Source organism: Notamacropus eugenii, chromosome 5, assembly GCF_028372415.1.
Source record: "Notamacropus eugenii isolate mMacEug1 chromosome 5, mMacEug1.pri_v2, whole genome shotgun sequence".
NCBI classification, from domain to species: Eukaryota; Metazoa; Chordata; class Mammalia; order Diprotodontia; family Macropodidae; genus Notamacropus; species Notamacropus eugenii.
In genome coordinates this window covers 22,768,061-22,912,239 of record NC_092876.1, presented here as the reverse complement: position 1 = coordinate 22,912,239, position 144,179 = coordinate 22,768,061, and the positions used below count along the sequence as shown (strand labels likewise).

The 144,179-nt window shown below is 38.1% G+C and overlaps 4 protein-coding genes and 3 pseudogenes across 4 annotated transcripts; 3 read left to right on the top strand and 4 right to left on the bottom strand.

Moving 5' to 3' along the window:
- The first annotated feature begins 8,916 nt into the window (after window positions 1–8,916).
- LOC140508535 (olfactory receptor 10A7-like) lies at window positions 8,917–11,626 on the top strand. The gene has a single exon (XM_072616484.1). It carries the CDS (start codon window positions 8,975–8,977, stop codon window positions 9,938–9,940), a length of 966 nt encoding a protein of 321 aa, XP_072472585.1. The 5' UTR covers window positions 8,917–8,974; the 3' UTR covers window positions 9,941–11,626.
- A 5,568-nt stretch (window positions 11,627–17,194) lies between these two features.
- LOC140507410 (olfactory receptor 6Z7-like) lies at window positions 17,195–18,170 on the bottom strand. Its single transcript, XM_072615506.1, has one exon. It carries the CDS (start codon window positions 18,128–18,130, stop codon window positions 17,195–17,197), a length of 936 nt encoding a protein of 311 aa, XP_072471607.1. The 5' UTR covers window positions 18,131–18,170.
- A 20,900-nt stretch (window positions 18,171–39,070) lies between these two features.
- On the top strand, window positions 39,071–41,153 carry LOC140508534 (olfactory receptor 10A7-like). Its single transcript, XM_072616483.1, has one exon. The coding sequence runs from the start codon at window positions 39,400–39,402 to the stop codon at window positions 40,483–40,485; it is 1,086 nt and encodes a 361-aa protein (XP_072472584.1). The 5' UTR covers window positions 39,071–39,399; the 3' UTR covers window positions 40,486–41,153.
- A 19,402-nt stretch (window positions 41,154–60,555) lies between these two features.
- LOC140507409 (olfactory receptor 6Z7-like) lies at window positions 60,556–61,482 on the bottom strand. Its single transcript, XM_072615505.1, has one exon. The coding sequence runs from the start codon at window positions 61,480–61,482 to the stop codon at window positions 60,556–60,558; it is 927 nt and encodes a 308-aa protein (XP_072471606.1).
- Window positions 61,483–74,852: 13,370 nt separating this feature from the next.
- On the bottom strand, window positions 74,853–80,860 carry LOC140507408 (olfactory receptor 6Z7-like; annotated as a pseudogene).
- A 56,317-nt stretch (window positions 80,861–137,177) lies between these two features.
- On the top strand, window positions 137,178–138,112 carry LOC140508532 (olfactory receptor 9G4-like; annotated as a pseudogene).
- A 5,741-nt stretch (window positions 138,113–143,853) lies between these two features.
- LOC140507407 (methylosome subunit pICln pseudogene) overlaps window positions 143,854–144,179 on the bottom strand; it is a 2,245-nt pseudogene continuing 1,919 nt past the window's right edge.

The window sequence follows — 144,179 nt, the reverse complement described above, 5'->3', positions numbered from 1 at the left end:
AGGTGTAATTGGAAAAAATAAAACATTAAAGAACAGCCCTGAAAAAAGAAAGAAACTCATCCCATATCTGCAAGAAAGAACTCAGATCAGAAGATAGGAGTAAAAGGTGAAACAGATCAGATCTGTTGCATTCCACTAGAGCGTATGAAGTTGCGTCAAGAGCTTAGCAGAAACAGGTCAGAATATAACATCAATAAAAACAAGGTCATTTGAATAGTAAGACAAAATGGTACAGAGGAATTCGGTCTCTGGAAAAGAGGTAACTGACATATCAGCTACAATCAACTAACAGGTTGTCTTCAACTGCTTTACTGACAGAGACTTTGAGAACCTGGGTCTCCATACTACAATGAAACATGAGAGGAGGACATTAGCGAAAGGGTTTAAATTTTTTTTAAGTAAATTTGCAACCCTTTCCCTCTCCAAAAAATGTGTTTATGTATATGGATTCTTACAGAGGCACTACCATGTTGGGAGGGAGTGTCTCGAAGGGTGTAATAGGAATACGTCCTTTTCTCTGTGATTTGAACATAGAATAATAATTTTAAAACTAAAAGGGCTTTTGAGATTATATAAACCAATGTTTTCATTTACATGGGTAAACTGAGCTTTAATGACTTGACAAAATTAGAAAGAGTCCAGCACTAGAATTCACACTCAGGACTTCTGACTATAAATCAACGTATCTTTCCAATATACTTGTCATGACATGAATAATGAAAAAGATAAAATGATGATCAAATTTTCAGATAAGACAGAGTTGGGATGTAGGTTGTTAATGTTAAAGACCAGGAGAGAGGTCTTCACAACTCATTGAAACATTTAATACAAACAAATGTAGAAATTAGGTTAAAAATTAGCTAAAAGAGGGGAAATGTGTGTGGTTAGATGGAGTTTGTCCATTAAAGAACTGAGCATTTTAAAGGACTCCAAGTTCATTAGAGATTAACTCTATGATATGACAACCAAGAAAGTTACTGTGCCCTTATACTATAGCAAGAGATCAAGAGCTCTCAGGAATAAGGAAATGGCAGTCCAACCTTCTTATGCCCTATCCAGACAACACCTGGAGTATAGTGCTCAGTTCTTAGAACCACTCTTTAGGAAGATCATTGTCTACTACTTTAAGAAGGGGATGTAAAGCATTCAGAGAAAATGGATCACAATGGTGATGGACCTTCAGAGCATGTCAAATGAAGGTGAACTGGAGATATGTGGCCTAGAGAACAGAAGCCTTAAGGAAGGACATGGTATATGTTTTCAAGTATTTGAAGGGTTATTAAGTGAAAAGGTCTATGACTTTTCCTATATGACCCCAGGGGTCAGAACTAGGTGCAATGACTGGAAATTAAAGTCAGATTTAGATTTATATAAAAATACTTCCTAACAGCTTGAGAGAACTACCTGAAAGTAGAATGAACTGCCTTTGGAGGTAGAGGGTTCTCTATTACTAAAGGTCCTCAAGTACAGGTAACATGACCATGTGTCAGTTTTGTTGTGGAGGAAATTTTTCTTTACGTGTGTCTTGGACTAGATATTCTCCAAGATTCTTTCCAACTTTGAGGAATTTTGGTTCTATGAAAAGGACAGTTCACTATAATTAGATTCAAGAGAAATAGATTTTAGACCTAGCTTTATTATACCAGGGGAATAAGGTTGCTAAAACTGGCTACCAAGCAATGAGTTATTGGGGATACAGAAACTCATACTCACCTAACATATCAAGAGCTTGCTACCTGCATTATTGGAGGGAAGGTTAGCATTGACCAAACATTTACCTCTGAAAGCAAATCCCTCTTTGATATTCTGTGTTTTAAAATATGTCTCAGTATGTATACTCCTAGAAGATATGAACTATTTTTGTGCATTTTTATGCTTTTAAAAAATATCCTTAGCACTTGGCATAATGCCTAGCATTTTTTCAGCCATAAAATGAGGGTTGGTGTTGAGCAGAAATGAAGGAGACTTAGATACCCCACTCTTTACCCTGTCTTCACTTGGGGACCCATAGGAGAAAATGGTAATGAGCTCAGTTTCTTTGTTGGTTAAGTCCTCTGGGAGAACTCCCCGGATTTCAGTCCCACTAGCCATAGCCAAAGATTGAAATCTCCCACTCTCATGCACTCAGAAAAGAAATCCAGAAAACAGATAGAACTACAGGTAGGTCAAGAGGTTTTACTTGGGTTGGGTCAGAGTTAGAGTCAAAATGTTTCTGTTCAATCAATATGGTGTCATGGAAAGGGCACTGAACTAAAACATGGGTTTGATCCCAGATGGGACTCTTAATAGTTTCATGGTCACAAGTAGTCACTTAACTTCTGTATCTCAGTGTACCCTCTTGAAAATTCACTAATAATACATAATCTACTTGGCCCAATGGTTGCTGTTTTAAAAAAAAAACAACCTTATAGAAATACAGTTTGTGAGTCATCTTTCAGGGAGATGAAACAGATCGCTCATCTAGCAATTCAGATACTTGGCTCTATGACCAGCCTTCTGGTTTTTCTTGACAAAGTGTCTCTGAATCTACCAGAAAACATCATTGAACAGTGGAAAGAAGTCTGGTCTTGAGGTTGAAGGACTCAGATCCCAGTCCATATTCTCATGGATACCAACTGTGACCATGAGTTAAGTCACTTAATCTGTCTGTGCTTCAGCTTTCTTCCTGAGTGAAATGGAAATAATTTACATCTACTCTACCCAGTGTTCTTGTGAGGAAAGGGTTTGCTAAAGCCCATAGAAATGTGAACTATTTTAAGTTATTTCATTAATTATCTCATTTTAATGGTAAAAAGGTATTATAGTTGTTAAGGAAAATTCAACATGAAACAATCCAGAGAAAGAGGCAAAGGTAACAGGCAAAAGAGAACTTTTAGGGGTTGAAGTCATAGAGACCTCCAAATGCAGACAATCGGATTTTGACTTCCTTATTTTATCTACACTATTCACTGTTATTACATCTTTAAATTTATTCATTTTTTTCAATTAATACTCATTTATTTTATCTCCCATCCTTCAAAAACCTTTCTAATAATTAAAGATGTGCAAAAACAGAATGGGCTGCTTAAGAAAGCTATGGGATTCATATTACTGGGAAAATATAGATAGAGGGTATATTTCAGAGGATACAACACCTATGTTCAAAGCCCTAAAATATCCCTGACTTTTTGTTTCGGACAGCTACTTCTTAAAATGTTTTTTAACAAAAAAGAGAAAGCAATGAAAAACAGAAAAATTAGTCAACCCATCAAAAAAAATTCTAAAATTATTTGCAATGTCTCACCTTTGTGGACCCCAATATGGAGAGGACAAGGGGGAAGTCATCATCTTATATCCCTTTTTTAGGTGGTCAGCTTATTATTTAAAATGTTACAATATTCATTTTTGACAGTATTGAAGTTATTATTCCATTTCCATGGCTGTGGTCATTCTGTGTCTTGATTTCTTGTCTCTGCTTACTTCCCTTTGCCTGAGTTTATGTAAGCCTTGCCATGCGTCTCTGGATTTATTTGACTCCCCATTTCTTACAGAACAGTGATATTCCATTACATCCACATATGGCACATTTTATTTAGCCATTCTCCCAATAGATGGGCTTCTACTTTGTTTCCAATCATTCAACAAGTGTTTATCAAGCACTTCCTGTGTTGGTTCTTTGCTAATACAAAATGTGCTGCTGAAAATATTTTGTTTTGTCTGAATTTTTTCTTTTTGTCAGTGATCTCCTTGATGCATATGGCTTGTAGTGATGTATCTGAGCCAAAGAATATGGACATTTTAGTCACTTCATTGATCTAATTCTACATTGTTTTCCAAAAGGCTAATACTAATTCACTACATAATTGGCAAATCACCTTGTGGTTTACAAGGAGATACATATATATATACATATACACATACATGCGCACACATTATTCTCTTTTAACCTCTTAGCACCCTAGTGAGGCCTCAACTACTGGAATTATCACCTCTATTTGACAGCTAAAAAACACCTGAGACTTAAGGACGAAAAGTGTCCAAGGTCATAGACTATGTTGGAAATGGTATTTGAACATCGATCTTCATGATAGCAGGCATAGGACATTGTCACAGAACAATATATTTAGAATTAGAAGGAACCTTAGAAATAATTGGGTCCAATCCCTTCATGTTACAGACAAGGAAATAGAGGTAGTATTAACGGAATTTCCTAAAACCACAAAGATACCAAGGAGCAGAGTTAGTATTTGAACTCAGGTCCTCTGATTCCAAGTGTAATTTCTCCTGCAACAGGCTGTCTCCTACCATTACTCAACCCCCTCATCCCCATTCCAATAGGAACTCTTATTTACATAACACATTCAAGTATCCAAATAGTTTCTGTCAATTGCTCTAATTGTTAAGTAGTGCAGACTCGACGCTCCTTATTTTACAGAACACTGAGGCTCAGATAGTTTAATGTATTGCTCAAGGTTAGAGATCTAGTAAGAGATAGAGCCAGGATTTGTTAGTGCCAAGTCTTTCGACTTTTTGTGACAACTGATATGTTGTCATCCTACGGAACAGTTTTTCTTTTAATTTTCCTTACTAACTATAGAGGAAAGAAGCCAGAGTAATTGTGGGTTAGGAGAGATGCAGGAAGGGAAACATTTTCTAAGTGTAGGAACAAGAGTTGCCTCAAAGTGGAAGGAAATATCTTGTAATTCAATGAAGAGCTCTTGAATTCAATCCCATAGCTGCCATTCAGTAGCTCTGCAAGTTAGGGGAAGTCATTTCCCTTCTGAGCCTGAGTTTCCTCATTTGTAAAACTGAAGGAATTGGACTTTGATTTCAAAACACCAGCTTACAATTAATTCTGTGATACTTTGAGAATTTTCTAGGGAAGAAAACTCAGTAGAGGGAGAAATAATACCTGACCAGTTAATGAGGGTGTAAAAATGTATGCATGCATGCATTCTGCAGCAAACAGTGTTAGTTATCTTTAAAGTTTTGGATTGATTAGTTGTAGTCAAGGAAAGGGAATAAGTAGCTACTACTAATATCTCTGAAAATATCTGCCCATACTTGTGAGGTGGCCATGAGGTCCAGCAGAATTCTAAGCACTTTGAAAACAGGACTGAAAAGTAGACATGACTTGTTCTTAACAGAAGATCACTGAACTGGAGAAGGTCTAGAGATGAGTCACTAAGAACCTCAGAATTGGAAGAGAACTCACAAGGGCATACACCCTATTCATGGACAAGAATCCACTGTAAAACATTTTTGAAGAGTAGTCCAGTAGCCTACACTTCATAACAATAAGAAGTGAGGAACTTTATTTCCCAGGGCAGTATCTTTTATTTTAGAACTATGCTGATTTTTAGGAAATGTGGTTTTTTTCCTTCTCATGTTAGAAATTTAGCTTAAAATGTTTACCTCTGATGTGGTCCTGAGAAAGTAAATTAATTTCTGTGTGCCTGAGTTTCATCAACTCTAAATATTGGGTAATATTAGCATCTACTTCTTGGGATAGTTGTGAAAATAAAATGAGATGCCTGGAAAGGAGAGAAGTAGACAAAATTTTTAAGTGCCTACTTTGTGCTAGGGACTAGGCTAAGGACTTTAAAAATATCACTTCTTTTGATCCTCTCAATAACCCTGGGAGGGAAGTGTTCATGTTATTCCCATTTTTACAGTTGAAGAAATGAGCAAAGGTTAAGTGACTTGCTCAGGGTAACTCAGCCAGTAAATGTTTGAAGTTAGATTTGAACTCAGGTCTTCCTGACTCCAGGTCCCAATTCTCTCCATTGCATCAACCTTGAAGTACTAGTTAAATAGTTATCTTCTTATATCTGAAATCTGCTTCTCTGTATCTTTCCCTCATGGTTCCTAGCTCTGCCCTCTGAGGCCAAGAAGAACAAGAATAATTTCATTCATCAGGACAGCCCTTCAGATACTTAAAGATAGCATCATCACCCCTACTCCAACCACCTAAAACAAATTTGATTTAAATATGCCCAGTTCTTACAAGAAATCTTGGAATGGCATTGGCTCAGCTTTCCTCATCTTATCCTGAGGATGGTAGAGTCATAGATTTAGAGTTAGAAGGGAACTTATAAGCAGTCTAGTTCAATCCTATCATTTCTACAAATGAGGGAACTGAGTTCCACAGAGGTGGAGTGACTTTCCCAGGGTCACAAAAATAGTGTCAGAAGTAGTATTTAAACTAAGGTCATATGATTAAAGATCTCACGCTCTTTTATTAATTAATTGATTTTATTCTTCAACATTCATTTCCACAAGATTTTTGAGCTCCAAATTTTCTCCCCATATCTCCCCTCCCTCCCACTCCAAAATGGAATGCATTCTGTTTATCCCTTCCCCCATCTGCCCTCCCCTACATCATCCCCCCATCTTCATCCTCCTCATTTTCTCTTAGGGCAAGATAGATTTCCATAACCCATTACCTGGGCATCTTATTTCCCAGATCCATGTAAAAACAATTTTAAACATTTGTTTTTGAAACTTTGCATTCCAAATTCTCTTCCTTCTTCCCTCCCCACTCACCCTCACTAAGAAGGCAAGCAATTCAATATAGGTTATACATGTGTAGTTATGCAAAACACTTCCATTATAGTCATTTTGTGAAAGACTAACTATATTGCCACCTACTAACTCTTCCCCCAATCTGCCCTTCCTTCTATCATCCCCCCCTCTTATCTTCTTGCCCCCTTACTTTCCTGTAGGGTAAGATATCCAATTAAGTGTGCATGTTATTGCTTCCTTAAGCCAAATCTGATGAAAATAAGGTTCATTCATTACCTCTCACCTCCCTTCTCTTCCCCTCCATTGTAAAAATGCTTTCTTCTGGCCTCTTTTATGTGAGATAATTTATACCATTCTATCTCTCTTTTTCTCATTCTCCCAATATGTTCCTCTCTCACCCCCTAATTTTAGTTTTTTAGATATCATCCCTTCATATTCAAGTTATCCTGTGCTCTCTGTCTATACATACATACATATACATACACATACACATATGTGTATATATGTATTTCCTACAACTACTCTAATACTGAGAAAGGTGTCATGAGTTACAAATATCATCTTTCCATGTAGGCATGCAAACAGTTAAACTTTAATAAGTCCCTTGTGGTTTCTCTTTCCTATTTACCTTTTCATGCTTCTCTTGATTCTTGTATTTTAAAGTCAAATTTTCTATTCACCTCTGGTTTTTTCATCAAGAATGCTTGAAAGTCCTCTATTTCATTGAATGTCTACTTTTCCTCCTGAAGTGTTGTACTCAGTTTTGCTGGGTAGATGATTTTTGGTTTTAAGCCTACCTTGTTTTACCCCCAGAATATTATATTCCAACCTCTCTGATCCCTTAATGTGGAAGCTGCTAGATCTTGTGTTATACTGATTGTGTTTCCACAATACTCAAATTGTTTCTTTCTGGCTGCTTGCAATATTTTCTCCTTGATCTGAGAACTCAGGAATTTTACTACAATGTTCCTATGAGTTTCCCTTTGGGATCTCTTTCAAGAGTCAATTGGTGGATTCTCTCAATTTCTGTTTTACCTTTTGGTTCTAGAGCATCAGAGCATTTTTCTTTGATAATTTCTTGAAAGATGTTGTCTAAGCTCTTTTTTTCTGATCATGACTTTCAGGTCATCCAATAGTTTTAAAATTATTTCTCCTGAATCTATGGAACTCACACTTCTTTAAACCTTGACATGCAGCTTCTCAAGTCATCTACCTTTTGATCTTCTCTAGCTTGTCAATGTCTTTCCCAAGATGTGGTGTCTAGAACAGACATTCAGGTATTTCACTTAATACTTCCCTTCACCCAAGTAAGTATCTCTTGTTTAAAATACTAAGACAGGTATGTGAGCTCAATGATTTGGATCTTTTCTCCAGAGGTGCAGATTATATTTAGCCATGTCAGTTCATACTGCTTAATTCTTGTGTTAGGTACTTCAATAAGTTTGTTATGGGAGGCCGGGGTGTAGAGTGTGTTCAGGGAACTCTAGTACCTCTGGTATGATGACTGCTGAGCCTTTACAGGGGATTCAAGCTGTGTTTCACAGAGTGCAACTCTGATGGCCTGGCCATGTTGTTCAAATATAAAATATACACTTGCCAAAAAGATTATTTTATGGAGAACTCACACAGGGCAAGTGATCACATGGTGGTCAGAAGAAGTGATACAAAGGTACTTTCAAGGTCTATCTCTAGAACATTGGAACTGATTGTGTGACCTGGGAGACACTGGCACAGGACTGCTCATCATGGTGTGCCCACATAACAGAAGGTGTTGTGCACTATGAGCAAAGCAGAATTGAAACAGCTCAAAGGAAACACAGGATGCACAAATTTAGAGGACTCACCCTCAAATGTTCATATGGGCTATTTGTGCCTAATCTGTGGTAGAGCATTTCAAGCTCTTATTGGCCTGATTAGCCACAGTTGGACACATTGAAACTTGACTCTAGTATAATGGTGTCATTTTGGTCCTCTTCAAGAATGAAGGACAACAACCAACCAATCAACAATAGGGGGAGCATTCAAGGTGTTGGTATTTCTCCCTTTCCCTGCCATCATGAGGATACTAAAGGAGCACACTGATGCTGTGTTGTCTCTTGCCCTAATCAAAAGAATATCAGCCCAGCAGTGACAAAGGCTATATGATACATTAGAAAGAACACTTCATTTGGAGTCATATGGCTTGTATTCAATGCTGATTTTGCTACTTACAACCCAAGTAATCTGGATTAAGTTACTTTACCTTTAAGGAAAATGAAATTCAACAAAGTGGAGTGAATCTTATTTGGTCATACAACTGGTAAATTTTGGAGCTAGGATTTGAATTCACCACCTATACCTACAATTGTGATAACCTTAGATAAAGAAAGTATAGTTCTATTTCTCAGTGAATTTTCTTCTTTTTAGAAAAAGGTCCTGCTGTATTCTTGAGCTCATCACTTTCTTGTACTCTCTGGAGCTTTGGGAAGGGATGGACCCTATGGATCCCATTGTGAACTTCGCTAGAAGCAACCACTCTTCATTTGAGGAGTTTGTCCTCTTGGGTTTTTCCCATGTTCCCAAACTGAACTCAGGTCTCTTTGTGCTGTTCCTGGGGATGTTTCTAACCACGATGGTAGGGAATGGCCTCATTGTACTCTTGACTGTGGCCGACACTGCCCTCCAAACACCTATGTATTTTTTCCTCCGGAACCTGGCCCTGGTGGAGATCTGCTTCTCTTTGGACATTGTACCCAGGATGCTGGAAAGCCTGGTGTCTGGAAGGGGCATTTCCATGGTGGGCTGTGCCTTCCAGCTCTTTCTCATTCTGTCATGTGTCACATCAGAGTGTTTCCTCCTGACAGTGATGGCCTATGACCGCTACGTGGCCATCTGCCACCCCCTGCACTATGGGGTCCTCATGAACCAGAGGCTCTGCCTCCTTCTGGCAGTGACCTGTTGGGTGATAGGCATTCCAGTTTCCCTGCTATTCACCATTTGGCTGTTCCACTTCCCATTTTGTGGTCCTCGAGGGGTTCGCCACTTCCTGTGTGATGTGGCACCACTCCTGAGACTGGTGTGTGCTGACACCTCTATCTTTGAGACCTACATTCTTGTGGCCACAGTACTTGTCATGATGGTGCCTTTCTCCCTCATCACTGTGTCCTATGGCCATGTTCTGGCAGCAGTTGTTCGGATGCCCTCAGCCACCGGACGCCATAAAGCCCTCTCCACCTGTGCTGCCCACCTTATTGTTGTGGCTCTCTTCTATGGCACAGCTTGCATTATCCACCTCCAGCCCAAGTCCACCTACTCTCCTGAGAGTAAGCAAGTTGTATCTTTGTCCTATACCCTTGTCACTCCCATGCTCAACCCTATCATCTACAGCCTGAGGAACAAAGAGGTGAAAGCTGCCTTGCAGAGGGTATTGGGTAGGAAAAAGGGGGTGCTCAGATGACTGGAGGACAGATGGTCTGCTTTTGGTTATGACAAATAGTGGAGGGGAATGTGACTATCGTAGTCAACATTCAGAAACCAAGGGCTATGAGACTGCTTCCCGCTGAGAAGATTAAATTGATACTGTATCATTTTTATTGGTCCTATTTACAGTTAATTGATTTCATCCTATAACTACTTAAACCATGCTTCTTTTTCTCTGAACTCAGCACAGAGATTCAGTTGACCTGTAATGAGTTAAGTTTAGAAATCCAATTCTCACTCTTTTATTCTTGCCTCAAAGAAATGTTATCCTTGGAGGATGTAAATGGATAACAGGGAGCCTGGTATAATATTTTTATATCACTGATGTATCTTTCAAGGATATTTGATTTGCCATCCAAAGGAGCCTGGTTCACTATCTAACCTGGCAGGTAGACTCAAACAGTGAACATTACTTAGTCACAGGAGAGCAGGAGAAGGTAGTTTTTAGCTCCTTGTTCCCAACTCCAACCGATCATATTGTCCTCCATGTCTCACTATAACCAATAATGTTGTTCTCAGGTCCATGATGGGATCAACTCTATAACCAATTTTATTATTTCCCACATATAAAGGAACTCTATCTCCATCTCCAGGGTTTTTTGTTTGTTTGTTTTTGGCTAACTGAGACAATCATTTGATCCATCTTACTGGCAGGCTTACTCCCTGTTAATAAAATGTTATTTTTCTCAGTTAAAATGTTATCTGCGTCAGTCTACCTTTGTTGAATTCACTCACAACACCAGCATCATTATTGAATTACAGACTTTCAGAGCTGGAAGTGACCGCAAGAATTTTTAGAGCAAGATAATGAGTTGTATTTTGGAGATGTTAAATTTAATGTCCCTATGAGATATCCATCAGCCACTTGGTAATGTATGACTCATAAGAGAGAGGTCACATATTAATTATTGATTTGTTATAGTAACTGTGGCTTCACATTATTTGAATGTTTTCTTTCAGGTTGCTTGAAGTGTTTTCTCTTTGACTGCAGAGCTCTGGAATTTGGCTATAATATTCGTGGGAGTTTTCATTTTGGCATTTCTTCAAAGTGGTGATCAGTGGATTCTTTCAATTTCTATTTCACTCTCTGGTTTGAGGATATAGAGGCAGCTTTCCTTGATATTTTTTTTGAAATATTATGTCTAGGCTCTTTCTTTGATAATGGCTTTTAGGTAATCCAATAAGACAGCAAAAATGTTGTTTTAAAAATGTTCAACAAAGATTTTCAATATAACAATACAAGGGGAAAATCAGGATAAGAGATGAAGACCCACAAAGGCAAGGCTTCTGTTTCATAAATTGAAAAGGGGTTAAACCTCAAAGAAAATAAGAATAAAAGGATTTTAAAAGCTAATATATAAATGACATATTTAGCTAGTTCTATTTGTTCAAAGAGTTACAAATGATTACAACAGATTTTACTTCATCAGGCAAATATCAGGAATGATAAGAAGGAAATGACTGAAAACAAATAAAATGTACTACTTACTACAATAAAGATAAATGGCCTGTATTCTATCATTTAAAGAAAGAATTACAGAATCAAAACAAAATCAATCATTGATTATAGGAAAGTAAAACAACATTTTGCTAAAAGAAAAAAATAGTAAGAATAAATTAAAGTGAAGCAGGTAGCATACAATATTACTACAAGATTAAAAAACAGGGAATATATTATTTGTATCAAAATAGAATTAAAATGAGAAAAAATGAAATGTATTCAAAAGGAGTATTTCATATTGGTAAAGTACAAATCAGCAATTAATATGTGATCCCTCTCTTATGAGTTCTAGTCCCATATTACCAAGTGGCTGCTAGAGATCTCACAGCCACCTTAAAGTTAACATCTCTAAAATAAAACTCATTATCTTTCTCTAAAAATGCATGTCTTCCCCTATCTGTTATATTCCTGCTGCGAACACTATCATAGTTCTAGTCACCTAGAACTGTACCATTAGGATTCATCTTTAATCTCACTCTACTTTTTTGGTTCAATTGATTCCTCATTTTTGCCAATTCCATCTTCTCAACATTTCCAATCCCCTCTGATGTTGTCACCTCTCTACCTCCACAGCCAACAACCTACTTAATGTCCTTATAAACCCATACTTGAATTACTATAGAATTCATCTAATTTGTCTCCCTAACCTCAGTTAACCTCCCCTGAACAATCCATCCTCCACATTAACACACACACACACACACACACACACACACACACACACACACACACACAAACGTTATTTTTAAAGCATACACTGAATAGCAGCTAAGTGGTGCCATAGCCAGGCCTGGAGTCAGGAAGACGAGTCTTCTTGAATTCAAATCTGTCCTCAGACACTTACTAGCTCTGATCCTGGACAAATTACTTAACTGTGTTTGCCTTAGCTTCCTCATCTGAAAAAAGAACTGGAGAAGGAAATGGCAAACCAGTCCAGTATTTTTGCCAAGAAAATCCCAAATGGGGTCAAGCAAGAGTCAGATAAAACTAAAAAAACAACTGAACAGCAAAAATAACAAGAATGAAAATGGAAAAGCAGGGAATACACCCTCTCTTCAAGTATAAATGTAGTACTAACAAAAATGTATCACACATCACAGGTAGTAGAGGAGACCTTCACATATACTCATTTATATAAATGCATACATGTTTTCATATGGATATCAATCTTTATCAATATAAATATAGATATCTGCCTATCTACATGAAATTTCGAAGTTGTACCTACCATATTTTCTGACAATAATGTGACAACATTGGAACTAAATAATGATGACAAACACAACATAGAACTGAAGAAAATTAAACTTCCTTTGAATTTAGTGTATCTCAGAATTTCAGAATTGGAAAGATCTCCATTAGCCATTTATTCCAACACCTTCTTGAAAAAGAATCTTTCTCCTAAGACATCCAGTCTTTGCTTGAAGTACTTCTTTGAGGGAGGGTCTTTGTCCCCAAAGGCCAATCAAGCTATTTTCAAATCAACATGGTGCTTAGAAAGCATTTGCATCAAGTATACATTGACCTTTTTGCATCTTCCATAAATTACTTCTAAGTTCTACTCTTTCTGGTCAAATACAGCAAATTTAATTTTTCTTCTTAAGAAATTAGAAAGTGATGGTAGGATAATGAAGATGTAATAATAAAAATAATGCTGCATCTCAAAACCCAGAGAATGCAGCCAATGTATTTTTTTAGAAGTGAATTTTTACTATTGTAGATTTCCATGAATGAAAATGACACAAAATTAAATATTTGATAAATACCAGCTGTATGCTAGGCACGTTTCTCAGAAATGGAGGGAAAAAGATAGAAATGAAACATTCCATTCTTTCATGGAGTTTATGTTGAAATTCAAGGGCAGCTAGATGTGCCATTGGGTAGAGCACTGGACCCAGTCAGGAAGACCTGAATTCAATTCCAGCCTCAGACACTTACTAGTTTTGTGACCCTGGGCAACTCATTTCACCCTGTTTGCCTCAGTTTCCTCATATGTAAAATGGGCTGAAGAAGGAAATGACAAAGCACTCCAGTATCTTTTCCCAAGAAAATTCCAAATGGGGTTACAGACACAATTGAAATAAGTCATCGTCATCCTCAAAACAGTAACAACCGAGGACTACAGAACTGGGCATGCACATTATTATACTTAGCAATTATTGACTCATTTTTCTCCAGTGACTGATAAATAGAGTCTTTGGTCACCTACTTCCTTACAGAAACAGGAGTGGGTAGGGTTAGTATTCTTATATCCTCCTCCTTCCCCCAACTCATCCATTGTCCTTTTGCCTCAGGACTTACTTAACTCCAGGTTAACCATATTTCATTCCTTCAAGTAGTCCTGACCATCCTGGTTCCAATATTACAGTGTTTTCCCCCTACAATGTGACACAGAGAACTCAGAGCCATGTTTTGGAGGTAGTCTGACAAGCAAGACCCTCACATCCCTGGTTTTGGGGTGCTGCCCCTCTCTTAATGCTGCCTGAGATTGTGTGAGATTTCTTTCAGGTACTACATCACATTGGGTGAAATTTTGAACCTAAGTGAAAAATTTTGTATTTGTTTCTTTTAAAATGAGGATCTTATTAATTCATACATCCTAGCTTCCTGAGACCATTTAAAGTCCCAGTGCTGACATACAGTCTATTAGCTATCTCTTAGACATGTATGTCACCAACACTTTTTATTAGCATGTCATCTATGCCTTCATCCAAATGATAGACTAAATGTTTTCAGCACTGTTCCAAGGACAGATCCTTTGAGTATTCTCCTAGAAATCTCCCTCCATTTTAATGTAGACTTGTTAATGACTACTCTTCAGGTCTAATCATTCACTTGGCTTTAGAAGCACTTCATTGCACAGCCATCTTGCTTATACATCTGTCTTATTCACAGGGATAGCAGGAGAGTTTATGTCAAAGACTTGGCTGGAAAGAACACAGAAAACATTGAATCCTTAGCCCCCAGGGGAGGCATGTTAATTTCTGGACAGCCCTCCACTTATTTCCCTTGCACTGTGCTTTAACTCATTTTGCTGGTAAAAGACCACAGGCCAACATTTTACTATCCAGGAACTCATTTCAAAGCTACATCAAGAATGCTCCACATTGTGTATCCAAGCCATCTTTACCCTTATGGTGTGTTTTTTAAAAAAAAAAAAAGTTTGGTTTTAGAGTCAGTAGACCAAGATTGGAATCCTACCTCTAACACCAACTGTGTTAAATCTCTGAACTTCAGTTCCTTTACCTTCAATGGGACAAAAATTATTGCATTAGCAAACTCCTTGGTTTGTCTTAAAGAAAGTGTTACATAAACTTTAAAGTTCTATAGAAATATGAACTATTATTATCATTTCTTTTCTCATACAAAGGCTACCAAAAAAGAAACTCTAGCAAGAGTTTATCAATTACAAAGGGAGGGACAGACCTTTACAAATATGTACATAATTTATTTTATTTTGATGTTGGAAGCAGCCTCCAAGCTCATTTCATTGAACCCATTTCTGAATAAAAATCTGCTCTATGACAACTTTCACAAATGGCCATCCAGGTCAGGGAGCCCCACTGCTCCCAAAGGCAGCCCAGTCAAAGTGGTTCTAAGGGAGAGCAAGTGTGTTGTCTGTTTGCTTTTCTTTCATCCAATTTAAATCAATCTCTTTGGTGCTTCCATCCATTGGAATTTTTGTCCTGGCTAGCCAAGAAAAACAAGTCACCTCTTTTCTCCCAGAGAGTCTTTCAAATACTTGGGGGAAGCTATTGGAAGCCTCTCTCATTCCAGTCATCCAAGTCTTTCATTCTGTCTTCTAAATATCTTCAGTTCTTTTTTAGGGGGGAGGTGGAGGCAGTTGGGGTTAAGTGACTTGCCCAGGGTCATACAGGTAGTAAGTATCTGAGGCTGAATTTAAACTTAGGTCCTCCTGACTCCAGGGCCAGTGCATCCATCTGTGGTATGACCTAGCTGCCCTTTCCTCAGTTCTTTTAAACAATACTCATATGACTCCATTTTAAATTCCTTAAACTCTTATGTTTTAGTAGAAGAAAGATGATGATGATGATGATGATGATGATGATGATGATGATGATGATGATGATGGTGATGATATTTTATGGGACTTTAAGTTTTGAAAAGGGCTTTGCTGTGATATTTTGTCTGATATATGGATAGATTTCTATTTCAGTCGTATATAACTCATCAAGACCCCACTTAGGCTTGTTTTTCTGGTTTTTTTGGCAAAGAGACTGGAGCGGTTTGTCATTTCCTTCTTCAGTTCATTTTGCAGATGAGGTAACTGAGGCAAACCGGTGAAGTGACTTGCTGAGGGTCACTCAGCTAGTAAGTGTCTGAGGCCAGATTTGAAATCAAGAAGATGAGTCTCCCTGATTTCAGGCTTGAAACTTTACCTGTTGTAAACCTAGCTGCCCCTCAAAATAATAATATTTATATAGCACATAAAGGTTTGCAAAGTGTTTAACACACATTATCTCATTTAGTCATTAAGCTATGTGCTAGGTAATCTGCTAAGAGTTGAGAAGGCAAAGACAAGAATAAAACTGCCACTGAGCAAGTCACTTAACCCTGTTTACCTCAATTTCCTCATCTGTAAAATGGACTGGAGAAAGAAATGGAAAACCCCTGCAGTATCTCTGCCAAGAAAAGCCTAGATGGAGTCACAGAGAGTCAGACTCAACTGAAAATGACTCACCAATAACAAATTATTAAATATTATTACTATTCTCCTACTAGATGACAAGTTCCATGAAGGCAGTGATCACATTTTGCCTTCTCTTGGCTGGGTTGCTGTCTTGTATGTGTTGACTTAAATGACATCTGATGTTTCTTTCATCTCTGAGTGTTTCTATAAACTTTGAATTTTTCCCTAGGATCTAGAATCATGTTTAGTACACAGTAGGTACTGGATGAATGTTTATATTTCTCCATGTTTTTTTTTCAGGAAGCACCAATAGCTTGATCACTGTTTCTACCTCTCACACAGTGTTAGCATTGCATCAGCACGTGCATCCAGGGAATCTAGATGGAGGACTCAGTCCATGTTACATAATCTCTGTCTGAGCACAATTCAACTAAATCCATAAGAGTCCATGGCATTCATAACAGATAGGCAACAGAAGACAAAGGGATTGAGGGAATGGGCAGTAAAAGAAATTAAAAAGTTAAGTGCTTAGCAGACAGTGACAGAGGAGGTGAGAATGAGGTAACTGCAGGAGATTTTCTGCAGACAGAACTGATGGGGATGATGACAGGTGTATAGCACGTGGAACCATAGACCTCAATAAAACTGTAGATTGCAGGCAAAGAAGGCTGACTCTTCTGATAGTCAGCATGAGCTGAGCAACCCAGCTACACAAATTTCCAGATAACATAAAAATAAAAACTCAGAGAAAGCCTTCCCTGTGTTGGGTTGGTGTCAGAGGATTTATGGAAAGACTTGAAGAAGTACACAGAACACGGAGGCATGGATGGATTGCTTTTTACATGGGTAGAGGAAATACCTGTATCAAATCACAGATCCTTATGGATATCAAAGAAGTGGCAGGACCTAGTAACTGCTTGTGAGTGGGAGAGGGAAAGATGGAGACACTAAAGCTATTGTTGAGATTCCATGCCTGGATATCTGGAGGAGCAGTGGTGTCATTGATAGAGATAGGCTAGTCAGGAAGGGGGAGGGCAGTTATTTTCAAATGCTGAAGGTACAGATTGCTAGGTGAATCTCTAGCTGTCATAGTTCTGGCTGAACCCAAACTTATGGAGACTCCTACGCAATGCACCTTGGACCTCTTTGTTCCGTAGGCAGTAGATGATTGGGTTACACATGGGTGTGAGCACCGTGTAGATGACAGAAAGCACTTTGTTGAGATTCATGGCTTCAATTCTGCTGGGCCTGGCATAGATGAAGATGGTGGCTGAGTAGAAGATGCCAACCACAATGAGATGGGAGGCACAGGTGGAGAAAGCCTTGTGTCGGGCAGCAGCTGAAGGCATACGCACCACAGCTGCCCCAATGGCCATATATGAAGCCAAGGCAACCAACAGTGAGCCCCACAGGATGACAATGGCAGAGATGAAGTCGACCAGCTCAGTTAGTGCTACATGGGTACAGGAGAGATTGAGCAATGGGGAGACATCACAAAAGAAGTGGTTGAGGACATTGGGGCCACAGTAGGATAGCCCAGCAATGCAGGCTGTCTTGATCACAGAGACACTGAGGCTGCCCATCCATGAGGCTATGGCCAGCATGAGGCAGACCTGGGGCCTCATGAGTATTGGATAGTGGAGAGGATGACAGATGGCCACATAGCGGTCATAGGCCATGGAGGCCAGGAGTGTGCACTCAGCACAGATAAGTGTGATGAAGAAGAAGAGCTGAGTCATGCAGGATGTGAATGGGACACGGCAAGACCCTGACCAGAGCCCAAGCAGCAGGGTGGGCACTGTGACTGAGACATAACACATCTCTAGGCAGCTCAGGTTCCCCAGGAAGAAGTACATGGGCTTGTGGAGCTCTGTGTGACTCCAGATGAGCAGAACAATGATTGTATTCTCCAAGACAGTCAGCAGGTAGAGGGTCAGGAACACAGCAAAGAGGACACCACGTAGGCCTGGCCTTGCTGACAAACCCAACAGGATGAACTCCTGAACCTGGGTCATGTTGGCCTCGTCCCAATGACTTCCGGGCTAGGGACAAAAAGCACAGAGTTTCCATAATGATGGGTGACCCATTGTACAAAAAGGGTGGACAGGGTGCCTGAATTTTCTGAAAAGGGTCATAGCTTCCCCATTTATACTACACATTGAGTTTTACAATGGACTTTCCTGACAACAACCTTGTGAGGTTAGTAGTAAAAATAAAATTCCTTCCATTTTACAGATGAAGTATCTAAGAAAAAGAAGTTATGGGACTGGATGGATACCAGTAGGCTGTTCTACCAAAAAGTAATTGGAATTCCCTCTCTAGAGGTTTGCAAATGAAGGCTTCCATATTGATTTGTTAAGGAAGTTAAAGAGATCATACTTTTTCAAGTATGACTTGGACTTTATGATCTCTGAACCTTCATCCCACTGAGATTCTAAATGTCATGATTGTATGTCCTCTAAGACAATAATTTTTATACAAAGTCATGGAATCAGAAGCTTGAAGTTAACAGCGACCTCTAGAGGTCGCTAGAGGTCATCTAGAGCTAAACTCTGCCAACCCATTTTCTAACATCCCAAACAAATGGTAAACCAGTCACCAACTGAAGACTTCAAAAGACTGGAAACTAAATCATTTATTGTTGTTTGGTCATATTCTATCATGTCCAACTTTTTGTGACAGACCCTATTTGGGGTTCTCTTGGCAGAGATGGTGGAGTAGTTTGCCTTTTCCTTATCCTGATCATTTTACAGATGAAGAAACTGAGATAATTGGGGTTAAGTGACTTGCCCAGGGTCACACAGCTGGTAAGTGTTTAAGGCCAGATTGAACTCAAGATGATGAGTCTTCCTGACTCCAGGTACAGGACTCTATCCATTTCACCACCTAGCTGCCCCAAGAAAAGCAATGCCAACTTTCAAGTGGATGAAATTGTTGAGTTTTTTTTTTTTCTCACTCATAAATTCTGCCCTCTGCTGTTGGGGCCATATGAAGCAATCTAATTCCTCTCCTAATATTTGAAGATTTTGACTGTGGCCTTCCCAAGTCTTCCCTTCTCAGTTCTAAAGGTCCCCATTTCTTAAAACTAGTCCTCATAAAATTTGGTTTCTTGAGTTCAAATTCAACGTCAGACACTTACTCGTTCTGTCACCTTGGGCAAGTCATTTAGCCTCTGTGTTTGCTTCAGTTTCTCCATCTGTAAAATGGGGATAATAACTATCTCTCTTGCAGGATTGTTGTGAGGATTAAATGAGACAGTAATTATAAAGTGTCTGGTACATACATAGGTGCTTTATAAATAGTTTATCCCTCTTCCTTCCACTTTTTGGAGAACCTTGACCAACATAGTTAGAAGGAAAATTTTTTAAAAATTCTACCTTTTTTCTAGGCCAGAGTACAACTGTGGATTCTTGTTGCCAAAAGAAGGTGGTATAAGGAAAAGAACAATGGGCTTGTAGTCAGGATGACCTGAATTTAAATCTAGCCTCAGACACTTAATATATGACTCTGGACAAGACACTTCACCTCAGTTTGCCTTAGTTTTCTTAACTGTAAAATTAGGATAGAAATAGAACCTACATCTGAGGGTTGTTGTGAGGATCAAATAAACCAACCATTCTAAAATGAAATCACCACACAAATATAAAAACTCCCATGATGTAAGTGAAGGAACCTCCACACCCAACTGCATTCAAGGATCTGATGTTCTTGATATACACTTGTAGGGGGTGGTTTTGTACATTTTGCACAGTTTTCTTGTCAGGCATAACTTCAAAAATTACATTTCTAATTAAGCGATTTAAAAAAGTGACAAACACACCAAAATCAGTGATGCATTTCTTTAATTAAAATTTGTTTCTGTCTGACTGTGTAGTGTTCATTACATTAAAGGGAAACCAGTACAATATGTTAACGATTAGTAGTAGTAGTGATTTCAGAAAAAATACTTGGATTATGATTCTTAACCTTTGGTGTATGAACTTAAAAATTGCTAACTATATTTTAGTAATAATAATAATAATAATAGCTAGTATTTATATACTTCAAGATTTACAAAATACCATATACATATTAACTTATTTACTCCTTAAAATGACCGTGGATGTTCAGTGCTATTTTCCACATTTAATAGATGAGGATACTGAGGCAAACAGAAGTTGGATGACTTGGCCAGGATCACATAGCTAGTAAATATCTGAGGTAATATTTGACGTCAGAGCTTCCTAACTTCAGGCTCTGCACCACCTAGTTGCTTTTACATGATTAGTTGCCTTTGTAAATTCATGCATTTTATTTTAAACACTTAAAAACATCTTTCTAAGAAAGGATCCATAGGTTTCATCAGTTTGCCAAAGAGGTCCATGATAAAAAAAATGGTAAAAAAAAAGAAAGAAAAGGAAAAGAAAAAGAAAGATGGAAAGAAGAAAGAAAGAAAGAAAGAGAGAAAGAAAGAAAGAGAGAAAGAAAGAAAGAGAGAGAGAAAGAAAGAAAGAAAGAAAGAAAGAAAGAAAGAAAGAAAGAAAGAAAGAAAGAAAGAAAGAAAGAAAGAAAGAAAGAAAGAAAGAAAGAAAGGAAGGAAGAAAGGAAGGAAGGAAGGAAGGAAGGAAGGAAGGAAGAAAAATAAAAAGACACACATAGGTTTTGAAAAGTTCCTGAATGAGAAATCCAAATTGCATTTTTTAATGATGGCTTGGATGAACTCTTTGCCTTAGGTTTGTCCCTTGAACTCTGTCCCAGGGATGGCATTTTATAGAAGCTTTGAATCTTAACACTGAAAGGGTATCATTTAGTATGACTCACTTCTGGAGCAGATAGATATTCCTCCTCAATGTCCCTGCAATTTGTCATGCTATTTGATGTTTTTTTGAGGTTGTTGACCAAGGGACTCTAAAGCTAACAACCCCAAGAGGAGAGCTGGTCAGGAGCCCCCTGGCCCCTCTGTCACTGGAGTCAGGTCCATCTTCCAACCCTGTGATTTCAGACTGAGACATTGACTGTCTCTATGGCACTTGCTTTCCAGGGGCCATGGTAGGCAAGCTTGGAAGGGCTTGAAGGACAAGACTTAGGAAGGACATGATCTCTGTCTTCATATAGAGGAGAATAGACTTATTCTACATAGCCAAAAAGGGTGGTAAGAGGAGCGAGGGGAAGGATTTATGGATAAATTGCATTTATAGAAATGACAGAAAAAATAGCTGGCTCAGAGAGACCTGGGTTTGAATTCCAACTCTTGACACTTAATAGTTATGTGACCTTGGATAAGTCACAACCTTTCAGGGCTCTAGGTAAGTCTCTTGGCCTACAAATTGTAGAGAAAGACTTGATTCTATTGGTAAAGGGAGTTTTCTCATCTAGGGAGCTTTTATTACCAGTGAAATCACAAATCCAGCCCCTTCACCCCTCAACTTTACAAATTCTTTCCCACCACCCATCAGAAGTGACCTTTGCCCCTTCCTTCCCCCAAACCCCTCCACTTTGGGACAAGCTTGCTTAGGAACTTTCTTCTTCCCTTCTCTTTTCTGAGACTCACCTCCTCCATGGCGACTTCTTTCATGAACTGTGCCAGGCCTGGTCACTCCAGCACATCTGCTGGGCCTTGGAGGCTTTTCTATCCTTCAGACAATCCTGTTCTCTCCCTAGAAGAATACAAAGGTACAATAGGGTCTCCACACTGGGGCTCTCTGATGAGTCACCCCTGCACCCTCCACGGTCACCTCATGAACTCCAAACCTAATAGTTTCTTGACTGCTGTGATCTTCCTTTATTTTAAGGTAGTTCTCAAAAACAGGGACCACTCCCACCCTTCTGGTTACTCTCTCACTGAGGACCTTGACTGTCTATGTCCAGGAATCCTGTCAGCAAATCCAAGTCAGCAAAACACTCTGGGTCCAGCCTAGGGCCAAACTAAGTCACCAGAAAACAGTTAAAATCTAATTTGATACAAACTGTTAAATTTGGAGTCAGAAGCCATGGGTTCATATCTCCCCTCTGACATTAGCTGGGACCATGGGTCACTTCCCTCTAAAACGTGAAGGTTGGACTTGATCTCAAAGGTCCTTCTCAGCTCTCAGTCTGTGATCTTCCATTGTCTACTATGACATAATTCTGGGGCTTTCCTCCTACTTCCCTGTCTTCTCTTTCCCCTTCTCCATCCTCGACTTCTCTTCTTTCTACTCCAAAAGCAACAGCAGCAACATTGTAGTAGTAGTAGTAGTAGTAGTAGTAGTAGTAGTAGTAGTGGTAGGAGGAGGAGGAGGAGGAGGAATATTCCATGAATATCTTTGTAAGGTTCTTCCTGACCCTCTGCCCCTTTGTGTTGCATAATTCCCCCCAGGAATTCTATCCACTCTCACAGTTGTAGTTATCACTTCTATGCCAATGTCTACAACCTCTACCCATCCCTAATTTCTCCCCTGGTCCTCAGTCCTGCATCTCCATCTGCTCACTGAATATCCCCTAAGAGTCCTCGTGACACTCAAACTTACCATATGCCAAACTAAAATCATCTTTCCTCTCCCCATGCTAAACTCATCCATCTCCGAAATGTCACTATTTCTTATGAGGGCACCTTCAACACTGCCATGTTCTATGCTTGAAACTTTGGGAGTCACATCTGATACGTCCCTCTCCCTTACCATCTGCATCCAATCCAGTGCAAGCCCCACTGACTGCTCTCCATGTATTTCTCAGCATCTCTTGCTTCTGTGTCTTCCTTTCCACTTGCATAGACAGCCCCCCCCCCCAATTTGGATCCTTAGCTACCCTCACCTAGATGACTTTAATAATCTCCAAACTGATCTCTCTTCCTCCAGCCTCTTGTCTCTCCAATTATTCTTCCTACAGCTGCTAACACATTCTTTCTACCTTACAGGTCTAACCATGAAATCTGCAATTCAGAAACCCTTTGTGGGTGAATTATATAAATAGGACAGTAGACTTAGAGGCAGGAGGGGATCTTAAAGGTTATCTAATCCAATCCTCTTGTTTTAAACATGAGGAAACTGAGGCCCAGAAAAGGGAAATGACTAGCCCACAGTAACACAAGGTCTTTTATTTCATATTCAACACCCCTTGGATGATCCATGTCAGATGTGGAAGGAACCTTAGAGGTCATTGAATACAACACCTTCATTTTACAGATGAGGAAATTGAAACAGGGAGAAGTTACATGATTTACCCAAGGTCACATGTTTCAGTCAAGATTTGAACTCAGGGCTTCTTGAGTTCAAGCTCAGCCCTCTAACTCTTAAAGTATGTGAGCAAAAGAACAATTATAAGCCATCAATAATTATATTTTCCCCAATAGTCTGACAAGATGTTAGTGAAATTAAAATGAAAACTTTTACCTGAAACTCAATAAGTTAGCAAAGACAACAAAAGACAGAAATACATAATGCTGGAGGGATTATAGGAGCACTAAAACACCCTCAGAGAAATGGTGAACTTTGTAAAACAATTTGGAATTTGGTAAGAAAAATCATGAAATCATTCAAAGCTGTTAACTTAGAAGTTTCCTTACAGGGTATGTACTATCTGGAGGTCAAAGGCAGAAAAATGTCCTAAATTTTGTGAAAATATTCATAGTAGAACTTTTGGTATTACTCCCCCCCAATAAAATCCCATAAACAAGGGTGTGGGTGAATGCATTGTGGTGGTCAGTATGATGGAATATTGGTGCACCATATGAAATGGTGAATCTGAGAAATTCAAAGAAATATGGGGAGATTTGAGATTGAGGATTATTGACGTAGGGCTGGGAAGGACCTTGGGTTCTTCTAGTTCACCTATCTTATTGAAAAGCTGAGAAAGCTGAGGCTGAAAGTTGTGACTTGTCAAGTGACCTCCATCTTGTAAGTGCCAGATTCAGGATTCCAACATGGGATCATAGATTTAGAGCTGGATGAGACCTTCAAGGTCATCACCTCTAACCCTCCTCTTTTTGACAGCTGAGGCAACTGAAGTAATACAGGGTAGTAAGTGGCAAAGCTAGGATTTGAACCCAGTTCTTACAACCTTATATCTATCCCTCTCTACACTGCACCATGCTGCCTTCTTCGGTATTGACTGATATCGACCATCAAAGCAAATATTGTCCAGAGAACAATATGCATGGTGACTACAACAGTGTCAGTGAAAACACTACTAAGATGTAGCAGGTTAAAGATGACGACCTGTATTGGCTTCAGAAGGCTGCTGATGAAATCCAACTCCTTCCTCTCAAAAGAGGTTTGCATGTGAAGGTGGGGGAAGGAAAAGGGGGCTGGGGATGCTCTTGTAGGTGGAACAACATATATGCTGGGAGGTGTGGTCATTGTATACCATTTTTCTTGGTTATAAAGTAGAACTGACTATATGGGAAGGGGAGGAGAAGTGATAAATACCACAAGTGGTATATGCAAGATATGATAGTGGTATAAACAATAAACCATATCCATCAAACTTGAAAAATAAAACAATAAATGCCATTCCTTCCCTAGCTTTTCTAGTATGAAATAGAGACATCTTAGTCATATGTTTGAAGTCCTTCACAATCTCGCTCTAATCTTTCTGTCCTTATTACACTCTACTTAAAATACCAATGTTCCTGCCCTTGGGAGCATGGCTTTCTGGATCACTGAGTGACTTCATTCTTGCCCTTTTAGCCCACTATATCTGGGGTCTCCCAGACTAGGTTTGACATTTCCAGACAGCCAACTACCCAGTCCATCTTGCCATCTTCCTGCCTCCTCTGTAGCTTGCTTTTTCTTGCTTTGGCTGCAGTCATCATATGAAAATTAGCATTTCATCTGGAAAGGCAACTGACTGATCTACAGTTCAGCTCACCATTCCTGTTAGAACTCAAACCAAAAATGTCTTTCCGGGTCACCACTCTCCTATTTGTTTCATCTCCTCTTAGCAGACTGTAAGGTCCTTGAGGGCAGGAAATTATCTCCCTTTTGTCTTTGTATGACCAGATTTTTGCTCAGTTCATGGTACATGGTAAGCATTCAATAAATGCATTTTCATACATGGATGTATGCATTCACTCATTCATTCTATATCTTGTCTGTCTACTGCCAAACATTTCCTGTGACAGTCATGGAAATACTCTCAGTGTCTCCTTCATTGAATCCCTTCCCCTTTTCAAGTCCCTGCTCCTCTTCTGAACAACCTCCTCAGATCCCCCCTGCCTCCAACCTTAATCCTCACCCTCTGCTGGAAGTGATTTCTCCCACATTCAATATGCATAGGGTTCTTTGTTCAAATCTCACCTTTACTTTTATATTACTGTAATGGCATTTAAGGTTGACAGAAAGTTTTTCTTCCACCAGTTCTGGGAGATAGGTAGTACAAATGTTAATATTCCCATTTTTCAGATGAGGAAACAATCAATAAGAAGTGACATGCTCAAGGCCAATGAGATGGAAAGAGTGAGGGTTAGGACTTCGGCCCAAGGCTACAGATTCTAAATCCAGATCCCTGCCCACTCCCCCACACCATGCCTTGCCTCCTTACCTGAGTGTAGAGAGGATCCAAACTATGAGCCTCTTTTGCCCTTCAGAGATTCTAGCCCAGTGGTCTGATTATAGGGCATCCTGGGAAAATGGATGGCAAAGACCTGAGTATTCAGTCCATTACTGGCACCTCTGGTTTGTTGAGCTGAACTTGAGAAAATAGTTATTAAGTTAATAAAAGACAAAAGGTGGTGCCCAAGAGAAGTGCTGCCACCTCTAATCTCATTAGTGTAGCCTCAGTCACCGGAGGGATGTTGGCTAACCTCCCTCATTTGTTCAGCTGCCCAAGATATGGGCAGGGACTCTGTAACTCCTAGACTCAGACTGTGGGAGCTGGAAGAGCCCCAAGAAATTATCTGTACAACCCAGTCTTTTTTATAATGAAAGAAACTGAGGTCTAGGGAGAGGAAGCTAGGGCCTCATAGGATAACTGATGTACTGGACATAGGACTTAGGACTGGAAGGGATCAGACATATTATTTTGTCTACTACTTTCCACTTAATTGTTGGAGGAGCAACCAAAGACACAGACAAGTGAAGAAACTCAACCTAACTTAGGAACTATTTCTCAGAAGAGCCAGAATTTGAACCCAGCCCTTGTGACCTTATGCCTGGACCCTATTCGCTAATGCTTCACTTCTGAAGATTCATGACTTCCTCAGTTAGTAGGTGGATGCAGAGGTCAGCTTAAACCCGAGTCTACAATCCCGGAGACCTCAGATTGAGCCCTGGAGAACTGGTAGAGAGCTGGGACAGAGGCTGGGCTTCTGATTCTCCTCCAAGGTGGGGAGGCATTTCTGGGATATGCACATGAAGGAGGGAGGGGGATACAAGGGGAGAGGCATGAAAGCCACAGTGGGCAGGTTGCCCCTGAGGAGGGAACATCCAGGGTCAGCAAATCTGGTGGCGGAATGATGGCATTACAACATTTGAAGGAGCCAGGATCTCATTAAATAGACATGATTGAGCAGTCAGAAGACAGGTGCAAACCCTTGCTCAGACATTCATTGGTTGTGTGACCTGCTTAGACAAATCACTCAGCCCTCTTGGGCTTCAGGATCCTCTTCTATTAAGATTAATAGTAGTTACACAGCGTACCTCACAGGGTTGCTTTGAGAATTGTGGTTTATAATGTCAAGTGTTACAGTGGCTAGAATGCCAGAGCCAGTCAGGAAAGTCTATTCAAAACTAGCCTTAGGCACTTACTAATTTTGTGACTCTGGGTAGGTCACTAACCTTTGTGTACCTTAGTTTCCTCATCTGTAAAATTAGGATAAAATAGTATCTACCTCCCAGGGTTGTTGAGGGAATAACATTATACATATGTGAATAATTCTTATTATATATGCATATATACATACTTTTGTCTCTCAGTAGTTTTAGTTGGGTCCTACTCTTTGTGACTTCTTTTTTTGGGTTTTCTTGGCAGAAACACTGGAGTGGTTTGCCATTCCTTCTCCAGCTCATTTTATAGAGTGAAAAACTGAAACAATTGGGGTGAAGCGATTTGCCCAGGGTCACACAGCTAGTAAGTGTCTGAGGTCAGATTTGAACTCAGCCTTCCTGACTCCAGGCTGACTCTGGCACCACCTGGTGACCATCTCCATTTTACAGATGATGAATGAAGCTGAGAGGTTAAGTGTTTTGCCCAGCACCTGAGGCAAATATGAACTCAGGTCTTCCTGACGGCAGGCTTGGTGCTCTAACCATTGAGCCACCTATTGAGGGAATAATAATGACACCCACATTAAGGGTTGTTGTGGGGATTAAATGAGATAACTATGGGAAGCATTATGCAGCTGTTAAAAGGCTGTATAAATGAAGGCTTTTATTACTGCTACTCCTGCCGCTGTTGCTCCTTCTCCTCCTCCTGCCCCATCACTTACATCCAAGAACTGTTGGAAAATCAAATTAAAAGATTTGGAACATCCTTTGAAAATCTCCAAGGGCTACATAAATTTGTGCTAATGTTCATTCTCTTTGGCGGCCTCAGTTTCCTACTCTACAAAATGAAGGGATTGAATTGAGGGCCCTTTTACTCCTTCCCAGCTTTAATTTCTATAGTGATGTGATCTGGACTTCTTTCAACTTTTTACTGTCCTTCCTAAAATAAGGTGAGAATAATTAGGAGATGTGAAAAATACTTCCATAGTCTGAGTCAGACAGAATTCAACGGCACTCTCACCTTCCTAGTTCTGTACACTAAGCCTCCTTTAATGTATTCTAGTAGAGCCCAGGACATTTAGGCTGCCAAATAACACTCTTGACTCCTATTAAACATTTTCCTCAAGTCCTCAGGTCTTATCCAGACTTTTCTAGCCAACCCTTCTTCATTTTCTACCTACAAAGTGGGTTTTTAACCTAAATATGTCCATCTTTATTAAATTCCATTTAATTAGATTTTAACTCTTCATATTAGGTGGTCATGATCTATTTGGGTTCTGACTGTGCCATTCAGTGTGTGAGCATCCCTTTCTAGTTTGTATCATCATATAACCCTGCCATCTAAGTCTTTGTCAAAGTCAGTGATAGAAATGTTGGACAGTTCAAGACCAAGAACAGGTCCTGGGAGGCACTTACCTCTAGACTTCTCTCCAAATTGGCCTTGATCCCATTAATGATTATCTTTGTGTTTGATTATTCAATGAGTTCCCAAACCAGTGAAAGGTTTTATAATCTAGTCCACATCTCTTCTTTTTCCCCACAACAATAGCTTAAAAGACTTTTTTAAAAAATGCTTTACTGAAACCCGGAAAAATTATATCTCTATATTAAACCTCTAAAACAAGATGATACGGTCATCGAGACAAGATCTGTCTCTTTAAAATACTATTCTCCACAAACACAAAATAATTTTCAAATATGAATAGAACAGAAAAAGAAGATTACATATGAAGACTACATGCATGTTCCCTATTATCTGCAGCTGGACTTTCTTTTTAAATATGTAAGTTGTACTTGTACCTTTCAAAGCTGTCTTCCTTGTCTTGCTTCTTTCTGATCTTTCTGTTCCTTTTTCTGAATTTTTAGAAAAGATATCTTAATGATCACCTTTTCTTTCTTTTTCCTCAGCATGGCTTCTTCAATCTCAAGAAAAGCCTGAGCCCCAGTTAAAAAGTCTTTCCCACAAATGTTACATTTACAAAGTTTCTTTGGGGTATGAGTTCTCTGACGAAGAAAAAGATATGACATGGTTAAAGGTTTTATTTGTCATTTCCTTCTCAAGCTCATTTTACAGATGAGGGAACTGAGGCAAATAGGGTTAAGTGATTTGCCCAGGGTCACTCAGCTAATGAGTGTCTGAGACTGGATTTGAATTCAGGTCCTTCTAACTCCAGGTCCAGCACACTATGCACTGAGCCATCTAGCTACCCATTTTATTATATAACTCTGTTTTAACAGTTATGTTTCAAATGTGTTTCTTATAAGCAATATATTTCTGGAATCTTGCTTTCTAATTGGGTCTCCCATGCTTTTCTATTTTATGGATGAGTTCATCCTGTTCACATTCGCCACTGGGATAATGAATTGTACATTTCTCTTCATTCTTTTTTCTGATATTTTTCTTTTCTTTGCTTGCTCAACTCTCTTTACAAGAAAGAGGGTAGTGGGAGAACAATATGCTCATCATCTGTGCTGTATTTTTGATGCAATCTCCCTATCCACTTCTCTTCTCCTCACCCAATTCAGATCTTGTGTTCTTTCTCTTCCTTTCCTTTCAAACTGCTCTTCACCATCCATCTTATTAGTCTTGTGTCTGTTTGTTTATGACTAATACATCTCTGAATCTACCCTCCCATTCTTCCACCTCCTTATAGGAGGAGGATTCTGTCATATGGTTAGTTTGATTACTCTGTGGGCCATTTTTAGTTCTTTAATGATGCAAATCCCAGAAAGTTGCACCCTGGTCATTATTTAAATATGAGATTAGAAATTTATTGCTGTCTTAAAAATGTGCTCTTCCCTCTTATTATTTTGTCTCTTAGTCGATTTCTTATAATACCAATAAATGTGCTAATGTTTATAATATAAATGTTATATGTGACAAGGACTGTGCTAAAAGCTCTATAATTATTATTTGATCTTATCCTCACCACTCTGGGAGGTAGGTGCTTGTTATCCCCATTTACAGGTGAGGAAACTGAGGCAAACAGTTTTTAGCAGCTTGTCCAGGGACACATAGTTGGCAAGTATCTGAGACTGGATTTGAACTCTGGTCTTCCTCACTCCGGGGAATTAGGTACTCTATTCACTGTGACATCTAACTGTTCTTATTTGAATTGTGGTCAGAAATGGCATAATTAAAAAAATACCAATAATAATCAGGACAGTTAATGCAGTATGAAAGATAAATTGCAATGGATAATAATGCAACTTTGCATTAAAAATTCAACTTTGCTTAAAGGGAAGGAAAAATGTGCCTTAATTTTAAATATTTTCTGTAAATTTTATTTGACCATTTAATTGGACCTAGATTTTACTTCTTAAAAATATAGTTTTCTTACTTCCCTTGTGTCATTGCAAATAGTTTTCCAAAATAGTCATATCAACTTAAACTTTGACTAGTTATGGATTTTGTGCCTATTTTCCACATCCTCAGCAACAAGTTCTCCATATTTATCCGGTATGCCAAACTGATCATCACTGTACGATAATATATCAGAATAATTTATTTCTTTCATTACTAGTGATCTTAAATTTTTTTTCCTTTTGGTTTTTCATATTTTGTGTTTCTAATTTTGAAAAAATCATATTCTTTGACAATTTTGTATAAGGAACCTACTTTTACTTTTGTCATTGTGCTTGGATTCCATAGATGTTTTAGATGTCTGCATTTTATGTGAGATAATAAAAAAATACCTTTTCTCATGGTTAATATCTTTTGTTCCTTGTTATCTACATTGATTTTAATTAATCAAAATATTTTCCTATAATACAGTTATTTAATTAGTTTAATATTTCTATGCCACTGGTGTCTTCAGTCTCTAATGTTGGGACTAATGACATTGGCAGTTGAAAGATGAATTTGGAATATATCATCACCAATGTCCTTTAATCCTTTTGGATGACATGTTTGGGCACCAGAGCAGCTTATGCTTTGTCCTGCACCTTCTCCTCACACTCCATAAGGAAGATACAGGGAGGGAAATCAGTAGCCTCAACACCATAGACACCTCACTTCACTCCTCCCAAGTTCTCTGATTTTTTCTTAATCTGCACATTTTTTAAAATCATCTCTTCATAAAAGCCTGTCTGGTCAATGATATAGTAGCCCCGTTCTTTCTGTCAGATGCCCTTAGATCTAACTAACATCTAATCCAAGCAGATGGGCTGGGACCATCAGAATACAACTCTCTAGAGGGATCTCCCATACCTTCTGCAGAAAGTAAACATTCTTGGGAAGGTTCCAGCTTTATTTACTCCTTTTTGCTTCTCTGACCTGTCTCTCCCTTCAGCGACTATTCTTGCAATTCTCAGATGCCATAACATGAATTGTTCCAAAATTTGCTTAATTCATTAATGAAAAACATGATTAAGCTTAAACAAGGTTAAACAGGTATCATGTCAGTCATTCCACATTGGTAGCAGTGAAGGCTATGTCACAAGACTGAGGACTGGAAAAGACAGTAGAGAATATGTAGTCTAATCCCTCATTTTATATGAGGAAAAAAGAGGCCCAGAAACACCGACTTGTCCAATGTCACATCAGCGTCAGTGACCAGCTTCTATGTCACACTATCACCATATGTAAAATCAACTCAAATCTCACATATTCAAGGAGGTCTTTTCTGGTGCACTTAGCAGCTAATCCCTTCCCCTCTCAGAGAGCCTTCCATTTAGTCTGAATATATCTTGTTCCTAGCTAGTTATTTACATGTTATCTCTCTTATTTACCAGAATGTAATCCTCCTGAGGGCAAGAACTCTGTCTTTACCATTGTATCAGAGCTTCATAAATGATTGCTGTCTTGCAGACTTTGAAATGGTGATAATATTTGCACTACTACTCATATCATTGTTGGGAAAATCAGATGACAATGTATTATGTATATAAAAATATTGTATCTATGAAGAATTTATAAATGTCAGTTATTTACAAATAATAATTTTATTCTTTGACTAAAAATACTATGACGAATGACTCAGAATCATAGAATCAGAAAACGAGAGTTGGAAGATACTATCAATGTCCTTTCAAGAACATGATGCCCAGATTGCAATATGGCTCATCATGACATTAAAGTGACCCTAGGTTCTTCACCTCCATGCCACTAGAACCACAACTCTGGAAGTTTGTAGGCAGCTGGAAAGGTTTTGAGTTTATCACTTGAGAAGAGTTCCATCCGTATTGTGACTGAGGGCAAGCTTAGCCAAAGATGGGGAAGTTGGTTCTCTGGGGAATTCTTCATGACCTCGTTACTTGAGATATTCTCTCTTAAAGTGAAGAAGATTTATTGGTGGAGAGACATTGTAGATGCATCATGAAATCCTGAATCTTTCAAATATGGATGTTGCAAAGTACTGGGTGCTTTTCTTTGTAATTCTATTTTTTAAATATTTAAGCAATATTCTGATAAAGGATGCTTATGTTTCACACACTGATTTCTAAAGGAGTCCAGGATCCAAAAATGGTTGAGAATCCCTGATCTGGTGTGTCTTCAGCTATACTATTTTTTTGTATTTCATGGCATTTCAGAGGTTAAATAAATCCTGGATATCGTTTAGTTTAATACTCTCATTTGATATAGAGAAAAAAGACCCAGTATGAAATACGACTAGTATAAAATCATCCAGTCAATTAACTGATCAGAAATCTTTTATCAAGTGTCTACTATGTGCCATGCACTGGAAACAGAAAGATTAAAATGAGAGTCCCTCCCCACAGGAGGTTATTTCTATAGATGTAGCTACATGTACCCAAATGTATATACCTGTAATTTAATTTATAAAGAACTTCTAGATAGAAAGAATTGCCTTTTAATAGCAAGTCTACTCATTTTCTTCAACTATAGCCTTAGAGAATAGTTTAGTGAGTTGCCTGAGATCACATGGCCAGAATGGGTCACAGGTACAATTTGAACCCAGGTCTTCCTGGTTTCAAGGCTGTCTCTACCCTTTGCAGCTGGGCGTTTCTCATCAACGTATATATGAGTGTACAGAATATATAGTAAGTAATAGGTAATTTGGTGATTGAAGCACTAAGGGCTAGGGGAGGTCAAGCAGGACCTCATGTAGGAAGTGGTGAACAAGGTTTGCTTTGAGGGAAATGAGGAATTCTAAGAAGCCAAAACAAGTGTATTGTTGTCATGGAGACAGGAAATGGAATATTGAGCATAAGGAAAGGCAAGATCGTGAGTTTCGCACAACCAAACAATGTATGAAGGGACATAATGAATACTGAGGTTCAAAAGCTAGGTCAAAGCCAAATTGCAAAGGACATTAAATAGTAAACTGTTTGTTTTTGACCCTATAGGTAATAGGGAGCCACTTAGACTTTATGGAGAAGGGAGGGCAATGGTCAGATCTGTGTTTTAGGAATATCACTTTGCAGCTTTAGTATGATACCTTATTCCTCACTCTCACTCCACAGGTTCAATAAGTTGCTAAATCTTGTCAGTTCTGTCTCCATAACATTTCTGGCACATGCCCCCTTCTCTCCCTTCACACAGTCCCCCCATCATTTCAGGCAGTTATTCCTCACCTGGCATCTTGAAAATGATCTCCCTGCCTCAAGTCTCTCTCTGGTCCAATTCATTCTCCACACAGCTTCCAAAGTGATTTACCTCAAGCATAGATCTCATAAACTTCAGCTGCAACCTTTTACTTCAAGGATGACATATAAATCACTCTAATAGACATTTAAGACTCTTCCAAATAGGACCCCCAACTACCTATTCAAGTACATTATTTCCCTTAACAGCCTGTAGCCATACTAAACTGTTCTTCATATTCCTTATATAAGGTGCCTTATCTCCTGTTTGTCAGAAAATATCTTTGCATTTCCTCTGTACTATTCCTAGAATTTACTTCCATGTCTGCTATTCTGCTCAGATGCCTCTCTTCCTTCAAGGTTGAACTCAAATGCTACTTTCTTAAAATGACATCTGCTTCCACTACCAGAGGGGTGACTTTGCCCCTTGCCCCAATTTCTCCTTTCATTCCCCTTCTATTGTCCACAAATAGCTTAGATGAGATGGGAGGCATGAACTTCATTCATTCTCATGAGGTACAGTAAGAAAGTCCTTACCATGGACCCTGCCACTGCCTCCTAATGTCCAATGGCCTTACCATTCTACTGCTTCTACATCATTCAGGTTCATGGCACTATCATCTGGCCTACTGAGAAACCCCAGCAAAAGCCTTCTGCCAACCCCTACACCATTGGGGCTTCTGGGCCTTTTCATTCATCCTGTAGGTAGATTCCTTCTTTTGTCTCCCCAAGCTAGAGTATAAACTCCTCAAGAGCAAGAATTATATCACTTTTCTATTTGTATCTCTAGCACTTAGCACAGTGATTAAGGATTCAGTAAGTATGTAAGTGCTTGATAAACACTTTTTTCATTCAATCACTTACCTTAGATATCTTCTCTCAAATTATTTTATATCTTATACCTCTATAACAATATCTATCTATCTATCTATCTATCTATCTATCTATCTATCTATCTGATAGATTAGATCACACCCCACTCACAACCATCTGTTCCTAGTTTAGATACTTATCACTTTTCACTTGAATCATCAATCACTCACTCAATCCACAAATATTTATTAAAAGCCTGCTATAGGACAAGTATAGAAATATATATATATACATACACATATGTATATATGCATGTCTCTATATACATGCACACATATTTGACATTGTATGTGTGTGCGCACATACATGCACATGTGTACATACATATACACATGTATGTATTGCATATGTGTGTATATATCTATATATGTGTATTTGTGTCCATATATATGTATGTGTGTATAAATATATATATGGGTATGTATGTATATAGACACATCTATTTATATATCCACATATATATATCCATAAACAGTAGTGTCTGACACATGACAGGCGTTTGATAAGGGGCTGCTTCTTGATTCCTTGATTATTTGATCTTACACTAATGACTTCTGTCTGGGTCTTATTTTCTTCCTATCAAATGAGAGAATTGAATTTAAAGAGTATCAAGGGTTTATTTGAGCTCTTAAATGTCGCATATACGCATCTATATCAACAAACCTTTATTAAAAGTATGCTACACAACAGTGACTTTGTACACATGTAATATATGTGTATGTATAGCAAAGTATATGTGTATACACGTATTTGTTATACATTTATGTGCATAATATATATTACAAAGTAGCTATCATGTAGAAGCCTTTTAATAAATATTTTTTGATTGAGAGGTAATAAGGATCTTTTACGTGGTGGTCATTATGAGTAAATTGTGATGACTCATACTTGAAAAGAGGGGACTCGGTAGAAATAAATGATCTTAGTTGTCCATCTCCATACACTCTCTTCACTTGGGAACTAAAGGGACGGAAGGGTAATGAGCTCATTTTCCCTCTGGGCTGGGTCCTGTGGGGAGAGCTCCTGGCATCTCAGTCCTAGTAGCCACAGCCTCTTATGTTCCCAGGCAACCCTAAGACTGGATGAAAATTCAAGGTAGGTTTGATGCTTCCTCCTTTGGTGGGATCATAATTGGAATCAGAACATTTCTGTTCAGTCAGTGTGGTGCAGCGAATGATCACTAGAGCCAGACTCAGCAAACTTGGGTTCACATCATGGATCTGCATGGCCAAGGGTCAATAACTTAACTCACAGTGTCTCATGTTTACCTTAACAAGTCTGGGATAATAATGACTATACTACCCATTTCATGGATTTGTAAGAAGGCACATATCTTGTGAATTTTTAGCACTAAATGTATATGGGGAGTATGTGAATTATTTTTCAGGGAGAGAGGAAATGAAGTATACTGATTGATATTCTACTCATGAGAATATTTGACTTTGTCCTGCCTTACTGTTAGACCTCAAAAACTGTCTAAATTGGCTTGTGCCTCCATTGGAAAGCAACATACTGTGGTCAAGTAAGCACAAATGGGTCATGGAGTAGGAAGTCATGGACCCGATCCTTTACTGTTTGTCAGACCTTGGGGAAAGTTACCTGATTCATTGGAACCTTAGTTTCCTCATTTGTCAAATGGGAATAAATCCATCTCACACTACTCTTGTGAGGCAGAGACTTGGTAAAACTTTAAATGCCTAGAAGTGTTAGATATTTTTATGTTTTCTTATTGGTAAGGTGGTGAAAATGGCACGCACTATTATCATTAGAGAGATGGATTCAAAATGATAGACAGATTGATGGATGGATGGATAGGTAGATAGATAAATGATAGGTAAATGGATGGGGAGATAGATGAATAGAGAAAAATAGACAGAAAGATAGATAACTATGGTTTCCATAATTTTTCAGTCATATCTGACTCTTTATGACCTCATTTGGGATTTTCTTGGCAAAGATACTAGACTACTTTGCCATTCTTCAACCCATTTTTCAGATGAGAAAACTGAGGCAAAGAGGGTTAAGTGAGATGTCCAGGGTCACACAGCAAGTAAGTATCTGAGGAACTCAGGAAGATGAGTCTGCCTGATTTCAGACTCAGTGCTCTATCCACTGGGCACCCAGATGCCTCAGCAGGGTGGCTGGATGAGTAGATACATAGATAGATAGATGGATAGGTAGCTAGATGGATGGATGAATAGATAACAGATAAATAGATGGATGCATGGATGGGTAGGGATAGATGATAAATGATAGATAGATAGATAGATAGATAGATAGATAGATAGATAGATAGATAGATAGATAGATAGGTAGGTAGGTAGGTAGATAGGTAGGCAGATAGATGATTAGGTAGTTAGATGAGTACATGATAAATGCGTGGATAGACGGATAGATATAGATGATAAAAGATAGAGCATTTACTGTATTAAGTCCTTACAATGTTCTGGACACTGTGCTAAATATTAGAGATACATGTAAAAGCAAACAAAAGGTTTTTTTAATAGGATCTTATAACTCATTGGAAGAAGACAGCATACAAAGGAGGTGAAGGAGGCAGAGAGTAATTAGCATTTATATACAGTTTTAAGGTTTGCAGAAAGCTTTACATGTTTATCTTACTTGCTCCTCACAACAGCCTTGTAAAGTATGTAATATTCTCTTCCTTTTACAGACGAGGAAACAAAGGGTGGGAGTGACTTACTGTGGGTCCCACAACTGCTCTATGCCCAAGGCAATATTTGAAGTCAAGTTTTCCTGACTTCTGTGTTCTAACCATTGCACCACCAACCAGGAACCTGCACTGGGGGTGAGGGGAATTAGAGCAGAGAGACTATTACAAGTGGGTTGGAGTCCTGGTTCACAGCCAGAAAAGGCAGAAGGCTTCACTTTTATAGTTAAGGGAAACCAGCAGCAGAGTCATCATGTTCAGAATGGTGGAGATGGTATTATTATCATTCATGCAGCCAATTGTTCCTTGGTCAGAACCCGGGGGCAGGACAGTCAGGATCATGGTATCTATCCTCATCATAAAGATCAGGAGGTTTGACTCTTCTTGTACTCACACCTCTCACCAAGTGCCTTATCAACTGTGCTTTTGGTCACAAATGGTGAGTGTGTAAGGAAGGATGTGGCTCAGGGCAATGGCACATATTTGCCCTAAATAAGAGAAGTCTTGGGATGTCACAATCTCTGTTTCTGGAACTGAGACAATTGATCTTCACTTAGACTATGGATTAGACTCATTCTGTTCCACTTCTGGGGCAGAAATAATAGAAGTGAGTTGAAGCTAAGGATGTCAGCCACGGGGTCTAGGGGAAAGAGCCACAGAGTTAGAGGCAGATGCCAGGTGTCTGAGCTCGGTTGTGCTTCTCTGAAGTCTCTGATGATTTCCTTGTCCTTATGAATGGACTGGACAAGAGAGTTTCTGCAATTCTTTCCTGATCTATATTATACAGTCCTATATGATAGGGAAGCACATTTTGATTTTTTGTAAGGGATAGGTTCCTGTAATTAGACTTTTCCATCAGTAAAAAAATAATTCCTCATGGGAAGGATTTCGACATAACTGAAAATATTCAAACATAAAGGAAAGAAACAAGTATTTATTAAGTGCTTATTATGCATCTCGGTCTAGTGGAGAAAGCATAGAGGTTGGAGTCAGGAAGTCTTGAGTTTTAATCTGGTCTCAAACGCTTACTAGCTGTGTGACCTTGGGCAAATCACTTCATCCTGTTTGCCTCAGTTTCCTCATCTGTCAAATGAGCTGAAGAAGGAAATGGCAAACCAGTCCAGTATCTTTGCCACAAAAACCACAAATGGGGTTGTGAAGAGTCAGGCACCAAAGAAAAGCAACTGAAAAACAAATGCCCAGGATCATACAACTAGTAAAGTGGCATTTGAACTAAGGTCTTCTTGACTCCAGGCCCATTCTTTTATGGGAAGTGGTTATTATTAATACTCCCATTTTAGAGCTGAGGAAACTGAGACAAAGGTTAAGTGATTTTCTGAGGATCACACAGCTAGTCAGAGTTTGAGACAGATTTGACTTCAGATCCTTCTTCCTGATTTCATGTGCATGATTTGAGTCACTGCCCCCTTATCTGTCCCCATGTGGATGGCCATAGAGAAGACTCTTGCTTCAAGGTAGAGGTTGGACTAGGTGACCCCTTTACACCCCTTCATGATCCAAGATTCTATGAGTCTTTTTCCAGCAATTTTGTGTTGTTTCTTCACCATTCCTGAGGATGCAGAGATAGACTGCCCAAGACTCAGATGAAATAACCCAGAGATAGAAAAACATGGAACATGGACAAGAGAGAGCTTTTAGACGTTGGAGCTATGAAGACTGCTGGAGTCAGAGGGAAGCTGTGAAAATATCAACAATCTCACGCAATTCTACAAACATTTCTTGAGGTCTTCTATGAGTAAGGTACCAAGCTGGGTGCTGGGATTACAAAAGTGACAATGAAACAATAATCCCCTCCAAAATTTTATATTCTACTGGAGTTGGAATATGACGTGTTATTTTTATAGTTATTCAGTCATGTCTAACTATTCAAGTCCTTGGAATTTTCTTGGCAAAGATACTGAAGGGGTTTTCTATTTCCTTCCATTTTACAGATGAGGAAACTGAGGCAAAGAGGGTGAAATGACTTCCCCAAGGTCACATATCTGATAAATATCCAAGAACAGATTTGAACCCATGGCTTCATGATTCTAGGCCTAGTGCTCTATCCACTGAGCCACCTAGCTGCCCCTACATCTAGGATGATTTCTAGGAAGGATATCTAATAAATAGTGGTATTAGCTGACATTTGTACAGGTCTCTAAGATTTGCAAATCACTTTAATTCAACATATCATGTAAATCAGAGAATCACCAGTTCATAGATTTAGATGTGATCCTAGAGATCATTTTACAAAAGAGTAAACTGAGATTCAGGGTGGTGAATGCTAGTGACTGGCCTAGAGTCACACAGCTCGTGTCTGAGGTGGGATTTGAACTCAGCACTGACTTTCTGACTTCACTGCCTGATCCTTTCTACAACATTGCCCATTTTACAAATAAGGAAACTGAGTCACAGAAAGGTTATATGACTTTCTCATGGTCATCCACATAACAAGTATCATAAACAAGATTTAGATGCTTTCTGTGCTCTGGGTTTTGCCAGTATTGAGGGATAAAGATCTAAGTTGGTTTTTCTTATGTACATGTACATGCACACATTCATATATGTACATATTTATGTATGTATATGGTATTTTCAGCTCATCATTTCCCCTTCAGGTGGTTCCTCCCCAAGTATGTCCAGACCCTGGGCACTGATGCATCCCAGCAACCCCACTGACATTGTGATTGGGGAGAACCAGACTTCTGTCATCGAGTTTGTCCTCTTGGGTTTTTCCCATGTTCCCAGGCTGAAGCCAGTTCTCTTTGTGCTGTTTCTGGGGATGTTTCTAATCACGATGCTAGGAAATGGCCTCATTGTACTCTTGACTGTGGCCGACACTGCCCTCCACACACCTATGTATTTTTTCCTCCGGAACCTGGCCCTGGTGGAGATCTGCTTCTCTTTGGACATTGTGCCCAGGATGCTGGAAAGCCTGGTGGCTGGAAAGGGCATCTCCCTGGTGGGCTGTGCCCTCCAGCTCTTTCTCATTCTGTCCTGTGTCACATCAGAGTGTTTCCTCCTGACAGTGATGGCCTATGACCGCTACGTGGCCATCTGCCACCCCCTGCACTATGGGGTCCTCATGAACCAGAGGCTCTGCCTCCTTCTGGCGATGGCTTGCTGGGTGGCAGGTATTCCAGTTTCCTTACTGTTCACCGTTTGGCTGTTCCGCTTCCCATTTTGTGGTCTCCAAGGTGTTCGCCATTTCCTGTGTGATGTGGCGCCACTCCTGAGGTTGGTGTGTGCTGACACGTCTACCTTTGAGGCTTACATCCGGGTAGCTACAGTTCTTATCCTAATGGTTCCTTTCTTTCTCATCACTGGGTCCTATGGGCGTGTGCTGGTTGCTGTTGTACGAATGCCCTCAGCCACTGGGCGCCGTAAGGCCCTCTCCACCTGTGCTGCCCATTTTATTGTTGTGGCTCTATTCTATGGCACAGCTTGTGTCATCCACCTCCAGCCCAAGTCCAGCTACTCTCCTGAGAGTAAGCAAGTTGTGTCTTTGTCCTATACACTTGTCACTCCCATGCTCAACCCCATCATCTACAGCCTGAGGAACAAAGAGGTGAAAGCTGCCTTGCAGAGGGTATTGGGTAGGAAAAAGGGGGTGCTCAGATGACTTGAAATCATTGCCTGTTACTGGTTATAACTAAGATGAATGGGAGTGGTGCCACTGATAATCAACTTCAAGAGACCATGGCAGTGGCATTGCTTTCCTGGATGATCATGGAATCAGAGACTTCTTGAGTATGATGGAACCAGGAAGAATCTAGTATGATCTCAACCTGAAGTGAACCCTTCCTGCATCATCCCAAAGTATTGGTCAGATAATCTCCACCGGACGACCTCTTATGATTTGGAACTCACCATTCCTTGTATTTAATATCAGACCTGACCCTTATATCAGAGACTTTTCCAACCTAAAGTGTCCAGGGTGACCTTGGAAGACTTCTCCTCTCATTGGTTCATTTATCACACTCAGAAAATTTGGAGAAATCATTACATGAAACCTCTTTCTCATCAAAGTAATTTCTAGTAGTTTATAGTAGCAACTGTGGTGACTGTGTTTGGAATAATGCCCCCTCCTCCTTGCAAGCACACGACACAAAATTGGACAAAGGGAACTTTTATTGAAAGGTTAACGTAAACAAACAAGAATTTACACCAGATCTCCCATGTGAACATCCATTCCAACAAAGCATTTTATATGGTCACTAGACCAGTCATGTTTTTCATCCTCAGATTTTTTTCCGTAAAGATTTGTTGCTTCACAAAATTTGCTCAGGAAGTAAGATTCCCACTTCTCTCAAGCAAGTCCCACTTACTAGCTAGGTTCAGATTCAGTCGTTAAAAATTTCAATGTTCTTCAGACAGATTTCAGAAAAACCTGGAAGACTTGTATGAACTGATGCTGAATGAAGTGAGCAGAACCAGGAGAACATTATATACAGTAAAAGCCACAGTGTGTAATGACTGATTTTGATAGACCTGGCCCTTCTCAACAATGCAAGAGCCTAAAACAATTCCAAAGGACTCATGATGGAAAATGTCATCCACATCCAGAGAAAAAACCATGGTGTCTTTATGCAGAATGAATTAGACTATTTTCTTTTCTGTCTTGTTTTGTTTCTCATGGTTTCTCCTATTCATTACAATTCTTCTATGCAATCTGACTAATGTGAAAATGTATTTAACAGGAATGCATAAAGCCTATATCAGATTGCAGGCCATCTTGGGGGCAGGGGGAGGGCAGGGCAGAAAATTTAAAACTTATGAAAGCAAATTTTGAAAACTAAAATTAAATAAATTAACTAATACAAATTTCAATGTTCTTTCCCCCTCAAGCTCTCAGGAGAACTGTGTTCCACTCCTCAATAGATCTCAAACTGACAAGCACCTACTTACTTATTTCTCAGATTCCAAGGACTCTTTTTGAAACATATAGATGAGATCTTTCCAATAACAATAGGAAATAACCAGTTACATATAAGGGAGATGGAAGGAATCAGGGAAAGTGGAAGTTCTCTTTCAGTAGAACTTGGGATGAAGGAGAGAAGAAATAATATTCTTGATGTTGGCTATACATGAAATCCTAAAATTTCAAGCTTCAAATTGATAATATGTTGGTATTATTAATAAAATGATTAATTGCCCAGAAACTATGTCTCTTGAACTTTTAAAATGCCACAAAAGTTGGATCTTAACAGAAATAAAAGGAAAAGGGTGGATTAGAAATTAATAATTAGTTATTAATGTAATAATATAATATTCATTTCTCTCAATGATCTGAGGACCTCTTTTCTGGAAGTCCCTCACTCCCAGCCTTAGCCCACAAAGTAAGGATCTTTCACCAGAGTACATTCACCTCACTTGTAGTCTGACCCTTGCTGCATTTTTGTCTAATGGGACTGAGCTGGACACCAGGGTTCAGGGGCCTGAATGCAATCTACTCTCTTGAGTTATGAATAATAAATTCCTGCTTCTAAATCTTCCAGCATCCAGTAGGTCCTTCAAATCTGTACTCCTACTGAACACTAATCCTCTCTGAAGCATCCACTTGCTGCTTGCCCAGGGACCATCCAATATTTGCTGCCTTTCAGTACCAGGTCAGTATATGTGGCTCACTAGAAAGGACCAATTCAAATGTGTCCAAGTTTGTTTCATGGTATATACTGGTTGGCAACAAGAGGGTGGCCTTTTGGCACTCCTCCAGGAATCTTTTCTTTTGGCTTGTCATATGGCTTACTCTGTCTCCCAGATCTGCTTTAACTGGCATTTGGCAGAGAAATGGACAGCTGCTTTGCAGTCATTTCTCTTTCTGTCTCTGCTGCAAGTTGGAAAATCCACGTAGCCATACATCCAGGCTAAACCTGGAACTATGACCATCATAAAGGTTTGTCACTTACCAATAACTGGCTTTTTAAAAAGCATTTTAAAGTTGACAGAATACTTAGCATATGTTAAGTAATTCACACAACAATCCTGGACAGTGGGTGCTGTTATAAACTCCATTTTACATATGAGAAAACTGAGGCTGAAAAAGGTAAAGTAATTTGTTCAGGATCACCTAATTAATATATGTGGGGGTTAGAATTTAAGCTCAGGTCTTCCCAACTCCAAGTCCACACATAAGCTGTGTCTTACATTTTTAGGATTATTGCTGAGAATTCTGTTTTTCTGATGGCAGATTTGGATTTGGTTCTTGAAAAACTTGTAGGCTAATTACTGAGCTAATAAATAATTGAGTTAATAAAATAGCTGAGCTAATTTTACGAATTTTTCTATTTGTCTACGTATGTGGTAATTCAACTGTTGTTTGATTTCTAGGTTCATTATTGATTTGATAATTTCACCATGTAGTATATATGTTGGTTTCATTACATCTCTCTTCTGAGCAACATTGTTTGTTTTCTACAACTGGGTCTTCCTTACATGCTATGTCCAAGTTCTAAAAAATCCCAAGGTGGGATTTGGGGTGCATGAGACTTATTAATGTCTTTGGAGACTGCCTAGTCCAAACACTAATTTTATACAGGAAAGAACTCATAGGAACATTTTATGGCCATATTGATAAATGACAGCATGAAGATCTATTTGTCCTTGAAAACTCTTCACCTCTATCAACCTGTTTCCTCCTCCAAAGAATGGGTAGACTCACACTTTCCTTATCTGTCTTCTTGGATAACTGTGTAAAAAACTCTTAAAACTTTGAGAAATCACTACCAAACTCACCTAAACCTTAGGTTACATACACAAACAAATGGTGGGACATTATGATGTAATCCTACGAGGATAATAAGATGCCATCAGAGAGGTAAGAGAACCCGAAGAGCATCTCCTAGATTCCATCTCCTTCCTTGATTTACATGATGCTCTTCTCTCTGTTTTTTCTCTTACCTGCCTGACCACTCTTTTTGTATCTCCTTTGTTGAATGATCATTCATTTCCACTAATCATGGTTATTCCCCAAGGTGTTGGCCTGGCCTCTGTCTCTCTTCTTTCCTCCTTCTCCTTCGATCATCTTATCTACAATCGTCTATTTTCAGCTCTGTGTGGATGACTCCAATATCTATTTATTAGCTTTGATGCCACCCAAGAATTTTAGTTTCATATGAGCAGCTGTTCACTGGAAATCTCCACCACAAAGTTCCATTAGTGAGGATGGAAGTCTATGTCAAAGAAAACTGTTCATCTCAGTAGGATTTAAAAATAGAAAAAAGCTATTTTTGCTCTCTCTTCTAACATCCAACAGTTGTCCATTGGGTTTTCCGCCCAAGGGAAGGGTTTCCCCCACTCTTTGCCCAATAAGAGCTGTGATGGCTACTTGAATATGACAAATGAGCACATGTACTTACCTAAGTAAGCCTAACCCTAATTCCATTTTCTGCTTTGGATTTCTTTTTCTAAGCACAGGTAATCAAAGAATAATCCTGACAGACATGTTCCCAGCATTGGCTTCTAATTTGTGAGTCCATGAGGTCTAGAGTTATTGAGTACTTACTGCCAGCAATAGATGTTTTTTTGAATGTACCCTCTTGTAGGTGAAGATTATTCCATCATGAATACCTGGCTGATCAGAGTATCTGTGTGGGAAACAAGGAAGTTGAGTTTCCACAGTTCTGGGTGATAAGGGTTGTGACTTAGCACGGTCAGGTTAGAGGTCAGAAGCTGGTGCACAGGCTTGAGGATCTGTTTCAAGAAAAGCCTATCAGAGAGGAGAATATAAATTCATATGGCAAGGGGACAGAGGTTGTGGGAGATCCAAAGTTTGGTATATTATAAGAAGCTTCCATTATTCTGAAAGTGTTGTAGTCTTCCTATAACCTTACTGGGGAGGCTACCCATCTATTCAAGGGGAAAGGATGTAAAGATTAATAAAACCTTTCCTGATTTCACAACAGATAATGTCCTTTGTTTAAAGTGAGCATGTTTCTCACAGTTGGGGGCTTGTTATTTGGGCTCATTTCTCACAATTTTGGGGCCTCATCACAGGACTTTTGGCATTACAAAGGAATGTTGCTTTTGGGGAATGGGAACAAGACCATTGCTTTGAAATGACCCAAACACCCAAGGAAAGTTTCCCCAATTCTGCGTGCTAACTTCTGCTGTTTGGAATTGTGAACCCAGGAATGCAACTAAAACAATATATTGAATGGCTGGAGGCAGCATAAATCAGGAATCTGAGCAAGAGCAGGAAAATATCACTAGCTAAGTACTGTTTTGTCTGTCTCGGGATCTTAGATAAGGGACTTTCAGAGTATATGTCCTAAGGTACGCAATGAGTGTTCTTAAGATAATGGTGCCAGGGAGGGGATTAATAATCCTCTGAGTATTCCCTCTGAAGCTCATTTGAAGGAATGCCGGCTATATTCTTTCTTTCATTTACATCTGAAAGAGATCTGGCGGGGGTGGGGGGAGGAGCTGGGGTCTAGATTCTGGGAAGGATCCTTTTGAAATTGGCTTGGAGTCAGTCAGAGTAAATTGACATGAATACGTGAATTTTGACTGGTCTAATCTAAAATTAGTTCATTTCCTAAAAGGAGAGGATCCATATTGCTCTATCTGTTCAGTGTATGCCTGTGTGTTTGTGAAGTGTTTCATATTTGTGGTGTAAGGTTGTAAATGCAACCAGCCAGAGTAGCAAGGACTGGAGCTGGACTTTCCCTGGGAATTCTGCTATCTCTTAATCTCCCCCTTTACCTCCCTCCCTGATTACAACAGTCTCAGAGGAATGAGTGGGCTTGAGAGAGAGAGAGAGAGAGAGAGAGAGAGAGAGAGAGAGAGAGAGAGAGAGAGAGAGAGAGAGAGAGAGAGAGAGAAAGATGTTTTAGTGTTTGGTTTGATCTGTTTCATGAACGGTGTTGATAGAGATTTTGAAAACTTTTTTTAATATATAATTTATTTATTTTTCAGTTCCTAACATTCACTTCCACAAGAATTTGAATTCAAAATTTTCTCCCCATCTCTCCCCACACCCCACTCCAGCACAGAATGTACCCCATCCACCACTTCCTCCAGTCTGTCCTCTCTTCTATTATCCACTCTTCTTCCATCCCCCTTACCCTCTACTTTCCTGTAGGGCAAATTAAATTTCTATACTCCATTGCCTGTATACCTTAATTTCCAGTTGCATGGAAAAATAATTTTTAGCATTCATTCTAAAAGCTTGGAGTTCCATATTCTCTCCCTCCCTCCCCACCCACCCTCATTGAGAAAACAAGCAATTCAATATAGGTCATACATTCCATAATATTTATATTGTAAAATACTAACTACATTTCCCTCTGTCCTATCCTGACCTTCATTTATCCCATTCTTTCTCTTGACCTGTCCTCCCATAATAGTGTTTGCTTCTGATTAGCCCTTTCCCCAATTTGCAGTCCCTTCTATTATCTTCCTTCTCCTATCCTCTTCACCCTTGTCTTCCTGTAGGGGAAAATAGATTTCTATATCCAGTTAAGTGTGTTATTCCCTCCTTAAACCAAATCCCATAAGAGTAAGGCTCAATTATTTCCTTTCATCTCCCCCCCTCACTCTCCATTGTATAAACTTTCTTCCCTCTTTTTTTGTGAGATGATTTGTTACATTCTACCTCTCCTTTCCTCTTACTCCTAATACATTTCATTCAACAGTAAATTTTATTTTTAAGGTATTCTCCCTTCATATTCAGCTCACCCTGTGCACTCTGTCTATGTGTATGTGTGTATACACACATACACCCATGTACATATACATACCTACACATATATAATATACACATACATACATAGCCATACACATCTACATATATATACATTCCCTCTAAATACTTTAACACTGAAAAAGTCTTATGAGTTACAAATCACATTTTTCCATGTAGGAATGTAAACAGTTCAACTTTAATGAGTTCCTTAAGGCTTCTCTTTCCTGTTTACCTTTTCATGTTTCTCTTGATTCTTGTATTTGAAAGTCAAATTTTCTATTCAGCTCTGGTCTTTTCAACAAGAATGCCTGGAAGTCCCCTATTTCATTGAAATTCTATTTTTTTCCCCTAAAGTATTGTACTCAGTTTTGCTGTGAAGGTGATTCTTGATTTGAATCCTATCTCCTTTGACCTCTGGAATATCGTATTACAAGCACTTCAATCCCTTAGTGCAGAAGCTACTAAATCCTGTGTTTCTGATTGTATTTCCACAATACTTAAATTGCTTCTTTCTGGCTACTTGTAATATTTTCTCCTGACTTCAGAACTTTGAAATTTAGTGACAATATTCCTAGGAGTTTTCCTTTTGAGATCTCTTTCATGAGGCTATTGGTAAATTCTTTCCATTTGTATTTTACTCTCTGGTTGTAGATATCAGGGCAGTTTTCTGTAATATTTTGTGGGAGATCACGTCTAGGGTCTTTTTCTTATTGTGGTTTTCAGGTAGACCAATAATTTTTAAATTATCTCTCCTGGATCTATTTTCCGGGTCTGTTGTTTTTCCAGTGAGATATTTCACATTGCCTTCTATTTTTTCATTCTTTTGGTTCTGTTTTGAAATTTCTGGGTTTCTCATAAAGTCATTAGCTGCCATCTGCTCCATTCTAATTTTTAAAGAACTATTTTCTTCAGTGAACTTTTGAACCTCCTTTTGCATTTGGTCAATTCTGCTTTTTAAAGCATTCTTCTCTTCATTGTATTTTTATACATCTTTTTCCATTTGGGTAAGTCTATTTTTAAAGGTGTTATTTTCTTCAGCATTTTTGGGGTCTCCTTTAGCACGCTGTTGACTCACTTTTCATGATTTTCTTTCATAGCTTTCATTTCTCTTCCCAATTTTTCCTCCACTTCTCTTACTTGACTTTCAAAATTCTTTTTGAGCTCTTCCATGGCCTGAGACCATTGCATATTATTTTTTGGATGTTTTGGATGTAGACGCTTTAACTTTGATGTCTTCTTATGATGGCATACTTTGTTCTTCCTTATTGGAAAGGATAGAAGAAAATACCTGTTCACCAAGAAAACAACCTTCTATAGTCTTATTTTTCCCCCTTTTGACCATTTTCCCAGCCAGTTACTTGACTTCTGAATCCTTTGTCAAGTGGAGGGCATATCCTAGGTACCTGTAAGATCTCAGTTCCTTCAAAGTGGCACAATGAAGGGAGAGGAATTTACTCCTTTCTGGCCTGTACTCTGGTCTGTGAACAACCAGAAACACTCTTTTGTGCCTACAATCTGCAAGTTGGATTCCTCTCCACAGTCACCACCAGTTCCACCACACCAACACTTTTCTTCATCCCAGGACCACCATTCAGAACTGAGACTCAAATCTCCCAGGGTCTTTAGGCTGAGGGCTCCAAAAGTGGAAACTGGTGCTGCAGTGGCTGCTGTCACCCTGTGGCCAGGGCTGGGGCCAGACAGCACTCCCCTCTCACCCAGGTAAAGGAGCTTTCTTACTGCCCTTGGAAGCTGTCTTTGGCGTTTCTGAGTTGCCATCTGGGAACCGCAGCTGTTACCCATGATTCTGTGCCCTGAAGCCTGTTGCAGTCCTGTCCGTGCTGTGCTCCACTCCTAACCCAATGTAATAGTCCTTTCCTGTCGACCTTCCAGGTTGTCTTGGGCTGGAAATCTCTTTCACTCTGTCATTTTGTAGTTTCTGCTGCTCTACAATTTGTTTAGAGTTATTTTTACAGGTATTTTATGAGCTATGAGGGGACAGCTAAAGGAGGTTTGTCCTTCTACTCTACCATCTTGAGTTTGAAAACTTTTTAAAAGTTGTTAAAAATCTTTGTGCATTCTAAACCCTGGCCAAGTTTTTGAATGTGAAAAGAAATATTTTTGCTCTCTGCATAGTATTCAACTTAAAAAAATGTTGCTCTCTTGTTGAGTTAAATTGTTAGCCTCTTAACATCTAAGGTTTCTTTTCTTCAAGGAACAATAGAAGAAATGGTGAGTATTTAGTTCATTTGTAATTTAAAAGAAAGAGGGATTTGGGTAGGATAGCAGAGTATCCATGTGCTCAGACTTTATACTCCCTTCCTCACCACCACCCTACTTCAGAAAATGTTTAGCCTGATTGGGAAATGAATAGACAATGTTATGGAAGGTTATCAGATTTTAAAATTTAATAATTGTTTGCTGTGATTTGTAACTATTACTATTAGCTATTAAGCTCTCCAAGTTCATGCTTGGAAGTCACATTTTGTCAGTGTTAAACTAAATTATTTTGGCCTTTTTTCTGGGGTTGGTAAACTCTTTATTTAATTTGATTCAAATTTTTTTTTTTGGTGTAGAAACTAGGAACATCTTTCCCCCTCAGACTGAGGAGGGGTAGACCATTCCCTCCCTCACCTAAAGAAGAATCTCTTTTTGTAATGGAAATTAGCAGAGTAAAATACAGGCATCCTAGATTGAAAATGAGCTTTGATTTAATGAGATCTCAAAGCTAAAATCTATACTTTATGTTTAAATTAAGCAAATATATCTGATACCAGGCAATGTGTTTAAAATTTCAATTTCACTTTAGAATTTCAGTGATTTCTTTTAGAGGCATTAACTCTCTCTTGCAATGCCCTGTCAGCATACTTAAGTGTCTGCCTGGATCCAAAGCCTCATCTCAGAATGCTGGCATATTTTAAGCTAACCTGAGGAGAACAGTGTGATTTCGAGCTCTTTGTAGAAGTTTATTTGCTTTTCCTAGTATATAGCCTGAAACTCCCAAAGGAGGATGCAAGGGAAACTGGAAAGCTTAAGAAAATTCTTTATTTGATGGATAATGTTTTCTTTTAAGTAGTAAGAATATTTGACTTAAGAAAAAAAGGAGGGCTAAAATAATTATCATTAGTGATTATAAATCCAGATTTGATATGATTAAAGTCAAAATCTGTCCTTAAGGAATAACAGGCAGCATTTGAGAGTGCTGTTTCTATCAGGATTCAACAGAAAAAGATGTTGTTATTTGACATTTATGATTGTAAAGTGCTTGACAAAAAGATGGGTATATGTTGATGCAACATTACTGTAATGTAATTATTACAATTTTTAAATGTGAATTTTGTTATATGTAGATTGGGGTTTTAAAAGAACATAATAGAAATGTAATTATTTGAAATTTATATTTGATTATAAATAAGCAGTGATAATACTAATATTTGCAATATAACGGTGGATTTAACTTCTTTGGTTTGTTTAAGTTGTAACAGAATCCCAATGCAGACAGTTAGGGTAAAGATGTGGAGGAAGGCTGAAAAATCTGAGTAATAGGATTGAGAGACTTGGAAAGATAAACAAAGGTTTGATAGAAAATACGAAAGGCAGATAAGAAAGTTTGCTGGATGGGTCAGTTTCAGATGGGTTCAGTAAGTGGTGAGGGTGTGAAGAAGCGTTTTAAGAAGACAGAAAGATAAGGTAGCTTGATTTGGTAATTAATGGTTCAATCAAATCTGAAATGACTCTATCTGAAAGGATACCAAGTCAATTTTTATTTGTTATTTAAGACTTTATGGTACTAGAATATACATTGTCCCTCTTTTTATTTTATAGCAAAATTCTGCAATCAAGAAAGTTACATTAAATGATTATCATGGTGATAGAGTGTGTACACGTGTTGTTGAGGAGATGAACTTCTGTGCAAGGTGATGTAGAAATACATTGACTTGAATGGATAATGAGTTGCTTTAAGTTTTAAATATGAAATGAGACATATGGTTGAAAAGATAATTTATCTATATGTTGTATTAAAAGTTGCATTGTTAAAGAAAGTGATGAATGGGCTATGAATTCCATGTAAAAATTTTTTTGTTGCAGAATTCCTTTTAACAAAATGAGAATTCTTGAAAAAATATGTATTTCTTTATACATATATTGGCATGATTTTTCAAGTCTGTTCCATCTAAGGATGTATTAAGTATGTTAAAAAGTTTATTTTTGCTATTAAGAAGGAAGTTTTAACTAAAATTGTTTTAGCTATAAATCAAGCATTTACAAAAGTATGTTTGTGAAAGGAAACAGTAAATGTGCAAAAGTCTTGGTTTTACATCTTTTCTTGTAATTTTTATCAGTTAGGTTCAAGAGGGTGTGTGATAAATTGTAAACTGTTTGTAAGAGGAAAATATTTGTGGTATGAAGAAATGCATAGTAAGATCTTTTGTATGATTTTTGGGGAGGTCTACCAAATATGTATTTATGAGTCAATTTGTTACATAAAGTTTTATGGGGATTGAACAATAAAGTGCAAGATAAAGGAGACCAGGAGTTTTATGGCACCAGGAAGTTCTGTGATAATTTTAAGACAAAAAAGTCTCCCGGCCTCATCTCTCTTTCCTTTTGAAGTCCAGCAATTAATACAGAAGGACTTCTAAGATCTAATCTGAACTCAGAGCTGCTTAGAGAAAAGATAATAATTCTTTCCTATTGTTGAAGGAAAGGAGGGATGTCAGCCCCATCCTGGGCTTCTAGGGCTGGAAAAGCCTGAAACCTTCACCCAAGTGGCATGGCACCTCACTTTGTTAAAGTTGTAATCTCTATGTGAAGTGTAAACTGTTTGTATATGGAGTTCCTAAACAACGAATTTATTTTGGTGATAAATGATCTCTAGTGATTGGGTTTTAGGACAAATTTAAGATCTAAGATGTAAGTCCTGGTAATATTTTTGATTAGTGAAACCTACCATCTGATGCAAAGCCTCTGGGACCATTAATAATTGTGTTCTAATGCTCAGAGAGGAATGTGACTGTTATAGGCAGAAGTTTTTCTCAGGGGACAATAGTGTCCTCAGTGTGGCATGGAATCCTTCTGGTTCAGGTTCCTCGTTGTGGTCCTCTAAAAAGGAATGTTTTCCCACTTGACTTTCTGAATCTGACTATAAGGTGGAGATGATGTATAATTAGGTCCTTGCCTTTTTATCTTTATAGCATGTTTCTGTAATCAAAGAAGATAGTTTAAGATGTAAGCACAATGCAAGTAGTGGAATCTTGCTGTTTTCAGTTATTTGGGTAAATGGGTACTCTGGTGCAGTCTTGCAAAATACAAAATCCCTAAATAGAACATTCTTTCTGAATGTCATGGGAATAATTAGATAAAGGAAAGGAAACCAATGTATAACTGTGAGATATGAATCATTGTTCCATAGAATAAGACTGGGATTTAAAGTTAACTGTAATGGTATGGAAGTGTTGAATTTAGGGGTGCTTGGGACCCCAAAATAGCAACATTCTGTGTCCTGCTCATATGAATTCAACCCAAGCCTTCTTTTAGCCAAAGAAAGTCAAAGTTTGTTAAGGTTTCTCAATTTTGGATAGACTTTTAGGGAATCTGAGCATTTGTAATGCTAATGTAATCAGATTGTATAAAGTGAACACTTTTATGGAGACAGGACTATCTTATTTACAAGAGGGACTAAGGAAGAAGTTCAGGGGTGACCCCACATGGTCTGGGGATTCCAGGGATGGTGTTTATGGGAGTGGCCAGTAATCTGGAGAATTGTATTGATAGTGCATAGTGATAGGTAAAAGCTTATAGGCCTCAGGAGAGCCAGATCAAGTGGGGAAATCCAAGGAGCTTTCAAGGTGAGGTTTTCTAGGACCCTTTTAGACAAATGCAACTAAAACTCTTTTTGGGCAAGGGACAAAGGTCCCTACTTGGAATAAGGTCTTTACATGTTACAAAATGATGTGAAAGCAATTGACATTAAAACAATTGACTGAGTTAATTACTGAGACTACATCAGAGACATCTGCAGTTTGGGGAAAAGAATTTCAGTTTAAGTTTCTTAGAGGCAGGTAACCTCTGGTAATATTTTGCATTGATGGAAAAGTGAAATGATTCTCTTTTTTTAATTTGAATTCATTTCATGAACATCAGTTGAAGTTAGTATTTGAACTCATCCTATGTGTAGCTCATTCTTTTAGACTGAGCATGGTTAGAAGGAATAGAGAAGCTTGGGAAACAGATGAAAATCTATTACAGAAATAATTTATGATGATTGTTATTTAATTAGGAGCTGCAACATGTATAGAAAGGCATGCAAGTTACTTAAGACTTGCATCAAAAGATGTTCTTTAACTAATGTGAAATTATACTCATATCTGAAACTGATTATTGGAGCTTGCTATTTTAAGATTTTATGGAACTATTTATTAACTGACTGGTCTTTTGAGTCTAACTCCAAGTGTGAATAGTGGTAAAGGCCATCTGGGCCACTGATTTGTGATGCCAGTGAGCCTGCGAGATGCTGGTATGAACTGCAAAAAGGTGATCTCATGGAAAGGTTGGGAGAATGGCTGTTCCACCTGAGTTGAGGTAGGATTCTCCTGACTCAATTTCTCCACTGACATCTGTCAAACTTTAAGCCTGGCTAAATGCCAATTGACAATCTATTTCTGCCTGGAATTGACATGAAGTTAAGGAGATGTTGTTTCCCTGAAATATCCCTACTCTTAGTTGCAGTTTCCTATAATCAAAAATTTGGTAAGCACAACACCAGATTTATTAAATAATAGAGTGTTGATAGGGAAACATATGAGGTTGTCTAAATTAAGCTAGTTGGCTTAGGATTTCAGACTAACACCAATAAGCTAGGGTCCTTTAATTCATAGCAATAGTATGGAGACAATCAGGTCAAGGGCCTGTGAGATTAGTATACATATTTATTATTTTTGTCTCAATTAGTTAATGTAAAAAGAAGAATGGTTTGTGGTCTATATTGTAAATGCTTTAAAAAAAGCATCACATGACCAGAAGTTGGAATTGTTTTATGACATGATATGTACTGTGTTAAAAATGATTACTTATTGTATTTATGTATGTACTGGAGCCTGTTATTAACTGCTTAGTGAATTCTCATCCTCCTGATCAAGGAAATGAATAGTGAATTAATGTAAAATGTAAAAGTTGGATTCTAATGTGAATTTCTTAAACATGACAATTGACCAAATTTCCAATTTTGATTTTGTAAGAGTGATAAGAGTATAAAGCTTAGAAATTGTAATCTAAAATTGTATTCAGGTCAGTTTTGTAGGAGAGTGGACATATGGATTTCTACAAGAAGGTAAAGGGGAAGAAGATGCTGAGATGCTATGCTGAAGACAGCTTCAACAAGCATCCAGACCAGAAAATTGCATCAGATGATGTTCCTCCCCAGACTGTTTTATGAGATCAAACTTCTAAGAGGACAATTAGTTGATTTGCTTTTTTCTTCTGAGTCTCTGTATCTGTACTTACGAAAGGGGACTGTCCCCCTGTAATTTGTCAATTTCAGTATTTACTACCTTCTGTGAAAATATAATGGAGTAATGGGTTACTTTTTCTGAGTTAAATATTTGTCAGTATGTGCTTATGACTCCTTTGTGTTTTAAGCATTTCTTTTTGCCATTGAAGAAATAAATAGCTGTGCTATACTTCCTATGCATTGAATATCTTTCCAAGAAAGCATCCTGTGAATTTGCTTTGGGTCAACCTTAAATGCTACATGAGCCAAACCTAAGCTATGTAAAAGGTATTTCCTATAATTGTGGGTGAGAGGCATATTGAGCTAGAGTGTATGAGAAAAGTGTGACTCCTCTTTCTGCCCCAGAATTGACTCTACCTCACTTAAGTCCAGAGTCTGGCCTCTATCTGTATGAAAGTGCCCGAGGACTTTAGACATCATAAGAAAATGAAGGTATACCTCATAAAGCATCCGAAAATTAAATAAAATATTTAAATTATTAATTCAGCATGCCTTTCTTTAATGACTACTCTGTGCACAATTCAGAAACATCCACTGAACATTAGAGGTAAAATCAGAAACTAGCTGAGGTACCCAGAGAAACATATTTAACTAGATAATAAATACATTACAATTTTTTAAAACAAGAGTGAAATTCACTCCCCACTTAAAAAACCATGAGATGAATAAAAGTAAGAACTGAATATAGCTAGAACATCTTGGGGGGATAAAATGCAAAAAAATGTTATCAAAGGGGAAAAGAATAACGATTCTTAGAATGATTACAGATGAAATTAGAATTGAGGACAGCACAAGACTGAAGGTGACAGATAATTATGTTTAAAAAAAACTCAGAGAATATCTCAATTGAAAAAAAAGATCATTAGAGTTGTAATTGATCTTAGAAAATCACCCAGTATGAGTGAAGGGAATTAGCATTTCTTAAATGTCTACTATTTGCCAAGTACTCTGCTAACTGCTTGACAAATATTTTCTCATTTGATCCTCACAATCTTGTGAGATAGTTGGAGGTACTATTACCCCCATTTTGCAGTTGGTTGAAGCCAACAGGTTAAGTGACTTGCCCATGGTGACACAGCTAGTGTCTGGCCTGAGGACAGCTTTGAAATCCTGTCTCCCTGATTCCTGGTCCAGTTATCCACTTAGTCATCCAGCTGAACAAATCACCATTTTCAAAACATATGAATTTTACTTTTTATAGATATAATATATATAGATATAATATAGATATAGATATAATATTTATTGCATAGGTAAAAAAAGTGTAAATGATATTTTGGCTCAATTTATAACATTTTTTGAGAATGAGATAATGAAGATAAATCACTTTATTGTTTGTAGTTCATGGGGTGATGTCTTGACTTACCTGTGAATTAAGTGAGGCAGAGTTAGACAAAGTCATCAGCCTTATTCTCTCTTTCAGAGTGATTAAAGTCTAGTGGCAACACAAACATCTGGAAGACTGATGATGGTCTTGGAGGAAACGGAGGATCATGGTGTCTTCGATGTCTTACCAAGCTCTACACACTCCACAGCATCTGCTTCAGCTTCTTCGTGGCCATGGGAAGAAATCATTCCCCCATTTTTCCAGGGGAAGTCTTCAAATGCTTGGGACAGACATCGCCCTAACTTACGGTTTGAAGCCTGTCAGGTGACTCATCCTGGTTATCCTGTCTCCTGGGACAGTTTTACAGGTTGTAGCCACTGTGCCTGCTACAGCTTCTTAGAGCCACCAATAGTTGTTTTTTGTCCTTTTTTGAAGAAAACCAATGACATTGAAGGGTAATATCTTGACTCATGTATTTAAGTGAGGCAGAGCTAAACAAAACTGTGTCATCAGCCTCATTCTATCTTCCAGAGCCATTGACGTTCACTGGCAAGATAAAAGTCAGGACAACTGTCAATGACCAGGGATGCAGTGAATGACCTTGGAATCTTCAATGTCTGAGTAAGCTCTAACCACTTCACAGTAGCTGTTTCAGTAATCTTTAGGGCCCTTGGAGTAAATTATTCTCTTGCTTGGGGTAGACACCCCCTAACTCACAGAAGGGTTTGAGACCCCTTGGTTGTCCTCAGCCTGGTTTAGCCCATCCTCCAAGATGGTTTTACTGGAATATGACTGCTGCACGTGCTACAGCTTCTTGGAGGCACAGAGTTTGACTTGTGTGAAAAGTGGATACCAAAGGTGGATGAGCAGCCCTGAAAAAGGCTCACCCAGTGGTGCTAGTCCTGCTGAATACCTCATATAGCCCCAACCACTTTGCAAATCCCAAATCATACATAAATATGAAATATTTTTATTTTTATTAGGAACCTTCCCCTAGCTCTCTACTGGTAAAATAGTAATGCAGAAATAAATCACTACAATGGGAGCATTAATACTCACAGTAACTACTTCCAAATGTTGTGAAAATATGTGTGAAGTCCTTCCCTCCAAATCCTTCAAGCCCATAAAAATGGCAGCTATTATTATGTCTTAATCACTCAAATTCCTCAATGCCTTATAAAGAATGTGTACATAAAGCCATACCTTCAAGGTGTTTTAGTCATAGAGTATATCTCTTTATAAATTTTATTACTTTTCAATTAACAGCATTTAGTTTCTCTCCATCCCACTTCTCCACTGGAAAAATTAAAATAGAAAGAATGCCCTTATAAAACATATGAAAAGTCAGCCCCAAACCCTCCCCTATTGGTGATGTTATCTATCTAGTAGCTGCCTACTATGATTCTTCATAAAAGAAAGGCAAATCCACGAATGGGAATGTGGGACAGGGGGAAAAGGACAGGGAGAGGTGGAAGGACTTGCAGAGAGGAAGGGAGAAAGAGAGGAGAGAGAGAGAGAGAGAGAGAGGGAGGGAGGGAGGGAGGGAGGGAGGGAGGGAGGGAGGGAGAGAGAGAGAGAGAGAGAGAGAGAGAGAGAGAGAGAGAGAGAGAGAGAGAGAGAGAGAGAGAAGAAGGTGGAGAGGGGGAAGAAGAAGGAGAGAGACTGTCAGTATAGATGGCTTATACAGCATGTTCTTTATCATCATCTTCAAAGTAGGTAAAAGTGTGGTCTCAAGTGGATGTAAGACCTTATGAAAGTATTATTTTTGAATATCATGCTACACATCATAATGACAACAGAGGTGTAGTAGACTTTCCCCCCAACCTCATGAGCATGAGAGTTGCCTTTTGCTTTCAAGACTATATCTTCTCAACCATATAAATTCCGTGTCCACCTTCAGCTAAGTGGTTTCACCATACCAAATAACACTCACTATTTGTTCTCTATTTAACCAATTAATTGCTTATTTTATTCAGAACTTCACAAATACTAAATAAAACAGGCATTTCCAAATATCTAATAGAAGAATCTTGTTTATTTCAAAAACAGAGTTGCTTTCTGTATAATAGCGAACATTTTTAAGCACTTTACGTATATTATCAATCTCTTTTGATCCTCACAACAACCCTGTGAGGTAGGTGTTATTATTACCCTAATTTTTATAGATCAGGAAACTGAGACAGACAGAGATAAAATGACTTGCTCAGGATCACATGGCTAATAAGTTTCTGATGTAGAATTATGGATCCAGATGCAGACTTACGGGTCTTTCTGGCTCCACATCTAGCACCCTATCCACTGTACCACCGAGCTATTTCCCTCACCCCTCCTACACAGCTCACCTTCTTTCTTCCTTGACACTAAACATCCTGGAGAAAAGAAATCAAGAGAAATACTTGCCAGGCCTAGAGGCCTGTGTGGGCTACCCGAGTCTTCTTACCTCACCTCCGAGGTCTTCGGTTGGCCAAAACCAGATGCTCATATGAGAGAAAGGACGTTCCAGAGTCGAACAAGGGTTGAGCTTTATTTCAGGGTCTCGGTTACAAGTGCAGGAGCAGTCTTCCTTAGGAGGAAGAGGGGGAGATTTCCTAAGGAGGCTAAGATCTTAAGGGATTGGAAGTAGAAGTACAAGCGGGGAGAGAGGGGGAGGGGAGAGAGGAAAGAAGAAAAGCGGAGCCTACTGTCCTCTTGGCTCCTCACGTGCTGAAAGAGCTTTCAGGCTTCCTCAATCCTACTTAACCTTCAGCCGCACAGTTTGCATCTGAATACCGTGCTGTTAGATAACAATAGTGTGCCCAGATCTGGGACAATCTCGAGGGCGGGGAGATCTCTCTCCCATCACGTTTCTCACGGGAAGAGGCGGAATTACTCGAGATAGCTCGGTTCACCTCGATTCCCTGCCGTTTCCTGGGGGGGGGGGTCTCGTGAGAACTCTAAGATATAGAAGCTCCCACCTTTACCCACCCGAGACTGTCCACACGGAATTGAGCTTCCAATCCCAACAAATACTCTTCTTGCCACATCAGCTGTTCTTCCAGAGGAGCACATACATGCTTTTGTCCTTCTCAGTCCTTGAATACCCTGATCTCTGCTCAATCAATGAACCAACATTTATTAAGTGGATCCAGTGTGCCAGGTACTGTGCAAAGCACTGGACATACGGGTACCTCCACCAAAAAAAAAAAAAAGAACAAAAACAGTCCTTGCCCTCAAGGAGCTTGCAATCAAATGGGAGAAGACAACACATAACAAGAAGCTGACAAGGGGCAGTGGTGTCATGGTGGAAAAGTAAAATAAATTTCGAAGTTGTGCATCCAGGTAAGAAATGAAATGTTCTGAGCTGAGCTCTCCCTTTAAATGGAGGGTTAGAGTTGATGGCTCCACTTTTCAATTAGAGGGACAGAGGGTGGTGAAGAGGTGGAGGACCAAGGTGGATGGGATCTTGTGTGATGGCCAAGAAGGTCAACAAGAGGTGTCCTGCACTTCTGATTTTATCTCATTTCTATTTTCCTTTGAAACCAATAGATTATATTAGATAACAATTAGCTAATGTTATATGGTGTAGTTATGATTGTGAGCTATAGATAGATTACTGCTTTTGTGCATGGTAGAGATCCCTTACAATTGAAACTGTGGTTTTGGTAATTTACAATGTCCTCTCCTAATACAGTTTTTTGCACATAATAGGTAGTTAATAAGTGGTATATGTTTATTTTTTTTTAAGATATTGCTTAAGTAACATCAGTGGCTCTCACTTCACTCCCTTGTGTTTCTCCTCCACATCACAAGTGATTCCTGTGTTATCATCCATGTCCAAAGACATATACAGTGCTGAATCCATGGAGCTTAATTTCTAAATGTGACAAATACCCATCCTCTGCCCATTTCCAAATATAAAGGACATTCAATGTGATTTTATCCACTTGGTAATTTCCTTCAATGGTGCAGATCTTCTGTCAATTTGGCCTATGTCCTACTGAAAGTTCACCAAAAGGGATCTGTTTGCCATGATGGAAACCTTCTGTGCATTCTTCTGAGATATGATTGATCACTCCAGCTCTCCATTTGTCATCTCTAGGTCCTGTCACTTCACCAACTCATCTTCTCTACCCATCATACAACACCTTGATGACAAGTAATAGTTCCTTCTTAGGTATATTTTAAATCTTCCTCACACCCTCCATACAAAAGACAAATAGATTATTTGTAGGAGGCACTGTATGTATAGAGTACTGAAGCTGAGAAGAACTAAAAACACAGAAAGGGGCTTATATAATATTCAAGATGAAAGGCAATAAAAGTCTAAATTAGGATGGTGACAACTGTAGACAGAATGTATATAGGTGATTATTGTGTGCAAAAAGTGGTTTAAATACAATTGTTAAGAAGATAAGTCAGTCACATAGAGTGAGATGCAACAGCCTGAAAATTACTCGCATTTCAAAATAGCTTAACACCTTGGTATTGAGGACACTGGATTCACAGTAGGAGTAGAACATAGGGGTCAAACTTGCAGTCCACACTGGCCACCAGCAGCTGCAAAACCCTTGAGTCACAGGCAGAAGTAATTGGAAAACGTTTAACACAAGAAATAAAATACAATACACCATAGATCATATTAATTTGTGGTTTTCTAAGTAAATATGTGTTCTGTACAGATCCATTTCTATTTCAGTTTGACACTGCTGGAGTAGGGCTTTTAAAGACAAAAAGACACATGGACAAGAATATGATAGAAAGAGAGCATGGAACAGTACTAATTTGTGTAGGGAGAGGGAATCTATATCTTCAAGAAGTCATAGGATCACAGCTATAGAACTGGATGGTCTTCTAGTTTTACCTTCTCATTTTATAAAAGAGGACGCAGAGGCCCCCAAAGGATAAGTGATTTGCGCAAGGTCATGCAGATGCTGCAGAACTAGGCCTGGCAGATAGATCTTTTGACTTCACATCTAGATTCTTTCTGCTGCAGTGAGATCATAGCTCATTTTTAGGGTCAAGTAACTGAGAAGGATCAGCAAATGACTAGATGAGGGAAGCAAGAGAGATAGGGGCATCCAACATGCCAAAGATGCCCCGAGCCTGGATGATTATAAAAACAGGATAAGAAAGTCAGAAAGGAGGAGGATGGCTACTGGAGCAGACTAAAGGGATGAAATTCTTAGCTATACCTCTAGCCAGCAGAGCTCCTAATTTTATAAAGGGTCCTGTGAAAAGCACCTTGAACCTCCTTATTCCTCAGGCAGTAGATGATTGGGTTACACATGGGTGTGAACACTGTGTAGATAACAGACAGCAATTTGCTGAGGTCCATGTTTTCCATGCGCTTGGGTCGGGCATAGATGAAGATGGCAGCTGAATAGAAGATACCCACTACAATGAGGTGAGAAGCACAGGTAGAGAAGGCCTTGAGTCTGGCAGCAGCTGAGGGCATACGTACCACAGCTGCCCCAATGGCCATGTAAGAGACCAGGGCAACCATCAAGGAACCATAGAAGATGACAATGGCTGATATGAAGTCAACGAGTTCAGTTAGTGCTACATGAGTACAAGAGAGATTGAGTAGAGGGGAGATATCACAAAAGAAGTGATTGAGGACATTGGGGCCACAATAAGAAAGCCCAGCAATGCAGCCTGTCTTGATTACAGAGACACTAAGGCTCCCCATCCATGAGGCCATGGCCAGCATAAGGCAGACCTGGGGTCTCATGAGTATTGGATAGAGGAGAGGACGACAGATGGCCACATAGCGGTCATAGGCCATGGAGGCCAGGAGTGTGCACTCAACACAGATAAGTGTAATGAAGAAGAAGAGCTGAGTCATGCAAGATGTGAAGGGGACATGGCAAGGCCCTGACCAGAGCCCAAGAAGCAGGGTGGGCACTGTGACTGAGACATAACACATCTCCAGGCAGCTCAGGTTTCCTAGGAAGAAGTACATGGGCTTGTGGAGCTCTGTGTGGCTCCAGATGAGCAGAATGATGATCATGTTCTCCAAGAGAGTCAGCAAATAGAGGGTCAGGAACACAGCAAAGAGGACACCACGTAGGCCTGGCCTCGTCGACAAACCCAGCAGGATGAACTCCTGGACTCTGGTCATGTTGACCTCATCCCAATGTCTGTCAGGCTAGGGAGAAAGAGAAAAGTCTTTATGGTATTAAATATTGTCACAATACTACGTGGTCTAATTTGGAGGAAGATTAGGCAGTGATTAATCAACCTAACAGGATTTTGAAGTGTTTTCTATGCATCAAGGACCATACGAAATTTTGACAGTAGAAAAAAAAAAGCAAAAATCTGGCCCTGTCCTCAAGGTGACCACATTGTAATGGAGAGATCACATGTCCATAAACTATAACATTCAAAATACATACAGAGGGGAAGGCATTATTTGTATGCAAGGAAGATTGGGAAGGGGGATGTCTTTTGCCAAAAATAGCATTTGAGTTAAATCCTGATAAAAGCCAGGGCTTTAAAGAGTCAGAGATGAGGAAGTAGTGAATCCCAGACATGACAGACAAGCAGTTTAATGGCATAGACTTGGGAGATGGACCATTGTGTGAGATGAATGGGAAGTCCAAAAATGTGGCTGAACTGCAGAGTATGTGGGGTAGAGTAAGAAGACTTGAAAGACAATTGTGGCCAGCTAGGGAAGAGCTTTTCATACTTAATGGAAGGTTATATTGGAAGTGAGCAGCAACAGGGAGTCACTGGAACTTATTAAGTAGGGGAAAAAAGATGTATTCTGGATGCTACAAAACTAGCCACAGCTGTATTTCTATAGCACTTTTAGTCTGACAGAACATTTTATTTATAACGTCCTTGCAGAGTGGGGAGTGTAGATACAATTATTTCCATTTTACTGGGAGGAAAATTGAAGCTTAAAATTGGCCAGAGTTTTGTAATTTTGAAGTATTGAAGACAAAATGGAAATCAAAGTCTCAAGAATCTGAGTTGTGTCCTTTATGTTATTACATCAATATATTATGTTCAACATTAATATTTTATATATTACGTACTATCATACCATATTTTTATATAATACATTGTATTTGTATTGCATAATTGTATTTTATACAAAATATATGTTGTATTATAAGTATAATGCAATACTTTCATACAATACTCCCTCTTAAGTAATAATAAACACATTATTTTTACTATTATATGATAATACTATTGCTATTATTATTAGATGGTAACTATTAGATGATAATGATAATTTACACCCTTATGGCACTATAAGACGACTGAATGAACTCACAGGAAGGTGACCAAAATGGGAGCAGTTATAGACCTTTGGTAGTCTGTGGTCAAGACATTCCTCATCTTTGGACTCTCCTCTTGTGGTCTCAGATGGCAGGTATTTGAAGGAACTGGTGATAGTTAACCCAGAGAAGAGACTTGGGGTGGGTTGGTGCCAGGTATGATGGCTCTCTTCAAATATCTGAAGAGCTACAGCACAGAAGAGGATCAGACAGCTGGGTGGCACAGGAGTAAGAGTACTAAATGTGGTATTAGGAAGACATGAGTTCAAATCCTACCTCAGAAACATACTAGTCCTGTGAACCAGAGCAAGTCACTTAAAATTGATCTTAGTTTCTTCACCTATAAAATGGGGATAATTGTAGCACCTACCTCCCATGTTATGAGAATAAAATTGAGTAATATTTGCTAAATGCTTTGCAAGACCTAAAGCATTATATCAATGTCAGATACTATTATGATTATTATCATGAGTTACATTCAGTTATGGAAAACAGAGGTAGTATCATAGTATCAATAGATGGGTTTGTAGAAAAATAAGTTTCAGCTGTGTATATGGAAAAAAATTTCATCAGTAAATAAAGTATAATAATCTACTTAAGGAGAAAGCTCCCCATCATTAGAAGTGTTAAATAAGAGGGTGAATGACTATTTGTTGAACCTATTGAAGAGTAGATTTCAGCTTTTGACAATGGTTTCACAAGATACTCTGATTCTTTTATTTTGCAAGTAATCCAGTTTTTTTATAAGGTCATAGAATTTCAGGATGGTAAGGAACCTCCGAATTTATATACCTGAGTAAGAATTCCCTCTGAGAAATCCCTAGTTAATGGCTATCCAGAGTTTGTAGGATTATGAGATCATAGAATGATAGATTCTGAACTGGAAGGGACTTTAGATGTGATCTAATCTAAATTTTCATGTTACAGATAGAAATTGAGACCTAGAACAGTGGAATAACTTGCCCCAAATCACATAAGTGGCAAAGTAAAGATTCAAACCCAGATCTTCAGTCTTCTAATTAAGTCCTGTTTTGTGTTTAAGGTGTTGTTTCCTCTTTTATTTGGATATTGAATGATGGGGGAAGCAAAGGAGAAGCGGACATTACCTAAAAGTAAAACTTTCCATTTTTAAAGAGCTCTAATTGAGAGGAAGTTTGCAGGGATAGCAATTCTACTCTCTCACTCCCACTACTACTTCTTGATACCAGGCCAATCCTTTGGGGATATGAAGGGAAAGTCTATTGTCTCTGCCATATGACTATCCTTGAAATGAACAATCCTGTGTCTTCTTAGTCTGCTCATCTTCAGTCAATCAATAACCACTGATTAATTACCTACTACATGTCAGGTGCTATGCTACTTTCTGGGGATACATTAAACATCCCCAGTGCATTCTGATCCCATCTCATATAACCTGATTTTGTAGTCAGACACCATCCTACAAGTTCTACTGTGGAAGCCATTCAGCTTTTCAATGCCCTTCACAAAGTATGGGACCAGAATTAAGCATAATACTCCAAAGCACTCCCCAGTCCTGACTCATATATTTTTGTCACACAGTCAAAGGTTGGTTGGGCATCTTAGCTTTGTCCATTTGCCATATCTCAGGGCTGAATCTATGATCGTTGTTTAGCTTGAAGCCCATGAAAATTCTACAGTTTTTGTTTTTTTACATAAAATACCATATTTTTCCTATCTTACATCAGGACAATTAATGTTTTGAACACAGGTCTGACTTTATATTTCTCCCTATCAAATTTCAATGAGAGTAACACTTCCTCTACAACTTATGGTTTTGGAGAACTGTCTAGAGCACTAAGGTTAAGTGAACAGACCTGAATGACACAGGACATAAGTGTTAGAAGTGGGATATACACCCAGGTTATCTTGACTCTGAGGTCAGCTCTGAAAATACTAAAATATTTCTCCTTTTGTTGACTGGAATTCCCCAGTCAGAATTGAGGCAAGGACTGGTGTTATGAAATGGTTTTCATTAAAATCAGTCTGACTGGAGAGAGATTTGAAATTATGCCCCAAAAGTTATTAAACTGCCTATATCCTTTGACCTAGCAATATCACTATTAGGTCTGTTTCCAAAGAGGATTAGGGGAAATGGAAAAGAACCTATATGTTTTAAGTAAAATATTTATAGCAGCTCTCTTTGTGGTGTCAAAGAATGGGAAATTATGGGGATTCCTGTCAATTTGGGAATGGTTAAACAAATTGTGATGTATTTTCATGATGGAATATTACTCCGCTATAAGAAATGATGAGCTCAATGACTTTAGAAAAGCATGGGGAGACCTCCACAAAATAATAGAGAGAAATGAACAGAACCAAGAAAACACTGTATACAGTAACAGCCATGTCATTTTAAGAACAACTTTGAGCATTTATGTCATTCTGACTATTAAGAATGCCGAAATTAACCTTAAAGATTCTGTAAAGGAAGATGTCGTTTGAACCCAGAATGTAATATTGTTGTAGTGTAGAAAATGATGAGCTGGTTGTTTTAGAAAAACATGGAAAGACCTAGATTTTATGGAGGAAGATGTCCACCTTCAGAGAACCAGATGTTGGGAAGAAATAAGCAGAATCTGATCTTACATACATGTGTATGAATGTATATGTGTATATACATCATTATTTGTAGATATCTATGTGTGTGTGTATATGTATGGTGTATATATATATATATATATATATATATATATATATTCACACTTAATTGCAGCCTTCTTTATGGTGGGGAGGCAGGGAATGAAAAAATAAAGTAAAAAATGCATGGCAGAGAAGAAGAGAAAACTAACAAGCAAGCAAAGCAAAGCTGGGAAATTTTGAAAACTATGTGTAATATTTATGATAAATGTTTTCTTGAAATGTAAATTTATTTTTTTATATTGAACTCTCTTCTATGGGCTGCTGTATATGTTGCAATTTTTTTCTTTTTCTCATTTTGTATTTAAGTGTAAGATGAAATAATTTATTTAAAAAAACAGCTTGATCCAATCTAGCCAAATTAACCTTTACTTACATTAAGACTATATTTTTTTTCCTGTTAGCTATTATTGGCTTATGTATTTGTATGTGCATATGCACATGTGTGTTTTTGCTTTGCTAAGCAAAAAAATAAATTTGTCTTGAGTGAAAAAAGGGGAAAATAGATGTCTCAAATCTTGCTGTTCGCAGGGATCTCAGAAGTCATTTGGTCTAGAGCCTCGCAGAAAACACCTCTAAAAGACATGGTCATCTAAATTCTGTTCCTATACCGCTAGGGCCAGCACCCACTATTTTTGGATTGATCTCCTGTCTCTTTATAGCCATAAAGTGCTTTCTCCTTTAGGCTAATTAACCAAAGAATGATGAGGGACATGAGGGTTCTAAGAAGTGTTGTTCCAATATCATGCCTAGAACACAATGGGATCAGGTATTTAATTTGTGTTTGTTGAAAAACAATGACAAAAGATCTTGGGGACATTGGAAAGAAAATGGGCAAATAGGATAGGATGAAAAGAGGAAGTTAAGAGACAAGAAAATCTGATTACAATGCAAATGATCCTTCCTTTTGGGAGGTTTTCACTGCAGGGTCATTAGGGGTTTCTAAGCTCCTTGAAAAAATTATACACACACATACACACATACATATATTCACATACATATGGATATACACATACACACATATACATATATAAACAGATATATATGCTTATATATGTATGTGTGTATATATGTATATGTGCATGTATGTATATATGTAGATATATGCATATAAGCTCAGCCACCTCTTCCTTCCCAGCTTCTTTCTGAGACTCACCTCATCCATAGAGTGTCCTGTGATCAGTCCTGCAAGGTTCAGTTGCCTAGGTTGTCCCTTGAGCCTTGTAGATTTTACTTTCTTCAGGTTAGTCCTATTCTCTCACTGAAAGGACATAAAGACCCAAGAAAGTCATCACACCTAGACATCACCATGGTTTCCACAGAGAATTCTTCCCACCCCTTTCAAAGTCATTAATGAGCTTATTCCACAAACCTGGAGAAAGAATTTTAGTTTTTGTCTTCTTCCAATAGCATCAACTCTCCCATTCTCCTGGATACTGTCTCTTCCTGTGTCTTTCATGACACTGATCTCTCCTGGTTTTCTATCTACCTCTTAACTTATTCTTTCTCAATCATTTTCATGGGTTCCTTTTCTTCTTGATGCTCCTTAAATATAGGTGTGAGAAAATTTCTCATCTATTTCTGTAATTTCTCTTTGGGCAACATAGCCCCGTTTGATCACTTTGGAGTGATTCTCCATCTCTGAAGTTCTTAAATCAAATGTGGAATAACCATACGTTGACTATTTTGTAATGGGTCTTTCTGTTCACTTTAGAATATTATTGAACTCTCTTCCAATTCTGAGCTTATATAATTCTTTTTAGGTTAGTCTTAACTCTTTCTATCCAGCCCCAATTACCCAATTTTGTTAAAAGACAGAGGGCTGGACTGGCAGTTAGAATGACTTAGCTTCAAACACGCTGATTCACATCAACCCAGGAATAGTCACTTCACCTCAAGAAAGGCCCAGATGATTTGTCAATTTAGATTAGTGAAAGTGCTTCCAACACGTGAAGAATTCTTTACATTTATGTAATCATAGATCCATGACCACCCACCCCCTTCAAAAAAGGTTTGTAATGCTTTAGTTGGGATTTTGAAGTTGTCTGCTGAAACTAACTGCCTGGTTGCTCATGTCCATCAGCAATTCAGAGGCAACACCATCTCATTATTATCATCCTCCCTAAACTTACCTACACTTCCAGTTAACCCATATTCTTTGCAACATTACCTTTCCCCTAGGCTTGCCACTTCAGTCTTTTTCTGTGCCCTCTCCCTCTCCCCCCAAGTCTAGTCAGTAGATAAATTATATTCAGACTAACTTTTCCATGTCCTGAAATTAGTGGCATGTATTAGATTTGCCATCAGATCACCTAGCTCCAAGTTCAGAACTCTTTTAACTGTACTTCCCAATCCTTATACCTAAGACTCTCTTACCTGCATATGGTCAGTCACTGAGTTAAGCCTGAGTCTCCTTTGTCTCTCCTGGAGCATTTATCAAGATTCTTCCCATCAGAGTCACCAAGTGAGTGGATAGTAGCAGCCTGACTATACAACCAGGTTGTAGAACCTCAAAAATTGAAGAGGAGGAGATGCCCAAAGAGCTCCCAGGTCAAAAGGTTCAGGTGGAGATCAGGGCCATGATCTCCAGTCTCCCCATTAACTCTGAACCTGGAGGAATTGGTACCAGTCTTCCCCCTTGCATACACAGTTTTTAGAAATAAGGGATGGGCAGGATCTGTAAGATCATAGACTCTAGGATGCCAGAGCTGGAAGGGCTTTTAGAGATGGTTAAGTTTCATTTTTTTTTTTACCAAAAAAGCAACAGAGACTCAGAAAAGTAAAGTCATAGGAGACATGATGGGCTGATCGCAAGATCACAGAATAAGTCATCTAGTTCAGTCTTCTTATTTACAAGTGAGGAAACTGAGGTCTACATATGTTAGGTCACATTACTGATATCACACAGCTAGGAAATAACACTGGAGCTCCAACACAGGCCTATTGACTTGAAGGCACTGAGTGATCTTTTCACTACAACAGGTTGCTGGCATGTCACAGTTTCCACATCCAACAAGCAAATGGACAGGGAACCTTAAGCATGAGTTTCTAGACTCAGGCTACTGTGAAATCCTTGGGGGTTGGCAAATCAATGGTTGCCAAAACCTTTTTTTTCCATTGCTTATTCTGAGATTGGATAGGAAACAAAGTTAATAATTAGGATCCAGGGTTTAATTAGGAGTATTTATTTGACTTATGAGAAGAAAAATTTAATTTCCTAGTCACGGTCAGTAATCTTAGAAAAATTGCATAGAATGGGAAAGTACTATGTGGCTGGCATAGGGGATGTGCTAGAATTTTCTTTTCTAGAAAGAATGTGTATTCTTCTAGCTACATGGTCCAGGGAGCTAAGAGAGTCTAAGACGTTGTTGTTGTTGATGTTTTGTTCTCAAACCAATGGCATCCTGAAGGTGATGTCCTAATTTATGACTAGATTAAATTTAAGTAAGGCAGGTCTGTGCAAAATCATCAATCAGTTTCACTCTCTTCTCCAGAGTCACCTGAACCCAGTGGCAAGTCATAAGTCAAGACGACTGGCAATGGACCCAAAGACATGGGTTCCTTGGGAGAAAACTCCCTGCATCAATCTTTAGATCTGGCTAGGTTTTGGGTCAGTATAGTTGAGGTCCTTAGTTCAGCGCCTCTAAGCTAGGTCTAGCTTCCTGTACACACAGGACTGAGTTCAATGAATGCAATAAAGATTTCTCCCAGTTCCTACAACTGAATAAATTATTCTCACATGATAGAATTTGAACTAGACCCATAATTCAATAGAAAGGGAACTGAGTTAGCTCCAGAATGGAGTTACAAGTTAGAGTAAGTGTGAGTCACTCAGGTTCCACAATTAACTACTTGCTGTCCTGATCCCCCAATTCTGTCAGTCCTTGCTAGTACTTATGCTATCCATTCTTCCCTATCCTATTCCTGTCTAATTGTGTTCTTAGCCCTCTTCCAAGTTCTTAACACAATGACTGGAACACCAGAGATGTTTAATTAATGCTTGTTAAGTGTGGATTGTTCCCTAAGATAACACATCTAACTAGTTATCTATGGAGCTCTGGTCTCCTAGTTCCAGCACTTTCCCCATTCCACCATCGTGTTTGAGGGGTTCAATTTTGCTTGTAAAGAATGTCAGGCTTGGAGTCTGTGTTTGAATTTTGACTCTTCTTTACCTTCTTTGAATGTCATTTACCCATTACTGAACGTCCTTCCTCCTGCCCCCCATATACAATGATAATGTAGACATATAAACTTGTAGATTTAGAGACACAAGGAATCTTAGGGATCAGCTACTTCCAAATTCTCATTTTATAGAGGAGGGGAAAGGACCTTGAAGAGTTAAGGCTTCTCAAAACACTTTACAAAGGACAAAGGTAGGATTTGAAGCTGCGTCCTCTGACTCTATTTCAGTGGGCTTTATCTCATGGCATTGTGGAGCAAAAGGGAGACTGTAGACCTTACTATGTTATAAAAATATAAATGATGATGATTATTTGGTTGAAATTTAGAATATTCACCAGAATTTTCCTAACCGAGCCCAAGGACTAACCTAAAATATGAAGGAAAAGTTGAGATATATGCTATATATAGATATATGAATGTATATACATACATACATGAATACATACAAATATTAGGAGTAATAAATGCATGTATATAGCTCCATATACATACATATGTGTAAATTCACATACATATATACAATATTACCATGTATGTGTACATATGTCTATATTGTGTATATGTAATTTTACTTGATTTTTCATTCTTCCGTATGTTTCAAATTTTGTTTCTACCTACTAAGAGTATGATATGAGAGAAGTTGAAAAGTTGATACATTTGAATACATCTTCCTCCTTCATATGAAATTCTCCATAGTAGAATTAACCAATTTATGTTAAAGGATGCTTATCGTATAATCAAATAATATTGGCTCCAAAAGGGCCCCATACTAATTGACAACATAAGGCTTGAGAAAGACCCACAACTGTGGCTTTCAGATTACTGGCTATAGGACTCTGGAAAAAGTAATTCAACTTTCTCTGTCTGCCTCACAATTTGGTTTGAGGGTAATGATTTCTAACACTAAAAGTACTTTGCACATTCAAATATTACCTTAATAAAGAAAAAAATGCCAAGTGAAAGTCACACAAGCAAAGAGATTTTAGTGGTTTAAACAAGGGAAACAGAGCCAAATTATATTGAACTTCTTCAGTTCTATATTTATCAGTTTTTCACTTTTACATATTTAAAGGGAAATGGATTAGGTAGTAATGGAAAAAGACAAAGCTATAACAACTCTAGGTTTTCTACATTTACATTCTCAAATGGTGATACCTGTATTGTAAAACATTTTGCTTCACAGGGGTCCTCATGTGCTATCAGTTCTCATTGTCAAAGCTGCACTAAGATTGGCCCAGTCTTGTACCTTCTTTTCACACTGGAGGACATAATCTATTAAATGATAACTGTAGGGATATGGATTCATTGGTTAGAGCATCCAGTTGCTAAGAGGCAGAAAATGGAGTTTTCTAGGACCAGAGAATTGGAGCTGAAAGATTCCTTCTAGGGTTTCTCATTTAAGCCCCCTCATTTTACAGCTCAAAGCCTCAAGAGTATATAGGACTTCTCTAACATTTCTCTTGCAATAAGTGGTAGAGGCAGATTTTCAATTCAGTTGGATTTGAATCCAGAATTGGATTCTTTCCATGGTGTGATGGTGTAATGGCAAGTAAAATAAGATGTCTTGCTGTTTCTGTTTTAGTATAATCAAGAAGGAGGCATTGTGTGTATAGAATACTGGAACTGAGAAAGACTAAAGACACAGAGACCAGAAAGGAGGTTTCTATAACCATGATGAATGGTAATAGAGGTCTAAATTAGGGTGGTGACATCTGAAGACAGAATGGATATGGGTGATGATTGTGTGCAAAAAGCAGTTTAAATACCAATGCCAAGAAGGTAAGGCACCTCACGTAGAGTGAGGTACAACAGCCTGAAAATCTCTCACATTTCGAAATAATAATAAAAGTCTTAGAATGAGGTTTAACACCTTGGTTTTGAGGACACTGAGAACACAGTAGAAATAGAACACAGGGGTCAAACTTGCATTCTACACTGTCCACAAATAGCTGCAAAACTTCTGAGCTACAGTCACAAGCAATTGAGAAATGTTTAACAAAAGAAATAAAATACAATAAAACATAGATCATATTAATTTGTGGTTTTCAAAGGAAATATGTGGTCCGTAGAGATCCATTTCCATTTGAGTTTGACAGAGCTGGAGTGAAGCATTTAAAAACAAAAAAAAGATGTATGGACAAGAATATGACAGAAAGAGAGCATGGAACAGATATAATTTGTTCAGGGAAGGGAAATCAATGTATTCAGGAATTCATAGGACCACAACTATAGAGCTGGAAGATCTTCTAGTTTTACCTCCTCATTTTGTAAATGAGGACATGGAGACTGCCAAAAGATAAGTGACTTACCCAAGATGTGGTAGAACTGGAACTAGTAGACAGATATTTTGACTTCACATCTAGAGTTCTTTCTGGTTCAGTGAGCTCATGGATCATTTTAAGGGTCAAGTAACTGAGAAGGATCAGCAAATGACTGGATGTGGGAAGCAAGAGAGATAGATACATCCAACATACCAAAAATGTCCTGAGCCTGGATGACTGTTAAGAGCAGGACAGGAAAATCATGGAGGAAGAAGGTGGTTACTTGAACAGACTAAGGGGATATAATTCTTAGCTATAAATCTAGCTGACAGAGCTCTGACTGATCTTAATTTTGTAAAGTGTTTTTTGAAGAGCACCTTGGACCTCTTTATTCCTCAGGCAGTAGATAATTGGGTTACACATGGGTGTGAGCACTGTATAAATGACAGACAGCAATTTGCTCAGGTCCATATTTCCATGCGCTTGGGCCGGGCATAGATGAAGATGGTCTTTCACGTAAGAAATCCTAGCTTGTCATGCATGACATCATTCATATCTGAGAGAGATCATATAAACATAATAAATGTGGGAAAAAGCTCAAATTGCTTCAAATTTATCTTAACACCAGAAAAGTCACACCTCAGAGTAAATTGTAAAGTGAGGATTTTGTAGTTCTGTAGCTATTACTGCAAAATAGTAATTAGTTGAGGAGGTCTCATCTGTGCTATTGATAATTCTGGGGAGGAAGGGTTGATGACTGATTTTCTTTCCTGAAGGTTAGTTTCAATTATGATCATGGACAAACCGAAGAATTCCCTTTATCTATTAGGAAACTTGTCCCAAGATCAAAGTTTGTAAAAATTAGGGGGAGAGATTTCAATCTTGCTTTTAGCTAAAGCAAGTCATAGGAGGTAATATGATACTCATGTCCCAAAGATTTGTCTTTCATTCTCCCCTTTTAGTCAGAGCTTTGTCATCCATTTTTCTAGGATGCCCTATGGACAGATGACTGGACTAGTGGATCTGGGTCTTCCTAACATCCTATGTTCAAGGTCTAAAAGGTCACAGGGTGGGATTTGGGGGGTGGTGCATGAGACTTATTAATAAGACTTTGGAGACTGCCTAATCCAAGTAATAATCTTATACAGGAGGGAACCTATGGGAACATCTTATGGCCACATTGATAAATGGCAATATGAAGATCTATTTTTCCTTGAAAACCTCTTCACCTCTATCAACCTGTTTCCTCCTCCAAAGAATGAGTAGATGAACACTTTCATTATTGGCCTTCTTGGATAACTGTGTAAAAATACTTAAAACCCTGAGAAACCACTATCAAACTACAAATATCATGTAGGCAATTGGTAAAATAAGCTTCTATAATTTTTTATGGGCTTCTATGAATCTTTTGAGATTCATGTGTGTTTTCTGTATCTGTTTAAGAGTTTTGTGGTATTTTCTTCTATGAATTTCAGTATTTACTATTTTCTGTGAAAATGTAATAGAAATAATGGGTGACTATTTTCTGAGTTAAACATTTGACATTATATGTTTATCACTCCTTTGTGTTTTAAGCATTTCTTTTGCCATGGAAGAAATAAATACCTGTCATATGCTTGATATGCATTGAATATCTTTTCAAGGAAGCATCTGTGAATTTGCTTTAGGTCAATCTTAGATATTATATGACTCAAACCTAAGCTATGTAAAAGATGTTTCCTATAATTGTGGGATGGAGACACCTATCCTCTCTTCCCATTGCCAAGTACAAAGGACACTCCATATGATCCCTTCCATTTGGCAATTTCCTTCAATGGTGCAGATGATGGCCTACGCAGATCTACCCATCCTCAGGCAATCTGGTCCATGTCCTACTGAAAGTTCACCAAAAGGCATCTGCTTGCCATGATGGAGACCTTCTGTGCATTCTTCTGAGGTATGATTGATTAATCACTCCAACTGTCCATTTGTCATCTCTAGTTCCTGTCACTTCACCAACTCATCTTCTCTTCCTAGCATACAACTCTTTGATGACATATTTTAGAGTTCCTCCTTAGGTATATTTTAAATCTTGCTCATACCCTCCATACAAAAGATAAATAGCTTATTTGAAGGAGGCATTGTGTGTATAGAATACTGGAACTGAGAAAGACTAAAGACACAGAGACCAGAAAGGAGGTTTCTATAACCATGATGAATGGTAATAGAGGTCTAAATTAGGGTGGTGACATCTGAAGACAGAATGGATATGGGTGATGATTGTGTGCAAAAAGCAGTTTAAATACCAATGCCAAGAAGGTAAGGCACCTCACGTAGAGTGAGGTACAACAGCCTGAAAATCTCTCACATTTCGAAATAATAATAAAAGTCTTAGAATGAGGTTTAACACCTTGGTTTTGAGGACACTGAGAACACAGTAGAAATAGAACACAGGGGTCAAACTTGCATTCTACACTGTCCACAAATAGCTGCAAAACTTCTGAGCTACAGTCACAAGCAATTGAGAAATGTTTAACAAAAGAAATAAAATACAATAAAACATAGATCATATTAATTTGTGGTTTTCAAAGGAAATATGTGGTCCGTAGAGATCCATTTCCATTTGAGTTTGACAGAGCTGGAGTGAAGCATTTAAAAACAAAAAAAAGATGTATGGACAAGAATATGACAGAAAGAGAGCATGGAACAGATATAATTTGTTCAGGGAAGGGAAATCAATGTATTCAGGAATTCATAGGACCACAACTATAGAGCTGGAAGATCTTCTAGTTTTACCTCCTCATTTTGTAAATGAGGACATGGAGACTGCCAAAAGATAAGTGACTTACCCAAGATGTGGTAGAACTGGAACTAGTAGACAGATATTTTGACTTCACATCTAGAGTTCTTTCTGGTTCAGTGAGCTCATGGATCATTTTAAGGGTCAAGTAACTGAGAAGGATCAGCAAATGACTGGATGTGGGAAGCAAGAGAGATAGATACATCCAACATACCAAAAATGTCCTGAGCCTGGATGACTGTTAAGAGCAGGACAGGAAAATCATGGAGGAAGAAGGTGGTTACTTGAACAGACTAAGGGGATATAATTCTTAGCTATAAATCTAGCTGACAGAGCTCTGACTGATCTTAATTTTGTAAAGTGTTTTTTGAAGAGCACCTTGGACCTCTTTATTCCTCAGGCAGTAGATAATTGGGTTACACATGGGTGTGAGCACTGTATAAATGACAGACAGCAATTTGCTCAGGTCCATATTTCCATGCGCTTGGGCCAGGCATAGATGAAGATGGTAGCTGAGTAGAAGATACCCACCACAATGAGGTGAGAAGCACAGGTAGAGAATGCCTTGAGTCTGGCAGCAGCTGAGGGCATACGTACCACAGCTGCCCCAATGGCCATGTAAGAGACCAGGGCAACCATCAGGGAACCATAGAAGATGACAATGGCTGATATGAAGTCAACCAGCTCAGTGAGTGCTACATGGGTACAAGAAAGATTGAGCAGTGGGGAGACATCACAAAAGAAGTGGTTGAGGACATTGGGACCACAGTAAGAAAGTCCAGAAATGAAAACTGTCTTGATGACAGAAACGCTAAGGCTCCCCATCCATGAGGCTATGGCCAGCATGAGGCAGACCTGGGGTCTCATGAGTATTGGATAGTGGAGAGGACGACAGATGGCCACATAGCGGTCATAGGCCATGGAGGCCAGGAGTGTGCATTCAGCACAGATAAGTGTGATAAAGAAGAACAACTGAGTCATGCAGGATGTAAAGGGGACATGGCAAGGCCCCAACCAGAGCCCAAGCAGCAGGGTGGGCACCGTGACTGAGACATAACACATCTCCAGGCAGCTCAGGTTCCCCAGGAAGAAGTACATGGGCTTGTGGAGCTCTGTGTGGCTCCAGATGAGTAGAATGATGATCGTGTTCTCTAAAACAGTCAGCAGGTAGAGGGTCAGGAACACAGCAAAGAGGACACCACGTAGGCCTGGCCTCGTCGACAAACCCAGCAGGATGAACTCCTGGACTCTGGTCATGTTGGCTTCGTCCCAATGTCTGTCAGGCTAAGGACAAAGAGAAAAGTCTTCATGGCATTAAATATTGTCACAATGCTAAGTGGACTGATTAGGAGGAAGATTGGGCAGTGATTAATCAACCTAACAGCATTTTTAAGTGCTTGCTATGCATCAGGAACTATATGAAACTCTGGGAATACAATTAGAAGTAAAAATCTGTCCCTGCACTCAAGATTGTAACAGGAGGGATCACATGTCCATAAACATGAACATTCAAAATATGTCTGGAGGGCACGGCACTATTTGCATGCAGGGATGATTGGGAAGGGGGATGCCCTTTGCTGAACATAGTACTTGAGTTGAATCTTGATAAAAAGCCAGGGCTTTAAAGAATCAGAGATGAGGTAGTATATCCCAAACATGGCAGACAACCAGTTTAATGGCACAGACTTGGGAAATGGGCCATTGTGTGAGATGAATGGGAAGTAAAAAATGTGACTGAACTGCAACCTACATGAGACTGAGTAAGAAGACTTGAAAAATAGTTATGGCCAGCTAGTGAAGAACTTTCCATGCTTAATGGAAGGTTGGAACCGAGCAGAAACAAGGGGTCACTGGAGTAGAGAAAGAACATGCATTCTGGATGCTATAAAACTAGCCATAGTTATATTTTTTTTAGCACTTTCAGGCTGATGGAGCATTTTATTTACAACATCCTTACAGGGTGGGTAGTATAGATGTGATTGTTCCCATTTTACTGGGAGAAAAAGTGAAGCTTAAAATTGACCAGAACTTTGTAATTTGGAAATAGTGGAGATAAAACGTAAACCCAAGTCTTAAGAATCTGAATTCAGTGCCCTTAATTTTATATTGTACTATTATATTAGTATATTGTGTGTAATATTAATATTTTATATATTATATGCCTTTATATTATACAATCCTCACTTTTAAGTAACAATGGATAATATTATTTTCACTACTGTTATTATTAGATGATAATGATAATTCACATGCATATGGCACTATGAGAGGACCGAATGAGCTTACAGGAAGGTGAGAAAAATGGGAACAGTAACAGAAATCTTTGCGTCCATGGTCAAGACATTCCTTATCATCGGACTCTTCTCTTAGGGTCTCAGATAGCATGTATTTGAAAGAGCTGGTGATATTTAACTAAGAAAAAAGAGGCTTGCAGTGAGTGGGTGTGGGACTTGATAGCTCCCTTCAAATATCAGAAGGGCTATCATGTAGAAGAGGATCAGACAGCTGGGTGGCACAGGAGAAAGAGTACTCAATCTGGCATCAGGAAGACATGAGTTCAAATCCTACCTCAGAAACATACTAGCCCTGTGAACCAGAGCAACTCACTTAAAATTGATCTTAGTTTCTTCATCTATAAAATGAGCCTAATTTTAGCACCTACCTCCCGTGATTGTTATGAGGATAAAATTAAGTAGCATTTACTAAGTGCTTTGCAAAACCTAAAGCATTATATCAGTGTCAGCTACTATTATGATTATTATCATGAGTTTCATTCAGTTATGGAAAACAGAGATAGTGTCGTAGTATCAACAGACAGGTTTATAGAAAAGCAAGTTTCAGCTGTATACATGGAAAAAAAAATTTCCCCAATACTTAGAAGTGTAATAACTGACTTAAGAAGAGGGATCCCCATCATTAAAAGTCTTAAAGAAGAGGTTCAACAACTATTTGTTGAACGTATTGAAGAGTAGATTCCAACTTTTGACAATGGTTTCACAAGATGCTCTGATTCTTTTATTTTGCATGTAATCCAGTATTTCATAAGGTCAAGGAATCACAGAATTTCAGGGTAATAAGGAATCTCAGAATTTATATAGTCCAAACCATACCTGAGTTACAATCGCCTCAGAGAAGTCTTTAACTAATGGTTATCCAGCATTTGTAGGATTATGAGACCACAGAATACTAGATTCTGAGCTGGAAGGGACTTTAGATGTTATCTAACCCAAGTTTTCATTTTTCAGATAGAAACTCAGACCTGGAACAGTGGAGTAACTTGCCCCAAACCACACAGGTGGCAAAGTAAAGATTCAAACCCAGATCTTCAGTCTTCTAATCAAAGCCTCTTTTGGTTCCACAGTGCTGTTTCCTCTTTCATTTGGATATCGAATGGTGATGGAAGCAAAGGAGAAGGGGGCTCCCATTTGTGAAGAAGAACTACCCATTTGTGGAGAGCTCTAATTGAGAGGAAGTTTGTACTGACAACATTCTTATCTGACTCACTCCCACTACTATATCTTGATACCAGGCGAATCCTTTGGGGACATGCAGGGAAAGCCTATTGCCTCTTCCATATGACAACCCTTTCAATGAACAAATATATCAGTCCTGTGTCTTCTTAGTCTGCTCATCTTCAATCAGTCAATAACCATTGATTAATCACCTCCTATGTGCCAAGTGCTATGCTAAATGCTGGGAATGCACTAAACACCCTCACTGCATTTTGATCCAATCTCATTAATCCTGATTTTTGAAAGCAGACACCATCCTACTAGTTCTCCCGTGGAAGCCATTCAGCTTATCAATGCCCTTCACAAAGTGTGGGACCAGAATTAAGCTTAATAGTCCAAAATGCTCTCCAGTCCTGGTTGATATAGCTTTGTCTTACAGTCAAGGATTGGACATATTACCTTCCTAGGCTTGTCATGTCTCATGCCTGAGGCTATGGATGCTATTTAGCTTGAGGTCCATGAAAATCCTCCAAGTTTTGTTTTTTTACATTTACATTTTCCCTGTTTTGTATCTTGGAAATTGATTTTCTGAAACCAGGTTTGACTTTATGTTTCTCCCTATCAAATTTCAATGAGGGCAACACTTCCTCTACAACTTATGGTCTTGGAGAACTGTCCAGAGCACTAAGATTAAATGACCAGCCCAGGATGGCACTGTCAGTAAGTACCAGAGGTAAAATATAATCCCAGGCTGTCTTGCCTCTAAGGTCACGAAAGTATCTCAAAACATTGAAATACTTCTTTATACTGACTGGAATTCCCCAGTCAGAGTTGAGGCAAGGACTAGTGTTATGAAATGGTCTTCATTAAAACCAGACTGATTGGAGAGAGATTTGGAATTGTGCCCAAAGAGTTATTAAACTGACTATATCCTTGGACCCAGCAATACCTCTATTAGGTCTGTTTCCCAAGAGGATTAGGGGAAATGAAAAAGAACCTACATATTCTAAACTATTCATAGCAGTTCTCTTTGTGGTGGCAAAGAATGGGAAATTGTGGGGATGCCTGTCCATTAGGGAATGGCTAGACAAATAGTGGTGTATGTCTGTCATGGAATATTACTCTGCTATAAGAAATGATGAACTCAATGATTTTTAGAAAAGTATGGAGAGACCACAAAATAATGAAGACAGAAATGAGTGGAACAATGTGTGCTGTAATGGCCATATTATTTTAAGAACAACTTGGAGCAACTAAACCATTCTGACTATTAAAAATACCCAAATTAACCTCAAAGATCCTGTAAAGGAAGATGCTGCTTGAATCCAGAAAGCAATATTGTTGTGGTATGGAAAATGATGAGCTGATTGATTTAGAAAAAGATAGAAGGACTTAGACTTTATGAAGATGCTATACACCTTCAGAGAAGCAGATGTTAGGAGGAAATAAGCAGAGTACACTCCTACATATATGTGTATGAGTGCATATGTGTGTTTACATCTATGTTTATAGATTATCTATCTATCTATCTATCTATCTATCTATCTATCTATCTATCTATCTATCTATCTATCTATCTATCTATCTATACATTTGTACCTAATTGCAGCATTCTTTATGGGAGATGCAGGGAGGGAAAAATAGAGTAAAAAGTGCACAGGAGAAAACAAAAGAAAACCAACCAGGAAGCAAAGCAAAGTTGGGCAGCTTTGGAAACTATGTGCAATATTTATTGTATAGGTTTTCTTGAGATGAAAATTTATTGATTTACGTTGAACCCTTTCTTATAGTCTGCTGTGTACATAGCAATGTGTTTTTTTCTTTTCTCATTTTATATTTAAACATAAGATAACAAACAATATTAAAAAACCAATTTGAGTCAGTCTAGCAAAATTAAACTTTACTTACACTAACACTATATTTTTCCTGTTAGTCATTTTTATTGGCTTATGTATTTGTGTGTGCATATGTGTGGGCATGTGCATGAGTGTGTGTGTGTGTGTGTGTGTGTATTTTGCTAAGCAAAAAAAATATCAAATTTGTCTTGATTGCATCAAGGGGAAAATAAAGGTCTCAAATCTTGGTATTGGGAGAGATCTCAGAGGTCATTTGGTCTAGAGCCTTGCAGAAATCATTTTTAAAAGACATGGTCAACCAAACTCTATTCCTATACCCTAGGGCCAGCACCCTCTATTTTTGGACTGATCTCATGTTTCTTTACAGTCATAAAGTACTTTCTAATTAGCCAAAGTCAAAGAGTGATCAGGGGCATGAGGGGTCTAAGAAAGGTAGTCCCAATATCATGCCTTGAACATAGCAGGATCAGATGTTCACACGTGTTTATTGAACAACAGTGGTCCTGGGGACGTTGAATAGGAAATGACAAATAGGTTAGAGTCACAAGAGGAAGCTAAGAGACAAGGAAATCTGATTACAATGCACACACACATACATATATGTAATATGTGCGCATATGTATATGTGTGCATATGAGCACATATACGTGTATGTGTGTGTGTTTGTGTGTATAAAACACAGCCTGATGAAGTAACACGTCCTCTGTTTAAGACTTGGTTTAATCTACCATATTTTAGCAGTGCAACTTCTCCTCCTTCTAAGAGTGTTGCCTCATCAAAATAACCCTCATTTGGCCCCAAGCAGAGACTTGGTGAAAGAAAAGTGCTTTGTAACCCCCATACAAGACAATAAAAGGGCTAGGAGTTATCGTATTACTCGGTCCTTCCCATGTGTTTCTCTCTCCTGTTTCAGTCCTTTTGTCCTGCACTACTCTCCACTAGAAGCAATCACTCCCTCCCCTGCCAATCTGGCTCAGTCACTTCTTCCTTCCCAGCTCCTTTCTGAGACTCACCTCATCCATGGAGGGTCCTGTGATCAGTCCTACAAGGTTCAGTTGCCTGGGTCCTCCCGTGAGCCTTGTAGATTTTACTTTCCTCAGGTTGATCCAGTTCTCTCACTGAAGGAACATAAAGACGCAAGAAAGTCCTCGCTCCTAGACATCACCATGGTTTCCACAGAGAATACTTCCCACCCCTTTCAAAGTCATTAGTGAGCTTATTCCACAAATCTAGAGAAAGGACTTCAGTTTTTATCCTCTTCCAATAGCATTGACTATCCTGTTGTCCTGAATACTGTATTTTCCTGTGCCTTTCATGATATTGATCTCTCCTGGTCTTCTAACTCTAACTACCTCTTGATTTATTCCTTCTTAATCATCTTCATGGATTTTTTTTCTCCCTTCTTCTCCTTAAATGTGAATGTAGGAAAGTTTCTCATCTGTTTCTGTGATTTCTCCTTGGGCAACATAGCCCTGTTTAATCACTTTGGAGTGATTCTCTATCACTGAAGTTCTTAAATCAAATGTGGGATAATCATGTGTTAGCTATGAGGCTGGTCATTTTGTTCACTTTTGAGTAGAGGATTATTGGACTCTTTTTAAACTCTGGGCTTAGATACTCTTTTTAGGTTAGTCTTGGCTCTCTCTATCCAGCCCCAATTACTCAATTTTTCTAGAGGACAGAGGGATGGCCTGGCAGTTAGAACGACCTAGGTTCTATTACTCTGATTCACATAAACGTAGGAATAGTCAGTTTACTTCAGGGAAAGCAACAGTAAGACAGATAAATTGTCAATTTATATTAGTGAAAGTGCTTTCAATACGTGCAGAATTCTTTGAATTTATGAAATCCTAGATCTATGACCACTCATCCCCCTCAAAAATTTCTTTGTAATACTTTAGTTGGGATTTTGAAATTCTCTGATGAAATGGGTTACTTACACAGAACTTTAGAGGCAACACCATCCCATTATCATCCTCCTCCCTAAATTTACCTAGGCTTCCAGTTAACCCATATTCTTTGCAACATTACCCTTCCCCAAGGTTTGCCACTTCAGTCTTTTCCTGTGCCCTCTCCCTTCCCACCCAAGTCCTGTCAGTTGATAAATTTTATTGAGCCTACCTTTTCCATGTCCCACAATTAGTGATATGTATTAGACTTGCTATCAGGTCACCCAGCTCCAAATCCAGAACCCTTTTAACTGTACTTCCTAATCCCTATACCTCTCACTATCTTACCTGAGTATGCTGAGTCACTGAGTTAAGCCTGAGTCTCCTTTGTCTCTTCTGGAGCATTTATTAAGGTTCTGCCCATCAGGGTCGCCAGGAAAACAGATAGTGGAAACCTATCTGTACAACCAGGTTGTAGAACCTCAAGAATTGAAGAGTAGGAGATGTCCAAAAAGCTCCCAAATCAAAAGGTCCAGTTGGAGGTCAGGGTCATGATCTCCAGTCTCCCCATTAATTCTGACCCTGGGGGAGCTGGTGCCAACCTGCCCCCTTGCATACACAGTTATTAGAAATGGGGGATGGGCAAGGTCTGGAAGATCATAGACTCTAGGATATCAGAGCTGGAAGAGTTCTTAGAGATGGTCAAGTTTCACTCTTTTTTACAAAAAAAAGCAACAGAGACTCAGAGAAGTAAAGTCACAGGAAACATGATGTGCTTATCACAAGCTCACAGGATTTAGAGGAGAGAGAGACTCCAAAAGTCATTTACTTCAGGCTTCTCATTTACAGGTGTGGAAACTGAGGCCTACATATGTTAAGTCACATTCCTGATATCACACAGCTAGGAGACAGCACTGGAGCTCGAACGTAGGTCTACTGACTTGAAGGCGCTGAGTGCTCTTTTCACTGTTACAGACTGCTGAAATGTCACAGTTTCCACATCCAACAAGTAAATGGACAAGGAACCTTAAACATGAGCTACCAGCCTCAGAGGTTACTTTTAAACCCTTGGGGGTTGGCAAATCGATAGCTGCCAAAATATTTTTTTCCCTATTGCTTATTCTGTGATTGGAAAGGAGACAAAGTTAGTTGTAAGGATCCATGGTTTAACTGGAAGGAGTACATATTTGACATACTCAGAAGAAAAATTAAATTTCCAAGTCCCTTCACTAATTTTAGAAAAATTATGTAGAATAAGAAATGTGAGACATAATTGGAATAGGGGAAGTGTTAGAATTTTTTTCCTAGAAAGAGAATGGATTTTTCAAGCTAGATGGAACAGGGAGTTGACAGATTCTTAGTTGTTGTTGATGTCTTGATTTGTTGATTCTTTGTTTCCAAAGAGGACCAATGGTATCATGAGGGTGATGTTTTGATTTGTGAGTGGATAGAATTTAAATGAGGCAGAACTGTGCAAAGTCATCAGCCTCACTTTCTCCTCCAGAGTCATCTGAGTGCAGTGGCAAGACATGTCAAGTTGATGGCGATGGCACCAGAGATTCTTAGTGAATAACAAAAAAATAAATTTGATAATCTTGAGGATCTAGCACGATTTCTTCAAGAATGGGTCGAACAGGCTAGCTCAAGCCTTCGTCTTCTCTTATCTGGACTATTATACCAATCTTCTTTACTGAAGAAGAATAAAATTTTATTGATGTCTTTAGTTTTTTACATTAGCATAATTTTCCCTAAAGTTCTTCCTCCTCCCTTTCCCAGACATTGTTGTTTTTCAGTTGTTTCAGTTGTATGTAATTCTTTGCGATCGTAGTTAGAGTTTTCTTGACAAAGACACTGGAGTGGTTTGTCATTTTCTTCTCCTGCTTGTTTAACAGATGAGGAAACTGAGGTAAACAGGATTAAGTGACTTACCCAGGGTCACCCAGCTAGCATCTGAAGCCAGATTTGAACTCAGGAAGATGGGCCTTCCTGACCCCATGCCTAGCACTCTATCCACTGCACCAACTAGTTGCCACTTCCCAGAGATTTATCTTATATAAAATAGTGTTTTAAAGTGAAAAAAAGAAAGGAAAAAATTCAGCATCATTAATCTTATAAGTCCAACCACACTTGTGATCCTCCAATATCTGTGAAAGGGTAGTTTTGGACTGTCTTTCTATATCTCTTCTTTCAAACCATATTTGTTCTTAACTTAGCAACAGTCACTTTTAATTGTGGGTATGTGTTCTTTCTACTTTTTCAATCATTTTGTATATTGTTTTCTTGGTTCTACTTATTTCTGTTTTTATCATTTCATGTAGTTCCTTTCATGTATCTCTGTATTCATCACACTCATCATTTCTTACAGCACAGTAATAATGTATGAAATTTATAGGGCATAATATGTGTAGTCAATGCTTAAGTCATGCTCACCTACTCTTTTTTCTTTTCAGTATAACTGAGACTTGTACTTTGACAAAGGGTATTTTTGTTTTACAAAACTATTGAGATAGTCATGCTTTTGGATGGTGTTTTTGTTTTTAATGTAATTATGTTGATTGTTTTCCTAATACTGAACCATATTTATATACCTGCTATAATCTAATTTGGGCACAATGAGGGATTTCTTGGAGAAATTGCTATAGTATGTTTGACAGAATTTATTTTCGAATTGTTGAATGATCAATCATTAATGTTATTTCTATAATGTTCCCTTTTGCTCTACCTGGTTTAAGTATTAGGGTGACATTTGTCTCATAGAAAAAATACTGGTAGAGTCCTTTATTTTTCAGTCTTTAAGAGTAATTTGTGATGTTTGAGTATTAATTATTCATCAAAAGTTTTCAAAAATTCTTCTACAGTGAATCCACCAGGATCAGAAGGTTTCTCTTCCTCTCTTCCCATTCATATAGTTCCTTTCTAGCTGGTTCTGTTTCCTTTTCTGATATCGAGTTACTTAAGAGCTCTATCTTTTCTTGCAACAGTCTGGGCACTTCATAATTTTGAACATCTTTCTCCTTTTTTATACTCGGTTTCGTTAGCATGAAAATATATATATATATATATATATATATATATATACATATTATAACAGGCTATAATCATTTTTTATATTACTTCTGATATTGTTGAAATTTCACTGATTGTTTGCGATTCTAGTTTGGTTTTCTATATTTCTTTTTACTTTTTTTAAAAATGAGTTATTTTAGGGGAGGAGCCAAGATGGCAGAGAAGAAAGACACACACATGCTAGCTCCGAACCCACAGCTCATAAAATATCTGTAAAGAAGAACTCCAAACAAATTCTGGAGCAGCAGAAGCCACAGAACAACAGAGCAGACGAGATTTCTGTTCCAGAGAGACCTGAAAACCTGACAGGAAAGGTTGATCGCACACCAGACCCGGAGGAGAGCCCAGCCCTGCCTTGGCCATGTGGCACGGAGAGGAGCAGATCCAAGTGGGCTTCAGGGACAGAATCTCCAGCAGCCGCACAGGTCCCTCCACCCACAGGTGACAAGGGTTGGTGAGAGGGTCTCTTTGGCTGGTCGAGAGGGGAATGGGGTCTCCCCATAACTCAGGCCCCCTCTAGAGGCAGCAGCAGGGGCAGTGGCAGACAGGGGCTCCCCAAGCAGGCAGGAGCCTGGATCCATTGTTGAAGGTCTCAGCATAAACCCCTTGAGGGAACTGAGCCCTGTGTGATGGCCCTGCCCCCACCTGAGCACCTGAACTTAATCTCACACTGAATAGCAGCCCTGCCCCTGCCCAAAGCCCTGAGGCTGGGAAGCAGCATTTGAATCTCAGACCCCAAGTACTGGCTGGGTGGATCTGGGGGCCTGTTGGGTGTGGAAAGAAAACTCAGAAGGCAAGTCACTGGCTGGGAAAAAGCCCAGAAAAGGGAAAAAAAACAAGACTATAGAAGGTTACTTTCTTGGTGAACAGATAATTCCTCCCTTCCTTTCTGATGAGGAAGAACAATGCTTACCATCAGGGAAAGACACAGAAGTCAAGGCTTCTGTATCCTACACATCCAAAATAAATATACCATGGGCTCAGTCCATGGAAGAGCTCAAAAAGGATTTTGAAAATCAAGTAAGAGAGGTGGAGGAAAAACTGGGAAAAGAAATGAGAGAGATGAAAGAAAAGCATGAAAAGCAGGTCAACACCTTGCTAAAGGAGACCCAAAAAAAATGCTGGAGAAAATAACACCTTGAAAAATAAGCTAACTCAATTGACAAAAGAGGTTCAAAAAACCAATGAGGAGAAGAATGCTTTCAAAAGCAGAATTAACCAAATGGAAAAGGAGGTTCAAAAGCTCACTGAAGAAAATAGTTCTTTCAAAATTAGAATGGAACAGATGGAGGCTAATGACATTATGAGAAACCAAGAAATCACAAAACAAAACCAAAAGAATGAAAAAATGGAAGATAATATGAAGTATCTCATTGGAAAAACAACTGACCTGGATAATAGATCCAGGAGAGACAATTTAAAAATTATGGGCCTACATGAAAGCCATGATCAAAAAAAGAGCCTAGACATCATCTTTCATGAAATTATCAAGGAAAACTGCCCTGAGATTCTAGAACCAGAGGACAAAATAAGTATTCAAGGAATCCACTGATCACTGCCTGAAAGAAAAACAAAAAGAGAAACTCCTAGGAACATTGTGGCCAAATTCCAGAGTTCCCAGGTCAAGGAGAAAATATTTCAAACAGCTAGAAAGAAATAATTCAAGTATTGTGGAAATACAATCAAGATAACACAAGATCTAGCAGCTTCTACATTAAGGGATCAAAGGGAGTGGAATATCATATTCCAGAAGTCAAAGGAACTAGGACTAAAACCAAGAATCACCTACCCAGCACAATTGAGTATAATACTTCAGGGGAAAAATGGTCTTTCAATGAAATTGGGGACTTTCAAGCATTCTTGATGAAAAGACCAGAGCTGAAAAGAAAATTTGACTTTCAAACACAAGAATGAAGAGAAGCATGAAAAGGTAAACAGCAAAGAGAAGTCATAAGGGGCTGACTAAAGTTGAACTGTTTACATTCCTACATGGAAAGAAAATATTTGTAACTCCTGAAACTTTTCAGTATCTGGGTAGTGGGTGGGATTATACACACACACACACACAAGCACACACACAGAGACAGAGAGCACAGAGTGAATTGAATAGGATGGGATCATATCTTAAAAAAATGAAATTAAGCAGTGAGAGAGAATACATCAGGAAGAGAAAGGGAGAAATGGAATGGGGCAAATTATCTCTCATAAAAGAGACAAGCAAAAGACATTTTAGTGGAGGGAAAAAGAAGGGAGGTGAGAGAAAAACATGAAATTTACTCTCATCACATTCAGCTAAAGGAAGGAATAAAATGCACACTCATTTTGGTATAAAAACCTATCTTACAATACAGGAAAATGGGGGAGAAGGGGATAAGCAGGGTGGGGGGGATGATGGAAGGGAGGGCAATGGGAGGAGGGAGCAGTTTGAAGTCAACACTCTTGGGGAGGGACACGATCAAAAGAGAGAATAGAAGCAATGGGGGGCAGGATAGGATGGAGGGAAATATAGTTAGTCTTACACAACATGATTATTATGGAAGTCATTTGCAAAACTACACAGACATGGCTTATATTGAATTGCTTGCCTTCCAAAGGGAATGGGTGGGGAGGGAAGGATGAAGAGAAGTTGGAACTCAAAGTTTTAGGAACATCTGTCGAGTACTGTTCTTGCTACTAGGAAATAAGAAATACAGGTAAAGGGGTATAGAAAGTTATCTGGCCCTACAGGACAAAAGAGAAGATGGGGACAAAGGAAGGAGGGACGATAGAAGAGAGGGCAGATTGGTGATAGGAGCAATCAGAATGCTCAGTGTTTTGGGGTGGGGGGAGGGGACAAATGGGCAGAAAATTTAGAACCCAAAATTTTGTGAAAATGAATGTTAAAAGTTAAATAAATTAATTTTAAAAATTAAGCAAAGAAGTTATAATTTTAAAAAGTTATTTTATTTTTAATTAATGGAATAAAACAAGTATTTCCATAACAGCCCAATAAAAAAAAGATGATTGTACACGAAACAACAAATCTTCTATTTTCAACTTGCTGTTCCTGTCAAATATACAACAAAATTAACTAAATTTCTCTTTATCTTTTTTTCTACCCCCACCCTAAAGATGGCTACCATTAGACACAAAGAGGCATATATACATACTTCTACTTCTTAGTTCTTTCTCTGGATGGAAATATCAGCTTTCTTCATATGTCTTTCATAAAGAATTTGGATAATTATAATAGACAAAATAATTTATTCACTCAAAGTCATTCTTAAAACAATAATGCTATTATTGTATGTGTTGTTCTATTCATTCTGCTCATTTGGCCCTGCTCATTAGGGCCATCTCCAGTAATCTTGATGAATACCTCTCTGGTCACTGGATTCAGATGGCCCCAGAGGACAAGTGAAGCTGGTGACCTTGCACAGCCATCCCTCACTCAAAACAAAGTCAAGTGCAAGTCATGTCATCATTTCTCTGGTGGCATGGTCTTCTTCAGCAATGAAGGATGAGCACAACAATCTGTGAGCAGACACAGCTGCTTGGGTAACTCAGCTCCTCCTCTCCTGTCTGTCTCCCTCTCCCCTTCCTTCTCCTCTCCAAAGGAATGTAAATTTGGATGGTCAGAGGATTCCCATTTAATTTGGGGTTTATTGGTTAGATATCTTCCCTTCCCTTCCCTTCCCTTCCTTTCTCAAAATCTTAAACCTACTGCAGTCTGAAGCCCATACATTGCACAACACTAGACGTGTGCCCAAACTCCACTTAAGAGCTGTTTTCTGGACCCTCCTGGCTTAAGAATGATTATCAATAGCAACTGTTGCTGTTTCCCTTCCAGCCTGATGTAGTTATTTTTCTTTGCCTCATTAAAGGTGCCATCCCCTAACTCCTTCTTAAACAGGCCTTTTCACAGAATGAGTATTACCTCACCCTAAGTGACTACCTGAATAGACTTTGGCCTAAAGGGACAAAGGTCTCCCATTGCATCCTGGGCCTTCTCCAGTCATCCTGATGAATATCTGGTCATTGGATTCAGATGGTTGCAGAGGAGAAGTGAGGCTGGTGGCCTTGCACAGCCATCCCTCACTCAAAACAAAGTCAAGTGCAAGTCATGTCATCATTTCTCTGATGGCATGGTCTTCTTCAGCAATGAAGGATGAAAACAGCAACAAAAAATCATTGAGCTCATTTCTTATAGCACAGTAGTATTCCATAACAATCGCATACTACGACTTGTTCAGCCACTCCCCATTTGATAGGCATCCCTGCAATTTCCAGTAGCTTGTCACCACAAGGAGATCTGCTATAAACATAGAAGTTCTTCTCCTTTTTCCCTCATCATCTTTGGAAACAAGCCAAGTAGTGGTATTACTATGTCAAGGGTTTAGGTAGTGTTAAATCTTTTGACATAATTTCAGATTGCTCTCCAAAATGATTGGATCAGTTCACAATTCCACCAACAATGAATTGGTGTCTCATTTTTTCTGCATTGTCTCCAGCATTTATCACTTTCCCCTTTCATCATGTTAACCACTCAAGGTTGATTTAATTTGCATTTTTCTAATCAATTATGACAGAGTATTTTTTCATGTCTATAAATTATTTTGATTTGTTCATTGAAAAACTGCCTGTTCATATCTTTTATCCATTTGTCAATTGGGAAATAATTAATATTCTTATAGATTTGATACTTATTTTTATATTTTAGATATGAAACATTTATCTGAGAAACTGTCCATAAAAATTTCCTCCCAATTTTCTCTTTCCTTTTGCTCTTGGCTATATTTGTTTTATTTGTACCCAAACAACTTTTTTAATTTGATGTAATATAATTTGTCCATTTTATACCTAACTTTTCTCTCTGTCTCTCATTTATTCATACATTATTCACCTACTCAGAAGTTTGATAAGCAATATATTCCATGTTCTTTTAATTTTATTTTAAAACCTCTCTTTACATCTAGCTCATGTGTCTATTTTCACCTTATCTTGTTAAATAGTGTAAGATATTAATCCATGCCCAGTTTGTGCCATACTGCTTTCCAGTTTTCCCAACAAATTTTAACAAATAATGAATTCTTATCCCAAAGTCTTAAGTCTTTATACTTCTCAAATACAAAGTAATTATGCTTACTTGCTGTTGTAAATTGTAATATCTACTCTATTCCACTGATTTACCTTTTACTCTCTTAGCCAGTAGCAGATAGTTTTGATAATTACTGTCTTATAATTTGTTTTAAGAGCATAGGCAAAACCAAGATGGCAGAGTAAAAGAAGGGTCTTACCAGAGCTCTCCCCCAAATCCCTCCAAATACCTGTAAAAATGGCTCTAAACAAATTCTAGAGCAGTGGAACCCACAACCTGGAGGGTTAAGAAAAAAGATGTGCTGCACCAGGCTGAGAGAGGAGCACTGTCCAGTGCATGCCGTGCCTGAACAGACCGAACCCCAGCAAGTCCAGAACAGGCCTTACGGTGACTGAATCATAGGCAACTGTGGCAGTTTCTACACTTCTTCACTCACAAATACCAAAGACAACTTAGAAGGTTAGTGGGAAGGGACTATTGGACCTGGATGAAAGAGGAGTGCATTCTAGACCCAACCCCACTATAATCCTCACTCCACCAAACCTGCAACCGGCCTGGGGAGTGACTGAATCAGTAGTGGCAGTGGTGGTGATGGTGGCTGTAGCAGCTATGGAAGTAGCAGCAATTGTTTCCAGAGCTCTCAGCCCACAGACAGTAAGGGGATGAAACAAATGGTTAGAAGAATATTACAGGGGTCTATTTGCTGAGGCAAAATTCTGTTGCTTTGCCCAAACTTGAATCTGCATCGCAGTCCTGGGTTAAGGAGGAGCACTGGCATAGCAGAGCTTGTGGCAGTGGTGGAAAAGGAACCCTCCGCACACTCCCAGAGCAGAAAAGAGTACTTGTGGTCACTCACAGACCAGAGCACAGGCCAGGAGTGTAGTAAATACTTCTCCTTAGATCATACCACCTTGGAAGAATTGAAAACTTAGGAGTCCCTAGAAGTATCTCTGAAAATGGGTACACAAAACTCTGAAGCTTGCAACAGTACACCTTCCATACTGGAAGCAGAGTCTTGCCTTATCAAACAGTTAAAAAGTCAGTTAAGTGGCTGGGATAATGAGCAAACAATGGGGACAAAAACAGACTACAGAGTCTTATTTTGGAAGATGAAAACATACACTTGGAAGAAGACAACAAAATCAAAGCTCTTACATCCAAAGCCTCCAAGAAAAATGCAAATTGTCTTCAGGCCATGGAAGACCTCAAAAAGAATTTTGAAAATCAAGTAAAAGAAGAAGAGGATAAACTGGGAAGAGAAATGAGAGCGATACAAGAAAATCATGAAAAAAACAAGTCAACAGCTTGCTAAAGGAGACCTCCCAAAAATACTGAAGAAAATAACACCTTAAAAATAGACTAGGTCAAATAGTAAAAAGAAGTCTAAACAACCAAAGAGTAAAAGAATAACTTAAAAATCAAAATTGGTCAAATGGAAAAAAGAGGTCCACAAATTCACTGAAGGAACTAATTCCTTAAAAATTAAAATGGAACAAATGGAAACTAACAGCGCTAAAAGAAATCACGAAACTATAAAACACAGCCAAAAGAATGGGAAAAAATGGAAGAGAACATGAAACATCTCATTGAAAAAACAACTGATCTGGACAATAGATCCAGGAGAGATATTTTAAAAATCATTGGACTACCTGAAAGGCATGATCAAAAAAAGAGCCTATATATCATCTTTCAAGAAATTATCAAAGAAAACTGCCCTGATATTCTGGAACCAGAGGGGAAAATAGAAATTGAAAGAATCCACTGACCATCTCCTGAAAGAAATACCTAAATGAAAACTCCCAAGAATATTATAGCCAAATTCTAGAGTTCTCAGGTCAAGGAGAAAATACTGTAAGCATCCAGAAACAATTAAAGTATTGTGGAACCAGAATCAGGATAACACAAGATTTATCAACATTAAAGGATTGGAGGAATATGATCTTCTGGAGATTAAAGGAGTTAGGATTAAACCAAGAATTGCCTATCCTGCAAAACTGACTGTAATCCATGAGGGGATAAAATAATATTCAATGATAAAGAGGAATTTAATGCATTCTTGAGGGGAAAAAAACAGAGCTAAATACAGCATTTGACTTTTAAATATAAGACTCAAGAAAATCATGAAAAGGTAAACAGGAAAGAGAAATCATAAGGGACTTATTAAAGTTTAACTGTTTACATTCCTGCACGGAAAGAGGATACTTGTAACTCATGAGATCTTTTTCATTATGAGGGTAGTTGAAGGGAATACATATAGACAGAGGGCACAAAAAATTGAATATGAAAGGATATCTAAAAAAAATAAGGGATGAGAGAAAAATGTCCTGGGAGAAGAAGAAAGGGAGAGGTGGAGTGGGATAAATTTTCTCACATAAAACAAGCAAGTAAAAGCTTTTACAGGGAAGGGGAAGAGAGGGGAAGTGAGAGGGAATAAGTGAATCTTGCTCTCATCAGAACTGGTTTAAGGAAGAAATAACATACATGTTCAACTGGGTATGGATATCTATCTTATCCTATAGGACAGCAGAGGGGAAGAGGACAAGAGAGGAGGAGGGTGACATAAAGGAGGGCAGATTGGGGGAAAGGGGTAATCAGTAGTAAACACTTTTGAGGAGGGAGAAGGTAAAATGAAACAGCATGATCATTTTGGAAGTGTTTTGCATGACTACATGCATAACCTATATCAAATTGCTTGCCTTCTCCATGAGGATGGGGAGGACGGAGGAAAAGTTAGAATTTGGAACTCAAAGTTATAAAAACAAATGTTAAAACTTGTTTTTACATGTAACTGGGAAATAAGATACATAGGCAATGGGGCATAGAAATTTATCTTACCCTACAGGAAAGGAGAAGGAGAAGGGGATAAGAGAAGGGTGTGTGTGTGTGTGTGTGTGTGTGTGTGTGTGTGTGTGTGTGTGTGTGTGTGTGTGTGTGTGTGTGTGAGAGAGAGAGAGAGAGAGAGAGAGAGAGAGAGAGAGACAGAGAGACAGAGAGAGACAGAGAGACAGAGAGACAGAGAGACAGAGAGACAGAGAGACAGAGAGAGAGAGGTACAAAAGAGGGCTGAAAGGGGGAAAGGATAAGTGGAAACAAAACAATTTTTGAGGAGTGAAAGAATAGAGATAATGGAATAAATGGGGATAGTGGGAATAGCCTTTCACAGCACAATTCTTCTGGAAAAGTTTTGCATGATTGCACATATATAAGCTATATGGAATTGTTTACCTTCTCAATGAGTGAGAGAGAGGAGAGAAGAAGGGAGAGAATTTGGAACTCAAAGTTTTAATAACATGTTAAAAATTGTTGCTTATATGTAACTGAGGAAAAATTAAATATTAAATAAATACAAAAAAAGTTTAAAATCTGGTACTGTTAAACTTCGTTCCTTTACATTTTTTTCATTACTTCCTTTGGTACTTTGTATTCTTTTTAAAAAAAATCAAATTTGCTGAAGTTTTATCAACTTTATTAGTCTTTTCAAAGAACCACCTTTTATTTTTGCTTCTTTTTTGGCTTCTGGCTTATCTATTTCTTATGTAATTCATAAAATTTCATCTTTTGTGCTTATTTTAGGTTTATTTACTTGTCTTTCTATTTAAAAAACATAAATAGGTGCAGTTCATCAATCCTGTATTTTTAAATTTGGTTAATATATGTTTGTAGTAATATGATTTCCCCCAAAGACTCCTTTAGATACATCCTAGGGATTTTAGTATGTTATTTCATTATTATCCTTCTTTTATCTATTTACTATTATTTTATGATTTGTTCTTTTATTTCATCATCATTCAGCAATTCATTGTAAAGTTTCCACTTGGGTCTTTGTCTTGTTTGTGTTCAGCTGATGCAGTAATTATTTTATCACATTATGATTTATAAGGTATTTACAATTTTTGGCTTTCTACATTTGTTTCACTCTATGCCCTAATTCATTGTCAATTTTTGCAAAAGTTCTCAGTGGTAGTGAGAAATATGTATATTCTTTTGCTGTCCCACTTAGAAGATGTTATAAGTTTCTTAGCTCTAGTTTCTCTAGGTATTTGCTCAATTTCATGTTGTCCCCTTTGTTCATCTTTCTGTTAGACACTCAAAATATAGAGGGAAATATTAAAATCTCCTATCAATATTGTATTACTCTCTAAATCTTCTTGTAGTTTTGTTTCACTTATGTCATAGTTATGGCTATAATATGCTTCATCTATGATTTTGGAAGCTGAGGTCTTTGGAGCATATAAGTTTAATACTGATATTGTTTTGTTATCTTTGGTTGTTTTCTGCTCAGTAGAGTTCCCTTGTTTATCCCTTTTTAATTTTTTGAATGTTTATTTTTGCTTTATGATTTCAGCTCCTGTTTTCTTGTACTGTTTGATGCATAGTAATTTTTCTAGTCACTCAATTTTATTCTACTTTCTTATTCAATCTATCACTCTTTTTCATTTTATTGGATTGTTTAACCCATTTTCATTTAATGTTATGAAATTTAAGTTTATATTTTCCTCCATTTGTCTCTATTTTTTTTCCAAATTAGGATTTTCCCCTTTCCTCTGTACAGTACTTGCAACTGTTTGGTAATTTTAGCTTAATGTATTGTAAGTCAACTCTATTCTCATTGACTCTCTTCCTCTCACCTGTTTTCTATTCATTTCTTAGTTTTGGAATTTTGCCTATTAGTTCCTTTTTCTTTCTTGTTTTTATCAAATAATTTATTTTTTTCTTATCTCACTCAGTTAAAGAGTTGAATCACATACCCCTCTCTCTCCTTCCCTTCATTTCTTTTTTTGGTTCATGCTTGTTTTAAAGATCATTGTCTAAGCTTTTCCCCCTAAATTGAATTTTATTCCCTAAATCCCTTCACTGTTTCTCGTTATCCATTACAGACTTTTATTCTTTGGTTTATAATCCTTATACTTCTTTATTTTTTCTTAGTCTTTTATTCTTTTTGTCTTTCTTTATTCTCTGTATTCCTCATTGACTTAAAACTTTTGGGACACTTGTTTTGGGTTTCCCCTTCTAAAGAGTTTCTGTAATTGCTTTGTTCATCTTGATACCTCCCCTTTCGCTTTTTCTGCTGTGCCTCACTCCTAAATATACCAATTCCTGCAGATGATAGAGAGGATAATGGCCTAAGTTACAAATCTTCCCTGATTGTGCAATTCATTATTGACCTCTGCCTTCCCTCTGGTCATCCCCTCCCCCCAACTTTGCTTCAAAATCTCTTTCCTAGGTCCATGCTTTTCTGGGCATCAGTTGCCCCCAGGAATTTTGGTTCCTTTATCTCCTAACACTAGACAAATGGTCTATCTAAGCATCAAATTCCTAAAGATCATGTCCACTGTAAGGTGCATATCTTCCTTTATAAACTACATTCCTTGGTAGGAACATTCATTAGTGGCACTCAATTTTCCCATCAATGTTCCATTTTCAATTTCTCACTTTCCATTTTCACCTTTTTTATAGGCTCTCTTCTTCCCAAGAAACTGTAGAAATTATTTTCCTTTGATTGCCAACCTTTGTCTTTATTAGCATACATTATCAATTCCCTTTTTTTCTTTTTCCTTTTTTCCTTTATGCCCCTCCCCCCAAAAAATAGATGGTGCACCTTTAGGTAGGTACTGTAAGGTTTTATTGTTTAGTTGTTTCTGTCATGTCAAACTCTTCATGATCCTTTTTGTGGATTTTCTTGACAGAGATATTGTAGTGGTTTGTCAAAACAGTCCATTATTATTCTCCACCATTAAATTCTATTTGGTTTTTGCTTTCACTCTTGTCTTCTCATTGCCATTTAGATAGAAATCTCTTGACGGTTTTCTTGTTTTTACTTTGTTTTGTTTTTTATTTTGCTTTGTTTTGTTTTTATTTTGTTATTTTTGAAATCTCCCCCTCCACCCATGTTTGTTTACACTTCTTGTATTTTTTTTTTCTGGAGAATTTTAGAATGAAATAACTTTCTCAGGTCTAGCTTTCTTCCTAGAAATATTTCAAGTGCCTGTTTATTTTTTAACTGAACAATCACCTTTTAAATTTGTGACCAGACTCACTTTTGCAGGTTAAGTCACTTTGCCTTGCATATGACTTTTTCTGTTTTTTGGAAGATACTATTGCATTGCTTCCTATCAATTATAGTAAGTGCAGAATAATATTTTCTTATTAAAATTTCCTTTCCTTTGTATTTGAAAGTCTTTTGCCTGGCCACTTGCAAAATTGATTGCTAATGGAATTGTTAAATTCAAGCACTTTGAGTCTTCAAAGTTGCAACATAGTTGTTGTTGTTGCTCTTTTCTGTAGCTAATTTGTGATTTCTTTGTCTTCTGTCTTCGGATATTCTGATCATTTTTCCTGTATTAGGGAAAATACAAGGAAAGATGGGTCATCTAGGTGACTCAGTAGATAGAGTGCTAGGCCTGGAGAGAGGAAGATTCATCTTCCTGAGTTCAAATCTAGCCTCAGACACTTACTGGCTATATGACCCTGGGCAAGAAACTTTTTGAACTTTGCCTAAAACAGTCAAAGGAGGTGTAATTGAAAGGGATTATGTAGACTGTACTTTTACTTTAGGTTTCAGTCTTAAGATACAATGACATACATAGACACACTAGATAATAGTTAAGATAGAATAGAAAAAGAAGAAGCATACTTCACCAGTGAAGTCTGAGTTCCAACACTTTGGCAACTGGGGAGGCTGAAAGGGGGGGAGCAGTTGGCAAATGTCCTGGCTGGGAGAGAAGAAACAGTTGTCCCCACCTCTGCAGCAAAAGACCTCCAAAGATCCATCTCTCACTCAGTCCCTTTATACATGTAACTTCAGGGAAAAGAGGGCCATTGGAACAAAGAAGGAACTCTGGATAAAAGTTTCAGCTGTTGACTTTGATGTATGTGCTCAAGGACCAGCCAGATCCTTGAACACAGACACCTCCTTTAAGGAGTCTTGAGACTCTTCAGATAAGGGTCTCTTCACCCTGGCCACATGTTTCATTAATTCTGCCACTTTCTCCGGCACTCCGAGTTAAGCATATCAACTTTAAGTTATGTTCCTTTTGTTAGGTCATGTGGTGGTCATGCAAGGGGCTGGGGAGAATCTACCTCAGTTTCCCCGGAGGAAAATACGATTAATTATGCTCATTGTTTTCCTAATATTGAATCAGCCCTGAATTACTACTATAAATGATGAAAAAAATTTAAATATATTAATAACTTTCAAAAGTTCAAGTAAGATATCACAAAGATTATATACTATGACCAGATTGGATTTAAGCTAGGAATTTAACATTAATTTACTATTATAAGAATTATAAATTTAATCAGCCGTATTAATATTTTAAATGATATGATAATACTAATATAGAAATAGAAAAAAAATTAGCAAAACACAATATCCATTTCTGTGAAAGAAAACTTGCTAATCTACGGTCCTCCCCTTAAAATGGTATAATATATATTTAAAACTAGGAGCTACCACTGTATAAACAGAGACTAACTCAAATCTTTTTTCAGAGGTGAAACAAGGATGCACCATGTGGCCACTTCTGTGTGACATAGTATGACAAATATTGATTATAGCCAGAAGACAAGAAAAAAAAAAACTGAGGACATAAAGATGGGTAAAGGAGAAACACTATTATTGTTTGCAGATTGAACAGTGTAGCACTTAAAGAACTCTAAAGAATGAACTAAAATGAATTGAAACAATAAAATTAGTAATCTTGTAGCATGTAAAAATAAATACATGATTTTCAATGGGCTGGTAGGTGGAAAGGAGAGAAAAGAGATCTCTGTTAGTTAAAAAATGAAAAAAAATACAGAGAAGGGTGCCGCAAATGTGGACTGTGACATGCATTTTTGGATGAATCACTATATTATTAGTTTTCCTTTTATAAAATTTTATTATATCATTCATGGAGTAGAGGCAAATGCAAATGTTTGTAATATAAAAACAAAACACAGAGGATTTTGTATTTGATCCTGGAGGCAATAAGAAACCACTGGAAAACACTGACTAGGAGAATGATAAGATCTCTCTTTAGGAAAATCATTTTGTTAGCTGAGTAGAGGATCAATTAGAGTTGAAAGACATATAAATCAGGAAATTGAACCAGAAAACTATAGCAGTAGTCAAGGCATGAGGTGTATCCAAACTGTAATAAAAGCCACTGAGACAGAGCTCCAAATCAATAACCATTTATTAAAGTGACATGGACAACTTTAATGAATGGGATTTCAGGTCTTCCTCATGATTAGAGATGTCCACTTTCTCTGGAGTCTTAGTTTTATAGTGTTTGATACCCCGATGATGAGGCAGAGCAAAACACCATATCTCATTGGTTGACAGACCTATATCCTGACTCTCCAGGAGGGCTGAAGATGACCAGTAGAAAGACATATTGGCAGGGTTGATGGTTATCATAACAAAGCATCTATATGGTCTAGTAGACAGACTTGTAGATAGGGTCATCCATTGACCAAGTGCTCATAGGCCTGTTGACGAAGCATATGTAGGTCCCTTTCTCCATGTAGGGTAATAAAGTGGTATGATAAAGGATAGAGGGACCACAAAAATGGCTGGGAGACTTTGCATACCATTAGGTCATCTCCACCTCACTGGGCTTGATTACCTACTCATCACCACAAAAGGGTGGAAGTCCTAACATGGTTAAGCACATTAACTTAATAATAAGCAAGTGAACTTATAACTTGTAGTTTAATGTTTGGGGCCTAACATAAAAAATCTAGATAACCTTATCTAATTATTAGACTAGTATAACAGATCTAATCACTAGACTGAATAATACTAATTGGAATACAATGGGGACTAAATTCATCATTTTCCACAGGTGATAAGGGGCTGAATCAGGATGAAATTCTAAAAAGAGATTGTTAGATTTTTTTTCTTTTCTTTTTTCTCCAATGTGGGGGAGAAAAAATAGATATTTTAGTTGAAAAGAAAAGACAATTGCAAGACCAAAGGATATGAGAAACTCGTTCTCTAATGAAGAACTGTAAACTATTGATGATTATAGGAAAGAGTGTTCCAAATGACTGATAATGAGAAAATAAAATCAAAACAATTCTATGATTTCCCCTCACAATCATCATAATAGGTGTTCTTTGTCCTTCATCCTCAAAGAGGACCATGACATCAGGAAGGTGATGCCATGACGTGCAAGTGAATTGGTTTAAAGTGAGGGAGTGCTGTGCAAAGTCACTGGTCTCATTTTCTCCTCCAGGGCCATTTGAGTGCAGTGGTAAGATATAGATTACTATGACTGGAGATAGCCCTGGATGCAGTGGGAGACGTTAGCCTTTGTAAACTTAGGTCTTTCCCTCAGTTTTACTGAGACAATGCAAGTTCAGTGATTAATGCTAGATAAGAAACAAAAGAATGGACTCTTTTACCAAGTCTGAAATAATCAATCTGGGGAAATAATCAATCCACAGGGGAAGACCCTCTGGAATTCTGGGCAAAATAGAAACTATTATGATTTATATATTCACTCTGAGACAAAAGGGCCCAAACAATGACCAGGTGGGGCTTGGGCTGACATCTGTTAGTCAATCAATGAGAGTTAGAGTGATTTGGGTTGAAGGCATGGTCTTTAAGAAAGTAATCTAACTGGGAAACTCCAAGATATCTTTCCAGATTTCTGTGATAAAAATTTACACCCCTTTGGTCAGAGCACCTGCAAGTAAATGTAATATGTGAACTGGGATTGAGCAAAGAAGAGGAAAGGAGAAGAGAGGAGAAAAGAGAAGAGGAGAAGGCTGGAGAAGGGAATTAGCCAGATGTGTCCCCAGTAGGGCAGATCCTGTACTACTCACAGGTTATTGCTTGTCCTTAGTTCTTGAAGAAGACCATGGCATCCAGCAGGTAATGCCAAGACTTGCAAGTGAATTGTATTTAAGTGAGGGAGGGCTACGAAAAGTCACCAGCCCCACTTTTTCTTCCAGAGCCATTTGGGCCCAGAAGTAAGACACAGATCAGAGTGACTTGAGATGGCCTCCAGCCAAGATGGTAAAACAGAGGAATATCAATCTTGCAGGGGTTGTTGAAGGATAGGCACAGTAATGCATTTGCTGGTAGAGCTATGAAAATAAAGTCATCCTAGAAAGCAACTTGTAATTGTGCAAAAAGGTAGATATGATGGGGCAGAGCCAAGATGGCAGAGTAGAAGGATGGACCTGCTGTAGCTCTCCCCCCACAGCCCGTAAAATACCTGTAAAAATGAATCTAAACAAATTCTAGAGCAACAGAAGCCACAAAAATGTAGTGAAAGAGATTGATAGTCAAGGACAACCTGGAAGGTAGACAGGAAAGGTCTATCATATCAGGCTTGGAGCAGAGCACAATCTAGCCTTGTCCTTATAGCAGAGTTCAGACAGGACTGGGACAGGCTTCAGGGTATGGAATCATGGGCAGCAGCTGCAGTTCCCAGATTTCTCAACCCACAAATGCCAAAGACAGCTTGAACGGCCAGTGAGAAAGCTCTTTCATCTAGGTAAGAAAAGGAGCAGAGCGTGGCCCTAGCCCCGGGGTAAGGGCTATGGCAGCCACTGCAGAACAGCCTCCATTTTTGGACCACTTGACTAAATACCCTTGGGGAACCAAGCAGCTGATTTGGGTCTCAGTTCTGAGTGGCAGCCATGGAGTGAGGAAGAGCACTGGTGTGGTGGAGATAGTGGAGGCTCTGGAGAGGGAATTCTACTTACAGATCCTGTGTAGAAAAGCTTATGGTTGCTTCCAGACCAGAGTGAAGGCCAGGAGAGGAAGAAACTGCTCTCCCTTGATTATGCCACCGTGGAGGAACTGAGAAGTTACGGGTCCCTAGAGTATACCCTCCACCTGACAAAGGAATCAAAAGTCAAGTAACAGACTGGGAAAATGCCCAAAAAAGGGGGAAAAAGACGATTTTAGAAGGTTACTTTCTTGGTGAACAGATATTTTCTTCAGACCTTTCAGATGAGGAAAAACAAAGCATGTCACCAGAGGAAGACATAAAAGTCAAAGTTTCTGCATCCCAAACCTGCAAAAAACATATGCAATGGTCTTAATCCATGGAAGAGGTCAAAAAGGCTTTTGAAAATCAAGTAAGAGAGGTGGAGGAAAAATTGAGAAGAAAAATGAGAGTGATGCAAGAAAATCACGAAAAGTGAGTCAACAGCTTGCTAAATGAGACCCCCAAAATGCTGAAGAAAATAAAACTTTTAAAAATAGACTAACCCAAATGGTAAAAGAGGTCCAAAAAGTCAATTAGGAGAAGAATGCTTTAAAAAGCAGAATTAGTCAAATGGAAAAGGAGGTTCAAAAGCTAACTGAAGAAAACAATTATTTAAAAATTAGAACGGAGCACCTGGAAGCTAATGACTTTATGAGAAACTAAGAAACTACAAAATAAAACCAAAAGAATGAAAAAAATAGAAGACAATGTGAATATCTCATTGGAAAAACAACTGACCTGGAAAATAGATCCAGGAGAGACAATTTAAAAATTATGGGACTACCTGAAAGCCATGATCAAAAAAAGAGCCTAGACATTATCTTTTATGAAATTATCAAGGAAATTGCCCTGATATTCTAGAACCAGAGGGCAAAACAAATATTGAAAGAATCCACCAATCACCTCTTGAAAGAGATCTGAAAAGAAAAGCTCCTAGGAATATTGTAACCAAATTCCAGAGCTCCTAGATCAAGGAGAAAATATTACAAGCAGCCAGAAAGAATCAATTCAAGTATTGTGGAAATACTATCAAGATAACACAAGATCTAGCAGTTTCTACATTAAGGAATCACAGGGCTTGGAATATGATATTCCAGAGGTCAGAGGAGCTAGGATTAAAACCAAGAATCACCTACTCAGCAAAATAAGTATAATACTCCAGGGGAAATAATGGTCATCCAATGAAATAGAGAACTTTCAAGTATTCTTGATGAAAAGAACAGAGCTGAATAGGAAATCTGACTTTCAAACACAAGAATTGAGAGAAACATGAAAAGGTAAACAGGAAAGAGAAATCATAAGAAACTCACTCAAGTTATATTCTTACATAGAAAGATAATATTTATAACTCTTGAGACTTTTCCTAGTATTAAGGTAGTTAGAGAAATTTTATACATACATGCATAATATATATACACATATATACATATACACATACATATATGCACACACACACATATATATGGCACAAGATGAGTTGACTATGAAGGCATGATATCTAAAAAATATAAAATTGAGGGTTGAGAGAGGAATATATTGGAAGAAGGAGGATGTGGGAAATAGAATGGCCTAAATTATCTCTCCCGTAAAAGAGGTAAGAAAAAGGTGTTTCAATGGAGGGGAAGAGGGAGAAGGTGAGAAGAAAAGAATGAACCTTACTCTCATTGGATTTGGCTTAGGGAGGGAGTAACAAGCACACTCAATTTGGTATGAAAATCTATCTTACACTACAAGAAAGTATGTGGGAAGGGATTAAGGGGAGTGGGTTGAGGTGGGGGAATGATGGAAGGGAGGGCAAATGAGAGGAGGGGTAATTAGAAGTAAATATTTTGGAGGAGGGATAGGGTCAAAAGAGAGAATAGAATAAATGGGGTGACATGATAGGATGGAGAGAAATATAGTCTTTCACAACATAAACATTATGGAAGTGTTTTGCATGACTACACATGTGTAACCTATGTTGAATTGCTTGCCCTTCCAGTAGGGATGAGTGGGGAGGGAGGAAGGGAGAGAAGTTGGAACTCAAAGAGTTTTAAAAACAAATGTTAAAAATTGCTTTTATATGCCACTGGGAAATAAGACATACAGGTAATGAGGTATAGAAAACTGTCATGCCCTACGAGAAAAAGAGTGAAAGGGGATAAGAGAAGGGAGGGGTGTGATAGAAGGGAGGGCAGATTGGGGGAAAGGGTAATCAGAATACACACTTTCTTGGGGTGGGCAGAGGGGAGAGATGGAGAGGAAGTTTGGAAGGAAAACCTTGTGGAAGTGAATATTGAAAACCAAAAATAAATAAATCAATTTAAAGAAAAGGAAAGAAAGTGAAAACACAAAGTAGAGTCTGTTGCTCACATTATTCCCTAATCTTTTCAGAACTTATTTACACTTCTTCCTTCTCCTAGGAAGACAGGGTTAGTTGGGAATTGATTAGAACATCCTGAAGATACTCGGAGGTGGTAACCAGCATTTGACACCCTATTTAATTCCCCATTATAATTTTCTGCTATTTTCTGCTATTCTGTTGCAATGAAGTGACTGCTCAGAAAAAAAGAAGAATCAGAACAAAAGGGAAAAAACACAAGAAAGAAAAAAAAAAGTGAAAATTGTATCCTTTGTTCTGCATTCAGACTCCAGAGTTCTTTCTCTAGACGTGAATAGCATTTTCCATCGTGAGTCGTTTGAAATTGTCTTAAATCATTGCATTGCTGAGAAGAACTAAGTTTATCACAGTTGATCATCATACATTGTTAGTCACTATATACAATGTTCTCCTGGTTCTGCTCACTTCACTCAATATTAGTTTTTGTAAACTCTCCAGGTTTTTCTGAAATTTGCCTGCTCATCATTTCTTATAGCACAATAGAATTCCATTACATTCGTATTCCACAGTTTCTTCAGCCATTCCTGAATTGATGGGCATTTCCTCAATTTCCAATTCTTTGCCGCCGCAAAAAGAACTGCTGTAAATATTTTTGTACACATGGGTCCTTTTCAATTTTTTATGATCTCTTTGGGATGCAGATCCTTGCATATAATTGGTAGTCAATATGTACTTGTGGGTTCGATCATCTGCGACTTTATAACCTTGTATGCCTGGAACAGGAAATTAGAGTTTATTTCATAGGAAACAGGTAGACACTGAAGCTTTTTAAGCAGAAGACTGATATACCAGATCTTGGGATAAGAAATGATTCTGGTAATGGTTGCTATTCAATCATGTTCAAGTCTTTGTGATGTTAGTGGAAATGAAAATTATAGAATCAAAGATTATGGAATATTCAGATTCATAAGGGATTTCCAATGTCATCCACCTCATCATTATATCATCAAATGAAGTAATATTTGTAACGTGTACCAATGCCTGGTACATAATGATGTTAATTAAATAATTCTGTCATCTTCTTTCCTTTCATCTATTCCACACTATACTTGAAGAACAATACATTCTATGATATAATAATTAATATACATATAGTACGTTGGAGTTTTTAAAGAATTTGACCCATATTATTGTATTTGATCTTCACAACAATCTTATGAGTGAGGGAGACATCTACTGAGTTGAGAAGTGAACTCTGTATCAAGATGTTTTTTGGGGTTTTTTTGCATTTCTGACATAAATATTTTTCAGTAGGGCACATTGGGATCTGGTTATCCTACTCTAGCACTAGTAGTTATGGTACTTCCCTAGAATTTCTGTTTAGTGAAACAGAGTGCCCTGACTCCCAGGATGAGCTCAGAAATCCCAGTTCCTGGTCCTTTTGATTCATTATGACCAGGTTATTGGCCAGTAGCACCACCTTATGGTTAAATATGAGGACTCCATCCTAATGCACAAAAGTGCTGAGGAAATCCTCATTGCTCTCATTCTCCCAGATCATGGATAACCTGATATTCCCAAGTTCAATTTCTCTCTGGGGAACTACACTCACTTACTAGATTAGCAAAGTGTTCAATGTGGCTTTTGCTCCACTTAAATCAACTGGTCTCCTGGAAGTACTCTGCCTCTTCCTTGAGTGTGTGGTATTTCAATGAGTCATTATCCAATTTTCTGCCTTACTGGATGACTGAGTTCAGCATTAGTTAACCTCTGGGTTATGCTTCCTTTACCCACTTACAAGAAAAGCATAAAATAAGCAAGTTATAAACCAACTCTCTTCTCTGATGAGTCTTTCCCAAGAACTTCCACTAGAAGAAGGAGTCCTGCCAGCCACACTTCCTCCAAACCTGTCTCAGCCAATGACTCCTTAGATTTCTTAGGGACCCTGACCCTGCTCAGGTAGTTTCCATCCTTTCCTCTGTGCTTTTCATCTCATGTTTATTCATTGCCTTCCCCGTTATAATGTAAACTCCTTGATGAAAGAATTATCTTACTTTTGGCTTGCATCTGTACTCCCAGAGCTTAGCACACTGGCATTTAGTAAGCCCTTAATAAATGCTTTATCTAATCTGTATCTTCCCTCACACTACTGGTTTGAGATTGTTTATTTTCTCTCTAGCATTTTCTGAATCTTCGAGAGGCAGCTCCATGCATACATTTAGACAATGTAGATATTCTATAACATCGTGATTTATGGCTTTTGTTCTTACTTTGCTAAATATAAAATATTGTTCAAAATTAATGTTAGGCTGAGAACAAAACCCAAGAGTGAAATAATTTAGGAAGAAGTCTATTAAGTTATTCAACAGAGGGAGAGAGCTGAAAAAAGGGTGGTAAGTGCCTGTAAGTTACACCTTATGTTGTTGTTGGTCAAAGAAGACTAGAGGTATTGGGAGTAACGTCTTGTGTATGAATTGGATTGAAATGAGGTAAAGTTGCCTCATCATCAGCTTTAAAGTCCAGTGGCAAGCAAAAATCAAGTTGACTGGTGATGGTGTGGGATGCAGTGGACCCCCTTGGTGTCTTTAAACTCCAGTCTCTAAACTCTCCACAGCACCTGCTTTAGTCACCTTCATGACCATTGGAACAATTGTTCTCATCCACCCACTCTTCACATACTTGAGGTAGATATCTTGGTGGGAAGGACCCACACACTATAGGATTCAAATACAGGAAGAAGGATCAGTAGCTGATTGACCAGCATGGAGTCAGTTCCCAGATAAAATACGTGTGTTGTTTCAGATGAATGATGGGAGAAAACCCTTCACATTTCTTGCATCAGTCTTTGGACTAGCTGGATTTCTGGTCAGCATAACCTAGGTCCCTAGTTAAGTGTTGAACAAATCTGATCTCTAAACAACAGGTCTGCTTTCTCATCCAAAGTATTAGGTTCAAACAATGCAATAAAGTTTTCCTGCTTTAAGCTTTTTAAAAAATTGTTTCCTTTGTGAATGTGGCTTTGTTTTGTTAAGGCTTTGTGACGAGATCTCAGTGAAATCGGGCACTAGGTGGCACCACAGTGCATAGAGCACCAGGCCTGGAATCAAGATGACTCATTTTCCTCAGTTCAAATCTAGCCACAGACACCTATCAGCAGGATCATCCTGGGCAAGTGACTTAACCATGTTTGTCTCAATTTCCTCATCTGTAAAATAAGTTGGAGAAGAAAATGACAAACCACTCCAGTATCTCTGCCAAGAAAACCCCAAATGGAGTCATGAAGGGTCAGACACCACTGAACCACAATAACAATAACGACAACTTGTGCCAGGCACTGTGCTAAGCCTTGGCAATACAAAGAAAGGCAAAAGATAATCCCTGATCTCTAATAACTCATAGTCCAATGGAGACACAGTATGCAGACAACTTTATACACATAAAAAATTGACAGGATAAATGGGGGCTAGTCTCAGGGATGGCACTAGCATTAAGGAAGACCAGAATAGGTTTCTTGAAGAAGGCAGGTACATTTGGGGAAACTTGAAGGAAGTCAGAGGAGCCAAGAGGCAGAGGGGAAGAGGGAGAATCTTCCAGGCATGGGGGACAACCAACAAAAATACCCAGAGGCCAAAGATGGAGTGCCATGTGCAAGGAAGAGCAAGGAGATCATTGTTATGTAACCACAAAGTATGTGAAGGGAATTACATGTAAGAAGATGGGAAAGATCAGAATGGGGCGGATGAAGACAAACGTTGAAAGCCAGAGGATTGTTAGCACCAAGATTGCTGAATTAATTTATCATCAGAAGAGTCCTCCCTCCATCATTTACTGCATGACCTGAAGCAAGTCAATTAGTTATATCTATAAATATTAATTTTCTCATCAGCAAAATACAGCTAAAAATATTTGGACTCCTCTATACATTCATTATCAGAGAAATCCTTTGAAAATGTGAAGGTCTAAAGGACATCTCCTTGGTCAGCTTGCATTTTGCAAAATGTTTTCCAAAGCGTTGTTCAGTCATTTTTGAGTCTGGCCCGACTCTTCATGACCCCATTTTGGGGTTTTCTGGGAAAAAGATATTGGAGTGGTTCACCATTTCCTTCTCCAGCTCATTTTACAGATGAGGAAACTGAGGCAAACAGAGTTAAGTGACTTGCCCAGGGGCACAGAGCTAGTAAATCTTGTCTTTTGACAAGATTTGTGGCTACATTTGAACTCTGGTCTTCGTGACTTCAGACACAATGCTGTATCCATTGCTCCATCTAACTGCCCTTCCCAAATCACACACACACACACACACACACACACACACACACACTTCACTTGTTGCTCACAACCCTGTGAGAAGTTGAAGTTCATGCATTATCATCACTTTTTAACAGATGAGGAAACTGAGGCCTGATAAAATTAACTTATTTGCCTAAAAACAAATATCTAGCAAGGATCACAGAAGGGAACCAAACATCTATGTCCTGGCTCCAAACCTGGTAATGTCCCACTAGAAAAACCCATTAATATTTATTACAGAACTTTAAATATACAAAAGTCTTGATACTAAAGAGGCCTAGATTGAGCATCATAGGATGTAGTTAATTTTTTTTTTCCTTCTAGTCCTGTAACCTTGGAAAATTCACTGAACTTCTCTAGGGCTCAGTTTCCTCAGTTATAAAAATAGGTAGGAGAGAACTGGTCCCTGAGGGTATTTCTTTCTACATCCAATGTTCCAATGAGAAGTTGTGGTTAATAACTCATATTTGTACAGAATCAGAAGTTTATGTAAGGTCTTTCCTTACCACAATGTTATAAAGTTAGTGGCATAAATAGTATTATCCTTATTTGGCAGATGAGGAAACTCAGGTTCAGAGAAGGGAAACACCTGACTTAGATGGTATTTAAACTTAGGTCTCCTCATTATTCCCATTATACCACCCTAAACGTATCACAGGTCACCAACACATATCGTAAAAGAAAACTGGGCCATTGAGGAGGGCTACATAACTGCCCATATTCTCAAGGTCTAGGATTCTTGGTTTAACACAAAGAAAGCTCACTGCTCTGGGGACCAGAACACCTGGGCTTAAACTATGATCTGTTATTCACTGATCTTGGGTAAGTCATTAATACTTATTGCCTCTGGAAACAGTTGCCTAATCTATCAAACAGGCATAATAATATATAGCCTACCTACCTCAAAGTGACATCTGATGAACAACAAAATAAGTATTCCCATTTTTTGATGAAGGAACTGAAGCTGAAAGAGGTCAAGGGACTGACTCAGACAGTGAGTGTCTGAGGCAGGATTACTATGTAGTTATTATATTAGCATACAATAGTATATTATGTATATTATATATAATAATGATATTATTTATTATTGTTATTATTATTATATATTATTACATTACTAGTAGGCTTTCCTGATTCCAAGGCCGGCACTCTTTCCACTATACCATCTAACTGCCTCAGATACAACAGCTTGGTAATGTTCTATAGCCATGTCTAGAATCAGGAAGACTGTCTCAGATACTTCTTAGCTTTGTGACCATTGGCAAAGGGTGTGCCTCAATCTCCCCATCTGTAAAATGAGGATTATAACATCAACTACCACATGAGACTGTTATGAAGATCAAATGAAATATTTGCAAAGAACTTAGCCCAATGCCTGGAACATAGTAGGTGTTATATAAATGTTAATGATTATTATCATTTCATATTATTTTATGATTTATTACTATATAATATTATGTGTTATTTTATAATAGTGGTTTCCATCTAAAAACCCTATAATCCCATGTATTTGTCAGGATAACTTGTTTTATGCCATCTTCAAATTGTCAAGAGTCAGCACAGGGTAGAGAAAAGAGCATGGACTGACTGGACTTGGCATCAAAAGACAGATCTGAAACCCAAGTCAGAAATCATTATCTTTGTGAAAACAGGTAACTCATTTCTTAGACTCAGTTTCCTTATCTGTAAAATGAAGAGAATTATATTGCCACGACTTCACTTGAAAGCTTATTGAGAGGGATGCAATCTAGAAATGTAAGCAAAAAAATATATAATGGTAATCTGCCTGGTTAGGCTGAGGAGGTCATGGAGGCTGATCAATCCTTCTGGTAAATAACACAGTTTTGCTTGACATGTTGTTGCCTCATCTGTCTTCTAACAGGGTGTTTTCCCAGCTGGACTTCACTTGCTTTACTGGAGAAGATAATAAGGGCTCCCTATGGAACTTCTCATTTAGTGACTTAGAGTAATTTGAATGCTTGTTGACTGGGCCAAAAAGTTCTTGCCGAATTCCCATTCCAATCTGCCAACTTCTACTTTTAATGAGCACTTGGTCCCTGGAGATGCCCTTCCTTGTCAGGGACAACAGTAAGAAAAAGTGAAGGCTAATTACTTAGTCATCTGCCTCCTCTCCACAATTTGTTCAGTCTTCTGAATTTTGCTCCAGGCTTTCAATCACCTGGGCATTCCACTGACCTCATGTGAGGGACTGGGGAAGATTATGGCCTTGGGGAATCCATTAATAAACTCAACTTTTTTGTTTTCTTCTTGGCATTTCAAGAAACGAACTTCAGAAGACAAAGACCCTTTGGGCATTTCTGAAGTGAAAACTGAATACTAGTTGTAAGCAAATGGATATGGAGGATTTCCTAACTATTGTGGTGTATTATGTGTTTTGGGGTGCATAGGGTCCAGCTGAAGTCAGTGAGATGAGAGATTCAGAGGGATGGTAATAATGATCATTGTCATCAAAAGATTTATTTTGCTTTTAATGTGTCACTACTTCTGTTGGCTAAACTGCTACTCATTTCTCCAAGCAATTCTGGCATTCCTTCCTCAAAAGTTTGTGTTTATGAATTTAGCAAACACTAGAAGCCTCCTATTCACATTTGTCTAAGTCTTTCTTATTTAACATATACATTGATAAATTAAAATAACTCATGTAATAGTAGATAGTTTTGTTAATTAGTACTTCACAATAACTGGAGATCTGATTGCATTCTTTCCTCCATTTTTTTTTCTTCCCAAAGATTCTCTTGATGCTCATATTTTTTTTTCCTCAATATGAATTTTTACAAGTCAATTATACAGAGTGCCTTCAGTAATTTGATTTATATAATACTATATCTGTAGATTAATTTAGGAATTAACCTTATCTTTTTAATTATTGCTTTATTAGATGAAATCTTCACTATCTTAGCACAGACCAACTATGAACACTGAATATCCTTCCAATAATTTAGAGCTTTCTTTATTTCTATAATATTACATAGACTATATAAGTTCTCTGTGTTAAAATGTTGACATATGGGTATGTATACATATGCACATATTTGTATGTGCATATATGTTTGTAAAATGAATAAATAAATATGGGATTTAGCCTGCATGTATAAATATTTATTTGTTTTAATATTTTTTGAATTTAATCACATTCTACAAAACCTCAGAATACTCCATCCTCACAAAGCAAAATTTCTCACAGGAATCAATTAAAACAAGAGAAAAAAATGACTGTGATTAATAGTATGTAAACATTTATACTTTATTAAGTTTTCATTTGTTTAAAAGAAAAGACGTAAGCCTTATAAATTAATTTCAATATTTCTATACATTCACTCTGAGTTTTGTTGCCACCAAATGTTATATTTATTTGTGTGGTTGTAGTAATTATGTATATTTTTCCTTTGCTTCTTCTTTGTTTACTTTGCATCACTTGATATAGTTCCCATAATTCTTGGAGATCTTATCATTTTCAATGTGATATTATGTTTTATTCATATCGAATAATTTATTGATGCATTCCTTTATTGTAACTACATGTTATTTAATGGAATTTGTTGTAATTTGAAGGGGCATTTTTATTTCTATCTCTTTTAATTTTCTTTTGATAGGAATATGTGGAAATAGCTTTGGAAATAAAAAAAATATTTCTGTGGATGTATATCCTGCTAATTTCTTGAAGCTATTTGCTTTCACTACTTTTTTGTTGATTCCATATCGTTTTCTAATAAAACCACCTTATAATTTACAAAAAGAGATTTTTTTTTCTTGTCTTGTCATTCAATGTTCATTCTTTCATTTTTTGTTATTACACTTCTGGTACTATATTAAATTATAATCAGGATAGTAGGCAAGCTTGATTCATCCCTTTTCTTGTTGGAAAAGTTTCAATATTTATCCATTACAAATGTTGCCAGCTCTTAAATGTTTTTGGTCATAGAGAGTCTATTTGCTTTTGTGCCATTTGCTATTTTAACATAAATCGTATTTTATTTCATTTTGTTTGTTTTAATATGCATTGATACAAGAAAATCTAATTCCACTCAAGTCCACTCTGGGACATATGGGAACATAAAAGAAATTGTCAATAGTCTGATGAGAAAAATATTTTGAGATAGCAATCTAGCTTAGCTGACATAGTATTAGTGGTCATGCATTTTAACAGAGGCTTTTTTCTGAACATTTTAATAGAATCATAACTTTTTTTTTGCTACTGCATTAATAATCAAGGATTTCTGATTTCATCAGTTTAGGTCTGTCCAATAAAGGCACTCTATCCAATGCTGCAGATTATAAGCTGAGAATAACCTGACTATGGCCACATATTAAGTGTCAGAGGTGGAAACTAAACTAGGTATTCTTTTTTCCAAATGAGGATTTTATCCATTACACCATTCTGCTTCCTGTTTTATAATGTCATTATTATATATTGTGGTACTTTTTTGTCTAATTTTGAAACACCCTTGCATTCCTAGTATTACTCAAACTAATTTACAATGACTATATTTTTGTGTATATTGTTATAGCAGCTCTTCCAGTTTTTTACTTAATATTGACACGCCTTTGTGATAATGTTTTATAGGCTTCTTTATCTGCTTTATGTTTTACTGGTTTGGGGAAGACAATCACACTTTTCTCATAGAAAAGGATGGACAAATATTCCCTAATCAAACTTCTCTTATTGGGCAGACCCCATTAATGAGTGGGGAAGATCTTCTTTAATCTCATTAGCATTACAATATGTTGTTCTTTTTGGAATTATTAACATGTTGGTTTTCTTTATTATTTCACGACCATTTTTAAAGTATTTCCACTAATATTTAATTAGCAACAACATATAATCCATGTGTCAATCATTCCATTACTAATTAATAAGTATATTAATAAAGTATTCAATGATATAAATTTTCTTTATAGAATTTTTATAGGTACATTCAACAAATTTTGGCATTTTGTCTATTTACTAAAAATGTTCATATGATTTTGTGTTTGACACATTCAGGAGACAATATGATACTGATGAAAGAGATCTGTCAAATTATGAAGGAGAAAACCAACAAAAATTTATTTCTCTTGATGATATCTATTTTTGTTGGTTTCTTTTTGAAATCATGATTATAATGATGGCTTTAAAAAATTATGTTAAAGCATAATAAACTTGATTCCAACCCACTCAATTCCGCCTTACTTCTGTCCTTCAGATTTAGAGATGTATCCTATAGGGAATATACTATTGTATCTATTTTCTAGTCCGTTTGGCAATTCACTTCTTTTTCTTTTAGATGAATTCAGTCTCTTGACATTCAATATTACTGTTTACATTTGTTTTTGCCTTCATTTTATCTTGTTACAATCCTTCAAAATATATCTCAAATATGGCAAAGTATGTCTTCATAACAACATGACAAACCATCAGCCTCAACCTCCATCCATACATTTAAAGTTTTAAATGGCTAAGTAGGGGATAATGCTTTATAGTGGAAAGAATGATAGACTTTAGAGTCAGATTCAAATAACACAACATGTATTTATTGGCTGCAAGACTATGGTCAAGAAACAGTGTCTTTGAGCCTTATTTTTCTCATTTGTAAAATTAGAGGGTTGGATATGATGAACTCTAGGTTCCCTTCCCATGAGGTTATGATTACAAGCTTTAACAAAAACAGAAGGCTGTCATGTTTTTGAGGTCCCACTTTATATTATAATTATTGAAAAAAAAACAATGGACTAGAGGTCAAGGAATGTTGTTGTCATTGATCCTTCCTTCTCACAGAGGACCAATGACATGAGGGTAATGTCTTGACTTGCTCATGGATTGGATTTAAGTGAGGCACAGGGATATGATCATCTATGGAAGTAGGTGTGGAGGAGATTTGTCAAACACAATCGCTGTCCCTTACATGGGCTAGGTATGAAGTATAAAGACAAAAAGGACTATAGAAGGAAAAAGAAAACTGCGGGATTTGAATTTGTTATGAGTATGGTTGCAGATAGCTCTTTGTGAAACCTGGGACTAGTTTTGGAATGTCCTAAGCAAAACAAGCACCTCACTGCATTTGTAGGCATTATTAGGTTAGCATTAAGGGAAGTCAGACTGGTTTCTCTACTTTGGGCAGACTAAGAGCTCTAACAGATGTAGGAATAACTGAGGTCTCTTATCAGTATTAGAATATGCCTCTATGATAGGCTGATAATTTACTTAAACTACTTCCTTTTTCTTTTCAAATGTTCTGTCACAGACTTTGATGCCAATGATGTCCATTGCTTTTTGTTTTGTTTTCTTTTTGGTTTGCTTTTTACTTCATTTATCTTCATCTACTATAGTTAATCTCTTTGGCGCCTGAATTTCTCCTTGCTGTGTAGCTCCTCTTGAAGTCATTAAACACTCTGAACACCTGAACACCATCATGTCTGAAGTCCTAGTGGAAGCATCTTTAGACTATGAAGAGTAATCTGAAAATGCTGAGCGTGAAAAAGGAAATCCAAGAAGAAAGAGTAGGTCATTAGAATGCATTTATTTACCTTTAACTCAATTCAAATTTCATCCCTCTGTGCAAGGCAGTCTTCTGTTTATTTTGAATATCAGATGCTCTTCTGGTGTGATGTTCAAATAATTAGTTTCATTCCATCAAGTTTCAGTGTTATCACAAAGTAAAATTAGGATTTCCAGTAGGTCTTGATTAATGACTATATTTAGTGTGCTTGTGTGCAGTATATGCACACACACTTCACTCATACATATATTTGAGATCAGGAATTTTACTATGATTTTTTCTCAGATTTTTCTTTCTTATGGATTTCTCAACTGATATTCTTCTGTCAACAAACAGACAACCAGTTATTAACATCTACTAAAGACTAGGCTCTGGGAATACAAAACCAAGAATGAAACAATATTTTCAGCATCCCTGTCCTATCTGGCAAGAATGTGTGTGTGTGAGGGTCTATAATATATGTTTAGTTCATGCATTTATGTGTACATTCACATGTATCCATATGTGTATGCATATGTATATCTGTGTATGTATATTTATTTATATACATATACACATAGACATAAACAAAAGATAATTTTTAGAGTGAGAATACTGGAAGTTGGAGGGATCAAGAAAGGCTTCATATAGACGGCATGAGCTGTGATTATGTGATTATTTTTCCTATATTATAGCTATAATATATAACTTGATAATTATGTGTAGGTCATTTTATTCATTCCCTTTATTTTTAGCCCTCTTTAATAAGTTTCTAAAGCTAAGCAAATAAATTTTCTTTCCCTCTCCTCACTTTGACAGGTATACTTTCTCTGAGACCAGGATCTTATTGTTCCTATACTTTAAGCCATTTCTATTCAATTTCCATCCTCAAATGTCATCTTCTGAAATCAACTTAAACTTCTCAAATCTGTTTTTCCTACCTACATCCCTTGCCATCGATGAAAAGTAGAGACCAAAATATCACCTATACTCATATGCAAATGGAAAGAAAAAAACATCAAAATCAGAAATGAAATTCTGACAAAATTACAAACTGTGAAATTGTGAACAAGTTGGCCCTATGAGAATATTGTGCTCAGTGGTATGGAGCACAGTACATAATACTAGACCTTGTTGGTCCACTGATTAGTTGTAATTTCCCCCTTTCTCCTAAGGTGATTCGCATCACCTTCTTTGTAATACATAGCATTGTATCATCTATAATTTCTCAGCCTCATTAACTAGTCTTGTGTTATCTAATTTCATGATTTTTGATATCATGAATTATTTTCTCTTGAGTGTTTATGATGTTCTCTCTTTGACATTGACACTACAAAGTTTGACAACATTTTTGCATGAGTTAAGATTGGATAAAATCAGTGAAAACTATGATTATATTCTGTGGATTTTTGAACTATTCATTTCTCTGTGTTTCCAGTACTTCAAGGTATTTCTTTGATATGATTCCCTTCAGTATGGTATGTAAACTTTTTTTCTTTCTTCACAGTTTTCTTGGAGAGGCATAATTCATTGAGCTTTGAAATCTGTTTCCTTTATTTTGTAGAGATACCAACTTATCTCCTATTTATACTTTTTTTCTTTTAAGTTTTACTTGATTTCTATGTTTTTACATTATCCCTGGGCCATTTTATCCCCCAGAGAACCTATTATTTAATCTGAATTTTCCACTGAAGGATAAATACTGTCATACCCAATTTTCCTTTATGTGCTCATCTGTTAGTGTTCTTATACGCATTTTTATTGGGGCTACATGTTTCTTTCAAAGTCTTTTTGAGATTGTTAAGCACCCTGGAGGACATCATGTTAGAATTCCTAGAGGAAGCTTCTTTGACTGTGAAAGACAATAAAAAAATGTCAGCATGGAGCGGAAATATAAGATAAATGAAGCGGTGGCGGGAAAGAATCTGTTTTTCCATAGTTCTGTTCACTTTGACCCTACAATGTGCAAGGCACTCAAAATTCAAAGTAAAATTGAAATAGTTCTTCTTTTCCAGGAACTTAAAGTCTGCTAGTTTCATGTTACCAGACCTAGATGAATTGCACCCTAGCCTGCTAAAAAAGTAGGTGGCAAAAGTTGCTGAGCCCATCAGTGATTTTTGGCAGGGGTGGGGAACAATATAAATTAGGACAGGTACTACAAGACTGGACAAAGTAAATGAACCATTTTTTGAAAGTAAGACTGCGTGGAGCTTGAAAACTATAAGACAATGACCTTGACTTCTATTAATAAATAAAGGTTAAGACATGTTAATAAAGAGATAGTTCATAAGAATCCAGAAAAGGAAAGCAATGCTCTCCAAAAGAATTCATGACTTTGCCAAAACAGATCATGCGTTTAGGTATGGGCTATTTTTTCCTTTGTAGCCCAAACAATTAGCATAGTTATGGACATATAACAAGAGTTCAATAAATAGTTGTTTACTGATTGATTGAAAGGAAAGAACATTCTGATCATGGGTGTTAAGGATGAAGAAATAGAAAAATTAGGGAAGAGGGTAGAAAGGGATAGTGGGTTGTGGTAAATAGCTATTCTAAAAATAAGAAGTCGGGAAGGGGAATTTTTAAAACTAATATCATTTGCTAGTAGATAATATAGTAAGTGTGTTTAGTGGTGTGCGTGTGTGTGTGTGTGTGTGCCTGTGCATGTGTATTTGTGTGTGCCTGGGTGAATGTATGTTCCACTATTAGAACGGGAGTAATACTCATCAAATAAAGTAGACTATTAAAAGAATTATAGAACCCCTGAGGTGGAAGAAAATTCTCATTAATCCATCTCACGGTACATAAAGGTGACCCAGTCACCTGAAAGCTATGCCAGTGAATCACCAGCTTAAGTAGATCCTCCTGCACTAGGAAGATCTTGTATTCGGTACTAGCAATATGTCATGTCTCCTTTTTTGGTAAGAAGCCTCTAACCCTCTCATTGTTGGTAAGTCATTATCTAGCCCCTAAGTGAGAAAAGCCTCCAATTACTGTCAAGTCAAGTCATTTAGCATTTACTACATTGCTTCTATGCACCAGGTCTTGTGCTAAACAATGGGGACATGAGGAAAGGCAAAAATCAGTTCCTGAATGGGGGAGACAACATGTAATAGAGATCTTGCCCATGTAGGAGATATGGGCAAGAAACATTGAGGGTTATAAGGCACTGAGATTAAGGAGACTTGCTGCTTCCTTTAAAAGGCAACCTAGTCCATAGTATCAAAGATTTAGTGGGATAAGACACCTGGCTATTCTTCTGGTTCAGCTCTTTGTTTTACTGGAAAGGAAAACCGGAACCAGGGAGATTATCTTGCAGGCAGTCACTCAGGTGATGAGTGACAGATCTGGGATTGCAAACCAGGATCCAGGGCTCCAGATCCAGCATTTTCCCAGGTGCATCCTGCTGCCTTCCCAAGTTTTGGATAGCTTTAGTGATGAGTAAGTCTCTCCTTACAAAGAATCTAGAGATATTTCTCAGAAGCTTCTGCCCATTGCTCATGGTGTTGCCTGCTGGGTGAAGAAAAACAAGTCTAATCTCCTTCCATTTAGATAATAGGGACAACTCTTTTGTCTGCCCTAAGTCTTCTCCAAGTTAAATGGTGCTCATTCTTTAAGCTGATGTTCATATGGTGCATTCAGCAGTGATTCCCTGCCCCTATTCCAGCTGTTATAAGAGCCGATGCTTAGATAAGACTTTCTCTACACGTATCGGACCATTCTCTACATGTGTTCCCCCAACTGAACCTCACAACAACCCCAGAAGGTTAACAATAAAACATATTCCCATTCTACAAATGTGGACACTGAGGACCAAAATGATGAAGTGACTTGGTCCTGGCCACACAGCTTGAAAGTACCTACGCAGGGATTAGAACCCCTGATATTCAAATTTCAAATTCACTTCTCTATCACATACTTCTCCATATTTTCTGGACGCTAATTTTTTTTTCTAGATGTACTTAAGATTGTTAATTTCCTTTCTAACAAAATGAATATATTACATACTACAAAAGAGAAAAAAAATAAATCTAACAACTATAACTTAGAATCTATCATCTAACAAGCAATTTATTTAGCACCCGCTAAGAGTCAGGCATTGTGTCAAATGCTAAGGATAGAAAAACAAAAGGGGAATTGTCCTGGCCCCAAGGAGCTTGCATTCTATTGGGGGGGGGGAGGGAGAAGTGTATCTTTGTTTATATATGTTTGTGTGTATGCACATACATATGTATGTATAGACACACATATACATATATCAGACAGGATAATCTTGAATGCAAATTTATGGAATTCTTATTATAAAAAAGATATAAATTATAAAAAGAAAAAGAAGGGAAGAGAGATAGGCTAACTAAATGGTCAAAATATAGAACCCAATGAAGTGTAATTGGCACAAAACACAATTCAAATAGCTAGACATATATAAAAATAAATGAGACTCAAAAATAAGTCCCTTTTTATAATAATTGCACTCAAGTGTCTTACATTCTATTGGAGGGGCATGTATAATCCCATACAGATATATAAATAAGACAAGGCAATTTTGAATGCAAATGCCTTAAATTATATTATATTTTTAAAAAAGAGGGAAAGGAGATTTAGACTTACTAAATTATTTAGAATATGCAACCCCACAATGCCTTGGTTACACAAAATACAGTTCAGATAGCTAACAATACTAGTGGAAATGAGAAATTTAAAATACCTCCAAGGGACAGAGCAAAGATGTCAGAGTAAAACTAGAGACTTGCTTGAGCTCTTCCCCAAATTTCTCCAAATACTGTAAAAAATGACTGAACAAATTTGAGAGCAGCAGAACCCACAAAATGATAGAATGAAACAAATTTCCAGTCCAAGACACCTAGAAGGTCAATAGAAAAGGTCTGTTGCACTAGTCTGAGAGAACAGTGCAGTCCAGCATGTGCTGAGCTGGCAGAGATGGGACAGAACAGGTATCAGTGGACTAAATCACTGGCAGCTGTGGCAATTTCCAGAATTTTTTAACCCATAAATGCCAAAGATAACTTAGAAGATAAGTAGGAAAGATCTGTTGGGACCTGGGTGAGAAAAGAGCGTGGTCTAGCCCCAACTCTGGGGAGCAATGCTGGCAGCAGCAATGGCTGCTTCTGGAGCTCTCAGCCCACAGACGATAGGGGGATTGAGCTACTAATCAAAAGGGGATTGCAAAGATGTCTTTGCTGGCACTGAAGCAGTGTTCTTTTGCTTTGCCTTTGCTTCAATCTAGGTTGTAGTCCCAGGCATCAATACTGGGGCCAGGAGGAGTGCTGATATGGGAAATTTGTGGTAGTGTTGGAGAGAGAATCCTCCTCAGAGTTCCAAGGTGAAAAAGAGGGCTTATAGACACTCACAGACCAGAGCACAGACCAGGAGAGGAGCAAACACCTTTCCTTTGATCATATAACATAGGAATAACTGAAAATTTACAGATTCCTAGAAATATCTTTGAAAATAGCTGCACAAAATCCTGAAGTTTGGGGCAGTATAGTCTACACACTGAAACCAAAGACCTACCTTAACAAAGAGTTAAATATTCATGTAATTGATTAGGAAAATGAGCAAACAGCAGAAAAACAATTAGACTACAGAATCTTACTTTGGTGACAAAGAAGATCAAAATTTACAACCAGAAGAAAACAACAAAGTCAAAGTTTCTAAACCTCCATTAAAAATATAAATTGGCCTCAGACCACAGAAGAGCTCAAAAAAGATTTTGAAAATCAAAGTAGAAAAGCAGAAGAAAAATTGGGAAGAGTCATGAGAATGAAGCAAGAAAAACCTGAAAAAATGAGTCAATAGCTTGTTAAAGGAGAACCCTAAAATGCTGAAGAAAATAACATCTTTTAAATTAGACTAACCCAAATGGCAAAAGAGGTCCAAAAAGCCAATGAGGAGAACAATGCCCTAAAAAACAGAATCAGCCAAATGGAAAAGGAGGTACAAAAGCTCACTGAAGAAAAAAATTCCTTCAAAATTAGAATGAAATTAGAATGAAGCAAATGGAAGCTAATGACTTTATGAGAAATTAAGAAATTGTGAAACAAAACCAAAAAAATGAGTAGACAGGCGACAATGTGAAATTTCTGATTGGGAAAAAAAACAACTGACCTGGAAAATAGATCCAAGAGAGACAATTTAAAAATTGTAAGACAACCTGAAAGCCATGATCAAAAAAAGAGCCTAGACGTCATCTTTCAATAAATTATCAAGGAAAACTACTACGATATTCTAGAACCAGAGGGTAAAATAAATATAGAAAGAATCCACTGATTGCTCTTGAAAGAGATCACAAAAGGAAACCTCCTAGAAATATTGTAGCCAATATAAGAAATAATGAACAGGAAGACTTCAGTGAGGCCTGGAAGGACTTATATGAAGTGATGCTGAGTGAAAGGAGCAAAACCAGAATATTATATACGGGAACAACCATAGCACACAAGAAATTTTTTTGGTAGACTTAGCCCTTCACAGCAATGAAGGACCTAAAACATTCCCAATAGACTCTTGAGGCAGAATGCCTTCCATATCCAGAGAAAGAACCATAGAATTGGATCACAGAGTGAAGCACAATATTTTCTCTTATGTTATGTTTAGGTTTGGTTTTTCTCATGGTTTATCCCATTTATTTTAATTCTTCTATGTAACATGATCAATGTGAAAATGTGTTTAATAAGAATGTATGTGCAGAACCCCTATAAGATTGTACGCCATCTCAGGAAGGAAGGGAGGTGGGAGGTGGGAAAAAGTGAGGGAAATCTAAGACTTACAGAAGTGATTGTAGAAAACTGAAAAAAATAAATTAATAATAAATGAATAGAAAAAAAAGAAATATTGTAGCTAAATTCCAGAGTTCCCAAGTCAAGGAGAAAGTATTGCAAGCAGCCAGAAAGAAACAATTCAGGTACCACAGAAACACAATCAGTATAACACAAGATTTAGCAGCTTCTGTTTTAAGGGACCAGAGGGTTTAGACTATGATATTCTAGAGGTCTAAGGAGCTAGGATCAAGACAAAGAATCACCTACCCAGTAACATTACATATAATCTTTCAGGGCAAAAAGTGGACATTCAATGCATAGAGGACTTTCAAGCATATTTAATGAAAAGACCAGAGTAAAATAGAAAATTTGGCTTTCAAATACCAGACTCAAGAGAAGCGTGAAAAGGCAAACAGGAAAGAGATATCATGAGGGACTTACTAAAGCTGGACTGTTTACATTCCTATATGGAAAGATGATATTTGTAACTCATGATACCTTTCTCAGCATTAGGGTAGTTGAAAGGAATACATATATACATATATAAATACATATGTGTATATATGTCTTTTTTGCTGTGATAGGCTTGGTTTTTCGGTGCCTGAATAAATGTTTTGTTTCTGAATTCTCTGTGGAGACTCTGTTGTGTTCTGTGATTCAGAATTGCACCATGATATTCATAGCCTCTGTAAGGGTTGTGAATGTCACATTGGCAGTACAATAATACACACTCAGCTGGGTATGAACATTTATCTTACCCTACAGGAAAGTGTGGTGAAAGGGGGATAAGAAGATGGGATGATAGAAGAGAGGGCAAATTGGAAGAGGGGGCAATCAGGAGCAAACAAGTTTAAGGAGGGACAGGGTCAAAGGAAAGAATAGAATAATTTGGGGGCAGGGTAGGATGTAGGTAAGTCTTTCACAACATGACTTATGGAGGTGTTTTGCATGACTACACATGTATAACATATCAAATTGCTTGCCTTCTCTATGAGGGTGAATGGAGAGGGAGGGAAGAAGAGAATGTGCAACTCAAAGTTTTAAAAACGAATGTCAAAAATTATTTTGACATGCAACTGGGAAATAAGCTATACAGGAAATGGGGTATAGAAATCTAGCTTGCTCTACAGGAAAATGGAATGGAATGGGCATAAGAGAAGGGGTGGGGTGGGGTGATAGGAAACGGGGTAGATTGGGGGAAGGAGTAATTAAAATGCATTCCATCTTGGGTAAGGGGAAGGGGAGAGGTGGGTAGAAAATTTGGAACTCAAAATTTTGTGGAACTGAATGTTGAAAACTAAAGGCAAATTAATTAAAGAAATAGAAACCTAAAATCAAATAACTCCACATGTTTTAACTGACTCCAGAAAATCAAGAATTTCATTCAATTAAACATCAAAAGCAGATAGTCAAACAAAGGAATTACATTCAAGATAGCATAGGCAACAAAATAATATTGACCTTAATTATCTATATCCCTAACTTTGTAATAATATAACACATACAGACAAAAGGGTTGCTTTATTACATATACAGTATGACTAATATAACACTAAAATGTCCCACAAATTAAATATAGAAACCCAACAAAATAATAAATAAGAAAAATTAAGTATGTGGAAGAAACTGGATTTTATACATATATGTATAGAAATATATGTGTGTTTATATATGTATATGTGTGTATATAGGTATATATATATTCCTATATATATTTCTATATGTATATATACCCATACCTATATATAGATACACACACATACATACATACATGTGTGTACGTAAGTATATGTGTATGCAGAGAAAATCAAGGAAAACCAGAGAATGGTTTCATATGCAAATGCTACATATCATAGAATTAGAACTGGAAAGGATAAAGTCTTTTATTTATTGCTTTACAGATGAGGAAACTGAGGCATGGAGAAGTTAAGTGATTTTCTGGTGATCACAGTAGCCTCCTAAGGCAGTATTTAAACACAGGAATTACTGACTCTCAGTGTCCTTCATCAGGAAGGCCTTCCTTGCTTCCCCACTACCCCAAGTTAGTAATTTCATTTATCTTCTCTCAACTCATATAGAACTTGGTTTGGGCTTCTCTTAATTACTTATCTAAGTGAAAACAATCCTGACCCATACCAAGAATTTCAAGGAAGAAAAGAAAGGATAGTCAATCTTATCACCCCACTTTAAAAATTTGTGCTATAATAATTGTTGAGATCATAGGTCCATCAAAACAACTTCTTTCTCAACTAGAGTATTTCTTTGATACCTGAAGGATAAAAGGGGAAAGAAGAAAGAGTGGAATTGGGGTCAGGTAATCTAAATTGAATCCTGGTTCAGACACTGGCTATATGACCGCACCCAGCATGGAAATGACACATCACCTCAGCCTCAGTTTCCTCTTCTTCTGTAAAATTAGAATCATAGCAATAACACCTCCCTGCATTATTGTAGAAATAAATAATGTTAGGGGAGTATGGCAGTTGATCAAGACACTCCTCAATTTAAATGATGAAATTGAAAGATTTTGAACTTTGAATAACTGATTTAGTTATTTTTTAGGGTAAGGGAGAGAGGGCTTTTCCTTTAAATAGGCCCATTTGTAGTTAAGTAAGGGGCAGTTAACAGAGATAATCGAGAACAGTGGGTAGTGAGGATTTCCCCTTTCAGTCTTGGAATGGTTCACATCTGTCTGTGAAAAGGTCTATGCATCCTCTCTATGCATTCAGTTATCGATACCAAGCGAAATTGAAATTTTTACTGAGGGAGAAGGATGACAGCTGAGAATATTGAGAAGGCAGTGGGTTTTTTGGACTGAGTTTTAGGGTAGCTTTGTGCTCCTGACTTGTAACTTGAGATTCTTACAGAGATCAGTTTACCAACTGATCTCTGTATTTGCTCAGAAGCAAATATCTCTCCTCTTTCTCTCCCCTGCTGACAATGACATCTTGTAGCAGAAGCACATGGCCGTTGGCAATGTGCTTAAACATGAGTTGAAAAGGGAACTCAACCATCTTTTTGGATGAGAAAATTCAAACAGTGTTAACTTTGATTCTGGAACAGGTAATCTTCTGAGGAGTAGCACATGATAGGCCAATATTACAAAGGAATAGAACTGGGTATGTCCTACTGGTTTTAGTGCTGAGGTTTAAGCTCAGGGACACCAAAAACTGTTGATGCTTCACGATGTGTTGTGCTGGAACCCTCTCAAAGAGTTCACAGTCAGACCCCTCCAGTCAAAGTATAGGCATTTATTAAGATTGATGTCTCTCTCATAAAGAGGGCTAAGTTCCAAGAGGAAACAGCAACTTCAGACAAAACAAGATGAATTTTTATAGACTAAAGATCCAATTACATAACAGAAATTTACATAGATATAGGAATATGATTAATATTAAAAAGGCAGGAGGAGTATTTAAGGAGGAGTCCCATCTGTAGTTCAGTGGTTAAACATTCTGGTCATAATGCCCTCCAACTGGCTATTGTGGTCCTGTCTGGTCAAGATAGATAGTTAGGTATAGTGACCTGATCTTCAGCTAGATGGATGATATGATTATGATTGACCACAGGACCACATCTATTTCTGTGGCAATGGGTCTAGGGGACATGGCTGGGTAGAGGCTGTAGCAGGGTTTCCACACTTGTTGTTTCTGTGAGAACTATGAGTTTCAGGGACACAGCTGTTGTTCTAGTGACCATGTATGGAGAAGATAGGATATTGTGGGGGAGTTAGGTAGGGATCATGGGTCTGTAATGAAGTTAGACTATTGGGGCTGGGGGTAGCTCTATTAGGACTCCATCATCACCATTCTCTGTGTTTCTTCAGTCATTTCAGTCACATCTAACTCTTCATGATCCCATTTGGGGTTTTCTTGGCAAAAGTATTGGGTTGATTTGCCATGTCCTTCTCTAGATCATATTGCAGATCATGAAACTGAAGCAAACAGGGTTAAGTGACTTGGTCAGGGTCACAGAGAAAGTATCTGAGACAGGATTTGAACCCAGGTCTTCCTGATTCCAGGCCCACTACTCTGTCTACTGCACCACTTAGTTGCCTAGAGAACACTTATTCCTGTACTTTCTAACAGAGCTTAACAGGGTGCAGGCCTAGATTTTTAGTTTAACCAGTAACTAAGACCAATCAATAGGCACTACAGAGAACCCAGGAGAGATCAGTTAACATGTCTTCCCCAATAAAGAATAGTACTGAGGGCGATGAGTTTTACATGTGGTCCCCACATGTATGATCTCCATATTTACTGACATTCCTGTTTTGTAGCGTTTGACAGGAGATTCTGTCCTAAGTTTAGAATGGTGGGTGGGGTGGGTTTTCCACTTGTAAATTGCCTTGTTATGACAGTACACTAAATAATTTTAATATGAGCCAATTGCATCCTCTGGTGGACTACTAACAAGTAAACACATTAGAGAGAATACATGAGTGATATTTTTAGCAATGTGGACCTACAGAGTAACTTGAATATAGAGTAAGTGATCCCTGTGGAGAGCACTCATATGAGCCATCCAGTCAATAAGCATCCACAATGTGCCAGGAACTGTGCTTAGCTCTTGGCATACAAAAAAAGGCAAAAGATAGCCCCTGCCCTCAAGGCGCTCATGATCTAATGGAGGAGACAACAAGCCAACAAATATATACAGAAAGCTGTATACAGGAAAAATAGAAAATGAAAGGCACTAGAGTTTAAAAGGAGTTGGCAAAGGCTTCCTGTGGAAAAGGAGGTTTTAGCTGGGGCTTAAAGGAAGCTAGAGAAGTCAGTAGATGGAGAGGAGGAAAAGCACTGCAAGCATGGAAGACAGCCAGAGACAATTCTGAGATCTGAGTGATAATATCGCATTTATAGAAAAGTCAAGAGGTCAATGTAACTGGATGGAAGAGCAGGTGGGCATTGGGCATGAGAAGACTAGAAAGGTAATGGGTGGTCAGTTGTGAAGGGCTTTGAACACCAAAGTATTTTGTATTTGATCCTGTGGCCCATAGGGAACCATTGGAGTTTACTGAATGGGGTGTGGCATGATCAGACCCGTGCTTTAGGAAAATCACTTTGGGAGCTGAATAGAAGATGGATTGGTGTGGAGAGAGACTTGAGGCACATAGACCACCGCCCCCCCCCCCCCCCCCCCAGGAGATATTGCAGTAGTCAAGTTGTAGGGTGATGAAGGTTGGTAGCCATAGCAGAGGAGAGAACAGGATGTATTTGAGAGATATTGCAAAGGAGAGATCTACATGCCTTGACAACTGGTTGGATATGGGAGGTAGTGAGGGGGTGATGGATAGTGAGGAAGAGAAGACAGCTTTTATGTTTCCAGCCTGAGGGACTGGGAAGATGGTGCAGCCCTTTCTTCTAAGAAGGATGGGGGAAGGGCTTGGGGGAAAGGTAATGAGTTGTGAGTTTGTTGTTGTTCAGTGATTTTCCAATCCTGTTGTACTCTTCTTGACTCATTTGGGGTTTTCTTGGCAGGTATACTGGAGAGGTTTATCATTTCCTTCCCCAGAAAATTTTGCAGATGAAGAAACTGAGGCAAATAGTGTTAAGTGACTTACCTAGAGTCACACAGCTAAAATCTAAGGACAGATTTGAATTTAAGTCTTCTTAATTCTAGGTCCAGCACTCTAGCCATTGTTCAATCTAGCTGCTGAGTTTGAATTAAAGGTATTCAAAAAGCATTACATATGCAATTTGCTTTAGAAAGCATGAAGTACTGTATGGAAAGAACTCTCATCTTCTATCCTTTTAATGTGTTTTATGGAGAAATCATGAAACAAGGAAAAAATTTATAAACAACTTCAAGAAAGCCAGAACGATGTCACTAAACAGTGGTTCTAATCAGCATTGTTAGGAGGTAATGAAAGAGTCTTTTTTTGAACACAAGATATTCTTCTTCATTCTTCATTCCAATTCCGTAGTTTTTTCCCTGGATGTGGATGGCATTTTGCCTCAAGAGTGCTTTGGGAATGTTTTAGGTCTTTGCATTGCTGTGAAGGGCTAAGTCTATCAGAATCAGTCCTCGCACATTGTGGCTATTACTGCACACAAAGTTCTCCTGGCTCTGCTCCTTTCACTCAGTATCATTTTATATACATCCCTCCAAGCCTCTCTGAAGTCCTCCTGTTCACCATTTCTTATAGCACAATAGTATTTCGTTGCACTCATATACCACAACTTCTTCAGCTATTCCCCAATTGATGGGAATCCCCAAAATTCCTAGTGCTTGACCACCACAAAGAGAGCTGCTATAAATATTTTTGAACATGAGAGACCTTTTTCCATTTCTATGATCTCTTTGGGATACAGCCCTAGAAGTAATATTGTTGGTCATAGGGTATGCACCTTTTCATAGCCCTTTGGGCATAGTTCCAAATCGCGCTGCTGAATGGTTGGATGAGCTCACAGCAGTTGGAGCAATGAAAGGTTCTTGGCCACTACCAAACATCTAATATTTCCTCCTGAATATATGAGACTGGGCTCCAGTATACTGTGCCAACAGAGCCCACATTTTGAAAACTCCAGCCTACCTAGAAAGACTCTGAGTTCACCATTCAAGAGTGACTGGAGCTTTGCCGTTGACTGACTTCATGCAGAAAAAGCCTTCATCAGAGGATTGTTCACTGAATGATGGTTGACATACTTCTCAGCAAGTAAGAATAGCCATTCCTTAAGACCTAGAGGAGCCATCATCTTGATAGGATTATTGCCTCAGGGGATTTGAGAATTGCAAGGGACAAAGTTTCTTATATTTCCAGTAGAATAAAAGTGAAAGAACATAATTTTTCAAATGTTTTGTCTTCAGCCCCAATGCTTATGACAGTGCCTGACATATAGTAGGTGCTTAATAAATGCATCTTAAATTTGAATTGAATTGTCCAAAAAGAGGATACAGCCATAATAGTAATAATATTCATATATTGTCTTAATTGACCCTAACTACCACTCTGTGGGGTAGAAGATATTATCCTTATTTAAGAGATGGAGAAACTGAGGCAGACAGAGATTTGTAACTTACCTAGGACCACAGAGTTAGTAGTATATGAGGCAGGATTCAAACTCAGGTCTTACTCCAAGTCCAATGCTCCAGTTACTTACTGTTCCACAGATTTGAAATTGTCCTGAAAAGGGTAAACATTTGTCCAAGGTCTCCCAAGTATTTACTGGTAAGGGAATGATTTGGATTCTAAATCTAATGCAATTTCACATATCCTTCTTTGCTGTTCTTATGCCATTGAAATGGCTGCCCCTTTAAGAATTGAAACTAAGGGTTGGCTATGTCCATGACCTTGAGGCTATCACTAGGGTGATCAGACCCATCTCTAAACTAACCTGAAGTTCTCGACTCAATAGATGTCTGAAATAGATGAATCCCTGAAGGCATTTCTGATATTCTAATCATTAAATGTTTAGTTCCTAGGGGTTGGATTCACTATGGAGTTAAAAGAACCATTTCCCAAAGGGGTGCTCAGAAAAATTCTCCATGAATCAGTTGAGAGAACCTCACTGCAGGGATTTGAGGCTTACATCTAACTGCTAATGAGATCCTTGGAGTCCTGATTCTATATGTATGACTGGGGACCACTCCCCCCTACCCAAACCACTCATTCCCAATTTCTCATAATATTCCCAATTCCCAATATCTTATAATAGTGACTTATTATTTAAAAATTATCAAAAGACTTGTTCACTCTCACTGACTTCTGTTTATCTGACCTCTCATCAATTTAACTGTACTGATTAGAGACAATCACAATTTCCATTGTTGGCAATGAATTTCCCAGACTGTCCTTCTCACACACTAGCCTTCTGGTGATGAGGTGGGATACTTCCACCAGGTGTGTATTTAGGTGGCTCATTCACAAGAGCCACCAAAAGGCAGTGATACAATTGCTTGTGCTTACGGTTCAGAGACCCAAATTGGAACCCCATATCTAACATTCATAAGAAGTGAGACTATGAAATATCATGTAAGTTTTGAGAGACTCAGCTTGCTCCTTGGAGTGGGGGAAGATTATCTAAGGTTACTGTGCCAACTTAGTAATACCATGTATATAAAGCACTCTGTATACCTCAAAGCTCTTTGTAAATATCAACTTTATTACCATAAGCTCTTGAGAACATTCTATAGTGATGAAGGTAATAATACCAATACTGAAATTTGCTCTTAGCACAGTTATTTACAAAATGAGCTAATATCTGTAAAATACTTTACAAACTTGAGTGTTGCATAATGATTTATATAAATAATTAAGTATTAAATTATTATTATCTATATAGTTCTTTGGAATTTGCAAAGTGTTTTATAAATGTTGTCTGATTTCATCCTCAAAACAATCCTGCAGGGTAAGTACTATCGTATCCCAGTTTTACAGATGAAGCAACTGAGGCAGAGAGAAGTAAAATGAATTGCACAGGGTCAGTTTATGTCTGAGACTGGAATTGAACTCAGATCTTCCTTACTCCAGCTCCAGCACTCTATTCTGTGTATTGAATGAAGCTAGATGCTATCTACAGTTCAAGAAGGTAAATCAATCATGGTGTGACTTCCTTGGTGGATGGATGTAACCAGCAGAAAAATCATCTTATATTGGTTCTTTTTTCCAATCAGTTCCAGTTTCTGTCTCAAATCATTTGTTTTGGGGTGCCCTAGTTGTTTTCATTGCCACTAGCTTCGCAGAAGAGGAAGAACATCAGAAAACAATTTTGGGTACATTATCAATGAACTAAACACAGCATCTCTCTCCTGAAAAAAAAGGCACTTTTTGAGTCACCTAATTTGTTTGGTCCAAAACAAGATGTAGGAGTTGTCTTTTTGACCATCACTTGTCACTTTTTCCTCCTTTCTGTCTCCCTTGCCCTTTCCATTTTGCTCTCATCATCCTTCCACCATACTCCTTTCCTCTGCTTTTTTTCATCCTCCCTGCTCTCCTCTCTTCTCTTCACCTTTTCCTTCATATCTCCTTTCCTTTTCTCTCCTCTCCATTTCCCATATCTTCTCTCCCCTTGTCTCAACTCCTCAACTTTCCTCTACTTTTCCCTCTTTTTCCCCTTGTCTCTCCTCTTCTTCACCCATATTCACCCTGATCACTGTCTATTATACTGTTTACACACAAGACATGGTGGAGTGTAGTATTGACAGCTGGACCAAGTACATTATCTACATTTTACTTGTGTCTCTTCCCCTTTGTGCACTCTATATTCTATTCAATCTGGCCAACTTTCTGTTTCCTCAAACTCAGGATATCCCCTTCCTTTGCATTGACAATCCTCCACATAAAAGAAACTCCTTCACCTCTGCCTCTTAAAGATCTTTGCTTTCTCTTTCATTAAAAAAAAGCATTTTTATTAATTTGTACCTTCCCTTACCCAAATCAAATTAAGCCAAAAATACTTCAACATAAATCTACAAAGTCCAGCAATAAGAAATCTCCACATTGGCAATAGCTGATGATATACATATACTTCCACCCTACATTTATTTAATAAAATTTTGTATTTATTTTTGTATGTATTTTTGCATGTATTTATATAATTATATAGAAACACATATTTATAGTTGGTTTCATACCAAATATTTTATTATATTCATTTAAAATTTCATTTTGAGGTCTCTATTGGTTTCACCGTACTGGAAAAGGGATCAGTGATATAAAAGGATTAAGATTCCAGGAGGAGATCATCTCCAAGGTTAATTCCAGATCTTACTGTAGTCTTTGGAGGAAAACCAAGGACAATGTATATCTGGGTTTCATTAAGGCATTTAATAGAGAACTTCACCAGAGAGATCCTCACTGAGAAAATTTGGAGATGCTAAGTTACGTGACGATACATTCAATTGGATTCAGAATGAGCAGAATAGTGTTTAATGGACTGACTTCAACTTAGATGCAATTCTATAGTTCTGTGACTCAGACGTCTATCCTGAGTTCTGTCAGATTGTTGTTGTTGGTGATGATGATGAAGATGGTGATGATGACTGAGATTTCATAAGATTTGTGGGTGGCAGAATGGTAGATTGATTAGAGGATAGAAAGTGGTGGAAGTTTTAAGATAGCTTTAAACCCTATATAAGAAAGAATGCTTTCAAGCAGTTTAAAAACAAAATGTATTATTCATAACTGAGGGATTTTCCAATAAAACTAACAATTTTTATTAAATATCTATTGTATGCATCCCTGACCTAGATACTAGAGAAGATTAAAAATTTAGAAAAGAGATTCTCAGTGTCCTCAAGTCACTTAAATTATAGTGAATTCAGTTGAACTTTATACATGCATACATAATGCATAACATATAAATACAAACATACATATACATATAATAAAAGACATAGACACATAAGTCTACACGTATGTATATATACATATATTTGTACACACAATCCTACTTACATTTGCATATAGTTATATATGTGTGTATATGCACGTGTGTTAGGCAGATATTGTTCAGTCATTCAGTCATGTCCAATTCTTCATTATCCCATGGATCATTGCACATCATTGAACACACAACTTCCATTCTTCACTATCTCTTGAAGTCTGCCCAAGCTCTTCCTTCCAAGATACTGCTATCCATCTCATCCATACTCCCATTTCCTTTTCCTTTTGCCTTCAAACTTTCTCTACATCAGGGTCTTTTCCAATGAGTTCTACCGTCTCATTATGTGGCCAAAGTATTTAAGCTTCAGTATTTGTCCTTCCAATTAATAGTCCGAATTAATCTCTTTAAGTATTGACTGATTTGATTTCCTTGCTGTCCAAGGGACACTAAGTAGTCTTCTCCAGGACCACAATTGGAACTGTAAATTTCACTTTCCTTATACTCTAATTCCCACAGCCATACATTGCTATGGAAAAAAAAACACGCACAAATATGATTATATACACATATACATATATACTAAATATATGCTGGACACTGAGTTGCGCACTGTGGATGGAAATGAAAAATAAAATCTGTGCCCTCAAGAGAGGGATATGACGTACAAAGATTCATTAGAACTTAAGGGCAGAGACTCTTCTTCCTTTTTCTTTGTATGCCTGGCACATAGTACTAATTAATTCCTGGCATATAGTATTAATTAATGCCTGGCATATGGTATTAAAGGTGTGTTAATTGCTTGGCACAAGGTAATTTGAAGAGAAAGAACATTGATAACACACAGGATCAAGGAAAGCTTCATGGAGCGATAAAGAAGGACATAGACCCCTCCCCAGCCCCACTTCCACCCAAGCTCAGCCAATGCAATAAAAATATATAGTTATGCACAATGAAATCTGAAAGTGTAAACAAGATGTGTCTGCATCCTGTGGTCCTTTTATGAAATGTGAACCTATTTGAGTCAATAGGAGAACAGGCAATTGACTTGGCAAACAGATTTCTAGAGACTTTAAATGACTGGGCACATTTCAGCAAGTTGAATTTGAGTTCAGTATCAAGTTCTTTGTTAAGGACTTTCTCCTCCATCCCTGAAAACCCCACCCCAAACGTCTTGCCCGACACACATATTGACCATATTAACAATGCTACTGGACCCCTATGAGACCGACCACACATCCAACCATGAGCAGATACATACACCAGAGGACAGATGTGGATACAACAATCATATGAGAAAGAAAGAAATATCAAGAAGTGTGAATCTTCACAGCATCGAACTTTGAGTCAAGGAGATCTGAGTTCAAATCTGGCCTCTGACACTAGCTGCATGACTGTGGGCAAATCAATTAAACTTTATTTACCTTAGTTTCCCTAGTGCATAGTAAGCCCTATGGAAATGTTTGTTATCTTCATTGTTCTTTTTACTTGCGATGACAAGCAAAATAGGATCTTTAGCAAAATCAAATGCCTCTGATTGAATCTTGCCTTTATCAATCGAGTCCTTACAAGGAGTAAGTACAGATACAAGAATTTCTTTAACTAGAAACAGTATATATATTGCTAATTATTTTAATGTGATTAAAGATCTTCCTCACCCACTAATGGGCATGCCCCATTTTGATTTGGAGTTTGATTAGGAAAGATTTGTGAGAAGGCCCAAGCCTTTTGTAATGAGGAACTGGTTCTCAAGGGTTGTGATTCCCTCTGATTCTAAAAAAGGCATAAATATTCTGAGTTGAGGTTTTACTTTGAGTTTTACTGACTGGAAGTGTTTGTTTGGCCAGATGAGGACTCTGGAAAACTGCTAAAGGAGCCCCCATAGCTTCCCTCTCTGGTAACTATGGCCAGACAGTTGGACCTGTCTGTTGAATTCAGGCAGATGGATCCTTGTCTGTTGATCTTTGATTTCTCTGTATTTTCTCTGAAGTTTGGGGTTCTGACTCCCCTGAACTAGGTGAATGATATATGTGCTTGGTTAAAGGAATGATACATGTACTTGATTAAAGTGATTGTTAACCCCTTGAACATTGCTTTCCTTTATGAATGCAGATCTAAGAATCTGTGATAAGAGGCCCCCCTGTGTATGTTGGGGTGCTTACCACTACATTACTTTAGGGGTGCTGTACAATGACTCTACAAAGAAAGAATGAATTTCTAAGTCATGATGTACAAGGAGTTGTGGGTTTCCCTTTTCTTTATATGTTCTACATGTTACTTCAATACCAATATTCAATAAGTTTAAGACCACTCCTCCCTTATGTATTTGTGGGAGTGTGCACCCCAGGCTGTTCGGATTGAAGAGAAAAGTAAGGACGATTAAGTATTATGGGCACAGCTACCAGGGTTAGCAAAGACAACTCTTTCTAGAGATTTGGCAGTAAAGGGGAAAAAAGATACAAGAAAGTAGCTTAAATAGGTGGCAATGACAAGACACAGATTTCTCTGTTTCTTTTAATAGAATGGAAATGGGTAATCAAGGTGATTAAATGAATACAGCGCTGTATTTTAATTAACAAAAGCCTGAGTTGCAACCATTTATTGACTGTGTAACTCTTGAAAAGTCATTTAACCTCTTATAACTCCAGTTTCCTTATTTGTAAAATGGGAAGAACAGTAGTATGTATCTCACAGGGTATCTGTAACAATGGTAATCACGTATGTAAAAAATCTGTAAGCCATAAATCTCTATAAATATTAGCTATCATCATCATCATCATCATCATCATCATCATCATCATCATCATCATCATCATCACTATTTCTACTACCTAAATATATTTGTAAGAAGCAGGGAAGGAGTAGATGTAGAAGATATAAGACAAATTCACAGCCTGGTACATGTATCCTAATGAAGTGACACAGAGTGTAAGTTGCTTTGTGAATTGTAACTCACTGTATGAATATAAACCATGCTATTGTTATTGGGCAAGCCAATAAACATTTATTAAGAACTTTTTGTGTGCCAGGTACTATGGTGAATGCCAGAGAACATTTGTTCTCTTGTATTTACAAGAAAAATCCAGTACCTGCTCTCACAAATTATACATTCCAGTTTTGAGAGGGGGGAGGTAGCTGGGAAGGGGGGGAAGGTACCAACACAGGGGATAGTATCAGTGTTTGGAGTGTCAGAAAGAGGATCAGAAGAGAATTGAGTAATAGCTGCCCTCAAAATGGCTCTTCCAGGAAGAACTCAGCAACAAGCAAAAGAGGTGCAGGAATGGAAGGATGTTCTAGGATGATAAGACCATAGAGAAAGAGGGATCTTCAAGTCTGAGGAGGCAGCTGAAGCATGTAGTGAAGTCCAGAATCTAAAGCAATTACGGGAGAGGACAATTATTTCATCAGAGAAGTGATAAACAAAATATGAAAGGAAACGCAAACATTACAAACCAGGGAAATTCTAGAGATTATGATGTTTGAGTTGGACTTTAAAGGGTGATTAAAAATTCAACACATAAATAAGGGGAAGGAAAACATTCTAGACAGAGGTAACAGTGTCAACAAAGAAATGAAGGTTCTGCTGGAGGTAACACAGGAAGGTGACAGTAGATTTACTTGCCTAATGAATGAACTATGGTCAATACACCCCTCTTTTTGTCTTCTAAATAAGCACACTCTTTTCCTCTTTAGTTTGAGTGTGGTGCTCAAATCACATCGAAAATGCATCATCTTCCATGCTGAGCACAGCATTCTAGGAGGTACATTGTCAACATTCAGAGCAGTGCGACAATGTGACTGAAAGGTCCAGAAATCTTCCTATTGAAAGTTGGTTGAGAGAACCATGAGTTGCTTTATTTTTTTAGCATATCAAAGAGATGTCATTGGGGAAGAAATAACTGTCAACAGAGCTGTCTGACTGGGGACCCATCTAGCTGGGTAACTCAGCTCATCCTCTCTTTCAATGTCTGCCTCTTTCCTTCCTTCACCTCTCCAAAAAGAGATAAATTTTGATGGCCAGAGTCTGTCCAGGTAGCTTGGGGTTTGCTGGCTAGATGACTTGCTTTTCTGTCTTTTTCTTTTTTGCCTTTCTATCTTTCTTTCTTTCCTTTTTTCTATTTTTCTTCTCCTTCACTTTCTTTTCTTGAATTGAACCCAGTGCCCTCTGAAGCCCATAGATAATGGGCCTCTGTCTAAACTCCACTTAATGGCTATATTTTGGACCCTTCTGGCTTAGAATAAATGTCAATAGTAACTGTTTCTCTTTGAAACAACAACCCCAAGGAGCCTGAGACTCCTGCCCTTCCACCTTGATTCAATTATTTATTTATTTTTCTTTTTTATTTAAAGGGGCCATACCTTGACTGGTTCTTAAAAGAGGCCTATTCACTAAATGGGCATCACCTCACTTCAAGTGAGCACCTGAAAAGGCCTTAGCCTAAAAGGTTAAGGTCACCCACTGTATCCTGGGCCATCTCGAGTCATCCTGATGAATATCTGGTCACTGAATCCTGATGGCTTAGAAGGAGAAAGTGAAACTGGTGACCTTGCACAGCCAACCCTCAATCAAAACGAAGTCAAGTGCAAGTCATGTCATCGTTTCTAGGATGCCACGGTCCTCTTGGAAAATGAAGGACAAATACATCTTTCTTCAAACATTCTGTCATGCAGAAGAAAGATTATAGGATATAGATTTGGGAAGAGATTAATATTATTAATTAGATTCTCTAGTCAGATCACTTTCTTTTCTAATTAGTGAATTTGTTTTCAGTTTTCTGTAATCACTTCCATATATCTTAGATTTTCTCCCTCCTTTCACCTCCTTAACCTCTCCCTCGCCCTTCCCTCCCTGAAATGGTGTGCAATCTTATATAGGTTCTACAATACATTCTTATTAAACACATTTTCACCTTTGTCATGCTGCATTAAAGAATTAAGATGAATGGGAGAAATCATAAAACAAAACAAAACAAAATACAAGAGAAAACAGTCTCCTTCATTCTGTGATGCAATTCCATAGTCCTTTCTCTGTATGTGGAAGGCATTTTGCCTCAAGGAATTTTTTAGGTCCTTGCATTGCTGTGGAGGACTAAGTCTACCAGAAAAATTTCTCATGCTGTGGTTGTTGCTGTATACAAAGTTCTCCTGGTTCTGCTCCTTTCACTCAGCATCAGTTCACATAAGTCCTTCCAGACTTCTCTGAAGTCTTCATGTTCATCATTTCTTATAGCACAATAATATTTCATTACATTCATATACCACAACTTGTTCAGCCTTTCCTCAATTCATGGGCATCCCCTTGATTTCCAGTTTATGGCAAACACAAAGAGAACTACTATAAATATTTTTGTACATGTGTGACCCTTTACATTTGTTATGATCTCTTTGGGATACCATCCTAGGAGTGATATTGCTGGGTCAAAGGGTATGAACATGTTTTTAGTCTTTTGGGCATAGTTCCAAATTGCTCTCCAGAATGTTTGGATCAGCTTGCAGCTCCACCAGCAATGAATTAGTCTTCCAACTCTACCACATATTCTTCAACATTTATCATCTTCCTCATTTGTGATGTGGTACTTCAGAATTGTTTTGATTGGCATCTCTCTAACAGTGATTTAGAGTATTTTTTCATATGACTATAGAGAGTTTTAATTTCTTCCTCTGAAAACTGCCTCTTCATATTCCTTTGACCATTTATCAATTCGGGAATGACTGGTATTCTTGTACATTTGACTCAGTTCTGTATATATTTTAGAAATGAGGCCTTTATCATTGTCACTAGTTGCAAAAATTCTTTCCCAGTTTTCTGCATGCCTTCTGATCTTTGTTCCATTGGGTTTGTTTGTGCCAGGTCACTTTCTTCTCCGAATAACAAAACTGATCCCACAAGAGATGAAGTGACTGGCCCAAGTCAACATGAGTGGCCAAGGCAAGATGCAAACTAAGATCTTCCAATTCCAAATATAATGTTCTTTGTCCTGTCCCATGCTGCTTCACATTTCTTTTGTGTGGTCCCAGAAACATGGTTAGGCACACATTTATGGAAGGAAAGATTTTGGCTAGATATAAGGAACAATTATGAAACATGATACAATTCTATAAAGTGAAATGTGCTACCTTTCACTATTTATGGAATCCAACAAGATGACTACTTACTGCAGAAGCCTACCACATGTCGAAAGATAAGTAATATCATGTACCCCTAAGCTCTTCACAAGTTCTGATAGGCTACATTGTAGAGAAGACTCAGTTTAAAGGCGAGGGAAAAATTTTAAAAAGAAAAACAACCTTCTGGCACCTAAGATTTTCTGTTGTTGTTTCTGGGTCTTCATTTCTTTCCCAGAATTCTTCTACTTCACCTGTTCCAGTGGATCTGTGATGGCAGCTGGACTTCTCAGAGGACAGAAAATGATCAATAGCACCAGGGTTTCTGCATTCATTCTCCAGGGCTTCTCAGTCATTCCTGATCTGCAGGATATTAGTGCTGCTATCTTCCTTTTCATCTACATATTCTCTCTGCTTGGAAACATCTCCATCATCACAGCAGTGACTCTGGATTCTCATCTGCGCACACCCATGTACTTTTTTCTCAAGCATTTATCATTCGCTGACTTGTGTTCCACCTCCACCACACTGCCCCGGGCCCTCTGCCGACATGGCTGGCTCAGAAGTCATCTCTCTCCCAGCATGTGCAGCTCAACTTTTTGTTTTTGTCTTCTGTGCATCTACTGAGTGTTTCCTCATCACTACCATGGCCTATGACCGCTGTCTGGCCATATACCAGCCTTTGACCTATGGGTCCACTATGACCCAACAGTTCTGCTGTGCCCTGGTGGGTGTGGCCTGGATGAGTGGTCTCCTCTACTCCTCCTTCCACACAGCCAATACCTTCACCCTGTCTTTCTGTGGCCCAGTGGTAGAACATTTCTTCTGTGATATCCCACCACTCTTCCAATTATCATGCACTGATCCCCACAAACATGAGGCAGTTGGCTTTGTTGTTAGTGACTGTGTGATTTTGAGCTGCTTTATTCTTACTGTCCTCTCCTACATCCGAATTGTCATCACAGTGTTCTGGATCAAGTCAAAACAAGGTCGCCAGAAGGCCTTCTCTACCTGTTCTTCCCACCTCATCACAGTAATCCTCTTTTATGGAACTGGCAGTTCAGCCTACATGAGGCCTACTAATGGCTACTCCCCACTTCAAGGGCGCCTAGCTGCTATATTTTACTCCATCCTCACCCCAACCCTGAACCCCATTATCTATAGTATGAGAAACAAAGATATGAAGGCAGCCCTAAGGAAGCTTTACATTCGTGGACCTTGATGTTGCTCAGAGTCTTGGGAAGAAAAAGAAACTAGATCTCCAATAATATACTCTCATAACTCTCCCCATGGAGTGGCCAATGTTGTGTTCTGAGAATTGTCACTAATAATGCTTTGCAATCTTGATCAAATGGTTTGTCTCACTGGGTCTCAGTTTCTTCATTTGCTAAATGAAAATAAGAACCCTTGTTCTCTAGCCCATGGGAATATTGCAAGCATAAAATTTTAGCACATTAAGAACACATTATTTCCTAAGAACAGCGCTCAATTTCATTCTGTGCAGATGACCACTTCTCTTTGCTATAAGTTGACAATCTTTATGAGTTTCTGTGGTTTAAAAATGGGAATTTTTTCAACTCTGTATGATTAGCTATGCGCAGCAATTCAATAATAAGAGGCAATCTCAAATGAGTTATGATGAACAATGATATCCATTATGCACAAAGAAATAACTGATGACATCTGAATGCAGATTGAAACACATTTAAAAACAGCAACAACAACTTTGCCATTTTTGGTGTTAGTTTTTTTTTTTGGTTTGTATTTTCTATCACAATACGACTAACATGGAAATGTTTTGCATTACTCCACATATATAATCTATATAAAATTGCTTGCCTTCTCAAAGAGTGGGGGGGTGATGGAGGGAGAGAGAATTTGAAACTCTCAGTTTTAAGGATGGAATGTTAAACATTTTGTTTACACATGTTGAGAAAGAAAAACAAATGAAAAAAATATGATCTTTAGTAGGAATAATCATGAGCTAATTACATGAACTAAGGAATGGAAATACACAGCTGAAACCTGTGAAGGAAAGGATAACAATGGCACAGTTCAAATGCAGCATATCTATAACCCCAGAAGTATCAAGAACTGATGACAATTTCTTAATATTCATCCTTCTTGATCTCTCTACAGCCTCTGACATTGTCAATTGTCCTCTTCTCCTCTATACTCTCATCCCTTTGGGTTTTCATAACACTATCCTCCCATGGTTTTCCTGGTACCTCTCTGACTGCTCCTTTTCAGCCTAACTTACTGGCTTTTAGTTGAGGTTTTGCCTGCTAATCATAGCTATGTTCCAAGATTACTCAACTCCAAAGATTACTCAAAACAGATAATTCTTAGGTCAACTTACGTAACTCTTACTTCCATTGTCCTTCAGTCCTGTATTTCCAACTGCCTGTTGGACAGATGGAACTGCATATCCCATAAACATCTCAAATTTAACATGTCCTGAACTGAACTCATTGTCTTTTCTCCCAGATCCTCTCAGTTGCCTAACTTTACTCTGATAGTAGATGGAACCACCATCCTCCCAGTCATCTGAACTTGCAAACTAGGCATTGTACTTGACTTGGCATTCTCTCTGACCGATATCTACTTGCCAAGGAAACATTTCTTATATTGACTCCCTTCTCTCCTCTGACTGCTACCACATTGGTGAAGTTTATCACTTCTCTTCTTCTTTCATGTTTCTGCCTGTTCCAGTTGATCTCAATCCAATAAACATTTACTTAGTGCCTAGCATGTTCCAGGTGCTGTGCTAAGTGCTCCATTCAGCTATCCAAATGATCATACTGACCTCTATTCTATAGGCTCCAATGACCTTCAAATATAAAAACCTGCTGGTGGCTTTTGGAAGCCCTCTATAAAAAATAGAAAGACAGGAAATCATGAGGAGGGAAATGAATAGAACCAAGAAAACACTATATACCATAATAATAATGTTGTTTTAAGAATGTCTTTGAGGTGGAGCCAAGATTGTGGAGTAACACCATACACTTTCTAGAGCGCTTCTGCTAAGTCCAGCCAAATACCTGTAAAAAATATCTCTAAACAAATTATGAAGCCGAGGAACCCAGACACAGACATAGTGAAGCAAAACTGCCGCCCAAGGCAGCTTGGAACGTAGCTGGAAAGTGTCTATCACACCATTGTGGGAGCAGGACTCAGTTCACCTTGGGTCATGCTGCCACAAAGAGGACATAAGCAGGCCTTGGGGAGGCTGAATCTCTCTCCTGTGGCAGTTTCCAGACTTCAGGACCCCCAAAAGTCGAGGACAAATTGGAAAGGCAGTGGAAAAAGCCTGTGGGAGAGTGGAATGGTCTGGCCCCAGTCCCAGGGTGAGTTAGGGGGAAGAGGTGCAGGAACCTGCAGTAGCCACAGCAGTTACCGGGGCAGCAGCCCCACTGTTTCTGGAGCTCTAGTCCCCCTGGAAGCAGAGAACTACCTTGATAAAAAGTTGAAAAGTCAAGTAAATGGGTGGGGAAATGAGCAAGAACTGGAAAAAGAATCAGACTATAGAATCTTACTTTGGTGACAAGGAGGACCAAAGCATGCAAACAGCAGAAAACAAAGTCAAAACTCCTTCATCAAAAGCTTGCAAGAAAAATATGAATTGGTCACAGACCACAGAAGAGCTCAAAAAGGATTTTGAAAATGAAGTAAGAGAAGTAGCACAAAAATTGGGAAGAAAAATGAGAGTGATGCAAGAAAATCATGAACAACAAGTTAACTGCTTGCCAAAGGAGACCCAGAAAAAATTCTGACAAAAATAACACTTAAAAAAATAGACTAACCCAAATGGCAAATAAATTCAAAAAGCCAATGAGGAGAAGAATATCCTAAAAAGAAAAATTGACTAGATGGAAAAGGAGATCCAAAAGCTAACTGAAGAAAATAATTCCTTAAAGATTAGAATGGAGAAAATGGAAGCTGATGACTTTATGAAAAATCAAGACATTTTAAAACAAAATGAAAGGAATGAAACAACAGAAGATAATGTGAAATATCTCATTGGAAAAGCAACTGACCTGGAAAACAGGTCCAGGAAAGACAATTTAAAAATTATGGGGCTATCTGAAAGCCATGATAAAAAAAAAATCCTGGAATCATCTTTCATGAAATTATCAAGGAAAACTGCCCTGATATTCTAGAACCAGAGGGTAAAAAAAATGGAAAGAATCCACTGATCACTTTCTGAAAGATATCTGAAAAGATAAACTCCTAGGAATATTGTAACCAAATTCCAGAGTTCCCAAGTCAAGGAGAAAATGTTGCAAGCAGCCAGAAAGAAACAATTCCAGTTTGTGAAAATACAATCAGGATAACACAAGCTCTAGCAGCTTCTACATTAAGGGATTGAAGGGCTTAGAAAACATTCCAGAAGTTAAAGGATTAAAACCAAGAATCACCTACCCAGCAAAATTTAGTAAAATCCTTCTGGGAAAAAAATGGTTATTCAATGAAATAAAGGACTTTCAAGCACTCTTGAGGAAAAGACCAGAGATGAATAGAAAATTTGACTTTCAAAGACAAGAATCAAGAGAAGCATGAAAAGGTAAACAGGAAAGAGAAATAATAAGAGACTTACTAATGTTGAACTGTTTACATTCCTACATGGAAAGATAATATTTGTAACTATGAGACTTTTCTCAGTATTTGCATAGTTGGAGGTATTATATACATATAGACAGAGGGTACAGGTTGAGTTGAATAGGAAGGGATGATATCTCAAAAATAAAATTAAGGGATGAGAGTGGAATATATTGTGAAGAGAAAGAGAGAAATGGAATAGAGAAAATTATCTCTCATAAAAGAGCCAAGAAAAAGCTTTTTCAGTGGAGGGGAAAAGGGGAAAATAAGAGGGAAAAAGTGAAGCTTACTCTCATCACATTTGGCTTAAGGAGGGAATAATATGCACATTCAATTTGGTATGAAAATCTATTTTTCACCACGGGATAGTAGGGTAGAAGGGGATAAGTGGGATATGGGAGGAATGATAGAAGGTAGGGCAAACTGGAGGAGGAGGTTATTAGAAGTAAACACTTTTGGAGAGGGACAAGGTCAAAAGAGAGAACAGAATTAATGGGGGACAGGATAGGATGGAGGAAAATATAGTTAGTCTTTCACAACACAACTTTTATGGAAGTCGTATCCATAGCTACATACGTATAACCTATATTGAATTGCTTGCCTCCTCATTGGCAATGGGTGGGGTGGAAGAAAGAGAGAGAAGCTGGAACTAAAAGTTTTAAAAAATGAATGTTAATAATTGTTTTTTACATGGAACTAGGAAATAATAAATATAGGCAATGGAGTATAGGAATTGGGGTAAGGGAATGGAGGGGTGTGATAAAAAGGAGGACAGATTGGGGGAAGGGGTAAACAGAATGCATGATGTCTTGGTGTGGGACGAGAGAGATGGGGAGAAAATTTGGAACTCAAAATCTTGTGGAAACTAAAAATAAATAATTTTTAAAAAAAGAATAACTTTGAGGAACTGAGTCATTTTGACTGCTGTAAATATCCAAATGAACTACTAAAGACAGACTAGTCTTGAATCCAGTTTCATTGCTCTATTCTGTGTGATGTACACCTGCCCATATAACAGTACCAGGTAAAGAGAACTAGGATGTATTGGGTTGGCATGAGTAATTATGCCTCTGTTTGACACACATGCCAAGCTTGGCTTCTGCCAGGGTGAACAAGGTGATTTTCTCCTATCTCTGTATTTTGTGTTTCACTAAAAACAATGCTCAACTCCCTTTCAGCACAGAAATGAAAGTCATCCACATTCTTACATGTTTTTAGTTTGATGAGACTCATTTTTGATACATTACAATGGCAGTTAGTCTTGAACTGAGGTGAGACATAACAGTTTTGATCCACTACTCCACACAGATGACTTTCAATCCCCTTCATCCCCAAAGGGTTTCTTTTCCTTAGCCTATCTAACTTCATCCCCTTATTTACTTTTTTTAAAATTTGTTTTCAGTTTTGTACAATCACTTCCATAAGTCTTAGATTTTCTCCCACTCCCTCCCTCTCTCTCCCCTCCCTCCTTCCCAGAAATGGCATGCAATATTATATGAGTTCTACACATACATTCTTTTTTTTCTTTACCATATAAAACCTAATTTCATTTATTTAGCTATAAGAAAGACAAAGGGATTCTCATCTTCAGTATTTTAAGTAACGCACCCCAGCCTCTCTAAATTTTCAGAGGAATCTAAGAGGGGATAGCTTTTGAGACCAATTTGTCACAACAGACCAGAATTATAAAATTGATTTTTCAGACTGAAGTGAACTGTGACAATAGAAAAGGTTGTCAGAAGCTCCCAGCTTATGTTAATAGAGGTTTGTAGAACATAGTAGAATAGTTAATTAGGCTACTCATAGATGTAGGAATAAGATAATCAGGCTTTGATATTCCCCATGGGTATTTACCTGATTGATTCAGAGTACAAAAGAGTAGAGCTCAGCCTCTGAGACCTCTTAATCTCCACTTCTCTAGGAGCAAGTGCTGTTATACACATATGCAAACACAAGTATGTGTCCATGCATATACATGAATGTGGGTGTACATATGTATATGCGTATATGTTTGCACATCGTTCCACCTCCTATTCTTTTCAAAACCACTGCACCATGTGAGCCTCTGCCCTATGGAACATAAATATTAAAAGAAGAGGATTTATAGGCCTAGATGACTGCAACTGGGCATGGGATTCTTGAGTCAATAAGCCACAAATATCCTCTTGGGTGAATTCAGCCCTTCCTGTTAATAAAGAGTGTAAGCTTCTCCTGGTGGTGATTCATATAATCTCCGTATAACTCTGTCTTAAGAAAGAATTGGTTTAGGTCATTTTTGCAGAGGGAAAAAAGATGTTTCTTCTCTGCCTCTCCACTATGGAAAGATAGAAGGTTCCCTCCTTCAGTAATATGTGGAATCTATTTTCAGCATAAGTAATCTTCAGTGATCAACATCTGCATCCTCAAACTGTCCAGCAACCATTGGTGTGGCATCTATCTCCATCCCATCTTCATGATCCCTAACAGAGTCTTCTGTCCTTACTCCAGCCATGTTGTGTTGACTGCTCACTGACTCAGTAAGCATTCTTTCCAGTCGTTTCAGAGTGGCTTGTCCTTCTGCAGTTAAACAAGATAATCCTTCTTCAAAAGTGTAAAATGTCCTTGTTCTTTTCCATCCATATCGTATTCTTCTCCATCATAATCATCTGAATCTTCATCCTCAGGATCTGGATGGAAAGCTTAACATTCACACATTGCAGTAAACAA

Excerpts from the sequence above, each read along its gene's own strand:
- LOC140508535 (XM_072616484.1), top strand. The coding sequence starts at position 8,975 with ATGGACCCTATGGATCCCATTGTGAACTTCGCTAGAAGCAACCACTCT.
- LOC140507410 (XM_072615506.1), bottom strand. The coding sequence starts at position 18,130 with ATGACCCAGGTTCAGGAGTTCATCCTGTTGGGTTTGTCAGCAAGGCCA.
- LOC140508534 (XM_072616483.1), top strand. The coding sequence starts at position 39,400 with ATGTACATGTACATGCACACATTCATATATGTACATATTTATGTATGT.
- LOC140507409 (XM_072615505.1), bottom strand. The coding sequence starts at position 61,482 with ATGACCAGAGTCCAGGAGTTCATCCTGCTGGGTTTGTCGACGAGGCCA.